At 37.5% G+C, this 144,179-nt stretch overlaps 1 pseudogene; it reads left to right on the plus strand.

Moving 5' to 3' along the window:
* Positions 1-105,774: 105,774 nt before the first annotated feature.
* LOC139004974 (actin-related protein 2/3 complex subunit 2-like) lies at positions 105,775-107,597 on the plus strand (annotated as a pseudogene).
* Positions 107,598-144,179: the final 36,582 nt, after the last annotated feature.

The raw sequence follows: 144,179 nt of genomic DNA on the forward strand, positions 1-144,179 counted from the left end.
GAGCTGGTGATAGTGTGTGCTATGTTTACTTCACGCATTAAACCTAAGCTTCAATACACACCACACACACACACACACACACACACACACACTTTTATTTACTAGCTTTAGTCACAGTCCTTGATTAAATAAATTTTCTCGAGAATTGTTACTATCCAACAGCATCTTTCATGATAAAAAATGAGTTACTTATCAGCTTACTTATTTAAGTCCCCCACCTCCCACCCCTCTGCCCAGACACTTCTCCTCAGCCCACCTTTACACACACAGGGAAGAGAGGTGACTACTGTATAGTGCAGCTTCTAGTTGTGGAATGTGTTCTTTTATCTTACCTCAGCATATGTAAGTCCTCTAAGTATTACTCAAAACATGCCCAGGGCAGCCACACTCAGACTGTTCAAAGACTAGAAGTGGGGAAATAACCTCTGATTAAATATTTCTCAGGAGGCCACTTGACAGTGTGAGTAGGTGGGCCACTTTTCCTTCTTTTCTCCTAGAACTGGCTCTAGAGTCTACACTGGTGATACTTATACCATTAAGTGGTGTTGCTGATTATTGGCTGATTCTCTGCTTCACTTAATGCTCTGAGACCCTCAAAATCAGGGAGGTTTGTACTAAAGTGAAACATCAAGAAGCAGCATGGGGTGGGTGGGGGAAGGCGGGATATTAATCAGGACAAATACTTCCAGGAGAGGCACAATACCTTTGGAATCATAGGAGGCTCGAGCTCTCTTATACACTAGAACATCTCCAATAGTTTATAGTTAAGATATGACAGTAGACTTCTCATATTCTAGGTGACATTATTAGAAACACAAATAGAAGGAGTGTGGTTGACATATGGAAAGAATCTTGACAGAATAAAATTACACTGCGTAAGGAAGTAAAACACATCAAGGTGATTTTTACAGATCACTTTGCAAGCAGAGAGACAGATTTTGGAGTTGACATCTCATAGAATATACTGTAGGAGAAGTTTCCATGTTGCCTTCAGGGAGAGTTTGATCCTGCACTCCCACATAATAATGGGCCTTAAAATATTTGAATTCCATATATCTCCTACCAGATAACACATTATTGTTGTAGCTAAAAATTTTAAACATTTCACATATTATTTCTAAGTATTACTATATTGTTTTTCATATATTTTTTGTATATTCTAAAATCACTCTCTAATTATTTTTGCTATTCAACCAAGTAGCTTAAATAATACCTGTAATATAATCTTTCCTAAGCATATATTAAGGCCAAAAGAATTTTATTCAACACAAAGACCTTATTAAAAGTAGTAGTTTTTTTGTTGTTGTTTTGTTTAGATTTGGTTAGAAATATAACTTCTAAAATATATTTTATATATATAATCTTTTCTAAAAGTTGGAAGAATAGTTCAAGAAACTCATACTTTTTTATCAAGATTAAATAATTGTTCACCTTTTGTCCAATTTCTCTATTTTTCTCTTTCTTCCATACGTGTGTGTGTGTGTGTGTGTGTGTGTGTGTGTGTGTGTATGTAGCCCCAGGAACTCAATTTACTTATCTGAAATTTTGCCTTCTTATATTCTGTACTAATAAATCTTAATATTATCTCAGTTCTTCAATTGTTTAATCTAGCATATTTATTTTCTGTTCAAGGATTGGTCCAAATGATTTTGCTTACATTACTAGGAATATAATTTTATAAAAATATTATTTACAACAAAACAAGAAAGCCCACTGCATGGGAGAACATATTTGCCAATGCTATCTCAGATAAGGGTTTAATCTCCAAAATATACAAGGAACTCATACAACTTAACAAAATGAAGATAAACAATCCAATCAAAAAATGGGCAAAGGACCTAAATAGACACTTTTTGAAAGAGGACATACAGAAGGCCAAGAGACATATGAAAACATGCTCAAAGTCACTAATCATCCGAGAGATGCAAATCAAAACAACAATGAGGTACCATCTCACACCTGTCAGAATGGCTATCATCAACAAATCAACAAACAAGTGCTGGTGAGGATGTAAGAAAAAGGAACCCTCGTGCACTGCTGGTGGGAATGCAGACTGGTGCAGCCACTATGGAAAACAGTATGGAGTTTCCTCAAAAAAATAAAATGGAACTCCCATTTGACCCAGTGATCCCACTTCTAGGAATATATCCCAAGAAAACAGAAACACCAATCAGAAAGGATATATGTACCCATATGTTCATAGCAGCACAATTCACCATAGCTAACATTTGGAAACAGCCTAAGTGCCCATCAGCAGATGAGTGTGTTTAAAAAAAGTGTGGTACATCTATATAATGGAATACTACGCTACTATAAAAAAAGAAGGAACTTTTACCATTTGCAACAGCATCGATGGAACTAGAGAGCATTATGTTAAGCGAAATAAGCCAGTCAGAGAAAGATAAATATCACATGATCTCACTCATTTGTGGAATGTAATGAACAACATAAACAGTTGAACAAAAATAGATCCAGAGACAAGGCAACACTGAACAACCATCCAACCTTAGAGAGAAGGCAGGGGAAAAGCAGGCGGTGGGAGGGTTAGAGATCAACCAAAGGATTTGTATGCATGCATATTAGCATAACCAATGGACACAGACACGGGGGCGGTGGTGGCTTGTCCTGGGGGATGGGAGGACGGGGGGGTCAATCAGGTAAAAGGGAGACATTTGTAATACTTTAACCAATAAAAATATGTATTATTTATTTTCTTTGGCATAATTATAAAGACATTTACCAAAAGGTGTGTAATTGAATAAATATAAATAATACTACAATCCTAATGACATTTAAGAGGATAGGAGTAGTATAATATTGGTGGGTAGGGGCATTATGTTAGGTCTGTAACACAGACACAAATACTACTTAAAATAGAAAGAAAAAAAGAAAAATATATGATAAAAGTATCAAATGCTAAGACAACAGATTAACTCTCCATAATGACCTGAATTACCTGAAAAACAAGTTTGTACTTTTCCTCTTCTAACCTCATTTTACAGGAGAATTTAATTATAGCGAGTTTGCTTTCTTCATCTCTCTCACACCTAAAGGTTTTTTCCAAAAGCTATTAGAAAATTAGTCATGCCTCGCAGGGTGGCTCAGTAGTTGAGTGTCAACCCATAAACCAAGAGGTCACCGATTCGATTCTGGTCAGGCCACATGGCCGGGTTGTGTTTCCAGCTCGATCCCCAGTAGGGGGAATGCAGGAGGCAGCTGATTTACGTTTCTATCTCTCTATCTCTCTCTCTTCCTCTCTCTAAAATTAATAAAAACATTTTTCTAATTAGTCATAATTTTCCACCTTGTTTAAAATTTTAAGTTTATTCTCAATATACTGGCTGATAATTTAATTTATTAACATTCTTAATAGCTACCAGCTATAACAAGTTAATTTCTGTTAACATCAAAATTAAGAAAAAATAGCACATTCTGGCTCCAGATGCATTGTTCTGAGGAGTACATAGGATCTATAATTATATGGAAGTTGCAGATTGACTCTATTTTCTATTATTACTTTAAAATGTTTTTAAATGCGCAAATGTATTTAAACATGCATTTCATACAATCCCTTAAAAGACCTTTTGATCTTAGTATGTGTGATAAGTATTCTCGTAAGGTAGAAACTAATGATGATGACTTAACATGACCGACATCTGAAATCTAATAGCACCACCAGCTTCTTTTGCATATTGACTTAGACAGTGACTCCTGGTTAATTTCTAAAGACCTCAATAAATTAGAAGCACTTTCTGGTGTGAAAGGGGAGCTTAGTTACACACAGTTCATTAATGCCACTAATGTGGTTACTTTTTCCACCAAATGTTGAATCTTGCATTAATTTGGTGTAGTTTAAATGCTCCCTATGTGAATTAACTTTGTTAGCCTCACATTTAATTTTTCCAAAGCAATAGTTTCCATTTAATGGCATTGTGCATGGATAAACACTAATGTATTTGCTAGGCGTCATTTTGAGAGCAGAAGAGAACCATGTCTAGCAAGTGTCAGTTCAGTGCACTCTATTTTTCATTTGTACTTACAATCTCATTTTTTAGGTAAGTTAGATTATAATAGTCAATATATTAAAATAATCATCATTTGGCCCACCCTGGCTTTGAGAATGTAATTGGTATAATCTAGGTCTAATTTGTTTTAGCTTCTTATAATTCTGAATTGAATTCTAGTAACTTTCATCCCCCATCACCTCTTCTCAGCAGCTCTCTAGTCCTATCAAGGCATCAAGCAATTGTACTAAAGCTGGTTGCACAGCCCAACCTAGAGCCAGGTGAAACCAATCCTTTCGTGTTCCTCTTTGACCACATCTTTTGGTTCAGAGGTGGGCGATTATTCTATCTCAGGATTTGTTCTGTGTATGCTAGGAAAGAAAATATTCTCAGTCTCTCAAAAATAAAGAATAGAGTATGTAGTTCTGTGAACTACTAACAGAAATATTGAAATCATAAATTCTTCAGATACAACAGTATGTGGAGATTAGAAAAAGGAAAAAAATTCCCTCATAACACTATTGGTTTAGTAATTGAAAGTTGCCTGTAGCAAGACTTTACCTCTATAATTTTCAATTGCATAAACCAGGTCAACCATATTTTATTAGGTAAGCTACACATATATAAAAGTATATAAAACATAACCGTGTAGCACAATGAATTATCACCTATGGAAACACTATCCAGGTCAGGAAACAAAATGTCATCAGCACCCTCACAGGTCATTGATGCCCACTGTCAATCATTATATTTTGTATAAAAAGCCAAACAATATAATGAATTTCATATAAGTGATTGTTTTTGCCTGTTTTTTAAAAGTAATTGCTTAAACACAGACACTGTACATTCATTTGTATTTAGATTCTTTCTGTTAAAATTATGCTTAGAAGAGTTATCCATAAGTAGCAGTAATTCATTCATTTTCTCTTTTCTATACCTTGGCTATTGTAAATAATGCTGCAATATACATGGGGGTGTATATATTTTTTCAAATTACTAGTATATTGTTTTGTTTTGGGATACAAATAAATATTTCTTTTGTTATTTTTAAATTAAATTTATTGGGGTGACATTGGTTAATAAGATTATACAGGTTTGAAATGTACAATCCTGTGATACATGATCTGTATATTACTCTGTGTGTCCAACACCCAAAGTCAAATCTTCTTGCATCACCATATATTTGATCCCCTTTAGCCTTTACTAACTTTTCATCCCTCCTTTCCCTCTTTTAACCACTATACTATTGTCTGTTTCTATGAGGTTTTGTTTTTTATTTTTTTCATTTGTTACTTTTTGTTATATATCCCACATATGGGTGAAATCATATTGTCTGAGATATTTTGCTTAGCATGATATTCTCAAGGTCCATCTATATTGTCTCAATGATAGTATTTCATCTTTTCCTATGGCTGAGTAGTATTCCATCGTATATATGTACCACATATCTTTATCCAATCATTTATCAAAAGACATTTTTGTTGTTTTCATGTCTTGGCCACCATGAATAATGCTGCAATGAACATAAGGGTCCATATATTTTGTGAACAAATGTTTTCAAATGTTTTAGTAGACACCCAGAAGAAGGCTTGCTGGATCATATCGTAACTCTATTCTGAATTTTTTGAGGAACCTCTATACTGTTTTCCATAGTGGCTGTACCAGCTTATAGTCCCACAGCAGTGAGTGAGGGTTCCTTTATCTCCACAACCTCCAACACTTATTACTTGTCTTGTCGAAAATAGCCATTCCAACAGGAGTGAGGTGGTATCTCATTGTAGTTTTGATTTGCATATCCCTAACAGGTAATGAAGTTGAACATGTTTTTATATATCTGTTGGCTACTTGTATGTATTCTTGGGAGAAGGATCTGTTCAGGTTCTCTGCCCGTTTTTAAATTGGATTGTTTGTTTTTGGTTGTTGTTCAGTTGTATAAATTCTTTATATATTTTGGATATCAACTCCTTGTCAAAGCTGCTGTTTTCAAATATCCTCTCCCTTTCAGCTGGTTGCCTTTTTATTTGTTGGTGGTTTCTTTTGCTATGCAGAAGCTTTTTAGTTTGATATAGTACCATTCATTTATTTTTGTCTTTAACTTCCCTTGCCTTTAGAGTCAGATTCATAAAATATTCTGTAAGACCAAGGTCACACATTTAGTACCTATGTTTTCTTCTATGTAATCTATTGTTTCAACTCACATTTAGGCCTTTGATCTATTTTGAGTTAATTTTTGTATATGGCTTTCATTATTTTGTATGTGGCTTTCCTGTTTTTTAGCACCATTTTATTAAAGAGGCTTTTTTTTCTCTCTCCATTATATAATTTTGGCTTCTTACACCATTCATCTTCATTATTTTCATTGCTGTAGAATATTCACTTTCTGACTGTAACCAACTGATGCATCCATTCCACTGTCCATCTGTTCATGGACCTTTATTATTATATATGCCACAAAGGTATTATGTCCCTGTAGTTCTGTGCCTATTTTTTATCCTCTTAAGTTTTCTTATGAAGAACAGCATTCATAATTTTTAAGAGAATTGAATTTACTATCTTTCAGTGGTTAGTCTTTTTGTGTCTTGTTATTAAGTAATCTTTCTCTACTCTGAGGTAATGAACATAATATCCAAAATCATTTCTAAAAAGATGCATTGTTTTACTTTTCTTATTTGTTTCTCAGTCTTGCCTATATATTGCATATGGTGTAATGTTGGAGTTAATGTTGTTTTTGTTTGTTTCCACCCATATTGATATCCAACTAATATAGCAACATTCACTGAAAAATTTATTCTTTTTGGAACTATATGATTTCACTCATATTTGAGACATAAAACAGAAACTCATGAACACAACCAGCATCGTGGTAATTGCCAGAGGGAAGAGGGTGAAGGAGAAGGAGGGTTCTAATGTAAAGTGACTGGAGATTTGACTTTGGGTGGTGGGCACATGGTGCAATATACAGATCTTGTAACACAGAAGCCCAAACCTGAAACCTATATGTTCATGTTGACCAATGTCACCCCAATCAACTTAATAAATAAGTTTTTAATTTATTCTTTTGCTTGGCTATCAATTTCTATTCTACATCCAATGTCTTCATATGCATACGTCTACTAGACTCTTTTTTATTCCATCATTCTCTTTGTTTCTTTTGGATTCAATATTACAGTAGCTTTAATTTACTTTAACAACTACAACTTTATAGTAATCCCCAAAATCCAGTAGTGTAAACCTCCCAATTTATCTTTCTCTTCAAGAGTACTTTTAATGTTAATAAACTTGTAAATTGCAACAAAATATTTCTGTATTTCTTCCCATTCCAGTTCTTTATTGATCGGGTATCAGAATCTCTTACAATTTACTGTCCAAGTAGAGCAGACACTCCTATTTAATCTCAGCACAGTGGCATCTCTGGGTAAGCACATGCCACTTACCAGGAGTCTGGGTTAGCCATTTCTTCTCCCATAGCTTACAACTTATTGCAAGAGTGACTCAGAAGTTTTTCTAAAAATCACTTGTAAGTGATATCAAACTGAATGAAAAAAAGATAATTAAGAGATTATTATCTTTAATAATCTCTTAATTATTTCAAATGATCACAGAAATGTTAAAATTATCAACACATATTTTAGAACAGTCATTATAAAACTGCTTCAATGATCATGCTAGAAATAAATTTAAAAAGTAAAGAATTTCAGAAAAAAATATAGTGTGGTGATTACCAGAGGGAAGGATGGTGGTGATGATGGCTGATAAATGTGGATGAAAGGAGACTTTACTTGACATGGTGAACCCACAATACAATATAGAGATGATGTATTATAGAATTGTACCTCTGAAACCTATATAATTTTATTAACCAATGTCACCCCAATAAATTCAATAAAAATATTTTTTATATTCCCACCATTTCTGAACTTTTATTCATTTAAAAATTCTATTTTCTCTTTTTTGTTGTTGTGCTCATCAATTAAAAAAATTTTAAATGGTTATTATAATTTTCAGTTATACAATTTACATTGTTTTCTCTATCTTAGTGTCTATTTCTATAATGTTTGCTTATATATTTTGTACATTAGATTCCACATATAAGTGAAATTGTCTTTTTCTGACTGGTTTATTTCACTTAGCATAACACTCTCCAGGTCCATCCATGCTTTTGCAAAAGGTAAGATTTCCTTCTTTTCTATAACTGAGCAATATTCCATTGAGAAAAAGTACCACAGCTTTTATGTGTAATCATCTACTCATGGGCACTGCTACCAAATCTTGGCTATTTTAAATAGCGCTGCAATGAACATAGGAGTGCATATGTTCTTTTGAATCGTGTTTCAGGCGTACCAATCTGCATTCCCACCAACAGTGCACAAGTGTTGCCTTTTCTTTACATCCTTACTAACACTTGTTGTTTGTTGTTTTATTGATGGTAGCCATTCTGACAAGTGTGAGGTAATATCTCATTGTGGTTTTAATTTACATCTCTCTGATGGTCAGTGATACTGAGCATTTTTTCATGTCTATTGGCCATCTGTATGTCCTCTTTTGGAGAAGTGTCTATTCAAGTCCTTTGTCCATTTTGCAATTGGATTGCTTGGTTTTTTTTTGGTGTTGAGTTGTTCGAGTTCTTTATAAATTTTGAATATTAACCCCTTATGAGATGTATTATTGGCAAATGTGTTCTCATTCAGTGGATTGTCCTTTCATATTATTGATGGTTTTCTTTGCTATGCAAAAACTTTTTAATTTGATGTATTCCCATTTGTTTATTTTCCCCTTTGTTTCTCTAGTCCAAGGAAATGTGTCAGAAAAAATATTGCTACCAGAAATGTCTAAGATTTTGCTGCCCATGTTTTCTTTTAGAATTTTTATGGTTTTGAGTCTTACATTTATGTCTTTAATCCATATTGAATTTATTCTTGTGTATGGTGTAATAAGGTGGTCCAATTTCATTTTTTGGACACATCTTCCAAGTGTTCCAACATTTATTGAATAGACTCTCTTTACACCATTGTGTGTTCTTACCTCCATTGTCAAATATTAATTGACCATGAAGGCGTGGCTGTAATTCTGGGATCCCTATATTGTCACATTGATTTATATGTCTGTATTTATGCCAGTATCATGCTGTTTTGATTACTATGGCCTTGTGGTATAGTTTGTTATCAGGTAACAAGATTCTTCCAACTTTGTTCTTTTTTCTCAAGATTGCAATGGCTATTCAGGATCTTTTGTGGTTCCATATAAATTTTTGGAATACTTTTTTTAGTTCTGTGAAATATGCCTTTGGTATCTTGATATGAATTGTGTTGAATCTATAGATTGCTTTGGGTATTATGGATATCTTAATGATGTTAACTCTTCCTATCCATGAACATGGTTATGATAAAATATTTAATATCACATTGAAAAAGAGAAGTAGGGTTGGCTTAAAGCCCTCAGAAAAATCCTATATAATAAAAGCCTAATATGCTAAGTGTCTGGTCATCTAGTCATCCGTTCAACCAATCAAAGCATAATATGCTAATGATATGCTAAGACTGCTCAACTGCTCACTATGACATGCACTGACCACAAGGGGGCAGACAGTTGACCGGTCGCTATGACATGCACTGGCCACCAGGGGCAGACACTCCGACCAATAGGTTAGCTTGCTGCTGGGGTCTGGCCGATTGGGACTGAGCGAGATGGGCTGGCCAGGTCCTGGAGCCCTCCCGCGGTCCCTCCCCAGCTGGCCAACCTCCCGCGGCCCTCCTCAGCCCTGATAGTCCACCTGTGGGGTCCCTCAGCCTGGGCTGCACCCTCTATCAGTCTGGGACCCCTCAACGAATGTCAGAGAGCCTGTTTCAGCCCAATTGCACTCAACACAGGAGCTGTCCCTAGTGGTCAATGCACTACCACAGGGGGAGCTCTGCTCAGCCATAAGCTGGGCTCATGGCTGATGAGTACAGTGGCGGTGGTGGGAGCTTCTCCCTCCTCCGCAGCAATGGTAAGGATGTCCAACTGACAGATTGGGCCTAAGCGATCAGTTGGACATCCCCCAAGGGCTCCCAGACTGCGAGAGGGCGCATGCCGGGCTGGCCGGGAGGGGGTGGGGGGGGGCGGGGTAATGCCCCCTGAGTGTACAAATTTTGTGCACCCGGCCTCTTGTAATAAAATAAACTTCCCAAATTTGGAAAAAAATACAAACACCGTAAATCTACTGCCCAAGAATTCCATTGAATCCCTAACCCAGGGGTGAGGAATGTCCAGCCCAAGGGCCATATAAGATCTGCAAAATCATTTGATCTGGTCCTGCCAAGGCATTAGGGGTGAGTTAATTAAATGTTTGAGCAAATATAGCAGGCTAATTTTTAAGTTGATAATTTTGTATGGCCTGTGAATGATGTTATAAATATCCAAATGGCCCTTGGCAGAAAAAAAGGTTCCCTAACCCTGCCCTAACAGGATAAACCTTCAGAAATACAAACATATCATGTTCAACATAAGAAAACTGAACACAAAGAAAATATCTGGAAAGCAGTGAGAGAGAAAAAGACATAATATCTATAGAGGAGAAAAATGAAATGACAATGGATTTCTCATAAGAAATCCATCTAGAGTATGTGGCAAACATTGTTCAAGTTCGGAGGGAAATTAACAAAAAATGAAGAAACAACAATAACAAGAAAAACCCTGTCAATCCAGAATCCTATGTGGGGTGAAAATATACTTCAGTAATAAAGAGGAAATAAACACATTCACATGTCAAAGAAAACTAAAGTAATTTAAAATACTGACTTTTAAGGAAATTATCAAAACAAAATAATATATATTTTCCAGATTTAATTACTGCAGGGAAGATAGAAACATACAAACAAATATATATATATATATATATATATATATATATATATATATATATATGAAAAAGCAAAGTAACCTATATTACATGTAAATATGACATAGATACATATATTTAAGTCACTAGAAATAAATGGTCCAGCCATGCTACATTCTAATATTTATGAAATAGGAACTTTCAAATATTATATTTTGACTTAATTATTTTCATTAAAAAAAAATAACAATTTCAGCTGGTTGACATAAATCATATTGCTCTCTGCTGATTTTATAAAGACTGTTTATTTCACAAAAACCCTCACATTTCCCAGGAGGAGTTATGCCTGACAATTTGTAATGACATAAATTCCATTTAACTTGGCCTGAATCTTAAATTCAGAAAACAAAAGAGCTAATCTAATGTTTCAAGAAAAGCAAGTGTCATGAAAGTAGATTAACAACTCTGATGACTAAAGTATTTTACTTACCAATTGACTGAGAGAATTGAATAGTCAATAGAATGCAGACAATTTAAAGCTCAGTCAACCCTAAACCTGAGGGACCAATCTGAGGAGTAACTGTGTTATTCAGTTTTAATGCTCATTCAGTCCTTGATCGCTCTGCTGAGGATGTGAAGTAGTCGCTAAACATTGTGAAATGATGTTTTATTATTATGTTTAGAATTATCCAATGACTTGCCACAGAACTAGTTCCAGTGACTTCTTTCTTGGAGCTTAATTATCAAAATGAGTTCCTGAGAGATCAATATTTAAACCATGAAATTAAAATGAAGATCTTTATATATAAAATTTTTTTGATTTATTTATGCTACTTTTGCATTAACTATTTGTTCTATTTATAGTGCATTCTTACCTCCTTTTATGTTACTTTCTTAGGACAGGGAAATTTTCCTAATTATTCTTTTTTTTCTCCTCTACAAATCCAGAATGTTTTTATACCTCAATCATTACACTATAAATTTTAGTTTTTATATTTAAAGTATGAAAAGATAAGATATCTTATGAAGTTTTACCTCTACTTGTATAATGTCATAAACTGAAAGTGCTTTAACTCAAATCATCTCTCAATTTACACAATATATAAACATCTATACACCTAGATCTAGAATATTCCCACCAGGATTATATAGTCACTAATTATTTGGATTTATCAATGTGTTTCGTACTTTCTTGTTCCACTGTTTCTCTAGCTTCCAGGACTTTACTCCTTATTTCTAAAGTACATCTTTAAAAGGCCCTTTAATGAAGTTCTGTCACTACTAACTGATCTTAGGTTTTATTTTTCTGAAAATGGCTCTTTTTGGGCCCTATGTTTTCTGGGTGCAACATTCTAGTTTACAATTAAGTTTTAATAAAAATAACATAAATCACTATAGAAAATATTATTTAACTTGAACTAACAAAAACTGAGTTTTGCTTATCAAAGTACACCATAAATTCAAAAGGCAAATCAAAAACTTCAAATGACATTTATAAAATATTTAATCTTTAAGCAGTGATGAAAAATTCAATAAAAAGGGAAAGCAACTTAACTGATAAGATGGGCAAAATATACATCACCAGTTACTTCACAGAAGATAAGTGGCCATTATGCATATGAAAATCAGTTCAACCTCTAAATAATCAATGATATAAAAAATTAAATCACTCTATTTTAGAGTCACCATGTTGACAAGATTTTTTTAATCTGTCAACTATACATTTTGTTAGGTTGTCTAGCAAATGGTAATTTATAAATGGCAGATGGGGCATAAATAATACAACTACATTGGAAAACCATTTAATTTACTGGTACATGTCACTGTTTATAAATTAGGACCCTGCTAATCTACTACAAATATTCAATTTGCACATGTTCCCTAAAAGACATATACAGAGAAGACCAAAGCAACAGCTAAGAATCCTAAAAGAAAATTCAAATGTCTTTAGACAAAATTTAGGTGCACACAGTGATTTGATTAAAGTAAAAAAATGATAATAATAATATTGAGGGTACAAAGCAATTTGCTACTTAATTCATGTAGTGTCTTCTCATTTAATTTTAACATGCTAATACCATTAATAATCTGGTTATTATTAACAGGAAAGGAGTAAAAGGAAGACTAGATAATATAGGCATGCCATTTAGACAGCTGTGCCAGAAAGCTGCGTTAACATTTTCCAAGTCTGTTCTCCACAGATCAATGGGGAGAAGAACCAGACAAAGGCAGTTTAGATGCATGTCCAGTAAGGTCTGGGTGATGTGGGAAGATGCTTATCTGTCAGTCACACTTGGGAACAAGTCAGTGACCAAAATAAATGTGACCACTGCAAGTGAGGGAAGGTTTGATATTTAAACTCCTGAACAAAGGGAGTTCTCTCTCTTGCTCTCTTGCGCTCCTAGCCCTCTTACCCTCTGGGACTGGTGTTGCAGGGGGCATGCTCCTCTGCAGTCACTGACTTAGCTCATGGCCATGTGGGACCCACAGAATGGACTAACGGATGGTGATTAGCCTGATGCTACCTCAGACTCAGTTCCACCATGGAACCAAAACTCTGGACAGTTGCCCTACTTTTGGCTCTACTGAACCCCCAGTTGCACCTTTACCATGCCAATAAAAACCCCTTTCTCCCATGAGAGTCTTAGAAAATTCATTTTCTAAAGATATCGTAAGAACTCTAGTCCCACTAGCAATGGAGGAATCCCACCAATCCAATCTTCCAGCAACAATGCAATATTGCACATTATAATTTTTAGGCATCCTTATAAACGTGTTAGAACTAGAAAGCAAGGCAAATATGTGTTAAATACAAACTAGATGTAAGTACTACATCTAGGAGGGAAGGAGGGGATGTGATTTGGGAGGGTTATACAGAAGACAAAAATAACATTTTATATATTTATTTATCTTTGTTGTTGGAAGTATTACAGATATCTCCTTTTTCTTCTCCCATTGGCCTCCTTCACCCCTTCCCCAGGCCTTCATCACAGTATTGTCTGCCCATGAGTTATGCATATATGCATATAAGTTCTTTGGTTAATCTCTTCCCTCCCACCCTCCACCCCTTCCATCTGAAATTCGTCAGTCTGTTGCATGCTTTGATGTCTCTGGATCTATTTTATTCATCAGTTTATTTTGTTCATTAGATTTTTTTATGTGGGTGCATGGTATTATTTTATAATTTTAACCATACATATTATCTTCTGTAAGTTTGAAAAATTTCATACTTTCAAAAGTATTTAAAATAAAACTCTTTTATCCTAGCCCCAAAATCATACAGTTCATTACTCTGGCCTACCCTTGTTAGTAGACACAATCTGTATCAATTTCAAAGATATTCTAGTCATATATTAAAGCCTACTATTGAAAACAAACAAACAAAAAATGGCTCTGCATTTTGTTACCATTTAAATTTATAACCATATTTTATGGGCACAATTTTCTTATTAAAATGTATAAATAGCCCTGACCGGTTTGGCTCAGTGGATAGAGCGTCGGCCTGCAGACTCAAGGGTCCCGGGGTTGATTCTGGTCAAGGGCATGTATCTTGGTTCCGGGAACATACCCAATGGGGAGTGTGCAGGAGGCAGCTGATTGATGTTTCTCTCTCATCGTTGTTTCTAACTCTCTATCCCTCACCCTTCCTCTCTGTAAAAAAATCAATAAAATATATTTATAAAATAAATAAATAAATAAAATGTATAAATATAATTTTGATAAGTTATAAATTTCCTCATGTATTTAATAGCTATCTGTTGATACTTTTATTTTACTACATAGTACAATGTATTTTTTTAACTATTTCCTTTTGATGGACAGTTAGCTTTTGTCATCTTTGCTCTTAGGAACACTGCTGAAAAAAATCATATCTGTTACTATCAATTCATCTACCTGCATATAGATAGATAGATGATAGATAGATAGATAGATAGATAGATAGATAGATAATGTGGCAAGCCAGTTCAGCCAAGAGTTCAGTGAGCTTGAGGGGGGGGCGGCGAAGAATGTAGAAAAGACAGACAAAGAGAATAAGCTGGGGCTAGGTGGATCTCCTGTGCCTGGCTGAGGCCACAGAGAGAGACCCAGACAGCAAGCTGAGCCTTTATTTTATAGCCAGAGGTAAACAAGGTAGTGGTCACCATAGTTACAATGTTCTTATGAGTTTCACTTGTTTTGGCAGCACTTGGTACATCTCCCTCAGCCCATTACCTACCCAGATAAGATCTAGGGAGCGTCATAAGGTCAAGCCTAATTATGCTAAGAGGGCTGTGCCCTCTAAGCTGGGACTTGTTTGTGGCTTTGCCAACAGGTCAGTCTGAGGCTTAACCCTATAGCCGCGCCCTACATAGATAGATATAGATATATATGGTTTTGCTTAGGTTTCTATACAGGAAACATTTCTAAAACTGCTATTCTAAGATTAGAGTGTGAGCATTCATTAGTGATAATAAGTAATGATCAATATTGACTAACAATAGCTTTGCTCTATTTAAAATTCAGATCTACACTAAAAATCATTCATCTTTTCTCCTTTTTAATTATTTCTAATTTATGTTAAGGCTAGTTCCTTATAGCTCCCTTTAAAAGTGTTTCTGGCTGTAGTTGTCTGTGTCTTATGCAATAGGTTATTTATTTTTGGTGGGATTCTTTTAATTCTTATTTTATTAATGTTTTACAGTAAGTGTGGGGAGTAAAGAGAGGGATGGAATAAGAGAAAGGAAAAAAAGTATCTTTCAAATTCCTTGAACTATGGAAGCATGTGCTAGGATAAGAAAGTTTAGTAAAAGCACATAGGTTATTAATATCAGTCTTATGTTCCTAATAAAGAGTCCTGTAATGGTTTTTAGTGTAACCAAGTATATATATATATACATATATATATAGCCAGCGACCAGAATGCCTGAATGACCAGAACAACTGGAACTGCTAGTCACTATGACACCCACTGTGGCCAGCCAACTGGCCAGATCAGGAGCGGGGCCAGCTGGCCAGCTGCCCATGGCCCCTCCCCACAGCAGGCCCTGCCTCTGATCGGCCCCCATCTGGGCAGGCTGGCTGAACCCCACCCATGAACAAATTCATGCATCAGGCCTCTAGTTTATACATAAGCAGAATTGAGGACATTTTAAATTATATTTTCTTATTTGACATTGTTATAATTTTCAATTTTGGAAATCAAGGTAATTCTCAACTTTATCTGTTTTGCCTATGGTGTGCTATCTGTTTCATATCTTTATATGATTATATTTGCTAATGTTTATTTTTGAAGAAAAGCATTATTTCTCTATTCACAAATGTATTTGCAAAAATGAAGCAAAATACTGTATTTTACTCCAATAATTTCATTTCTATACTAGAGGCCCAGTGCATGGTTCATGCACCAGTGGAGTCCCTCGGCCTGGCCTGCAGGGATCAGTGGACCTCTGCGCCACCGCAGCCCAGCCTTACCGGCCAACTCATCAGGCTCCAGCCTGCTGTCCACTTCGATCCTGCATAGCACAAAGTAGTGTGCAAAGTGACAGGTGGCCGGGGAGGAGCCCGAGCCCAGGCTGGGTGCTACACCACTCCCGCTCATCCCAGCCCCTCTGTGCCTGCTGCTGCCGCTTGGGCTCACAGGGGGAGTTCCGCGGGAGAGGCTCACACCGCTGCAGCTGCGCTCGCCAGCAGTCAGCCTGGCATCTGGCTACTGCCTGTCAGCTGTGGGAGCACTCTGACCACCAGGGGGCAGCTCCTGCATTGAAAGTCTGCCTCCTGGTGGTCAGTACATGTCATGGCTACCAGCCAGTCTACCAGTCAACCAGTTGTCTGGTCATCCGGTCGCTTAGGCTTTTATATATATAGAATGTTCCTTTGAGCTTTCTTTCTCCTTAATAGTAATACCTGATATATTGTATTGGTATTATTTTACTTTTTTTTTCAAAAAAGAAATACTTAGAATTATTTATTATTTCTACCATATTTTTCTTCTGTGTTGTCTGGTTTGTTACATTTTTAATTTCATCTTTAATAATTCTTTCTTGTATTTCACTTGTTTATTTACTTTCCTTTTTAAGTCTAACCATCATGCTACAATCAATTACACATACATAAAATGTACAATTTGATAAGTTTTGATGCAATACATATCCATGAAATTATTGTTTAATCAAAATAATAAATATTTATCACCCCAAATGTGTCTTTGTGTCTCTTTGAATTGCTCTTTCATGTCTCTTCCCATCCTTTTCATTCACAGACAACGAACCATTCATGCTTTTGGTCATAATATATTAGTTTGTCATAAGGTGTTATAATGAATAAAGAATTATTAGTTTCTAGCTTATCATTTACTTTTTTTATTCCTTTGTTATTTATCTTCCAATTATTCATTAACACAGTTAAAGTACTTTTTTCTTTTCTTTTTTTATTGAGCTGGCATTTTAATGAGATGAGTTACTTTTAAATGGCAATTTACTTACCAGTATTAGAGATTTAATTGCCTTGGGAATTTTTATTTTTCTTATTAATGCTTATTAAACTCCATAAGCAAGCAGAACAGGATTTTTTCATTTGTTTGTTGTTGTTTTTTTATATAAGTTAATTATCTGACTTATTAATTCCTTTTGAAAATAGACAAAGTAACAATTTTCTCAAAATGTTATCATGTCCTCAGTTAAACTAGGGAACTTTAGGGTAAGGAGTTTATAAGATGATATTTCTCTTTATTGCATATATGACCAAACTTTATCACTTTAAAAGTCACACTGTGATTTGAATCAGAGCCTTAGACAAAGTATATACTGTCAGCACATAAAGTTTTTCTGTTTATCCAGAGTTAGTTGGTCCTGGGTGTATCACCATGTATATTAGTGAGAAAAATAAGTAAAAAATTTTGTTTAAACCCTACACCTAAAAGGTTTTATTTATTAATTTATTTTTTTTGGATAGTAAGCAAAAGAGCAACCAAAAAAGGGACTAAATATAATCCAGCTAGAATCAATCATTTCCATTCCATCCATTTCATTCTCATTCATAAAATTATCATACAGTAGTTCTCCTTGATCAATGAGGGATGGTTCCCAGACTCACAGTGGATGCCTGAAACCACAATAGTACCTTAGTATTATCATTCAAAATTAGATGTGTATCTTACAGGTTAATTCTATTGAAGAGGAAAATGTCATTGACTTTGTGAATGCAAAGTCACATAAAAGTCACTGCTGAAAATTTCAATTTATCAGTATAAATTTATGTATTTTCAAGATTAGGGTAAACTTAGCCCTAAAGATCTAGAAATAAGTTTTTACTTATTACCAAGGAAGAAAAGCAAAGTGAATTGTTTTAAAGACTAGGAGAGCCCTGGCAGGTTTGGCTCAGTAAATAGAGCGTTGGCCTGCAGACTGAGGGGTCCCTGGTTCGATTCTGGTCAGGGGCATGTGCCTTGGTTGCGGGCACATCCCCAGTGGGGGGTGTGCAGGAGGCGGCTGATCCATGTTTCTCTCTCATCGATGTTTCTGGCTCTCTATCCCTCTCCCTGCCTCTCTGTAAAAAATCAATAAAAAATATATTTAAAAAAAGACTAGGAGATACTCAGAGAATAGTTTTGAATGATGAAGAGAGAAAGCGAGGAAACTGAGACACTATGAATTTGTCTATCTCCTTAATAAAGTTCTAATGTAGAAAGTCTAAGGAAGATGTACCCTGAAATCCAATTTGAAAGAGGAAAAGTGAAAAAATGTCATTTGTCCTATACAAAGCAACTTGTTACTAGTGCTTTAACATTTATGAAGTTATTCTTACTATACTTACATTGGTTTATATACAGGGGTGGTCAAAACTAGGTTTACATTTGTGAGTACCGAAATACAAAGCTCATTCTTGTATTATTACTTATTAATTATTGTATTATTTTCCATATGAAGAACTGTAAACCTGTATCTGAACATTTTTTACATTAATACTAGTAAATATCAAAGATGGAACAACTATGTAAATTTTACCATAACTATATGATATAACACATACATTTAGAGGGGAAGATCATGATCATTGACCCAACCACATTGATTAAGTTAAAACTAATAACAGAGCAGATGTTATGAGCTCTTTATCAAGGTATCTCATCCCAAACTAGCAAAGAGGTACAAGAATGTGCAAAATCTTTAGCACTCCTAATAGCTGTACTGAGATATCTTGTCATCAGCAGTGAACTAATGGTCATTTTGTGTTTTAATTTAACATGTTGTAAGCATAATTCTTGCCAGCTTTGTCCTCTTTAATTTAGGTTTAATGGCTACTTGTAGCTGGAAGCAAGCCACTACTAATTAGTGAAACTCAACAAAATTAACACCTGGCTTTTTAACCTGCATTATTTTTTTAGCTTCCAAATGTAGCCAACTGCCTCGTAGTCACAATCAAATATAAAAATCTTGCAAAAATGGTTCTTGAAGAAAAGAATTAGTCTGAATATTTAGTAAGTTTCACTACTTTCAGTAACAATGCACCTTCTTTTGTATAAGATGTCACCATAAATACTATTTCAATTAATAAAAAAGGAGAGAAGTGATTTAAAATATTAATATTCAGCAAGGATCATCTTTTATTTGCACAAGTTTATTACAATTTTTCTCCTATGAAATTCATGTAATATTTAAAAACAAGTGCTTCCATAGGAGAGAATATAAGTGTTTATTAATGGGAAAGCAATGTATATAAATTGCATTAGGGGATTAACTTTTTCAAGTAATACAAAGTTGTCCATATATTACCAGCATGTTAATGGTAAAAAGTATTTTAAGAGCCTCAGGTACTAGAGCAGAGAGAATGTTTATCAGTGTTACTTGAGAAAGATCAGTGTATTGTTTTGCTTCCAATAGAGATATGTTTTTCATATCAGTAACACTGAATATTTCCAAGTGAACAAAGTGTAACATATTTTTCTATTTGCTATCCTAGAACATAAGGCAAAGTAGAAGCAGTAGGAGGAAGAATTGGAAGAGGAGGAGAAATACAAAATGAAGTGATCATTTACAAAGTAAAAATTGATACAGAACGTGAATTACCAGATACATGAATTTTTAAATCAATATACATTTTTACATTATTGTGAAGTTTATACCTAAAACATATTTCATGCACTGCATACCCAATAACAATGTACTTCCCACATTAACAAGAGCTATGGATAAAATTTAACAATCCTATTGATACGTGGGGTTTAGGGTGAGTCGAATATCCCCCTGTGGGTTCTTTGCCTCATGAAGTTTGAAGAATAAACTTGAGGACCAAAAAGCTTCTTTAATAAAAATATGGAAGTTTATAGAAACATACAAACTCCCCCTGGGCAGGGGTCCCAAAAGGGACGACCCCCTTGTCTGCTCACTCTCTCTCTCTCATTCTCTCTCTCTCTAATGGGGAAAATCAATCTAAAAAAAATCTTCTGAGTCTCTTGTCTCTGAGGTTATATAGGCTGCAGCTCTTTGTCTGAACATGACCCTTTCTAACTGGATCCTTAATTTAGGACCCCTGTGCTTTCCTCATTGGTCACTCTGCTGCATGGTATCAGTTTCATGGTGCCCCTGACTACCTCTCCCCTTTATCTTGCAACATCCCTCTATCATCTGTGAAAGTACGTTTCCCTCTTCTGGTATCTTGCAACTTTTCTCTATCCTTTGTGGAAGTAAGATAAGCTTTTTGGCAACTTGGAGCTCTTTTTGCCCTTCACGTATGCATTCCTCTCCCATGGACCCCCCTAATTCCCTAGAACTGCCTGTCCTGTCTCTAAAATTCCTTTTACTATTATATAGTAAATTATGTAAGAGCGAATAAATTTATCAGTATAGAATAAAGAGAAGCACATTTATTTGCATTTTATATTACCAATTCTGAATGATTCTTTAAACTTGTACACAAGAATCTTGCTATATATTATGTTTATTATAATATTATCTATATTATATTATATTATATTATATTATATTATATTATATTATATTATATTATACTAGAGGCCTGGTACATGAAATTCATGCACTCGGGGGGAGGCGGGGTCCCCCAGCCTGGCCTGTGCCTTCTCACAGTGATAGATTGCCCTAAAGAGCTAGGCCCTGCCCAGCTATCCAGGGCTCCTCGATGGATTGCCCCAAAGAGGTAGGCTGGAGCCAGGGGTCCCACCTCCACAGAGGGTGTAGGGCCACAGGAACCCCGGCGGAGGCCGCACAGAGTAGCCGCTGAGACCCGCTCCCGTGAAGGGCACAGGGCCACAGGAACCCCAGCAGAAGCTGCATGGAGCAGCCGCCGGGCCCCGCCTCTGCTGTGCATGCAGCCATCTTGTGATGGCGTGAGGACCACCTAGGCTATTATTAGAAAGATTATATTATATTATATTATATTATATTATATTATATTATATTATATTTACTAGAGGCCCAGTGCATAAAAATTTGTGCACTTGGAGGGGAAGGGGGTGGCCCCTCAGCCCGGCTTTTGCCCTCTCGCAGTCTGGGACCCCTCGGGAGATAACGACCTGCTGGCTTAGGCCTGTTCCTGGGTGGCAGAGGGCAAGCCCAATCCCTAGGTGCAGCCCCTGGTCAGGCTCAGAGCAGGGCTAATTGGGGAGTTGGGGCGCTGCCCCCTGTCATGCACAGAGCAGGGCGGATCAGGAGGTTGCGATGCCACCCTCAGTCACGCTCAGGGTAGGGCTGATTGGGAGGTTATGGCTCTACCCTGTCACACACAGAGCAAGGCCCGTGGAGGGAGGTTGGGGCAGCACCCTCTATCACCCACAGAGCAGGGCTGATTGGGGGGTTGGGGCACCACCCCCTATCACACTCAAGGCAAGGTCAATGGGGAGGTTGCAACGCCACCCCCTGTGACGCACAAAGCAGGGTCAATCAGGGGGTTGGGGCGCTGCCCCCTGTCACTCTCAGAGCAGGGCCCATCAGGGGGATGGGGCTCCGTACCCTGTCACACACAGAGCAGGGCCCATCAGGGGGTTGGGGAGCTCCCCCCTATCAGGCACAGAGCAGGGCCCATCAGGGGGGTTGGGGCTCTGTACCCTGTCACACACAGAGCAGGACGGATCAGGGGGTTGGGGTGCTGCACCTTGTCACACTCAGGGCAGGGCCAATGGGGAGGTTATGGCTCTACCCTGTCACACACAGAGCAAGGCCCGTGGAGGGAGGTTGGGGCAGCACCCTCTATCACCCACAGAGCAGGGCCGATCAGGGGGATGGGGTGCCACCACTGTCACACTCGGGGCAGGGCCGATGGAGAGGTTATGGCTCTACCCTGTCACACACAGAGCAGGGCCCATGGGGGTTGGGGGGGGGGGGCGCCACACCCTGTCACACACAGAGCAGGGCCAATCAGGGGATTGGGAAGCTCCCCCCTATCAGGCACAGAGCAGGGCCCATGGGGGGGTGGGTTGGGGCACCACACCCTGTCAAGCTCAGAGCCCCAGGGCAATCAGGGGATTGGGGAGCTCCCCCCTATCAGGCACAGAGCAGGGCTGATCAGGGGGTTGGGGCGCCTTTCCCTGTCACACACAGAGCCACAGGGTGATCAGGGGGTTTGGGCGCTGCCCCCTGTCACACTGATCCCGGTGCCGGGAGCCTTGCTGCTCCGCTGATCCCGGTGCCGGGAGGCATAGTACCCTTTTACTATATAGGATAGCGGCCTGGTGCACAGGTGGGGGCAGGCTGGTTTGCCCTGAAGGGTGTCCGGGATCGGGTGGGGGTCCCCACTGGGGTGCTTGGCCAGTCTGGGTGAGAGGCTGAGGGTTGTTTTCTGGGTGGCGAGTGACTAAAGCTCCCAACCGCTCCTTGTTTTCTTCTTTTTTTTTTTTTTTTTTTTATTCTGGGCCAGCTTTAGCTCTGAGGCCTCGCTGCTGAAAACATGGATACAATGTTTTCAGTCCAGCTGGGTTTCAGTCCCCTGGTTTCTGGAGTTTTGTTTATCTTCTTATTTGCAACATAGTACATAGTTGCTTAGAGTTGTAGCTCAGAAGCCGGCAAGTGAGGCGGGGAACGTTGGAGTCCGCAGCAAGCAAGTCTCGTGTTCGCTTCAGTGCCTGCCTGCTGGCCACCATCTTGGCTGACAGTTAATTTGCATATACTCACTGATTAGCCAATGAAAAGGGTAGCGGTTGTACGCCAATTACCATGTTTCTCTTTTATTAGTGTAGATTATATTATATCAATTACATATATATAATTTATAACATATTTATGACTAAAATAACTATATAGAAAACTACAGTTGTTATTCCACTACAGGTCTCTAGTAATGAACAGGTTAAACACAATATTTTTAAAGAATAAACACAGAGTAAACAAAATATTTTTAAAGAATATATACATTTTTAATATGTTTTTATTGATTTCAGAGAGGAAGGGAGAGGGAGAGCTAGAAACATTAATTATGAAAGAGAACCATGGATTGGCTGCCTCCTGCATGCCCTTTACTGGGCATGTGTCCTGACCAGGAATCGAACCATGACCTCCTGGTTCATGGGTTATCACTCAACCACTGAGCACACTGGATGGCTAAGGAATATATTTTAATCAAAAGATATATGAAGTGTTTAGATTGAAAAAAAACTTTGTTATTCAGAATGGTTATCTCCTGAAACTCCAGGAATAATTTAAACCTTCTGGATAAAATGTTATCTAAGTGGATTTTCCTTTTAAAATCTATTAGAAAACAAACAAAAAACTTTTTTTATTTACCTTGCTACTGCTTAAAAATAATGAGCTTTGTTTTTACATGTATAATAAAAATTTATTCTATCGAAAATGAAGGAAACCAGTTTAAAAAGGAAGGTGGTAAGCATAAAACACCCATTCACGCCTTCCTTAAGCAATGAATTAATTATTATAAAGAAGGCACTAAGACACTGAGGGCCTTTTTATCATCTGGAATCAAATAAAAATTTATGGAAGAATCAACCTTCTTTTTTTCAAAAGACTTATTTTAATCAAAGTAAAAAATGCTAATTATTTTTTAAACATTGAACTATTTAGAAATAGCCCAGCCTATGTGGCTTCTGTTTAAAAGTCAACCTATGAACCAGGAAGTCATGGTTTGATTCCTTCTTAGGGCACATACCCAGGTTGTGGGCTTAATCCCCAGTGTGAGGTGTGCAGGAGGCAGCTAATCAATGATGCTCCCTCATCATTGATGTTTCTATCTCTATCTCCCTCTTCCTTCCTCTCTGAAGTCAATAAAAAATACATTTAAAAAACATGTTTTAATAAAACATTTAGAAATAAATCATTCATAAGTATGGGAAATAGGACACATTTGCTAATAAATCCAATAATAGCAAGTCTCTGATCACACTTTTATAATATAATATAAAGGAAAAGAGAAATAAAAGCAAAAGAGCATTCTAAGACAGCAAATTGTTTTGTATGTACTTTATCATCAAAAGATTTCTCTCCCATTTTAATTTAAAGATATGCCAGTAAAAATACTTAGGTATATGTAATTTTATTTGCATTAGTATGTACTCAAGATCTTTAGAAAATACTTTTGTTCTTGAACACATATTGGTTAATTTAATTTATGATATTTTTTAATATATACCTAGCTATGCTTCAGGACCTGGGAGCACTATTAGTTATTATTGCAATAAAGGCAATATTCATGTTGGAATAAATTTCTGTAATTTAAATTTCTTTTACACAGATGGGGATTTGTTGGAACAGTATTTTTATTTTACCTCTCACAATATATATATCAAGTAGAATAGAATCTGGTGTTAAAATATTGAGAAAACTTTTAACTTCAAATATCTTGCTGTTTAGGTTCAATGTTCCTGTTACAAGGGCAAACTAGCTTGATAAATCATTCTGTGATATAAAATAATTCGTCATCATTTTTGTAGACTTTTTACCTTCATATTCATTATTTAGAAAAACTTGGTCATCCATAGTTGAAAGGACCATAACTCATTCAATTAATCTAAAGATGATAAAACTGTGGAATACTGTAGTTGAATTAAGAAAATTCTTGTGCTATCTATGATAGTGCCTTTATATTTTTCTATAAACTTCTCAAGAAAATGAGTTTATAGTATTTCCTCAATCCTCAAATGCAACACTATGTTTCTATTTTATTTTTTATTTTGCTATATTTATTCCTTGTAACTAAATATTATTAATACAAGTCTCAATATTGAAAAAATATTCAAAGATTTTAAATCTATCAGCTCATTGATATTATCTATATATATAAAACCCTAAGCAACTGGTCGACTGGCAAGGCTCAGGCCAAAACTGGCAGTCCAACTTCCCCCAAGGGGTCCCGGATTGTGAGAGGGTTCAGGCCAAGCTGAAGGACCCCACCGGTGCACAAATCCATGTACCGGGCCTCTAGTCTAATTATATTTATCATCCATCTTTGAAAGATAGTAATATCATGCTAAAAAATATTTGAAAATATTTACTTATTTGTTATCTTCTAACCATAAAATTAATTCATTATACCTAATTTTAAATGATTATTGGACTTACAATAATTTTTATTGAAGATAAATTTCTTAGATTTAAATATCTGTCAAATTGTATTTTAAAAATATACTCAAATAGAGGACTCATAGATAGAAAGTAGACAGACAGCTCTAGCAGGATAGAGGGTGTTGGGGGTGTAATAGGGTATAGTGTATAAGAAAAACACCTCATATTTAATTAACTAATTAACCATGAAATAAAAATAAGAATATACTAACAAAACTTGTAGTTTAAAATATTAATAGTTTCACATTTAAGCATTTTATGAGCAACAGCATTTCCAGTTCCCCTTTTGCCCAGCCTCACCCACAGGAGTGTAGGAGATGCTGATGGCTGGCCAGGCCTGCAACATCCTGCCCCAGAAATAAAACCCATAGAGAGAAAAAAAATGTCAGGCGCTGACACACACAAAAGAGAACATGGAGAGCTGGAATGTGAAAATGTATGTCATAAGAACTCCCAGTCCCCCTCTTCCCATTATCCCCCTATAAAAACCCTTTGCCTACCCTGGGATGTTCAGATGGTTAAGATGAGCCTGCCATCTTCTCAGGTAGTCAGCACCCGAATAAATCACTTTCCTTCCATCAGCACCTGTGACAGTGTGTTTGACCTCACAGCTGCAGGCAAAACTACCTGAGGGTCATTTAGACTGGTTTCAAAGACAAGTATATAGAATTATACAAGACAATATTATGGAGAAAATAAAATAAGTACAATTTTTTAAAATAACACAGGCCATTGCTCTTTTTTTTAACTGTAATACTAATCGTCCAATGTATTAATTATTTATAAATAAAAATTAAATAATATGTTTGTTTTCCAAACCAGAAGCTAAGAAAAACAATATGTAACCCAATTAATGTTAATTATATTATTGAATTTACCCATGGAAAATAAAATGCATTTTATATAGGAAACTAAAATGTGCCAGAGTCTAAAAATCATTGTTATAACAAATTTAAATTAATTTAATATTTTATTCAACATCATTGTAACAGAAAGGCAGACTAATTAGTGGATTAGTACAGTCTATTCAACTGGTGATTTTTAAAGACGATGCCAAAAATGTGGGAAAAAACAAACCTCATCACTTTTGTCATAAATATAATTATATATCACAATTTCTTTGAGGAAATTTCCTAGAAATAGAGTTGGCAAACCAAAAATCAAAATTTTTAAAAAATTAAAAAGCAGACAATGCTTTATAATTATTAAAATAAAATAGTGGATGTCATATGCTCTCACACATCACTTTTTTCATTACTTTTTATTAGGGCAATTAAATGAGTTCAGAATTACATTTCAAACTTAAATTGAAAATGCTATGCTCCAAATGAGAAACAGATAATTTGGGATATGTATGTATTAAGCAGCAAAGCAGAGCAAAGTCTTTAATGGTATTAATTTAGAGTATCAACTTAAAAATAAAAAAAGAAATTATAGAAAAATTGGTTAATGCATTTATTAAATATATAGCTTTCATCTTGATGCAAAATGCTTTATTCTAGTCCCTGAAATATCAGTGGTATATATTGTATTTGGGAATAATATGTGACTGCATGTTTTTAGCACTGAAACCCTATAGGACTTCTCCAGTTCAGTTATAGCAAAACTTAGATACAGTAGTTAAAATATTTCTCTGTGCAGAAAGTCTAAAAGGACCAATTTTATTCCACATATTTTTGGCACTTAATTTGTTTTGAAGGGCTTCTCACATCCCAGTGAATTGTAGCCATTTTTTTGTGAACAGAACATGTATGAAATCTGAATGTCTTAAATCCACCTAATTTCTTGCCTTTGTAAACATCTGAATGTTTTTTTGGAATCAAAACTGAAAATTCAAAACAATAAAAAGTCTATAATTCCTTCAATGTGTTTGGATATAAAAGCCTATGGGAAAGAGATTAATCTAGGGCAACTTTAACAATTTTCAAGTCAGTAAAATTATGCATTAAAAATTAGCATTTTTTAAATCATCTTTATCTTTCCAAATGTGATAGTGTTGCCAGAGGATTGAATGGGTGGAATTTCTGTCACTAGTGGGAGTGGGGTTCTTGAGATATCTTGAGAAAAGGAATTTTCTAAGGCTCGCATGGGAAAATGAGTGGTTTTAATTTGCATAAAATTATATCCCTCGGTTTGCAAAGTTCCATGGACTTTAACCCAGTCCTGGAAAAGGTACAGCTGGGGGGTCCAGCAGAGCCAAAGGAAGGCCAGTGTCCAGAGTTTCTGTTCCATGGTGGAACTGAGTCTGACGGAGTGTCAGGACAAGTACCATCCATTAGTCCATTGCCTGGACTAATGTAGAGGAGAGTGCCTCCTCAAAGTCCCAAGAGAGCAAGAGGGCCAAGAGAGGGAACTTCCTTCATTCCAGAGTTAAGTATCCAGATTCCAGACCCTGGCAGTGGTCATGCCTACTCTGGCCACTGACTTGTTCCCAGGTGTGACTGACAGGTAGGCATCTTTCCATGTCACCGGGACACTTTCTTTTGGAACTTGCATGTAAGTCCATGCCCTGAAGCCATCATGTGCTGAGGACGCCTAAACTAGCCCAAGTAGAGAGAGCACAGGGAAACGGCTGAAAGTAAACTCCCCTTAATATTTGCTGCCAAGAAACAAATACAGTATTTTCTTAGCTTAGTGTCATGTTATGTGTATGAAAATGTATAGATGGTGGGACTGCATATAAATTAGAAAGGATTGGAAATATTTGTGGATCAGGTAACTATGTATATGAGACCCAGACTGGTGTTCCCAGCTAAAAAATTCTAGAACAATATTACTCAAATTTTGTTTGGTATAGTAACATTTTTTGTATTTTTTTTCAAATTCACTACACACACACACACACACACACACACATTTTTAAAAATATAAAAAGTAATTTCTAGAAAAATGAAATTAAAATTAACAATAACATACAGGCCAAAAACACCACTTTAGATGTTATTAGATTTAATAGACATAAAATTCTGTCAAATTAATATGTATTTTCTAGTACACTGATATAAAACTCATCTTAATAACTATATTCATATAATTTTGGCAAAATGTAGGCTAGCATATATGGCACTTAAAAGAAATGAAAGGAATAAGGAAAAAAGGTGTTCCTACTCTGAATTAATGTTAAACATACAGTTGTGAAAAGAGCAATGGACACAACTTTTAAGTAAGTAAATTACTCTATGCTTAAGTGAACCTAGGAAAGTTCTGATTTATTGCTGTCCTATGTACAAAGTTTGTAAAAAAAAAAGTGACTCACTGATAATTTCTACTGCATTTCTACTCTCAAGTTGCTTGTACTCTAGTTCAGGAGATTAAATGCACGTTTTAGATGCTATCGAATGGAAATATAGCAAAAAATATATGTGTAGACAGTATTTCCTGCATTTTTGTTTTTATATTTTGTATTGCATTTTTAAAATATCAAATGTAAGTTATTGACTATAACAAATTAATATTCATTATTTACTTTGAAAGACCCAATACCTTGTTTTAGAAAATCACATAAAAATGCACTTATAATGGCTAATTTAGATATAAGAGGAAAAAAATAAATATTTTTATAGATAACCTTTTCTCTGCCTTCATTAAAATAACTACTTGAGGATTATTGACTTAACTGTTTGCCATATCTTAGTCTCTCAAGGAGTCTGTACACCTAGGTCTAATTCACTCTGAATGGGATGCGCAGATTGTTTTAAAATTCAGACACTAAATCTACCTGGTATTTCATCTTCTATGACAGAGAATAGATTGAACAGTGAGATAAGCAGCCTTTGTTTAATATGTTCTATTCAAATCTTGCCAATTTTAATGTTGTAAAAAGTGTGAATAAAATGAACTACCTGTTTTTCATTCTGTATGATTCTGGATAAAGAGAAATTACTTTCACATTGGGTGGTCAAAGTCCTAGAAGAAAATACAGGCAGTGAAATCTTGGACATTTCTCATAGCAATGTTTTTTCTGATACATTTCCTCAGGCAAGATAAACAAAAGAAAAATTAAACAAATGGGGCCACATAAACTTTAAAAGTTTTTGCAAAGCAAAAGAAACCAGTAACAAAATGAAAAGGCAAGCCAGTGAATGGGAGAACATATTCGCCAATGATACATCTGATAAGGAGTTAATATCCAAAATTTTTAAAGTACGTATAAAACTCAACACACACAAATACACACACACACACACACACACACACACACACTACAATACAATTGAAAAATGGGCAAAGGGCCCTGGCTGGTGTGGCTCAGTAGTTTGGAGCATAATACCATACACCAAAAGGTTTCATGCGGGTTCAATCCCTGGTCGGGGCATACAGGAGGCAACCAATCAGTGTTTCATTCTCACATCAATGTTTCTTTTTCTCTTTCTCCCCCTTCCTCACACTCTGAAAATCAATGGAAACTTATCATCAGGTGAGGATTTTTTAAAAAGCCTTTATTATTGTCCATTTTCAAAAATGATGTTGTGAACTACTCTGAAAAAGTTCCACAATTAAAATGTTTATAATATTTTAATTTTTATACTGCCATATTTAAGCTAAACTTCCCTTCCCAAATTCAGCAAAAATATTTTGGCATGACATAAATTCTCTTTATTTTATTGAAACTAAAGTACAAATAATAAAGAATAAATTCTTAAATATATATATATATATATATATATATATATATATATATATATACCAAAGACCAGAACAACTGGTCGCTATGATGCCCACTGTGGCCAGGGAACCAGCCCGATTCGGGGTGGGGCTGGCCGGCCAACTTCCTGAGGCTCCTCCCGCCAGCAAACCCCGCCCCTGATCCGACTCTTTCAGATTGAGGGCAGGATGGCTGGCCAATCCCCTCGCAGCCCTACCCCCTGGTCTGCCCCACCTCTGATTGCCCCCCCCTACCCCAATAGGAGGCAGGGCCAGCTGGCCCACCACCCAAAGCCCCTCCCACCCGGCACCACTTCCGATCAGCCCTCACCACCCCAATCGGCCCAATTGGTGTGGACTGGCCTGCAAACCTCCCCCAGCCCCTCTCATGGCTACTGACCCCTGATTGGCCCCCCTGACCCATTCAGGGGTGGGGAGAACCAGACCACCACCCAGAGCCCCTTCCCATGGCCAGCCCCACCCCCAATCATCCCCCCCACCCTAATCAGGGCGAGGCCTGCAGGCCAATCACCCATGGCCTCTCCTCTTAGCCAGCCCGGCCCTGATCAGGCCCCTATCAGGGAGGGCCGGCAAACCAACCTCCAGCCATCTCCTCCTCCCAACAGGCCCGGCCCCGATCCACCCCAATTGGGGCCAGGCCAGCCGGACCCCACCAGTGCATGAATTCATGCACTGGGCCTCTAGTATTTAAATAAATGATTCTGAAACACTAGATTTAATATAACCATGTGCATATAATTATATTTTCTCTCTCTCTCTCTCTCTCTCTCTCTATATATATATATATACACTTAAATAAATTGGCACTTTTATTCTTTTAAGTTAATCTCATAGTAACTGATAAAAAATATGTTTTTTGGCTTGAACTTTACTAAAATATAATAATTTAACAAATTATTTTCTAAACTGCCGAAGCCGGTTTGGCTCAGTGGATAGAGCGTCGGCCTGCGGACTGAAGGGTCCCGGGTTCGATTCCGGTCAAGGGCATGTGCCTGGGTTGCGGGCACATCCCCAGTGGGGGGTGTGCAGGAGGCAGCTGATCGATGTTTCTCTCTCATCGATGTTTCTGACCCTCTGTCTCTCTCCCTTCCTCTCTGTAAAAAATCAATAAAATATATTTTAAAAAAAAAATTATTTTCTAAACTACCGTAAAGGTTTAATATAACTATGTGCATATACCATAAAGGTTTAATACCATAAAGGTTTAATATAGCCATGTGCATATAATTATATATACCCTCTGTATAAGTATATGCTCAATAAAAGGGCACTTTTATTCTTTTAAATTAACCACATATTAACTGATAAAAATTATGTTTTTTGACTGAACTTTACTAAAATATAATTTAACAAATTACTTTCTAAACTGTGTAATTTCAGACAGTTGAAATACCTATTTCTGAAAAATCTATCTACACAAAGTTTCAGTTTTTCAACCTAAATAGCTGAAGAGACTTTAAAAGAAATTTGGAAGGTACACTTCCATAACTTAAAATATAGCTAATATGGTGTATACGTAATTTTTAAAAAAAAGAAAAGGCAGTTATCTTGTAGACTGACTGAGCCTACATGTTATACGAGGCTTGTAGAGAAATAGGGCTGCACCATCCAAGATGGTAGACTCCAGCCACATGTTGCCATTGAACACTTGAAATATTGTTAGTGAAACTGTGGAACTAAATTTTTAATTTTCTTTAATGTGAAATAACTTAAATTTAAAAACTGAAGTGGTATATATAACAGAGATCAAATATTTCATGAAAACTAAATATACATTGGAGTTCAAAAACAGCACTACTAAAAATGTAAAGTATTTTAGAAATAATTTATATTGATTACATAGGTTAAATACGATATTATACTAAAATGAATTTACCTCCTTTTAACTTTTTTAATGTGGCCAGTAGAAAAAGTAAATTTACCTATGCCTCAAATTCAATTTCTATTGTACACCATTGTTTTAGAAACAGAAAACAAATGATTATTTCTCACATTTTTCCTAACAGTAATTCTCAAACTTCAGTGTGCTTACAATAAGGCAATTCAGCATCTCAGTGATCTTGTTAAAATGCAGTTTCCTGATTCCTTAACTCTAGCAAAGGGCCTGAGGGTCTCCATTGGTAACAAGATCCCAGCAGTGGTGATCATGCTTTGTATTACATGCACAGAAAAGGGAGATGCTTTAAAATACAGAGACTGTGATGATTTGATGAATTTTAATATGGGAAAGTTTAATAAATTCATTAAGTATGATACAGCAAGAATGTACTGTTTATTTTATTTTTTCTGAGCAACTCCAGGAGGTAAGCTAGTATGAAAAAAAAATTAACAAAAAAACACTAAAAGACAGAAGAAACACTGTATTTTTCAATTTCAATCTAAGGATCATCACCTCAAAAAACCTTTCTAGTTCCTCAGATAAACCACCCCCCTTTACTTATTCATTCCCTATATATCATTGAAATTTCCTTCATTATTAATCTTTTCAAAACTCTAAGACCTTATTTGTATGTTTTGGTCATTTCTTTTTTTTTTTTTTTTTTTTAATATATTTTATTGATTTTTTACAGAGAGGAAGGGAGAGAGATAGAGAGTTAGAAACATCGATGAGAGAGAGACATCGATCAGCTGCCTCCTGCACATCTCCCACTGGGGATGTGCCCGCAACCCAGGTACATGCCCTTGACCGGAATCGAACCTGGGACCCTTCAGTCCGCAGGCCGACACTCTATCCACTGAGCCAAACCGGCTTTGGCTGTTTTGGTCATTTCTTTCCCACAACAAGAATATATACTCCATGAGGACAGACATCCTGTCAACCTAGTTTATCATCACTGTAACCTCAGAACAAACAGTTGTATAATTAATCAATCTGATTTCAAAAAACAGAAGAGGAAGATAATTTGTAAATAGTTGCTTTCAGTCTGTATATCTTTTTTGAATTTAACGTTACTTTATTTTTCCTCCTTTCTCATTATGAGTTTCTCAAATTACTTCAGAGAATTTTTTTCCCCTAAAATTCCAGTTAGAAAATACTTTTTAAAATTTTTCTAAAATAAAGCTGCCATTCAAAAGAGTATTTCATGTCAATCCCAGAGATGGTCATTAGGAAATCCCTTCTTGCCAGCCTACCTCTAACCATCTACCTACCCATGTAGTCACTTCCCCTCACTCACATTCACACTCAGACTTATACCATAGACAATCACCCACTGACACACATCACAATCCCTCACAGGTTCCAACATTGGGACTCTCATACCTCACACACTTCACACAGTCACAGAGACAGAAATTCATATTATATATTATTACTCACACTAGAGGCCCAGTGCACAAAATTTGTGCATGGGTGGGGTCCCTTTGCCTGGCCTGCGATTGGGGCTGATCAAGGCCATCTCACCCAGTCCTGAGAGGGGCCAATCAGGGGAGGAACCTCGGGAGGGCTCCAGGGCATGTCTGGCCCCATCTCGCCCAGTCCCAATTGGCCAGACTCCAGCAGCAAGCTAACTACTGGTCAGAGCATCTGCCCTCTGGTGATCAGTTCACATCATAGCGACCAGCTGGTAGACCACACGGTCAGACACTTAGCATATTAGGCTTTCATATTATAGATTTCCATACTCTTTGTTTTTAAATAAATTTATTGGGGTGACATTGCTTAATAATATATGGGTATTCATTTCTATGATACATTATCTGTATATTGCATTGTATCTTTACCTCCCAAAATCAGATCTTCATCTGTCACCATGTATTTAACACCCTTACTCTTTCTTGCATACATTCAGTCACACTCAAACCCTCATATTCTGGCTTATCAATCTCCCTCTACCTTGCATCTTTGATCCCCATTCCTCTCTTAGTCTCTGACTGACACTTTCTCCTGCTCTCCATTAAAAATCCATTCCTAATATGCTTACCATAATACTTTTCTTCATCTTTTCTCTAACTCCTTCCTCCTCATATTGAATCACACAAGCTGGTAAACACACATTCACAAGAAAACATCCCTCTTCATCCTCCAGTACATCCACCCATCTCTCTCTCTCTCTCTCTCTCTCTCTCTCTCTCTCCCACTTCTTCCCTCATTCTCTTACCCCCATCACACACACAATGAAGAAGGAGAATATTTGCCACCAACAAAAGAAAATTAATACATCAGGTAATAGGCTTCGGGGTATAAAATATAGGGGTAGTGAGTTCATTGATAAGAAAGAGCAATGAATGTGATATTTGATCATGGAAATAGAAAATAAAATGGGGAAATGGGAGACATTTAATTTGTATAATCTGTGGAACCTGTAAATATTTGGAGGGATACTGTCTCTTGTTTTTCAATGCACATAAACAATCCCAAATCTCTCTATTTTATAAAAGCAATAAAGGCAAGAAAACATCCTTTTAAGTTGAGTTCCAATCTCTCTGTCATTATATTCAAAACTAGAGGCTCAGTGCACAAATTTTGTGCACTCAGGGGGAGGAGGGTCCCTCAGCCTGGCCTGTGCCCTCTCACAGTCCAGGACCCCTCGGGGGGATGTCCGCATGCCAGCTTAGGCCCGCTCCCTAACCCAGCAGTCAGACATCCCTCTTGCAGTCTAGGACCCCTCACTTCTTACCACCTGCCTGCTCACTGCTCCTTACCGCTCAGCTCGCTGCTCCTCAGTGCTGCCGCTCGCCAGCTGTGAGTCTGGCTTCTGGATGAGCGGCGGTCCCCCTGTGGGAGAGCACTGACCACCAGGGAGCAGCTCCTGCATTGAGTGTCTGCCCCCTAGTGGTCAGTGCACATCATAGCGACCAGTAGTTCTGCTGTTTGGTTGATTTGCATATTAGCCTTTTATTCTATATAATAAAACCCTAGCGTGCCTAAGCCGGCAGTCAGACATCCCCTGAGGGGTCCCAGACTGCAAGAGGGTGCAGGCTGGGCTGAATGTCATGCACTGGGCCTCTAGTAGGATAATAGTTGTAAAATATATCTGCACACCTTTAATGCTTCTTAATCTCTCCTTAACCTACTTCAGTCTGGTATTTATTCTCTACTCCACCAAAACTTCTTTACCAAGAACCACCAATAATCTTCTAATTGATAGTTGCAATGGGTTATTTTAGTATCATCATACCCCTCCTAATCTTGTTATTTGATACTCCTGGAAATTTTCTCATTTCTTCTTGCAATTTCCTACTGAGATAGTGGATATAATTCTTTTTTGTCATGTGTTGCCTCTTCTTCCACTTCTACTATTTATGGCTTAAAAATTGGTTCTCCCTGAGTCCCTTTGCTTCTTGGGTTATTCATTGTTGATGTGACATTTAATCTGTTTATATAAACTGTATTAGTCTCTATAAAGAATCTTCAAAATCTGTATTTCCAAAACTAGAGGGCTCTGTTGAGCTGAGTACTTACATGTTTATGGAACCATATGCTCTAGGAATACAACAATTGAACATTAAATCATCTTCTCCTCTCCCAAACCTGCTATGTCCCTGTAAGTTACATCAGCAGTCATAACTCTACCATCCACCAGTCCCTAAGTCAAATACCGGTTCTCCCTCATTTGAATGCAAGTACAACTGACTTTATTTTCTCCTCAGCTGACCACATGCACCTCCTATTCTCTAGCTGCACTACACCAGGCTCAGTATTGCTTACCTAGTTGCCAGCAATGGTGTCTTAAATATTTTCTCTTCTTTGGTATCAAACTCTCAAACTTCTCTCTGTTTTTCTACAATACAGTTATTTGTATATTCATTCCTTTAAAATTTTCTTGATAGCTATAAATTGCATAGGATGGGAATTGGGGGGAGGGGGTCCATGGGTGAAAGAAAGGGACATCTGTAATACTTTCAACAATAAAGATAACTTAAAAAATAAATATAAAAAATAAATTGCACATAAAATCATGTTCAAATTTATCTGTGAAACAAAATCTGTGTCATAATTTCACTTTTATCTATCTCTCTAGTTTGACTTCCACTATGTCAACTTTTGCTTTAGTCACATAGAATTACCTGCACTTTCCAATGCTCTGAATTGTGTATCTCTCTGTTCAGCTATGTCTTTCTTAGGCCAACATGGCATTGCATGTATTAACTACATCATCTCATGGCTTAAAATTCTTCTGTGTTTAGGAGAAGCTGTATGTTGCCATTACAGTGCAAGGAATATGCTTTAGAAAACTGTAATAGATCCAGACATTATGTTTTTTTATTCACTATCTTTAGTGCCTAGCACAGTGCCAAACACATAAATAAATATGAATCAAACACCTTATGTAAGTCCCAGATTCATAGCTTACTCTGCCACTGTGGAAATTATTTAAATTCTTATTTCTATACCTATCTTTATTTATATGTCTGTCTATGTCTATATAAACATAAAATATGTTGCATTTTCATTAACACTTAACTTTAGGAAAGTTTACCTGAAACTTAGGTAAATATAAATATATTGCTAAAAGTTCACAACTTATTATCCGTATATCAAATATAATCATGTTAAATGTGGACCTGCAAATAGAGAGCAGATCAAATACTCACATGTGTGGTGGGAACCCAAATTCATTCAAGCAATGAATTTAATCTGCATTATGAACAAAAGGAAGTCACAGATACTAAATAAAGAATATGTATGAAGAGTTATTTTTCATGCATTAGAACATCTGATTACTTTTACACTCATAAATCCTAACCAATAAATAGCACCCTAACTAGAAAGAAACAGCAATGTTTAGAAACTAGAATTTATACACAGATCATCATAATTACATATTTATAAGCAGATGAGCATAAAAAGAAATGAAACCGAACCAAAATTAACATCACTATGCATGTTTCCTCTGTCAGGGATTCTGGAGAATTGCAGAACTTTCTGGGTTTGATTTTGAGAAATGGTTCCCTTTTCCTAGTGAGGCATTCAATATCTGCTGCCTGTCTTTCCAGCTGCAGCACCTTGACGTGGGCAGCACTTTCCCTTCCTTTTTTATTTTTTATTTTATTTTATTTTTTAATCCTGACATGCAGATATTTTCCATTGATATTTAGGGAGAGTGGAAGAAAGAGGGAAAGACAGAGAGAAATATCGATGTGAGAGAAACACATCTATTGGTTGCCTCCTGCATGAACCTGGACCAGGGCCGGGCTGGGGAGGCACTTGCAATCAGGGTACATGCCCTTGACCAGAATCCAACTCAGGCTGACACTCTCTCCCCTCAGCCAAACCAAATAGGACCCTTCCTTTTATGATTCTGAGGATTTTAGCATCTATAAAGTGTAAGTCCTATAGTAAACTGTTTTTTTGTTTCTTCTCAGAATTCTTGCATTGGCTCTAGTTTGTGACTGAATTAGATAAGGTTTCACATGTTCAATAACTTTTTTAGTAGAAAGTGTGCACTGAGAAGGCTGCATAAATTGGGGCGGGGGGGTCTCCTCCTTGAGAAGGTCTGCTTCCTACGAGTCTCCTTTATGATGGTATGAAAGCAACATGCACTTATTTTGAATCTTTATCATTTCCCAGGGTAGTGACAGGAGGTAAAATACTCTCTTTATAGTGCTAGGCAGCAGTGGCCAGCTGCAGCTCCCACTCAACCAAGTGATCCTGAGGGTAAACAACCAATACACTGCAGTATCCTGTGTGGCCAGCATTCTTGGATACTGTGTTTTGTGTTTTGGCATCCCATCATATCTACAAATTGTCCACCTGTGTCTCCTGCTTCTGGTGAGACGAGGAGGGCAGTTCAGATGCTTCCTTGATGTACAATTGGGGTCCAATCATGTTTCAGGTAGACTAGACTAAGCAATGATGTTTGGTGAGTTGTGTATTAAATGTTTGTGGGGGTTTTTTCTGAAGGGACCCAGGTGCCTTGTGTGTATCTAGCAGTGTCCTACTGAAGACTGAAGCATGAGCCAGCCACTGAAGACTGGTCTGCATCTCCCACAATTCAGTCCCTTAAATGGGTAGGAACAACCACTGAGGGGTCCATAAGCTATTCTTCCACATTTTTAATATATATTTTTATTGTTGATAGTATTACAGATATCTCCCATTTCCCCTCTTCCTCGCCCTCCCCCCATCCCAACCACCCCCCCAAGTCTTCACTACCCTATTGCCCGTGTCCATGGGCTATGCATATAAGTGTATAAGTTCAAGGTATGTCAGTCTGTTCTTAAATGTTTTTTTGACTTACAATTTTTTCAAATTATGATTGGTTTATCAGGATGTAACCCCGTTGTAAGTCAAGGAGCATCTGCATATGCAGAGTAAAACACATCTAGATTCATTTTAATATTTTATTTAGATTCAATTTGATGGTTAGAATAAATGCTCTTTAGTTAATGTTTAACCTGTATAACCCCATCTCTTCTGTTTAGAAGCAGAACACATAGGTGTGCTTTATCCATTTAATTTATAAACAAGAACAGAAGCATTACTATCTCATAAAATACTTTGGCATAATTTTCATCATAGAATATGCACCTGAATATATTATTAGATGTATTTCATGTTTATTTTTGAAAGATACAAGCATCACTAATGTTATTATAAACATTAACTCTAAATTTTACAGGTGTTTGGAGTATACTAATTGTGGCAACACTTCCAAGGAATCACTATCTATTTATATCTGGAATAACAATGTGTGTCTGTGAACTAAACACACTGACACTTTCCTTTATGAATTTAATTCATCAGAATTTAATAGATGAACAAAATAGATTCAGAGACATGGAAACATGGAACAGACTGGTGAATCTCAGAGGGAAAGGGGATAGGGAGGGAGAGATTAACCAAAGAATTTATATACATATATGCATAACCCATGGACACAGACAATAGTTCAGTGAGAGGGGGCAGTGCAGGTTGAAGGAGTCATTGGGGAAAAGATGAAACACCTGTAATACTTTCAACAATGAAGATAATTTTTAAAACAAATTTAATAAATGAGTAATATGCAACCTCTTGCATGCTAAATGCCAGCAATGCTAACGTGCATAATGCAGATGTGTGTGTGTGTGCGTGCATGAATGTGTCATGAACACATGTGTGTATTTTAGGAGAATGCTGGTCAAGTTCTTACTCTATATAGCCTGTATAGTGGGCAGATAGTCATGCTTCTAGCTAGGAAATCAAGTCTAAATAAGTCTCGTCTTAAAAATATGCCATGGATTTGTTTATAAATACATTTATCACATGACTTTATAATACCAGTAATGTCAAATAGTCTAACAAAAGGAATAACTTTTTATGAATTTTATTAATTTTCTTTTTTTTCCTTCCTCTTACATTGCACAAGAGCTATGTTGGTTTTCTGGGTGACATTTCATTTTACAAATACTTTCTTTTGAGTACTGATGTTTCTAATTTAAATTCTTCCTGTCAATCTACGATCTCTTCCCCTTAATTTTTCATAACTATGGTGTTTCTGAATCCCAAATATTTACTTTAGCTCTGGATTCTTTAACAGTGGGATTGGAGTTTTATGGACTTAAAGAGAATCTGATTAACATTATAAACATATTGTACATATTTCCCTAAAAACAAGTTTTGCATAAAATTTCAGAAATTTTTCAAACTTCATGAACTTTTTCATAAAGTATTGACAGTTTTAGGTACTCTGTGGAACACTATAATAAAGCTATTTGTATATAAAACTAGGTTTTAGCCTTGGTATCTATGGTGATAGATGACTGAATGCAATGAATGTTCATAATTCTATTTCATTCTGATGGTTTAATATATCTCCATGACTGTCCATATTTAATTAATATTTTAGCTCTGGAAATTAAATGTTTAAGTCATCTTTAATTACAGGTGGGGTAATTTTCCAGTGTTCTTGTGAATTTTTTTATTTGGGAACAATACACTTGTTGTTTAAAAAAGATCAATTTGTGTGTGTATCTGTGTGTACATGTATTAGAATTCTACTCTAATTGCAAATGTAAGAAATATTAACATTGAGTGGAAGTCTCCAAACTAACACTAAAACCACTTCAACTGCTTTTCACAGGTCAAGCTCGGGGGCTCCATGGGGATTCAAGAAAATCCACACATTTAGGGGAGGAATGAATTTACAATCACATTAAGAGTAGCGGCTGGTCGCATCTTTCTTTCTAAGAAGAAATAACTGCTGCACCTGTTTAACTGCTTGGAGTTAAGACAGAGAGGAATCTTGCTGATACATTTTCTCTCTCACAATTTGACCATCAGAATGTTGAAATTGTGGTTTTTCTACTGTCACCAGTAGCTCTATCACAGTGGCAGTAGCAAATATAGGGTGAAAAATACCTTGTACTGAAATTGTTCCAACTTGTGCAGGTATAATAGCTCTTTTATTGATTAATCCTCATAAGGCAGGGAAAATAAAAGACACAAATCTAGAAATATTTTAGTGAATGTAGATTAGAAACACTGATTTCACTTACTCAAAGTAAACTATATAGGAAAATGTGCAAAAAGTGTTTAAGTTGTTTTATAGTAATAGATATCAAAGTCACATAAACATATAATGATAAATAAATTATGTCTCTCTATCTTCCAATAAAGGAATAAAGCTACTCTCCTATAGCTATCCTATATAATAAAAGGCTAATATGCAAATTGTCCCCTCAACCAGGAGTTTGACCAAGAGTTCAACCTGGAGTTTGACCAGGGGGCGGGGGCGGCCCACCAACTGCCTACGGCTGCCCCCCCCCCCCTCCCACTGACCTGATCAGCCCCGATCGGGGCGGGCCAGCCAGACCCCACCCATGCACAAATTCATGCACCAGGCCTCCAGTTTTACATCATTAAAAATTACATAGAAACATTCCTGTTGCTTAAAGACTTTGACCAAATTATTCTTATAAAAGAACATAATTTCATTATGTTAAGATAACCTGAGAATAGTATAAATTTCATTGAGGGATTTATAATGTAAAGTAAAAAATAAAATAAAATAAAGTCAGTGTGCTTGTGTGTGTGTGGTTTTGTTTCATAAAACTACAAAGAAAAAAATTACATAGCTCATTTCTTCGTTGGTGTTATATTTGTCATTCTGTTTTTTTATCCATAATTATTTTCAGTTTTTATTGCCCCTTCATCTACCTTGCCAGCGTTCTTCCTCACACTACATTTACTGTATCTTCCCTTCTTAATTTTTGTGAACTCAGTTAAACATAACAAATATTTAATAAACCTATTTTTGCAGGCTCTTAGCTAAGAAGATTGAAATTTAGAGATATATCACTTCTTCCTCCACACTTTCATATCTGTTTATCCTTCAGTTCTTTGTTATGGTAACTATTATATCGTTGAGAAAGGTGCTCACACTAAAAGGCCAATAAAATGCAACTAAGAGTTAAAAAATAAGTTTATATTGAATAGTATTTTTTTCGGCACATCAGAGAGATAGAATGTATCCAACACTAGATAAAATAAATGCTATTATCCTTTTTGCTATTAGCTTAATATTATGATTCCTTATATGAACTGTGATTCATTTAGTACTAGAGAATAAGTAATATTGTATGTTGTTATATGAGCCCACAGGTGCATCTTGAAAAATCATGGATATTAATTAATTATGAACAGTTTTGGAGAATTTTTGTGTGATGAAATGATCTGCTACTTGCATTTACAAGCACTATAAACTCTCTTTCATATCGATAACCTTCATGTTTTTATTAAATTTTATTTTACAATGTTTTAGAATATAAAATATCTATAAAAAGGCAAGCTATGAATATTTATGTTACTGGAAGTAAGTGTTCATTTAATAAATAGATATTTATTGGGCACAAGGCAATGCACTCAGACACAAATAATGCAAGCGTGATAAAAAAGAAAAACATCCTTAACACGCATACATAAATTACTACAGATTATGACAAGTCATATGAAGGAAATGATCAGGAATTTGTGAGAGAAAGTACTAGAATGTATTTTTTGTATAGGGGAGAAGAAATAAAAGCTCTATTGAGATATTAAGAAGGGGATAGTGCAATGGACTGAAAATTTATATCTCCTCAAAAGTCACATGTTGAAACCTAATCCCCAATATCATGGTATTAGAAAAGGAAAGGGCAGACTACCTTCTGAACACAGAATTACAACTGCAGGTGGAGGGGAGTCCATAAGAGCACAGAGAAGGCTACACACCAACTGTCAGGGTTAAGTGTGAGCCTAAGAGTAGGCTTAATCAGAGAAGTAACTATCACCCATCACAGTGGGGACAGCTGTGAGTGATAAGAAGGGTAGAGAGAAATGCTCACTGAGACTCATGCAAAGAGAAGGCCTAACAATAAAAAGAGAGCAAGCAGAAAGTAAGAAAAATATTTTTGTAAACTAGCTTTACCTGAAACACAATGTAATGCTGGAGGGATTTGAATCCTCTTGTACACTGAGGGCAAAGATAGTAAAAAACAAAGGCTACTGAGTTTAAAAACATAAAGTGGTGCGCCTGTGATCTTTTTTGTAGCAATCTGATCAATTCCTAGGAATGCATTATATTTACTTTCTTTTCTGTCAGCAAATCTCAAACTGTTTCAACTTTCTGTATGGTAACATTCTGCAGTTGACAGCTGACTAGATGTCAATCTGTGTGCCACGAGAAGCTCACTCACAAGCTGACCTTTATGATTCAATCCTAATCAGAAGAGCTCTCGGCTGCCTTCATCTTCCTTACTTTTCTCTCTTTTCCTCAATGTGTATTAAAAACACTGAAACGGAACTGACCTTCTTAGATTATTTATTACTCCTGTAAATTTCACCTGGGGTGGAATTCCCAGACATTGTGTGTGTGTGTGTGTGTGTGTGTGTGTGTGTGTGTGTGTGTGAAAGAGATTATAGTCAGAATTTTTATTCATTGCAAATGGAGTATTTTGAAATTAAAAATTCATTAGAAAAAAAGACGCTAAGGCAGTGGTTCTCAACGTGTGGGTCGAGACCCCTTTGGGGGTCGAACAACCCTTTCACAGGGGTGGCCTAAGACCATTGGAAAACACATATATAATTACATATTGTTTTGTGATTAATCACTATGCTTTAATTATGTTCAATTTGTAACAATGAAAATACATCCTGCATATCAGATATTTACATTAAGATTCATAACATTAGCAAAATTACAGTTATGAAGTAGCAATGAGAATAATTTTATGGTTGGGGGTCACCACAACATGAGGAACTATATTAAAGGGTCACGGCATCAGGAAGGTTGAGAACCACTGCGCTAAAGAGTATTAAAAATAAAAAATTGGGGAGAATATATTTAAAAATAACAAATATGACAAAAGTCTTCTATGCCCAAGCCCTTGTTCATGCTTTTTTGTTTTTGAGGTAAAAATTTAGATTATTAATTTGATTCTTTTTTTTAAGCATGTTGTGAATTTCGGTCTCAGCACTGCATTGGCTGTATCCCACAAATTTTGTGTGCCATTTTTATTCAGTTCAATGTATTATTTATTATACATTTATTTACTTATTTATTTATTAGTATTAAATTTCTTTTGAAGCTTCTCTTTTTTTCCTAGGTTAGAAATGTGTTGTTTTTGTTCCCAAGTATTGGGGGATTTTCCTTGTTATCTATTTATTTCTTGTTTGATTTCACTGTGGATGGAGAATACATTCTGTATAATTTCAATTCTTATAAATTTGTGGAGATTTTATTCATGACTCAGTATTCGATCTGTTAGTGAATGTTCCTTGAACTTTGAGCAAAATATATATTCTGTTCTTGTTAAGAGGAGTATTCTATAAATTTCAATTAGAGCATGTTTGATATTGTTGATTTTTTCTATATCACTTCTGATTTTCTTGGTAGTTCTATAAATTGTTGGGGGAAAGGAATGTAAGTCTTCAAGAATAATTATGGATTTATCTATTTCTCTTCTTTAAAAAAATATTTTTTTATTGATTTCAAAGAGGGAGGGAGAGGGAGAGAGAGATAGAAACATCAATGATGAAAGAGAATCACTGATTGGCTGCCTCCTAGACGTGCCACAGTGGGGATCGAGCCCGCAACTTGGGCATGTGCCCTGACCAAGAATCAAGCCATGACCTCCTGGCTGATAGGTTGTCACTCAACCACTGAGCCACACCAGCCGGGCTGTCTATTTCTCTTTTGTCTTATGGTTTTTGTTTCACATATGTTGCTGGGTAATTGAGTAATTAGCCCACTTTTGACTTAAGATGTCTTAAAGCATTTGATACTTTATGATTTCAAACTTTTGCTTTAAGCCAAGCAGTATACCCTTAAGGGAAAAAGTAAGGCTGTAATGCAGATAACTGTGTATCATAATGGCCATCATTATCACCTGATATAAGAGTCAAAATTATAGTAATCTTAATGGGACCTCTAGTAGTTGTCTTTGGAAAATGATGATTGCTAATAAAATTTACATTTACCTACTTATTTTTTGTCACCAAACCCTAAATGGCCTTCCCTTCCTACTTGTAGTTGACAGCTGATTAGATGTCTGTCTATGCCATGAAAGCTCACTCTTTGTCCTGTCTCTGTAGATTCAATGTATAATGATTGAAATGAGCTTTTACTACCTTTCTTCTCCTTGTTTTTTCCTACCGACTCCTTTCCCCATCTCCTCTGTGTGTACTGTACTGGCAGCACTGAAATGAGTTGGTAAGCTTCTTCTCAGATCACTGCTCCTTCTGTAAATTCCACCTGGTATAGAAATACAAAATGTTTCCTGTTAATGGAAGTGCTTCCAGGATCTTGCATTAGAGAAATAAGACTTGGCATTCTATGCTCTGAGCCTGAACATGTGAGTGAAAATGGGCTACATACTAAATCTGGCAATTTCAGGGTAGGCCTGCATGGCAGACTTATAAACCCAGAGACCTAAAGTAAACACACAAGATGAAATTAAAACTTTTTAACTAAAATCAGTTTAAGCCGGGTAGTCATGTCCTAGGCTAGAATCTTCCCTGACAAAAGTCTGTGTTTACCTTAACTGAGCCTGTCTGTTTTCTTCTTGCATCTAGGATAATATAGCGGTGGAATGGGAAAGTAATTCCAAGTACAGGCACCAGACCAGAGAGAAGACCACAAATCCCCTCATTGTTATTGATATCACGACAATTGTTGACTGTTAACTATCCTGCATCCACCTATATAAACGACGTCTATCATTTTACTTTTTATGCAATTTCAGAGGTTTTCCTGCTTTGCTTTCTCCCATCTTCTTAATCTATCACCAAAGGGTTTCATGTAAGCTATTTAGGCCTTCTCTTTTGATTGTAATGTATAAAACAGGATGCAAGGCCCTGGTGGCCAGGTGGCTCGTTGATGGAGCATTGTCCTGTGCAACAAAAGTTTTCAGGTTAGATTACCGGTCAGAGCACATACCTAGGTTGTGGGTAATATCCCCAGTTGGGGTAGGTACAGGAGGCAAATAATCAATCTTTCTCTCTCTCTCTCTCTCTCTCTCTCTCTCTCTCTCTCTCTCTTCCTCTCTCTCTCTCCCTTCTTCTCTCTCCCAAATCAATAAAAACATATCCTTGGGTGAGGGTTTTGGACACAGACAATAGTGTGGTGAAGGCCTGCAAGGGGCAGGTGCAGGATAGAGGGGGTCAATGGGGGGGGACATCTGTAATACTTTCATAAATAAAGATAAATATTTTAAAAAATAATAATAGTAGGGTGCAAGGCTACCATTTTACCAGAGTACTTTCTCAATCTGTTGAGGTTTTGCTTCCCGGAAATTGTCAGTTTGGCTCAAATAAACTCACAAAAAAATCTCTACATGTTTAAATGTTTCTTATGTAAACAAACACTACCATGTGTTCTTAAAATTTTTACAAAACATTTAATTCTACTGGCTGTGAGGAATTATAGACAATCTCATGATCTAAATGCAGTTCTTGATTATATTGATATTTATTTTTATGTGAATGTGATATGTGTGTATGTCTATGTGTGTGTCTGTAATTTCTAATTTTTGTTCTTGCAGAGAATGTGAGAACAATTTAATAGCAGCAATATGAACATACCTTCTAGTTTATAAAAGAACAGAGTTTAGAAGACAAGTATAATGTACTTTAACATTTTCTCTAGTAGCAGATTGGTATTAGAATACAGTTCAGATCCTTTGTCATGGCCCTCAACAATAGCTATTCAAACTGATATTCTCTCACATCTCTTTAGAACATACTATCACTTCTGCAGGGAAACACACTTTTAGTCGTCTCCACTTGGTATAATATAATGCAGAGTTCCTCAACTTTGACATTATTGTCCTATTGGGATGAATAATTCTGCTGTGGGGACTGGCCTGTACATTGTAGAATGTTTAGTAGCATTCCTGGCCTCTATTCCCTAAATGCTAGTAGCACCCCTTCCCAGGGTGAAAATAAAAAAGGTCTCCAGACAGGGTAAAATATACTCTGGGGACAAATCATCCAGTTATGAATCACTGTTGTAATAAAAAAGAAGCCAGCCCTTCATGTTTGTTACAACTGGATTTAAGTCCTTATTCTGCTACTGATACATCTTGGGCAAATTACTTCTCTAGGCTTCAGTTAATAACAAATGCTTCACATATTTGCTGCAAGGGTTAAAAGACAATATAAAATTTGCCTGGCCGGCATGGTTCAGTGGCTGAGTGTCCACTTAAGAACCAGAAGGTCATGGTTTGATTTCCGGTCAGGACACATGCCTGGGTTGCGGGCTCGATTCCCAGTGTGGGGCGTGCAGGTGGCAGCCAGTCAATGATTCTCTCTCATCATTGATGTTTCTATCTCTCTCTCCCTCTCCCTTCCTCTCTGAAATCAATAAAAATATATATTTCTTAAAAGACAATATACAATTTATACATAATTTCTTGTCCACTGCCTGAAAGATAGTAGTGCTCCTTAATTCTTTCAAGACTTAGCCACAGGCGACTTGTCTTAAAGGATCAACCCAGGAACATTTACATTTAGAAGTCTTATTTTTACTGCAAGCCTTGTAGTATAGTATATTGTAATATTTACAATCAACTCCCATGAATTAGTTATTCTTTGTCTGGGCTGCTATAATTCCTGAGTCCTAATCTATTATATTATTCCCCTCATCCACTAGATGTGAATTGTTAGTTTATTTTCCTGTACATAGATCTACAGGAGTCTTCCCGGAAGATAAAGAAAATTCTTCTTTATCTCTTTATTTCTTCTTGCTGGCTCAGGACTTGACTTGGAATGCATGAAGGTGTGTATAAATAGAAGCATTATTCTCAGTGTTTCATAGAGCCCATGGAGCAGCTGGTGTTCACCTCAACATCAGACACTCTGCTGTTATGTTTTATATTTACAATTTCAAAAAAAATAGATCCCAAAACAAAACAAAATAAGAGCAGTGACAGGAGAAACAAGAACAATTAAATGTGTATTTTTGCTTCCAAGTGTTTTGAAGTTACCCTTTGTCACTTACACACACCATGGTTACATTTATGTGTCTTACTTCTTTTGGAACCTTTAACCCCAGCCATACTCTTTAAAATAATTCCATTGTGATTAACCATTTTGTTGTGTTTATTGTTTTGTTTTGGTTTTATGTCACTTGTGGTTATCAGGAATGATAGAATTTCTAAGTATCAAAGTGAATGTGACAGAAACTGTGGGGAAAAAAAAGGCCTAATGCAGAAAAGGCTGAAAGTCGCAGAAAGCATCAGAGTATAAGTCACAGTTAAAAAAGAAATGAATAACTACCCCATTGTTCCAATGTCATTTGTTGAAAGATTCTCTTTTGCCATTTAATTTCTTTTTTTCTTGCCTTTCTCTCAAATCAACTTATCATATAAGTGTGAATCTATTTCTGAATTCTTCATTTCTTTTATCCATATCTGTCCTTATGCAATTACCACATTGCCTTAACTACTATCGAAACCTGAACGCAGTGGTCGGATTGGAGTTCTTTGTCTCGAAAAATCAAAGAATGAATTCACGGACAAAGACGGCAAGTGGAAAACAAAGTTTACTGAGAGACAGACTCCCTGCAGCAAGAGGCAACGGGAAGGGGGCCCAAAGCTGGTTACCCCTGATGCTCTTTGTTTATGGATATACTATAGGCCCAGTGCACAGATTCGTGCACCAGTGGGGTCCCTCGGCATGGCCTGCAGGGATTTGGCTGAAACTGGCATCTATCATCCCCCGAGGAATGTAGTAGTGGGTGAAGCAGCAGGCGGCTGGGGAGGAGCCGCTCCCGCTCATCTCTGCCTGCTCATCCCCATCAGCTGAGCCTCTCCCCCATCTTCCACCGCTGCCCGTCACATCTCCTGGTCTGCTGCACCTAGCTATGGAGAAGTGGGTCCCTAGGGTGGAGCTCCCTCGGACTCTCTAGGTGTGCAGACTGAGGCTCAGAGAAGTGGGATGAGTGCCGGAGGGGTGCCCGGGGCAGATTGGGGAGTTGTGGTAGCTGCACGGGGAGGCTGCCCACTTCGTGTGCCATCCTGCAAGTCCTGGGGTGGCTCCGGTCTGATAGGAGGAGGCAGGTGCTAGGGACGGAGTTCATGGTCTCTTTTTTCCCTCCCTCTGTCCCTCGGTCCTGGCTGCCTGAGGAGGACACGGCCAGAGGGATTGACAGGGGTTGGGGGCTCTGTGCCTCCAGAGCCATGCCTGGGGAATGGTGGAATTTGGGCTGATGGCCCAGCTTCCCAGTGCAAACTTCAGCTCAGCCCCACCTGCTTGCGATCTTTCATAGACTCAATTGCCTGTTTCTCTTTTCTTCTGTCCAAGTGGACTGCCCCTGGTGGTCAGTACTCATCATAGCAACCAGTCACTTAGACTTTTGTATATATAGACTAGATGCCCGGTGCACAAAAATTTGTGCACTCGGGAGGTCCCTCAGCCTCGCCTGTGCCCTCTCGCAGTCTGGGACTCCTTGGGGGATGACCACCTGCTGATTTAGGCCCACTCCTTGGGGAATTAGGCCTAAGCTGGCAGTCAGACATCACTCTGGCAGCCCCGGAGCCCTCAGGGGATGTCCACTTTCCAGCGGGGAGCAGGCCTAAGCTGCAGTCGGACATCCTTAGCACTGCTGAGGAGGCGGGAGAGGCTCCTACCACCACCGCTGTACTGGCAGCCGTCAGCCTGGCTAGTGACTGAGCAGAGCTCCCCCTGTGGGAGCGCACTGACAACCAGGGGGCAGCTCCTGGATTGAGAGTCTGCCCCCTGGTGGTCAGTGTGTGTCCTAGTGACCAGTCATTCCCAGTCTTTCTGCTGTTAGGGTCAGTTTGCATATTACCCTTTTATTATATAGGATAGAGGCCTGGTGCATGGGTGGGGGCCGGCTGGTTTGCCCTGAAGGGTGTCTTGGATCAGGGTGGGGGTCCCGCTGGGGTGCCTGGCCAGCCTGGGTGAGGGGCTTATGGCTGTTTGCAGGCTGGTCACACCCCCTTCAGGGTGGGGGTTCCCACTGGGGTGCCTGGCCAGCCTGGGTGAGGAGCTGATGGCTATTTGCAGGCTTGCCACACCCCCTTTAGGGTGGGGGGTCCCCACTGGGGTGCCTGGCCAGTCTGGGTGAGGGGCTGAGGGCCATTTTCAGGCTGGCCAAGTCCCCCGACGATGGAAGCTCCCAGCCTCTTTTTTTTTCTTTTTTATTTTGGGATTTATTTACCTTCTATAATTGAAACTTTGTTGCCTTCAATGGAGCTCAGAGCTGGCTCCTGCTTGCTCCAGCTCTGTGGCCACAGCCGGCTGAAAGCAGGTATCTGGGGTTTATTTATCTTCTATAATTGAAACTTTGTTGCTTTGAGTGGAGCTCAGAGCCGGCCAGGAAGCTTGGAGCAACCAAGCCTCCTGCTCGCTTCAGCTCTGTGGCTGCCGGCCGCCATCTTGGTTGGGTTAATTTGCATATAGTCGCTCTGATTGGCTGGTGGGCATGGCTTAAGGCATAGCAAGGGTACGGTCAATTTGCATGTTTGTCTTTTATTAGATTAGATGTAGTAGAGGCCGGGTGCATGAAATTTGTGCACTCAGGGGGATCCCTCAGCCCAGCCTGCACCCTCTCACAGTCTGGGAGTCCTCGGGGTATGTAAAACTCACAGCCTAGGCCCATGGGGAGCGGGCCTAAGCCATCAGTCGGACATCCTTAGTGCTCCCAAGGAGGCAGGAGAGGCTCCCGCCACCCCTGCTGCACTTGCCAGTTGTGAGCCCGGCCTCTGGCTGAGCAGCACTCCCCTTGTGGGAGTGCACAGACCACCAGGGGGCAGCTCCTGCATTGAGCATCTGCCCCCTGGTGGTCAGTGCGCGTCATAGCGACTGGTCGTTCCACCATTCAGTTGATTTGCATATTAGCCTTTTATTATATAGGCTACCCTTCTAGCTTTTGATTGGTCTTTTCAGGCTATTTCATGTAATAGCTAATCATTTCAGAATTTGTGTTCCTACCAGCTGGTCGGACCTGATTTGGGACTGTCACTTCAGGTCAGGATGCCTACTGCCCACCCCTAAGCTGGGCTCAGTCCTCCCCTCCCCACCGGGTTCAGCCCTGGGACATCCTATTTGTTTCAGAGATTTTTTGGAACCAGGCCAGGCAGCAGTTAGTTATCAAGCTGCCTCATATCGCTCCTAGAATTCTCCTTTCGGCTTTTCCTTTCTGGGTCCCATCCCCAACTGCCTAGTCTCTATCTATCTCCTCATTGTTAAAGTAAATGTCAAATCAGATAGTGTATGTTCTCCAAATAGGCACTTTATTTACAGGATTGTTTTGATTACTCTGGATCCTTTGTATTTTATCAAAATTATAAAAATGCTCATCAATTTCTAGCAAAAAAATGTCTCCTGTGATTATAACTCATATTGTATTAAATCATTAAATTAATGTGAGATGCAGTAACTTAAAATGATTGAATCTTCCAATCCATGAACACAAATATCTCTCCATTTATTTAAATTTTGCTTACTTTCTCTCAAAATTGATTTTTACTTTTAAATATACAGGCCTTGCAGATACCTGATTCAAATTAGCCATAATTATTTTATGGTTTATGACACTATAGAAAATGTTTGTGACACTATTTCAAATATTTTCAATTAATTGCTCTTTGCTTATAGAGATACATTTGATTTTTGATTAATGATGTTGCATCCTAAGATTTTGCTACACTCATCATTTATATAGATTGTTGGTCAATTTTTAGGTTTTCTATTTAATTATGCCATCTTCAAATTAAGCTGGGTTTAATTTTTCTTTGAAATTACACTTTCAATTATCCTTTATTTTTATTGCTCAGGATTATGATTATAATAATCATTGAAAATGGACATCCTTGTCTTCCTCCAAAAAATAAAAAAATAGCCCAGCCGGTGTTGCTCAGTGGTTGAACATGGACTTATGACCTGTTTGATTGCTGGTTAAGGCATATGCCCCAGTTGTGGGCTTGATCTCCAGTATGGGGCATGCAGGAGGCAGCCAATCAATGATTCTCTTTCATCATTGATATTTTTCTCTCTCTCTCCCTCTCTGAAATCAATAAAAATATATTTTTTAAAAAATAGAATAAATGTGTGTCATCTAAAGGGACAGCGATGTCAGACTCATGGTGGCCTGAGAGACCTCCTAGTCACTCCCCTTAAAGTTACAACAAGTTGAACAAATATAATGCAAAAAAAGGATTCCATGATCAGTACACAAACACATCTGAGAGATCTGTGCATTGAGACATCTGAAGGTAGGTGTACAGTATCTGAGCGATCAGGGGAGGCAGAATTGGTGGGAAAGGGGACAAAGTAGGACAAAGATGAGAGCCACAGATGCAGTCCAGCACCTGCCATGACCCCAGTGACAAAGTAGTGGTGAGGGGTTGGAGTACTACTTACAGTTAAATCCAGCAGAAAAAAAACAGCAACAAAGGCACAGACACACAAACCCACTTTCCCCAGGCCCCCATGCACACCCTCCCCATCCATCATGGAAGGACCTAGCAGAGGCAGCTGGGATAAAGAGAGAGTAAGGCATGGCTGTTAGATTCTGGTTGCAGGAAAGCAGTGCAGAGAACACACAGGCCAGGAGCCCTATCGCCCACCACATCCCACCACATCCCACCACAGGCATTGTGCCTTGAGACCAAAGTGAGCCAATCATAAAAAGGATACCCATTTATAGACCAATACCCCTGATAAACAAATATGCAAAATTCCTAAACAAAAATACTAGCAAAGCTAATACAATAATACATTTAAAAAGTAATACATCACAATCAAGTGGGGTTTATTCCAGAGATACAAGATTGGCTATGGGATAAACCACAATGACAAATTAAAGGATTAAAAAGATCATATGACCATATCAATAGATGCAAAAAAAAAAAAAAGCACTTGACAAAAACAATAGTCACATGTAATGAAAATCTATATATATAAAAGCTTAAGCGACCGTCCGGCCATTTGACCATCCGACCGGTAGCTATGATGCACAATGATCACCAGGGGCAGAAGCTCTAACCAGTAGCTATTATGCGCACTGACCACCGGGGGCAGATGCTCAACGCAGGAGCTGCCAAGCTGCGGTGACTTGGCAGTGCAGTTCTCAGATGACAAACCCAGAACCAGAGAGGAGGGAGCCCGATTCTTAGTGCGTCACCCGAGAACTGCCCTCTCGCAGTCCGGGACCCCATGGGGGATGTCAGAGAGCCAGTTTCAGCCCAATACCAACAGGCCAGGCCAAGGGACCCTGCCAGTGCACAAATCCATGCACCAGGCCTCTAGTACTCAATAAAATAAGTATAGAAGGAAAATACCTAAACATAATAAAGTTCATATATGATAAACCCTCAGCTAATATCATACTCAATGATGAAAAACTAAGAGCCTTCCCTCTATGATCAGGCACACTACATTTTTTAAAATATATGACTAGTCATATCCTTACATGCCAAGGTGCCTGTTAGATAGGGAAACAAACTGAACAAACTGTTGAGGTCTAATATAGAAACTAGGAAAAAATACAGAACAATTTTTAGAGTGGGGCCCGCATGGGCAGAGAGCTTATCCTTATTGCAATTTAAGATGTAACTTTGAACATCTCAACATTTGCACACTATAAACCAGGTCTAAATGGACACATTATTTAGACTGGGTAGGTTTTAGCAAGAACAGGATATTAATTAAATAATATTAACTTATGCTTTCTGCTTTTTTTTTTTTAAGACTTGACATCCTGGTACAGCATAAGAAGTCTGGAGTAAAGGGATTAAGCAATATTATGGGATTGAGTACATGGTTTGAAATAAAATAGATATCCTCAGTTAATCTAATATCATTAACTCCCATTTATTTTTAAATAGGACCCCTTCCAATGTTTCATCAATGTCCTAAAGTACAAATGAATTTACCACATTTACCCAAATGACTTTAACATTTTATACATTACTAGAGGCCCAGTGCACAAAAATTTGTGCACTCGGGGGGGTGTCCCTCAGCCCGGCCTGTGCCCTCTCACAGTCTGGGACCCCTCGGGGGATGACCACTTGCTGGCTTAGGTCTGCTTCCCGGGGGATTAGGCCTAAGATGGCAATCAGACATCCCTCTGGCAGCCCGGCAGCCATCGGGGGATGTCCACTTGCCAGCAGGGAGCAGACCTAAGCTGCAGTCAGACATCCTTAGCGCCGCTGAGGAGGCAGGAGAGGCTCCCACCACCACTGCTGTACTGGCAGCCATCAGCCTGGCTTGTGGCTGAGCAGAGCTCCCCTCTGTGAGAGGGCACTGACCACCAGAGGGCAGCTTCTGCATTGAGCGTCTGTTCCCTGGTGGTCAGTGTGTGTCATAGTGACCAGTCATTCCCAGTCTTTCTGCTGTTAGGGTCAGTTTGCATATTACCCTTTTACTATATAGGATAGAGGCCTGGTGCACGAGAGGGGGCCGGCTGGTTTGCCTTGAAGGGTGTCCCAGATCATGGTGGGGGTCCCGCTGGGGTGCCTGGCCAGCATGGGTGAGGGGCTGATGGCTGTTTGCAGCTGGTCACACCCCCTTCAGGGTGGGGGTCCCCACTAGGGTGCCTGGCCGGTCTGGGTGAGGGGCTGAGGGCTGTTTTCAGGCTGGCGGGCGACTGAAGCTCCCAGCCTCTCCTTTTTTTCTTTTTCTTTTTTTCTGGGATTTATTTACCTTCTATAATTGAAACATTGTATTTCTGTCCCTGGCAGTGCCAGCTCTGAGACCGCGGCCAGCTGAAAGCAGGTATCTGGGGTTTGTTTAGCTTCTATAATTGAAACATTGTGCTTTCAGGCTCAGAGCCGGGCCGCAGCAGGCGGGGAATCTTGGCTTCCTCCATCACTGGAGCAAGCAAGCCTCCTGCTCACTTCAGCTGCATGGTTGCCGGCCGCCATCTTTGTTGTTAGTTAATTTGCATATTGCCCTGATTAGCCAATGGGAAGTGTAGCGGAGATACGGTTAATTACCCTTTTTGTCTTTTATTAGATAGGATATGACTGTAGAGATAGTCTAGGATTTTAGCTCTACTTGGCTCTTGGAACATCACTCTTTCTAATCTTGCATAGTGTAAGTGGACAACTTATCTCCTCCTTTTACGTTCTCCCATTTATTTATGTTATTATTATCTCAGTGTAGTCTGGTTTTGTGCTCTTTCAATCTATATTTTAGCATAGCACCTTATAATACAATCACCCAGAGTGCAATGGAGAGTATTTTTCTATCTGTCACTTGATATGGGTCATTGAAATCATAGACTCTACTTTCATTTTCTTGTACAGCACAGTGCCAGTTGCCACAATCATCCATTCACATAAATGAATACACATACAAAAAGAACATGAATGAATACATGAATCTAGAATGATAATTTTTATTTTTTAAGGTTTTCAACATTTTTGGAAATTCCAGATTTATTGTTATCAATAACATATTCCAATGTTTTTTTAAAAAATACAAATTAAGATTATAGTAGAAGAAAAGTAACTAAGCAAGCTCAAAACTTATTCATATGACACTTCTTAATAAAGCATGCTGCATAAGACCTAATACTATATTGAATTCACTTGATGAAAAATTAAAAGTAATTGAGATAGCAATTCAGTTACAAAGAGAAATAAATTGAAACAAATAGTGAAAAATTAAAATTGACCTCATTTAATTGCTTCAATTATAATTTATAATTATAATTTAATTATGGTTTAGTGATAGCAGAATTATGCTCTCCACTTAAATTAAATGAAGAAAAATGCTGATTGTTTTCTTCCTGTAAGACATGATTGAAATTCATCAACATTGCAATTCTCTAACATTTTTTATTTGCCTCAGCTTTGTAGTTTATAATCAGTCTGTAAGACAAGGTATCCTAATCATTTACACACATATTAGATAGATAAATAAATACAAATTATATACATATGTATACACATATACATATTGTTTCATAACCATAATGTCTATTATTTTTAAGTAACATTATTATAACCTATTATTTTTAAATGAGTAATTAGTTTTATTTAACATATTTCTTTGGCTGATAAAATTTTATAGACTGATATTAAATATCTATTTAATAATTTAAAGTAGGTTATTGAAAAATTTAGGAAAGACTTTGAAAATATTTTTAATATGGCTTTAGTATTAACTAAATTATAATTAGCACGCCAATATAACTGTAAAAAACACAGCCATGTTAACTGAAAGCAGTGTGTATTTTCTCCCTCCATTGTTTGGATCCATTTAGAATACCAGGGGAGGGGATAATCAGTCCTTTATTAAATTTAAAAGTGTCCCTGAAGTGTAGGAGTGCTTTGGAGCCAGTTTTTTATATAAAAACTAGGGGCCCAGTGCACAAATTTGTGCACCTTGAAAGGAACTGTGGGCCGAGAGGCTGCAGTGGGCACAGGGGTGGGTCTGAGCCCATCCTCTGCACCCCCGCCCAGCCCCTCCCTCCACAGCCCCTCTCCCACAACTGCCACCCCCACGCGCTGATGGTGCCAGCCCCACTGGCACCTGCCATTTTTTGCCTAGTTAACACAGTAAACTCAGTTCTGTCCAAAACTCCTCTAACCTGTTTCTGGAAATTCACATTAAAAGAGTTTCTTTTTTTTTTTTTTTTTTTTACCTTTCAATGCACATGCAAACAATTTACTGAGATTTTAATTATGACTTCAACATGTTACATAACATCCTTAGTATAATAATAAATAGTATTATTATTGGATTGATAATAGTACCTACTGAATAAAGTTACTATAAATTTTAGATTAAGACATGCAAATCTGTCTGACATATTATATAATTCAATAAATATCACTTATTTGCATTATTGCTAATAATGATTATTCTTAAAAGACTGGTTTGAATGAACTATAGGTTGATGTGCTAGATGTTAAAGTAGATAAGTAGATAAATTAGAATCGGCTTCCACCTTATAGGAGCTTACACTCTGGGAGTAAATATTCTCATACAAATGGCTTAGAGACTAAGGAGAAAAATAAAATTGTTTTGAGTTTTATTGGTCCATTCAGTAAAATGTGTACCTAATTCAATTACTGTACCCATGGTGCTCTGAAAATATTGAATCAGTTTCCTTAAGGCTGCTCCATGTAGTTATTTAACTCATTTAGTGTCAGTATAATAATACATTCATTTCTCAAAGAAAATACCCCATATGTTTTTATATCCTCATGTTTCTCCTGATAATTTTCTTACCTTTGCCCTTCATTCATGATATTTGAAAATGTGAACCCTGATAAATTACTAAGCTACATCAAAAGTAAGGCTTATAGTAAATTTCCAGTAATATATACAGGTACAATTAAATAATTAAAGACATGGAAATAAACATCAAGTAATAAATTATCATGATGGAAGTAGAGATGAATGAGGTAGGCAAGAAATATTATGATAATACACAGTTAAAAATAGAAATAGAGTTATAAATCACCTCAGTTGTGCAGAAATGGTCTGCATATGCCAAATGAGGCCAAGTCAGGCCATGAATATTCAGGCTTGCTGTTAAAATGTTGACACCAGTTCTAAATTCAAACTCCAGAGTCTTCTCACCATAATCTATGGAAATCACATTACAATGAAAAGGCCTGAAGATGGTAGAGCTCAGGCATTAGTAAACATAAAGACAAAAACATACAAACACACAAGAAAGAATGACTTGAAAAGTATGTTTCAGTCAAGCTGCTTTTTGATGTATTTGTCAGAACTAAAAAACATAAAATGTTACCTCAAATCGTGAAATGAATTAATCTGATAGACTGGTTTAGTATTATCTATCTGGATGCAAAAAAGAACCTGCCAAAATCCATAATTCTGATTCAGTAATAGTTGGTGTTGAGCTGCTCATTGTGACAGCAATTGGTCAATATACTCCATTGTTTCTAGAAGCCACCCTTCACTCTGAGAGAATGACCATATAATCAGCACAGTGTGATTAAAAATATGATAAATTGGCAGATGGATGTTCATGTACTATATAGTATAATGTATATTACATGCATTATATACACTAGTATATATGATTATATTCTGAGGCAACTTTAAAATACATTTATAATGTTTATTTATTAATTAGAAAACATTAATGAGGTTGGTTCTGTGTTCCAAGTATTTTTATAGGCTTGAATAATTTTTAATAACTAGATGACTGATTAAGATTAAATGTCACTTATGAACATGTAAAGTTTATCTTCTATGCACTACAACCTCATCTTATGAAAGACAGAGAATGGAATTTCAGGCATTATGAAATCTGATGCTTACTTGGTTTTATTGATCTAAAACTATTTTCTTCTCCTTTGGATGTTTCATTATAGGTTATCAAAATGAGGCTTCTACTTAATAAATAATACTTAAAATATAATTTTGAATTTTCTCTTTCTAAATTTAAGTGAGACTTAACTTGTACTGGAATTTATTTAGTTAGCAGGTTTATATAATTTAATATAAACAGATGTTATAGTCCATATTACCTTATATTAACATATTTACATACACTGAAGTTTGAAAATGCTACAAAACATAGTTAAAGAAGGCAGTTAAGGAAATTCACTAAAGAAAATGCATCGTATTTTGTAAACTGGGAAATTTGCATTTTATGTTTTTTTCAGAATGTTTTAAAAATGCTGAATTTTATCATTTGGGCCTCTTAAGTTCTCAAAGTTGTAGAGTTCATGGCATATTCTTTCAGGTCAAATTCAAAGGAGTTAATTCTATTAAGCCCTCTGGAAGAATACTATGTCAATTAGTGTGTCCTAATTAAGGCTGCCAGTGAGAAGGGCAAGCTAATTAAGTTATAGCAGCTGCTTTCTGTTTACTACAAGCTAAGATATATAATTTAGGTTCATCATGATTTAACTGTGAAATTAAAAAATTATAATACTTTGTGTATTCTTTAATATGTTTTACTTTGATTTTAGCTTTCTTATTTTATACAATAACTAGATATGAAAAAAATGTACATGGCCCAAAAGAATAAAAGAAAAAATTGGGATTAGCTTTCTAGTAAATATAAAAAGTTATACTCATTTTTCTTTTTTTTCTGATTTAATGTATCCACATACTCACACTTGGCAAATTTGCAATATATAATTCCTAGAACATTCATAATATTTTCAGATTAACAGTTTTAAAATGTACAACTTTCATATTCAGAAAATTTAACTTTTCTTTTCAGAAAGTGCTTACTATGTGGTAAAGTACTTTTAATGTGTTAAAGTTTAATTTAAGTTTACCTTGAGTAGGATGCACTAAATCCCCATTACTTGTAAATTACTTTCCTTTTTACAATGCCATCAATTCCTCCCCCCCCCCCCCCCCCCAACAAATCACTTGTCAACTTACATTTGTATCACTGCCAATAGGTTTTCAAAGCTATGCGGTGTTCTATGGTTCTTGCAAAATTCAGTTTGTCTAACATGAAATTTAAAAGAATGCTCCAATTGAATGGGTTGTGTTTTCTTAATTGATATTTAGGGAGAGAGGACGGGAGAGGGATGGAGTGGTAGAAACATTGATGAAAACAGAATATCATCTATCAGCTGCCTCCTGCACGCCCTACATTGGGGATCAAGCCCACAACATGGGCATGTGCCCTGAGCAGGAATCTGACAGGTAACCTCTTGGTTCATAGGTCAACGTTCAATTGCTGATCCACACCGGCCGGGCTTGAATATGGTTTTTGGTTTTGGTTTTTTTTATTGTGTTGTTGTTTTCAGGATGAGAACTACTTTCTTTTTTATTTAGAAATCTGAAAACTGAGAACCAAATTTGTAAACAAATAACAAACACACAAATTAATGCAAAGGAAAACTAAAAACTAGACAAGTAGATTTAGCTGTTCTAGTGTGAAATAATTCCTTCGTAGAAATATAATATTCTCATTGTTTTGAGACAGAAATCAGAATTTTTCTCTTAAAACAATTTTGGATATACTTTAATTTTCAAACATATCACTTGGTATGTATAGTTGGAAAAGTTAGACAAACCTAAGTAACATAACCATGTAAAATAAGATTAAAAGCCACATATTTCAAAGTACCAGACAAAGTGAATTAGCCAAAACAAAAAAAAAAACAATGATAAAATGTACATGTGTTCTCCAATCTTACTATATGGCCATCCTAAGAAAGACGGTGATGGTGAGGATGTGGGGAAATCAGAACCTTCATACACTGATGGTGGGAATGTAACATGGAATAGCAACTTTGAAACAGTCTGGCAGTTCCTCAAAATATTAAACATAGTGTTAACTTTTGACTCAACAATTCCACTCTTAGGGATAAAATTAAGAGAAATGAAAACATGTTTTAATACATACACTTGTACATGAAAGAGCATAGCTGCATAATTCATAATAGTCAAAAGTTGAAAACAACCCAAATGGCCATGAATGTATGAACAAAGTGTAGTACATTTATACAATGAAACACTACTCATCCACTAAAATGAAGTACTGCCACAAGTTAAAACATGGTTGAACCTTGATAACATTATGCTAAGTGAAAAAATCACCCCCCCTCAAAAAAACAAACAAACACCCAGATACTATAAATGGGTGAGATGTACATATGTGAATTATATTTCAAATGAAGCTTTTACCCAAGCAGTCACATCTTAAAAGAAGCTAGAAAACACTCTCCTTTATTTTACAGGATTTTGTTTACTTATAACTTTTTGTTTCAGGAATTTCCTTTAAATGTTTTATAAAGTAATTTTCTTTCAAATTCTTAGAGGAAGGCATTATCAATACCATGCTTTCAAACTTTCCTTGTTTCAGAGGATTCTTTAGGTGAAACATTTGAAGTTATGCTTAAACCAAATATATCAAAGTTCTTTTTATAACAAGAGATTGTTCTTATTAAACTACACATTTACTAGTGTCAATAAAATATTTATGTAAAATATTTTCTAATTTTTCTTACAATACAAAAAATGAAGACAAATACTAGTTACATTAAATGAAATCTAACCAGGATGTTAAAAAGACTTTGATTTAAAAATTCAAATCTTTTAAACTGTAGATATGTAAACTAATTCTTATAGAATATTAAAATGTGCTGTAAATCAATGTTTGTGTTTTTATGTTTTGAAGTCAGTCAAATATGGATTTGTAATGAGGCCCTGCCAGGTACTAGCAGTGTGATTTTATCACTTAGTCACTCCATCTTACAATTTCTTAATGTAAAATGAACTAAAAATATATCTTCATTACAGGAACATGTTGACGATCATTCACCCCCAGTTTTATTTATTATTATTCTTATTACTACAAGTATACATAAAAACATAAAGAATGGTTGTCCCCAAATCTATACATTTTTATTAAAAAAAAACAACCTAGCCTTCCTAAGTGATTAATGCCACTTTTTAAAAATCAAACAAAATACATTCACTAACATAATCTTTTCTTAATCTGGAATAATCTAGACTTAATATGGGTAACTATTTGTTTGAATCATGACATATGAAACAACAATTATTTAATAAGTCAAATTTAAGAAATGTATTTATATTTCCACTTGGTGCCTTTTAACTATGCCTTTGACAAGGTATCTTAGTGTCACAACACACTTAACATGTTTGGTCCCTCAATTTGTTAACTTTTGTTCCAGGGCAGGGAGCATCAAGAGAGAACTGGCAGGTAATATATCATAGGACATCTCTCCCCAAATACTTAATAAGAAAATACTTTACTATGCGTGTACTAAAGAGAAGCAATTATTAACACACCCTGTTTCATTTTGTTTCCTCCTAGAGGCTAAAAGCTTAGTGTTTGTGTCTTTTTTAGAGGTACAGTCACTTATTTGTTATTAAAACACTTTATTTTCCTTTGTATTTTTGCCTTAAAGAAGAAAATGACTGCTCAAACCAGGTAATTTTGTTTTAATGTTGAATAAAGTTTTAAGGAACTGGAAGCTTAAACTATTTCCTAAAATTAAATTTGGGGTCAGATGTGCAATTCATTTTTCCAGTGTTTTTCCTTAGCCCCAGTGGAACAAATAGTACTTGCCCGTTCAGACATCACAAGCAAAAAAAAATCAATTCATTGATTTTAAGGATGATGCTCCCAGTGTCTTATGTTTCACAACAATCTCTACAACAATGAAAGCCATTGTCTAGTGTATAATTGAGCTGAAACCTAAGTTTACAGGCAGGATGTTACACAGTGTCAAACTTAATACTGGATTCTAAAGAAGCTGATCAGAAAAGAAAACAAGCTAAAATTCTAGTGAATATTTTATGTTTATAAAGAGGAGTACTACAGAGATAGGCTGGTAGATAGATATTAGATAAATAGATGATATATAGGTATAGATGATAGATAGATAGATGATAGATAGATATTAATAAGCTGTCTTATACATTTTACCTTCAAGTTCATAATAGGCATAATAATGCAGCTCAAAAATAAAACCATTTGTTAGGTTGGAAATTTGACCAAACAGGAACATTCAAGAGTGATAGAAATGACCATATCACTTCTTTGTTTAAAAAAAAAAAAGAGCTCGAGCATATTTATCAGATTATTTAAACTGTATTATTAATAAATACAAAATATGAATGTATAGACAAAATTCGGGTTCAAGTTCTGCCAGCTTTTCAGTAGAAACATATTAGTACATATGTAGTATAAAGATCCTTCCTGAACAATGGTTAAGAATTGAGGAGGAAGACAAACATAAATGTGAACAGCCCTATAGACTTGAGATTGCATACATTAGGTCAATGAATTGCACTGCTAGAGGTCACAAGCACTAAGACATGCTGCATTGGTGTGAATGCCAGCCCTGCCCCATATTAACAAGGTATCCTTGGGAAAGTGATTTAATTTTTCTATGACTCAGTTTCCTCAAGTTTAAAGAGGCCATAAAAATAGTACCCATCTGATTATGGTGATTAACAATATTAACAGTATTGTAAAGCACTTAGAATGACGGCTAGGACCTAAAAAAAAAAAAAAAAAGGTGTATGTTGTGTTGTTATTGATGAGACAACTTGTGGAAATGAACTCAAGTATAGGTACCTGTAATACTAGTGTAGTCAAAGAGTGGAATGACTGAATAAGTGGTCTTAGAAATAAAGCAATTTTTACTGCTGCTGACAAGACACGAGAGGGACCTTGAAATAATGTGAAAAACAATCTTGCTGTTAAAGTAATTAAATAATTAAAGATTGAGGTTTTGGGCTATCTCATCTTTGATCGTGTAAATTTTTAAAATGTTTCATTTAACTTATTGGGGTTACATTAGTTAATGACATTAAATATATATGTGTATATATGTGTGTGTGTGTGTGTGTGTGTGTGTGTGTGTGTGTGTTCAAGTGTACAATTCTATAGTACAGAAACTATATATTGTATTGTGTGTTTAACACCCAAGGTAGCCTCTTTTTATCACTATATACACCACCTTTATCCTCTTCTTCCTACCCCCAACTCCCCTTCCCTCTGATAATCACCATATTGATGTCTGTATCTCTGAGGGGTATTTTGTTTTTTGCTTAATCCCTTCACTCTTTTCACCCAGCCTCCCAAACACGCCCTCTGACAGCTGTCAGTCTGTTCTCTCTACATAAGGGTCTACTTCTATGTCCTTTTTAGTGCTTACTATCTCTTTGTTTAAATTCTCACTGAGATCATCCATTCTTCCTCTAAGGCCCATGAGAATTCTTACAACCATTGTTTTGAACATGGTTGCTTCCCTTTCATTTTATTCATTTTCTGGAGATTTCTATTGTTTCACTTAAGGCACATTTCTTTGTTTCCCCGTTTTATCTGCCTTTTTGGGTTTGTGTATTAGAAAGATCTGCTATGACTCCCAAACTTGTTATAGTGGTTTTATGTCATAGGTTACTTGTAGGGCTCAGTGACACAATATTCCAGATCACTAGAGCTAGGTGCTCTGAATCTCTCCTATTTGGGCTATGTGCCCCCTCCTACTGTAGTTGAGTCTTGAATGCTGTTGGTTCTTTCGTGTGTGGAGATATCCCTCAGGCTGGCTGACTATTAGTATCAAACCTCAGTCACCATGTATGAGCCACTGTGGAGGCTGCCCACACCTCAAGGACTTTTCCCCAGCACGTTCTGGTGCCTACCTGGATCTCCCTTTAGGTCTGCCACTTGTGTGACTAGTTGGATCAAGCTCTGGTACAGTCTGCAGCCCACCATTGGTTATGTTGGTTTGGGGTCCACTTGGGCGAGTTCCTGGTGCCGGTCAATGTCAGATGCTGCTTATAACTGGCCTTGGGCTACCTGTCTAGTGCTACCACACAATCGACTATTTTTGGCTGCCTCTACTGGGCTTGGGCAGGCATGGGAGGGGCCAAGCTGTGTACAATGGTCAGCTTCCTCCAGCTCTGAGCTGGGGGCAGATCAATAAATGGTCCAAGGCACCCTGAAGTGCCCTTCTACCTGTCAGCTGCTCTGCCTCACTCTGAAGTCCCCTGGTCTTCTTTGAGAGCCTTCCGAAGAAAGACTGAAGAGTGGGTGGAGACTGGCTGCAATCCACAGGCCTTTCCACAAGACAAGAGTTCACTAGGGCAGGGGTGGGGGGATGGTGCTAGTCGCAGCCATGGGCAAACTATGGCCGGGGGGCCGGATCCGGCCCGTTTGAAATGAATAAAACTAAAAAAAAAAAAAGACCGTACCCTTTTATGTAATGATGTTTATTTTGAATTTATATTAGTTCACACAAACACTCCATCCATGCTTTTGTTCCGGCCCTCCGGTCCAGTTTAAGAACCCATTGTGGCCCTAGAGTCAAAAAGTTTGCCCACCCCTGTTAGTGGGTCTCATGCTTGCGGGCAGTACGGTCCGGCACTGTCTCTGTCCAAGTTTCCAACCCTAGCTTCCCAGAAAGAGTGCACCACAGGTTTTAGGTTGGGTACAGCCAGCTGGTCCCTCTGCAGGAGCAAGCTCAGCAGGGCAGGGCCCCCAGGAGTTTCAAGGGGAGTGGCAATGGCTGCAATTGCAGGGCAAATAAGAATGGCACCCCAACACTGGAGCTGCATAACCCAGCGCCTGTCGAAGGCCTGCACAAGAGCCTTCTGGAGACAATTGCTCCCCGGTCCAAGCTCTGCATAGCACTCATCCCCTACAGCAGGGGCGGGGAAACGTTTTTTCTGCCAAGGGCCATTTGGATATTTATAACATCACTTGCGGGCCATACAAAATTATCAACTTAAAAATTAACCTGCTATATTTGGTCAAACATTTAATTAACTCGCCCCTAAGGCCTCGCTCGGCGGGGCCAGACCAAATGATTTCATGGGCCTCGAATGACCCACAGGCCAAACATTCCCACCCCTGCCCTACAGAATTGAGCTCAGCACATAAGGGCCTACAGGAGTCAGAAGGACAGACCAAGTGAAATCACCGGGGAGGGAAGGCACCAGCTGTGTGCACAAAATGAGGAAGAATGGACCCTATTCCAAAGCTCCGTGTCTGTCTAAGTCTCCACCAAGAGCTTCTCCAGATAAAGAGCACACCAAAAGTCCCTGTCGGGTGCAACCAGCAGACCCCTCTGCAGGACTTAAGCTAGGCAGAGTAGTTGGAGGACCAGGCTTGTGCACCCCAGGCCGCTGCTGTAAGAATAAGAGTGCTCAACCCTGGGACGGTGGCAGATGAGGGCAGTATGGGGTAGGGACTCAGCACAAGTATCCCGGTTGCTAACCCTCCACATCTCTTCTCGGAGCCGTGCCACCTAGATCTTCTCTCTATGACTCCCGTACACCCTAAGTCACCTTCCCTCTCCCGAAGCCCGGGATGAGTATCCGAGAACAAGATCCTGTGTGCTGGCCCTTTAACAGAGCACCTGGGTTTCTCGCTGACTCTTCTCTCCCAGGCGGACAAAATCTCTGTTGCTTTTCACCACCAGATGCTATGTAGGCTCCTCTTCCCGTCTCTGTTGCTCTGGGTTTGGGGTCCTGGCATGGGGTGGGAACCCCCATGCTCCTCAGGGGGGACTTTTGCAGCCAAGTTATCCTTCTGGATCTTCAACCCCCAGACATGGGTGCAGAGGCCAGCCTTTTCCGTGTCTCTGCCCTTCCTACCAGTCTCTGTGTGGCTTCTGCCGTAAATCTTTGGTTATAATAGTTATGTTCAACTAGCCTTCGGTTGGTTATTCAGGTTGATTGCTGTACAGTTTAGCTACAATCCACGTTGGCACTAGGAGGAAGAGAGTGTAGCCATCTTGGAATCTCTGATGATGTCAATTTCTCTATGTTAATGACATGAGTAGGATTTAGAAAATAACACTTTTAGTTGATTGTTAAAGATTTTTGTTCATTCATTCAATAACTTTTAAATGATTTTAATCTCTTTCTCATTGTGGACTATGTTGTCATAGAATAAAAGACACATGGCACACATGTAAAGTTTAAAGAATTATAATAAAATGAACACCTACAGGCCCACCACTGCATTGAATAAATAAATGGAGTACTATCAGTAAAAAAAGAAAAAAGATTATGATGAAAGTGGTTTCTAGATGATAACATCAACACAGAGAGGGATAAAGTGAAATTACATGTCGCTCAAAAGAATGATGGGTTTATATAAAGGTGGAAGAGCAGTGACGTAGAAGTGCAGCGGGAAGGGGCCTTCCTGAACTCACAGCATCGAGGGCAAGAAGTCTAACCACTAAGAAGACTCTTAAGAGTGGAACAGAGTTTCAATTAGTATGTGAATGAAAATGTGAATGCAATAAAGTTTGCTAACATTGTAGCAGAACTTTCACACATCAAATAGGAAGACTGGGGAGAGCAAGGGAAAGAACCAGATAGGAACTCAAGTCAGTGAAGCACAGCAGACATGTTTTGAGTAGTAACTACAAATGTATTGGACTGGCATGTGTGTGGTGTGGTGTTAGTTCGCCATAATGATCCAAGTCTTGCAAGTCCTCCGATGGAAGAGAGTTTTTGGCAATCAGCTGTTGCCTCAAAAAATTACACAACCCAGTGTTTTTTGGGTGGGGAGTGGGATTCTAGGAGGTAGTCTGTATGTCTTGAATTTGCGGAGTCAGAGGAAATTTCATCACTCCATTATACCAGACCCATAGAAAAATAGTATGTGATTAACTAAATACCTATGACCAAAGACAGTAATATTCCCAAAGAAAATAACATTTAGGATTTTTAAAAATTGTGTTATTTCTTTTTTTATTTTAGTCAATTTATTGGGTGACATTTGTTTCAAATGTATACTTCTACAACACATCATCTATATGACACATTGTGTGTAAAGGGAGTCAAATATATAGTGACAGAGGAGACTTGACTTGGATGGTGAACACAAAGAAAATAAATTTTATCACTAGTTAAATGGGTCCTATATTCTTGAGCGTTTGCTTCCGTTCCTTTAATCATATTTCTTCTAACCATCTCTAAATAGACACATAAGCATGGAATTATTTCTGCCTGTAAGCCTTTTCATCAGCATTCCCTTTCCTGGGTAGGTTTGAAGAAGCAAATAATGCTTATTATACATATACATATGATCATAAATACATTGTTAGGATAATTTTTCAAGTAAACATGTGCTCCTTAATTCTGGATATGTAGGCTATAGCATAGTAAAATGTCTTAAAATGTATGATAGCACATCACAAAATTTTACTGATGAATCAAAATCAAGTATTCTTGAATTATTAACAAATTCTTATTATACTCATATCGCTAAAAACTAAACTAATACAAATAAATTAAAGAGTCCAGATATAATGATTAAATAGCAAATTCCTATTATTTTCCAATGAATATATTTTTCTGCATCTTTTTCAGAATTCAGTTTTAGGAAAGAAAACCATTTTTCCAAAAGCTTCCACATAAGTGTCATTTCAAGTAAGTATTTTTCTTCTCTGATGTAACAGTATATGACAGGAAATATTAGTGACATTCAAACACTAAGTTTGTCTCCAATGGAAACATTAAAATCATTATATTTTGCTTATAAAGTCAACTTTGATTCAGGCACTTTAATGCCAAATCTAAACCATGACCACTATATTCTGGGAACAAATTTTAATCAGATTTTCAAAGAGAACTATCTTGTTATATGTAGAGAATGAATTAAATAAACCTACTTCCATTTTGGGAAGTACATCTCCATTAAATACATAATAGAAATATAATTGAGAATGCTGTTCTTTGTGATAGATACTTTCAATGTCTAAATTCCTATTAATGATAGCACTTATCTATGATACTCTGCATTGAAGACAATATAAAAGTTGTTTGTTTCAGAGACCAATGCTTACTAATGCCATAAGTTGCCAATAATATGTTGTGTTACCTTAGATAAAAACATACTGTGTTTCTGCTTGAGAATAAACAAAGTGTGTGCTCCATGTTGAAGAGCTGTATGCTATTGTAAAATACACAGTGCTGCTGCTATTGTATTTTTTTATGTTCAATCATTGATAAAAATGTTGTAAAGTAGGTTCAGTCTTTAAACAAACCACAGAAACTTTCTGTTTTTGTGCATTATTTTTCCAGTAACATACATGGAAAGTCACGGGGAAAATTATATAAATTAAAATTTTCAAACAGAACAGGAAAAAGTAAAAACCATGGCTATTCCCCAAAGATTAGATAATTTAAATAAATTTCAGGCAAGACTGGCATTTGTAATAAGCAACTATAGCACATGATTCAATCCCAAATATATGAGCTAAACAACGAATTACTCAATTGAAAAGAAATGTGGTATAAAGACACCACTAAATGGAAACATAAGAAAATAAGTCTCAGTTGATATACAAGGTGGACAATTAAGATTTAAAAAGAGGAGAATCGAAGATGGCGGCATAGGTAAACACCGGAGACTGCCGCCGTGGACAACCACTTCAAAAATACAACTAAAAGTCAGAGCGGACATCAACCAGAACCACGGGAAGGCTGGCTGAGGAGAGTCTCTTCAACTAGAAGCAAAAACAACAGCATTCCGACGCTCAGCAGAGGCGCAGTGTGGAAAATTTAAAGGTACGGCGGTGCGGCGGTGAGGGTGCGCGCGCAAAGCGGGCTGGCGGCTCAGGGCACGATTGTCGTTTTCACTCAGGAGCGAGTCTCAGACTCTGGGCTACAGATCCGGGCGAGTCTCTAGGGACCCAGACTCAAACGGGAGAAGCGGGACTGTCTGGCTACGGCCCCTCCGAGGTTTGCAGCGATTGCTGGGACAGAGAGGCAGAGCCCCTGGGGACGGACTGAGAGCGGCCATAGCTGCTCCCTCCCCCCCCGCCCTGTTGAGCCTGCCCCACCCAAACCCTGCGCACAGCCATTTGCCGATCGCCTCAGGCAAGGGCTGGATTAGCGCCTCCCCTGAGGACTGAAGTTTTCCCACAGCTGATTTCCACCGCCAGTCGGCCTGGAGGTCAAATCCCTCTAGTGTTAACTACAACAATTAAGGCTTCGCTAGAACAAGACTGCGCACAGAGACCACAAGGGGGTGCACCAAGAAAGCATAAAAGATGCGGAGACAAAAAAACATGACAGAAATGGAGGATATGGAGCTAAGAATCGCAATTTTGAGGGCTTGCCATAAATTTGTGCAGAGCCTCACGAAAACTAATGAGACCCTCGATGCTACGATAAAGAAATTAGAAAGTAAGCATACACCGACTGAAATAAAGAATATTATACCCAATAGCAGACCAGAGGAGTGCAAGAATCAAACCAAAGATTCGACAAAAAACACCCAATTGGAAAAGCATAATGAAAAAAGAATCCAAAAGTGTGAAGATAGTGTAAGGAGCCTCTGGGACAGCTTTAAGCGGACTAATATCAGAGTCATTGGAGTCCCAGAAGATGAGAGACAGCAAGATATTGAAAACCTATTTCAAGAAATAATGGCAGAAAACTTCCCCCACCTGGAGAAAGAAATGGACTTACAGGTCCAAGAAGCGCAGAGAACCCCAAACAAAAGGAATCCAAAGAGGACCACACCAAGACACATCATCATTAAAATGCCAAGAGCAAAAGACAAAGAGAAAATCTTAAAAGCAGCAAGAGAAAGAGGCTCAATTACCTACAAGGGAATACCCATACGACTGTCAGCTGATTTCTCAACAGAAACTTTGCAGGCCAGAAGGGAATGGCAAGAAATATTCAAAGTGCTGAATACCAAGAACCTACAACCAAGATTACTTTATCCAGCAAAGCTATCATTCAGAATTGAAGGTCAGATAAAGAGCTTCACAGGTAAGGAAAAACTAAAGGAGTTCATCACCGCCAAACCAGTATTATATGAAATGCTGAAAGGTATCCTTTAAGAAGAGGAAGAAGAAGAAAAAGGTAAAGATACAAATTATGAACAACAAATATGCATCTATCAACAAATGAATCTAAGAATCAAGTGAATAAATAACCTGATGTACAGAATGAACTGGTGACTATAATGAATCAGGGACATAGAAAGGGAATGGACTGACTATTCTTGGGGGGGAAAGGGGAATGGGAGATTCGGGAAGAGACTGGACAAAAATCATGCACCTATGGATGAACTCAGTGGGTGGGGAGTGAGGGTGGAGGGTGGGGTGGGAGCTGGAAGGAGGGGAGTTATGGGGGGGAAAAAGAGGAACAAATGTAATAATCTGAACAATAAAGATTTAAAAATAAATAAATAAATTTTTAAAAAAAAGATTTAAAAAGAGTTCTCAAAGAAATGAAAATTTAGTGGTTATGAAATGATGTTCATTTCCCTTTTTTTTTTCAAAAATATAAGTCTACAAGAGCATGCCTTTATTGCATACGAATATTACATTACATTTAAACCCAGAATTAAAACATGGTTATTAAAGGCATTGAGGAAGCCACTTTACATATCAAATATTTTTAGAAAAAAACAAATGGCCTATGTAAATTATATAATATTCTTTAGTCTACTAATAGGCTCTATATCACATGAGCATTCATATTTCTTCTTTTGTCTCTAGTTGTAATATATTTATATTTAAGTACACATATAGTATGTACATATAACTATATTTGCATTATATTTTATTTTGAATTTTTACATATGCTTATATATATTTACATATTTGCTCATATCAAATATTCGTATATGTCTAAATGACAGAAAAGAGTGTGAAAATGAACAGCAAAATCTACACATTAAAAGGAGTAGGTGACATGAAGAATTTTTTGATTTGTTAAAATGAAAATACATTACCTTTATAATTAAAAATATAATGTTTCATGAATAAACATTGAAGCAAGAGCTATATTTTTGCATACCAACTACCATAAAGATTCAACTGTATTATGGTTAATATGGTTATTATTTGCCCACTTCTGACATTGTTAATAAAATCAATAATTTAAAAGTATTTTCATCAGAATTTGGAGGGATATTTTGAGGTTTCCATGAAAGCTCCAGGCAAAGAATGTAGAGACTTGATAATCCACAAGGAAGCAAATTTATGAACACCTCGCTTGCATTTGATTATGTATTTAAAATTACTACCCAGTACTTATTATATGTAACCCTCATTTTAAGGACTGTATCATGATTTCCAGAGGTGATATTTGGGGTCTCTTCAATAATTTTTCTGCTTAATTAATGACTCTGGTCATGTAGGAAAACACAGACCCAAGGGGTCTAGTAAATATTCTAAGTTATGGATTGAAAATTAGTTATGCCTATTATATTATGAATAATTAAATAACAATGAATCCCTTATTTGTATTCACCATCAAGGTGAAAAACAATGAGATAGAAGACAGTACATATATTCTTAAGTTACAAGTAGAGAGGCAAGTGGAAAATGTCCAAGTGTTTCCATTATACCTAAAATCTTAACTCTCAAAAAAGGAAACCCAGAAATAAATTGATCCACTTGAAAACACTTCAAAATGTCTTTGGTATTGAATGAATACAGATACTGCTGATAAGGGAAAAGTGGGTAGACAAAAAGAAAAAGATAAACAGTAATGCATTTACTTGTTGAGGTGCCATTACTTGTTGAAGATAAAGGAATGATTGAAAGTGCATATACTAAAAATCTTATAATACTACCTGTCAGTTCATGTGCACATGTGCTTGTTTATGTCTTTGTTTTTCTAAACAGAATACTGTATAATCTTGCTCTGAAAAAAGTCATTTCAAGAGAAAAAACTTGGAAAATACATGATTGGATTGCCCAGACAGTGCCACAAGTGGTAAGTAAAAGACAGAGGAATTGGAAGAGGAGAAATCAAAATACCAATATCTGCAGATATTCTGACCATATATCAAAATGCCATGAAAAATAGACAAGTTATCAGAATTAATTGAATTCAACATGATGGCCAGATATACAAAATATATGTTAACAAATCAACAGCAAAAATATCAACAGACTATTGAAAAAAAACTACTATTGAATGAAGTGATTTAATCTATAAATTATGGTGAAATCAAACCAGAAGAATGCAAGTCATCTTTATGTGGGAAAATTTAGAATGTGTATAATGACATTACTAGTAAATAACATTTGAATAAATAAATATTCAATCTTATCAACAGAAAGATATAACATTAAAAATATTTAAATTATCTTCCAAAATCTACCAGTGCAATAAAGTCCCAATTAAAATTTTTATTTTTTGAGGAACTCTTCAAATCATTCTGTAATTCATGTGGGAATATATATGTACCAGCAAATTAAACTGAGACATTTTCAAATAGCAATTATGCCTACTATTTAAAAATTGGAATATAGTTATGTCAATAAAATTACAAAACTAAGAAAAGTACATATTAAAATGTGTTATTAAGAATGTAATAGCTCTAACGGGTTTGGCTCAGTGGATGGAGCGTGGGCCTGCGGACTGAAGGGTCCCGGGTTCGATTCCAGTCAAGGGCATGTGCCTTTGTTGCGGGCACATCCCCAGTAGGGAGTGTGCAGGAGGCAGCTGATCAATGTTTCTCTCTCAACGATGTTTCTAACTCTCTATCCCTCTCCCTTCCTCTCTATAAAAAACCAATAAAATATATTTTTAAAAAAAGAATGTAATAAAACAAGAACTTCTGAAGAATGGGAGGAAACAAGTACTTATTATTGTAGGTAGTGTTGTAAATTATATGTTTCTTTGTGATTTGTTTTGTTTTTTGGAAAATAGTACTTACTGGAAATAAATATATGCAGGTTCCTTGAACCAAATAGCCCATTCCTGAATCTGCATTTCAAACAAGTTATCACAAACATTTGTAAGATTACATATTCAAGAATGTCCACTATGTGTTATTCTTAAAGAGGAGAGGAGTGTAACCAATGAGTGTCATCAAAGAAAACTGAATAAGTGAAATATGTGATGATCTACCAGAGACAATATGCTAAGAATTGAGGGGTACTCTTAATTTAACTCTGAAGCTGAGTATTCTTAGTTTAACACTAAACATTTCTGGCAATCTATTTCATTAACAATGTCACAAGAATGGAAATGAAATTTTTCAAGTTTAGAATAATAATGTCTTCTTAAAATGAGTTATCTCTAAGGACAAAGGACATTTAATTTATATGAATTTTAAAGGTAGATGCCTAATTATTGTTCAATTTGAAAATGTTGCATCTGAGGTGTCTAAAACTAAAGTTAGACCAGTAACTCATGCAGTTTCACTGGAAGTTAAAGCTCGTCACATTTTTAGTATTTGTGACTGCTCTTAAAAGGAATCTGGGCAATTGACTACTTCTCACTCTATTGATCTATACAATATGTGATTGCATTAATTTATGTATTAATATGGCATTTTTATTTAAATAATATTTTAAATATAAAAGAAATATGAAGAGAATAATTATGTCATGAATATTTAGAATATTTCTCTTGAAAATAAATTACATTCTTACATATGACTGGCACAAATATTAGCATTCTCCAAGAGTACATAACAGAAATCAGTAAATATTTAACTGGCATATTTGCTGCTGTAGAAAAGTAACACAAAATCATTACAAGATAATAAAAATCTTATCAAAAATAAGTTATTGTATCACATTTTCTGAAAGGAACAGAAATGTGTGAATGATCAGTTCTTTGGCAAAATAGAAAAGAACAATCAGTGAGTCAGAATGTTCTACAATTGAAGATTTAAAGGTGTAACTCCTTAAGGAAATAACGGATGGCTAATCAATTAAAATTCAATTTGTCCAACCCTTTTGTGCCCTTCAATAGGAGCTTTAATGTGTGTTAAGATTGTTTAAGCCATTGTTTATCTATGTCTTTAATGAGGGACATTTGTTTTCACTGTATTCACAAGTCAACAGGACTTACCTGGAAAGGACTGCAGATCTATTTTATTGGTTTTAGATTTGTTCTGAATTGAATTTAGCATGTCTATTAACTTATTTAGCTAACAATCTCTAAACGCAAAATCTACTGACTTCATTTGTTGCACAAACATCACTTTATATACTACATATAAAATTAGTTCATTGCACAACAGTAAAATCAAGGTCATTATATTACCATTATTTTTAAAGCTACTTTTTTTTAACAATTTATAATTTGGTTAAAAAGGAGATTAGATGATATAATAAGAAAATATTAGAAACTATTATTTTGTTTATATATATCAAACTGTAAAAATACTGGGAAAATATAAAACAATATATTAGACAGTTCTAAATTCGATGTCTTATGAATTAATATATTTTTTACATTTAAAAAGGGGTAAGTACCTTTCCCTCAGGTGACAATCATTGAAGAGCTAGGCACACAACAGATATTTACATTAAATATTCTTAAGTAAATTTTATTATTATAATTAAAAATGAAACTGCCATTTGACCCAGTGGTCCCACTTCTAGGAATATATCATAAGAATCCCAAAACACCTTTCAGAAAGAATATTTGCACCCCTATGTTCATAGCATCACAATTTACAATAACTAATATCTGGAAACAGCCCATGTGCCCATCAGTAGATGAGTGAATACAAAAGCTGTGGTCATTTACACAATGTAATACTCTGCAGCAATAAAAGAGAAGGATCTCATAACCTTTGAAGCAGCATAAAGGGACTCGTAGAGTGTTATGCTGAGTGAAATGAGCCTGTCAGAGAAAAAGAAGTATCACATGATCTCACTTATATGTAAAATCTAATCAATAAAATAAACCAATGAACAAAATAGGTCCAGAGGCATGGCACAGACTGGTGAATCTCAGAGGGAAGTGGGGAGGCACTAAGTAAACAAAGAACTTATGTGCTATATGCATAACCCATGAACACAGACAATAGTGTGATGAAGGCTTGGAGGGGGAACCAGAACCCAGTGGAGAGGGATAGTGGAGGAAAAATGACTGACATCTGTAATACTCTCAACAATAAAAAATTTTAAAGTAATAATAATAAATAGAGAGATAGATAAATCCTTTACCTTCTTATTAATATCAATGGCTACTTATTAATTTTATATAATAATTCAATATACCATGGACTACAGGAGAGGAAAATAATCTTTGCTACTTGTGATTTATTTATTTATAGAGCTTCCTTAACTTTTTATAGAGGAATTAATTCTATGTTTTTTAAAGGCAAAGTAGATAACATGTCTTGCATCTTTAGAAACAACTGAGATTAACATATCATTTGGTTTTTCACACATTTATTTTATATAAAACAGTTTAGTTAAATGAATTAAAAGTAGTTATGGGAGATTTAGAAAGAATTATTTTATAATGTAAATTTAAAGTTGGACTAAAATGAAAAGATGAAGAAAGAGAAAATATGTAGAAATTATGCATCAATCCATGGGAATTTTAAATATATACTTGTATTTTGCAAAAGAACTTCCATTTCAGGCACAATGTGGTAGACACAAAACACATTATAGTAATAGGATAAGTAGATATATGCATCTATAACAAAATTTATGGTCCAACTCAAAATTTAGTCTAATGGCTATCAACAGACAGAAAAATAAGGTGTAGCTATAAAATTAAATAAGGAGAAGGAAGAGAAACTAATGTCAAAACCCAATAGTAAAATAAATGATCTACTCTATATGCCAAAGAGAATATTACAAATGATTTATAGAAATCATGCATATTGAATATATAAAGTGAATATATTGATAAAATATCTGATAGAAATTATTGAGGTCTTTGGTCTGTGTAGAGGGGGAATGTCTCAGTAGAGGCAGCAAGTTTCCCTAGTCAGAAAGAGAAGGTATTCATTCATTCCAGAAAAGGGAGGGGGAGGGGGAGGAGAATGAAGCAAAGACAGATGAAGAGAAAACATAGTTAAAGAAGTAGGAGAAAAGAGGAGGAGAGAATGAGGAGCAGAAGAGAGAGAATAGTAGCAGAAAGAAGAGGAAGAGAAGAAGGAGGAAGAGAGGAGAAGAAAGGGAAAGGGAAGGGAGAGGAGGCAGAAGAGGAGAAGGAAGACTAGGAGGAGGTAAAGGAGAATGAGAAGGGGAGGAGAAGGCATTCAGAGGAATGAGAAAATGCATGTAAACATAGATGCAAATGAGATTTTTAAGTATGTGAGAATATTGTTATATTTTGTAAGAAATTTTATATTCTAGATAAGTAAATTTTATGTTCTAGGTAAGTAAAGCGAGATAATCAAAACAAATGACTTACCCAAATATATGGCATGTGATGGAAAGAATCTAACATAAACTTGACACTGAATCTAAGCAAAATTTATACCAAAAAAAGGAAAATATTAGGTCATACAAAAATAAATTCAAAAAATAATAAATGACATAGTTAGCTATTTAGCTCAATAATGCATTGAAGTAATAAAATACCAAGCCTCAGTAGAAATTGGAACATGAATATAAACTTTTTCAACACTAGAAAAATGTACATAATTGACATATTAATAAATTAGAGGAGAAAAACATGATAATATATAGAGAGAAAATAAATATATTTTATACTATTCAACACTTATTTCTGGGGAAATTCTTTTAAAGAAATAAAATATGATTTATTTAGTTTGACAAAAGTAATCTATTAGACACCAACACTAAATATTTTCATAATGCTAAAATTATAATATATGTATATATGCACATAAGAAACATTAATAGAGTTAAATAAAAAGCTCTTGTATATCAATAAAAATAGAAACAAAAGAGATAAACAAATTATAGAATAATACTAGAGGCCCAATGCACAAATTCGTGCACTGGTGGGGTCCAGCCAGCCTGCCCGATGGGGGCCATTGGGGGCGGGCTGGCAGAGGCAAGGGGCCATGAGCAGGGCTGGCCAGGGTGAGGGGCTGCGGGCAGTTTGCCAACCAGCCACCACCCCTGATTGGTGTTGGGGGGGGGCTGGCCGGGGCGATTGGCCGTGGGCATTCCAGTCGTTCCGCCATTTGGTCACTTTTCATATTACCCTTTTATTATATAGATTAATATACAAAATATATATTATAATTATATATAACTATATGTTTAATATTAAAACTGCAATCTCTCATAAATATCAGAATAGCTAATAGATTGATATATGATTGATAGCATATCACCAAGATTGAATATAATTGAAAGCTGTTAATACTACACTGTTTCTCTTCATGAGAAGTTAAATATTTACTGCTAATTTTGACATGAATTTTCCACTTTTAGCAGAAGCAAAATGTGCATTCCATAATCATCAACATCATTATCATAATGACATATTAAGAACTAACGTTTCTACCGTCCATTTGCATATGAGTCTTACTTATCTTTGTGTCCTTTATAATGTGTAACAGTACTTTGCACATAGCTCTTAAATCATATAGCATTATATTCCTTAAAATATTGACTTAGTAACTTTCCCACAAAGAAAAAAACATATTGACTTGGATTAATCAGACTAAATAAAGTATTGAGAGAACTAACATTTATTGGACTTTGACTCTAAGCCAGTTCTTGCTTTTAGAGCTAAATATTTTTATGGTAAATATATGAATTAGGTATCATTTATTTTCTAATCATTGTAAAAAGGAAACTTAGACTCAAAGAACCTAAAATTGTCCAAGATCTTACATATAATAAGTGGTGAAGCCAAGTTTCAAACCTAGGTACTACTTTTTAGTACCAAATTTGCATCTCCATAACCTCCCTCTGTAACACAAACTTATACTTTTGACTACCTATTTTACATCCTCCCCATGGATATTCCAACAAAATATCAATTTGGTATGTTCCTTATGAAATTATGATCTCTTTCTAAGTCATTTAATATCCTATGTTTTCTTTACATTTTCCTATCTTTCACAAATATACCATCAGCTCTCTCCTAAATAATCCATTACAAAGTATTGTCAAAGTCTTTTAATAAATATTATTTTAATGTATCCTTTCCTTGTACACATATTAACACTTTTCTAAATTTTAGTTATCTCTTGCTTGAACTAATGCAATAACTTCCTAATTGGAATCCTATACCTCTCTGGTCCTCAGTAATAAAGACAGAAAATCATATTATTACACTAAAGATCTCCAAGCTGGAAATATTTTAAGTAACGCACTAATTTCTGTTGTTTTTGGTATTTTCCTATGGAATTTGAAATATGTCACAATTTTTAAAAAGTAAAATGATCAGAGGATAATAGAAGTGACTCCAAAGTCAAGTGTAAAAGAAAAAAATCTAAGCCAAAACAACTTTATGTGAACTTTAGTTGTTAAACCGAGTGGCTTCTGCTATAACTTAAGATTCAGTCCTAACACAATCTATAAACATTTGACAGGAGAGATAATGAAAAACTAAAGAACTTTAAGGAGACTTATTTTAAAAGGAAATTATTTACAATCATAGGTCTATAGTAAATATTTCCTATGGACATTTTAAATGTTTTCAAAATGTTGTTATATAGCTTGCTATCATATCTCTTTTAATATAAATTCTCCTTATAGATTATCAATGTATGTTGTTCTTTCATTTCTACTTTATCTCAATAATTTCCAACACAGAAACAATGAAATAAATCAATGTCATGGCACATTACTAAAATAGTGGTGTATAATCATTGTGTAAAATATCATTATTGTAAGTCTTTCTTCCTAATTTTGGCACAGTTAAGGTATTGGGGAGCATGGTTTGCTAAATAATGGCCCCAGAAAGATATTGATGCCTTAGTCCCCGGAACTTGGGAATGTTACCTTAAATAGTATAACATAAAAGGACACTTGCAGATGGCAGGTAAGATAAAAGATCTTGAGATGGGGAAGTCTTGGATTATTGAGTAGTCCCTAAATGGAATAATACTATTTCTTACCCTTATGATATGGAGACAGAGGGAGATGATTTGACACACTTAGAAGGCAGTGTGTCGGTGGAAAAAGAGAGTGGAGTGATGTAATCACAAGTAGGTGATTGATGGCAGCTACCAGAAGCTGGAAGGTGCAAGGACAAGGTTCTCCCCTGGATCCTAGTCCTGCTGACATCTTTTTCTCAGCCCAGCGAAACTGATTTTGGACTTCTGGCCTCTGAACTGAGAGAGAATAAATTTTCTGTTGCTTTAAACCACTGAGTTTTTAGTAATTTGTGAGAGCAGTCATAGAAAAGTTATACACGAAATAAGCCAAACTAAATTGGTGATGTCCTATTAATTTTCTTAACTTTTCTCAAGTTTTCAATACTATCAAAATAACTTAAAATCACATTTCTCATGTATTATTTACTTATCTACTTCCTCCTATTGCACATCTTTTCATTATATAATATCAGCAATATAAATTTTGAAGCAAAATAAATATCAAGCACTTGATGTGTGAGTTTATTGTATGTTTCAATTGTCCTAAAAATTACTCTTAAAAGGTAATAATTGAAGTTGTACATTTGCAGGCTGCTACTATTAGAATATTATAGTTAGATATTCTAACAGTGATCATGAAATAAAATATAAATAATTTATACCTTAATTTATACAGATGTCTATTTATTTTGTTTTCAATGTATTTTTCAAAGGTTCACTTTCTAGCAATTACAGATTAGTTAGACTGTTTCAGATCAACCCTCTTACTGATGTTAACTATAAAACCAGGACAAAATATTTTCTTCTATGTGAAAGCATAATAGAATTAATAAGGTAATTAGGATGCATAAGGTAAAAAAAAATCCAAGAAAAAACTAGAAGCAATTCTAATGTCCATCAATTAGGGAATTTGTGGTAAATCAAAACATGAGAATTTTTCTAATCAATAAGAGACTAAACTGCTGGGAAAAGTAAAAATATGAATAAACATTATTATAATAATTATATTAAGTGAAAAAGACTATATAAGTATAATTTCAAATACTGAAGTATGAGAAAGGGGAAATTACAGAGACAGATCAAATGTGGGGTGTTGGAGGGGACACAGAGAAAAAGGACATTAGGGAACTTCCTGCTGCGATGGAATACTCTATATCTTGACTGTGGTGATAGTTATATAACTGTGGATATTTGTTGAAATTGATCAAATTCTACACATTAAAGGTTTAATTTTATTATATTTTATTTATATCTCAATAAATTTTACTTAATACAAAAAGAGATGTTGCTAAAAATATTTTAACAACAGGCTAAAATCTATAAAAACACTTGCAATATTTATCTCTAACAAAAGCCTTTTATCTAGAATATATTTTAAAGCTCTCATTAAACTAAACCAAAAAAGAAAATAATTATTAAAAAAGAAACAAAATGAAAACAAATTTAACATTTTAAAGAATTTAATAAATAGCATAATAGCAGACATTAATAAAATAAATTAATACATTGTAAATTTAGCTCTTTGAATGACTAATGAGAATGACATTTCTAAGACAATACTAACCAAAAATATATAAAAATATAGACGTTACAATGAGGGGAAGGAGTGGGGGTGTTACGGAAGAAATGATGCTTACAGAGGACCAGAGAAAAACCAAGCAACGCCCAGAGAAATGGAGTTACACCGCTTATTCACCAGCGGGCCCAGAAGGAGATGTCTCCCAAATTTCTGGGCAAAAACATGGAGGAAGCTTTCCTTATTTATATCTTTCCACCCCCTTTGTCTCCCAAATAAGGGTTTTTCCGGGCCTTATGTCAGATGACTAGCCTACAAGGTCAGACAGCCAAGTTTATCTTCCCTATTATTCAAGCAGCTAGAAAGCAAAGTTAATTTACAGAGTAAGGGGCCATCTAAAAATAACAGAGTTGACTCACAGAATAAGAGATCATCTAATAACAGAGAATTTCAAACAGTAGTTTTTACAAAAATAGGGGTTAGCCTTCTCAGGGGGAACATGAAGAGATTGACCAAAGAACAGATAGGCATGTATGCATAGCCCATGGACAGACAATAATGTGATGAAGGCCTGGGGTGGGGTGGGGTGGGGTTTGGATGGAGAGGAGGCAAAACATCTATAATATTTTCAACAATAAATAAAAAATAAATAATGAAGGAAAACATACATAGCTATAAGAAAGTAATAAATTGCACACTAATATTAATTTTACATATATTAAATCTATATATGATTATATTTTTTAAATTATGCTAAATTTTTATCATTTTGATGAAAGGTACAGATTTCTAGAAAAATAATTTGAAAAACAGACATGAAGAAATAATAAATCATAATATCCCTGTCTATTTAAGTATTTATAAATTCAATTAATATTTATTCACAGAAATCCCCCAAGCCATGTCATTTTGCTGAAGATTTGTACTATTCTTAAAATGTTACTTAACACTTCCAGGAACATAAAAGGAGAGGCCATTTCCAACAGTATTATATGAATTCAGTATAACTTGTTTCTAAATACTGACAGGACCTTATGAAAAAAATGAAAAATTATCAGACACTTATTTTCATGAACATAGATAAATATTCCTAAATAAAATATAGCAAATGATATGTAACATTATTCAAACAGAGTTATGACAATGGTTGTTTAGTCTAGAATTAATTGTACATTTGAAAAATTACGCGATATAATTCACCTCAATAAAAATGAAAAATGTAAGGTCATTTAATACATGCAGAAAAGGATTTGATAATACTTAACATCTTTATATGTTAAAAACTCATAGCAAACTAGGAGTAGCAGGAAACTTCTGATTAATGGTTTCTACAAATAGAATCACCTCTAACACTATACTACCTAATAGTAAAAAGCTGAAATATTTTCTTCTGAAAATAGAATGAACCAAAACTACCACCCCTTATATCCCATATTATACTAACTGTCCTATCTAATTTCTAAGGCAAAAAAAAAAAAAAAAGACACAAAAGAAATAGATATGTTAATGGACTAGATAAACTATAAATATTTTCAAATAATATAATTGTATAAAGATAAAGTAAAAATGCAATGCGAATAATTCCATGTGTCTGCACAATTAGAATGTTGTTTTCTATGAAAAAAAAAATCTGGTAACTGGTTTAAGAGACAAACCTTGAAAGTGAGAGTCATTATCTGGGGACCTTCCCTTTTTCTTCTTAGAGAAGATTCCTTTAAATTACGGAAATAGTTTTCTCTTCCTCTCTCAGGAGGAGAGGTAAGCATATGTATAGGAATTTCCATATAAACTCCCAGATTCCTATTTTCAGAATCCCTGATAGATAGCATTAGAAACCCCGTTTTGCATGTCCAGTATTAACCATCTCAATCTCATTAGGTTGCCCTAAAGCAGTGGTTCTCAACCTTCGGGCCCTTTAAATACAGTTCCTCATGTTGTGACCCAACCATAAAATTATTTTTTTGCTACTTCATAACTGTAATGTTGCTACTGTTATGAATCATAATGTAAATATCTGATATGCAGGATGGTCTTAGGCGACCCCTGTGAAAGGGTCGTTCAACCACTAAAGGGGTCGCGACCCACAGGTTGAGAATCGCTGCCTTAAAGGGAGAGAATGGAGCTTAAGGACTTAATGAGATATTACTACAAGTCTGACTCTATATTCAGAAATTTTATGTTCGTTTCAGGATAATAATTTTTTAAAGTAGATATTAAGAACACACCCAATAGAAACATTAAATCATAATCCGATTTAGCAAGTTTGCTATATGCAAGAAAATATTAAAAACTGCATTTCTAACACTATTTCTACATACTTATTAGAAAGGTGAAAATAAAATAAAAATAAAACACTGAAAATACCAATTGCTGGTTCAGATATGGAGCAAGAGGAACCCACATTCATCTCTGGTGGGAATGCAAAATGGTAGAGCCACTTTGGCAAAATATTTGGCAGTTTCTTGAAAATCTAAACTGTCTTATAACCCAAAAATCACACTCCTTGATATTTACCCAAATCACTTCAAAACTTATGTCCACAAAATATCCTGAATATGAATATTTATAATAGTTTTATTTGTAATCACCCAAAACTTGAAGCAACCAAAATGTTCTTCTATAAATAGCAAATTCATACTATAAAATACAAAGAAGCTATCCAACATGAAAAGATATGGCTGAACCTTAAATCCATATTATTAAATGAAAAATGCCATTCAGAAAAAAATATATAATTTATGATTGCAATGACATGGTATTCTGGAAAGAGCAAAACTATAGTGATAGCAAAAATGTTAATGATTTTATATCCCACATATGAGTGAAATCATGTAGTTCTTGCCTTTTTCAGTCTGACTTATTTGGCTTAGCATGATATTCTTAAGATACATCCATGTTGTTACAAATGGCAGTATTTCATCTTTTTTCACACTTACAAGATGGTTAAAATTATAAAAACTAAAAACATCACCATGAGGAGAATGTGGAACAATGGTGACTCATAGACTGTAAGTGTGAAATATCATGATATTATTTATCAAGGTTGAACATACCATGCTCTCTGACCAAAAATTTCATTTCCTATTTATACTCCTCCCAAAATGTATACATTACTTGCCAAAAGGCATATCTACACTAATAAAAGAGCAACATGGTAATTGGCGTACGACCGCTACCCTTCCCATTGGCTAATCAGCGTATCCTTATGCAAATTAACTGTCAGCCAAGATGGCGGCCGGCAGCCATTCACTGAAGCGAGCAGGGAGGCTTGCTTCCTCCAGGAACTGCAGACTCCAACGTTCCCCGCCTCACTTGCCGGACTCTCAACTGCAACTCTAAGTAACTATTACTATGTTGCAAATAAGAAGCTAAACAAAACCGGCTTTCAGTCAGCCCCGGACCGCAACATTGTATCCATGTTTTCAGCAGCGAGGCCTCAGAGCTAAAGCTGGCCCAGAATAAAAAAATAAAAAGAAAAAAGAAAACAAGGAGCGGTTGGGAGCTTTTAGTCAACTGCCAGTGGGAAAACAGCCCTCAGCCCCTCAGCCAGCCTGGCCAGGTACCCCAGTGGGGTCCCCCACCCTGATCCAGGTCACCCTTCAGGGCAAACCAGCCGGCCCCTACCCATGCACCAGGCCTCTATCCTATATAGTAAAAGGGTAATATGCCTCCCGGCATTGGGATCAGCGTGACAGGGGGCAGCGCCCAAACCCCCTGATCAGCCCTGCTCTGTGCCTGATAGGGGGGGAGCTCCCCAATCCCCCGATTGCCCTGCGGCTCTGTGTGTGACAGGGTGCAGCGCACCAACCCTGATCGGCCCTGCTCTGTATGTGACAGGGTAGAACCATAACCTCTCCATCGGCCCTGCCCTGAGTGTGACAGTGGCGGTGCCCCAACCCCCTGATCAGCCCTGCTCTGTGGGTGATAGTGGGTGGCGCCCCAACCCCCCTCCACGGGCCTTGCTCTGTGTGTGACAGGGTAGAGCCATAACCTCCCCATTGGCCCTGCCCTGAGTGTGACAGGGTGCAGCGCCCCAACCCCCTGATCTGCCCTGCTCTGTGTGTGACAGGGGGCGGTGCCCCAACTCCCCTATCGGCCCTACTCTGTGAGTGACAGGGGGGAGCTCCTCAACCCCCTGATGGGCCCTGCTCTGTGAGTGACAGGGGGCAGCGCCCCAACCCCCTGATCGGCCCTGCTCTGTGACAGGGAGCAGCGCCCCAACCCCCTGATTGGCCCTGCTCTGTGCATGACGGGGGTGGCACCGCAACCTCCCCATCGACCCTGCCTTGAGTGTAACAGGGGGCGGTGCCCCAACCCCCCAATCAGTCTACCCTGAGCGTGACTGAGGGTGGCATTGCTCTGTGCATGACGGGGCGGAGCCCCAACTCCCCAATCGGCCCTGCTCTGAGCCTGACCAGGGGCTGCACTTAGGGATTGGGCCTGCCCTCTGCCACCCGGGAGCAGGCCTAAGCCAGCAGGTCGTTATCTCCCGAGGGGTCCCAGACTGTGAGAGGGCACAGGCCGGGCTGGGGGACCTCCTCCCCCCCCCCCGCCCCCCGCGAGTGCACAAATTTTTGTGCACCGGGCCTCTAGTATTATATATGCCAGTATAGTCATAATAGCATTATTTTTTATAGTTATTACCTAGAAAAAAATGATTAAACTAACAAGCTAAATGTTCAGCAATAGTAGAGTGGCTAAATAAAATGTGCTTTGTTCATAGAAGATAATTCATTATAAGAACATATAGTAAGAAATGAAACTAAAAATTGCCATATTCATGTAATGAATAAATTCATGAACAGAATGCTGAGTGATAGACTCAGTCATAAAGGAACACATTCTGTATGTTTCCATTCATATAAAGTTTAAAAAGAGTCACAAGTAAACAGTGACATCAAAATGACAATAAAATGCTTAATTATTAATAAAGCTGATATTTATTTTTGTCTTTTTCTTTTATTTTAAAAATATTTAATTTTAATCTTAATTCAAAATTATTGTTCTAAGAATGTCCTAATACAATTTTTGCTGAATGGAAAATAATTATGCAAGTGATATACAAAGAATCAATTCAAAGCTTTAAATAATAATTTAGATTTATATATTCCAATATTGACTTGGTGAATAGGGAAGACTGCAAAAGTGTCATCTAAAACAATGACTAGCGTTGAGACTGATTTCCCCTGAACAGCAAACAAGTGATGCAAAAATTGGATTTGAATACAGGTGAGTTGATGCAGTTTGTAGGGCACGGCTATAGGGTTAAGCCTCAGACTGACCTGTTGGCAAAGCCACAAACAAGTCCCAGCTTAGAGGGCACAGCACCTCTTAGCATAATTAGGCTTGACCTTATGACGCTCCCTAGATCTTATCTGGGTAGCTAATGGGCTGTGGGAGGTGCAGGAAGTGCTGCCAAAACAAGTGAAACTCACAAGAACATTGTAACTATGGTGACCACTACCTTGTTTACCTCTGGCTATAAAATAAAGGCTCAGCTTGCTGTCTGGATCTCTCTCTGTGGCCTCAGCTGAGCACAGGAAGACTCACATAGACCCAGCTTATTCTCTGTCTGTCTTTTCTTCATCCTTCAACACCCTCCCTCAGGCTTTCGAACCCTTGGCTGAGCTGGCTTGTTACAGCAGTTCTCAAAGATTCCTTAACTGCTCAAAAAGAAAGGCCCCAGCCTAGCCAGTGTGTCCAGCGGTTGAGCATCAACCTATGAACTGAGAGGTCACAATTCCTGGTCAGAGCACATGTCAGGATTGCAGGCTCAATCCCCAGCAGGGGGCGTGCAGGAGGTAGCCCATCAGAGACTCATCATTTTTCCTCTCTCTCTCTGCCTCTCCCTTTCTCTTTGAAATCAATATAAATATTTAAAAAAAAAAAAAAAAGAAAAAGAAAGAAAGGCCCCAAGTTTGTTGGTCATTTCAGGTGCCCTTGGGGAGAAATCTAGATAAACTGGCAAACTATGCTATCTACCATCAGGCCTACAGAAAATTCTCACTGAGTATTTACTTGTTACTGATCTAGTGGTACATACCTCCAAACTTGTGTGTTTGGCTTTTTCCTTCACCATCAAATCTGAAACAGGTCTAACAGTAGCCTGTAATACTTATTATTTTAAAACTCATGCAAATCAAACATATAAAGATGGCAGTGAGAGAGTGATGTCAGAAAATACTCCATGTTGTAGATTTCATTAAGGAGATATTCAGGAAATGGAATCAAAATGCCTTGTTAATTATTAAGTTGCCAGTGTGAAGGTAAAGTAGAAACGACCTGTGAAGGTCCGGTTTGTATAAATTGCAGATGTTTTCAATGAAGTAACAAATACAGGAAGAAAAAAGGCTTGGGAAATGAAGTTAAGGAAAAGCCAAATTTAATTTTAGAATGTTAACTTGGAGCTTCTAGAGCAGTGGTTCTCAACCTTCCTAATGCCGCGACCCTTTAATATAGTTCCTCATGTTGTGGTGACCCCCAATTTCATTGCTACAAATTGAACATAATTAAAACATAGTGATTAATCACAAAAACAATATGTAATTATATATGTGTTTTCTGATGGTCTTAGGCGACCCCCTTGAAAGGGTCATTCGACCCCCCAAAGGGGTCGCGGCCCACAGGTTGAGAACCACTGTTCTAGAGGTACTTAAATGTATGCTGACAAAGATTTATATTTGCCTCATAGTGAAATTATGTTCAGTTTAGATTATTGATGTTATTTTGCTTGGTAAATAAGAGATAGAAGTATTATTGATTCTTTCTGACCAAATATTCTATTTGCTGTATTATTTTGTTATGAAATTCCAAATACGCACATATTTTTCACTGTATATATATTATATATAAAATTCCATATTTTATGTTTAATTCATTATATTATGTGATTAATTGAAAATAAAAATCTAAAAAATCATTCATACAGTTTAGATATTTTTATAAAGCTCTGATTGATCTAAAAATGTATTAATTTTTATACTGATGAGCCGAAACCGGTTTGGCTCAGTGGATAGAGCGTTGGCCTGCAGACTGAAAGGTCCCAGGTTCGATTCCGGTCAAGGGCATGTACCTGGGTTGTGGGCACATCCCCAGTAGGGGATGTGCAGGAGGCAGCTGATCGATGTTTCTCTCTCATCGATGTTTCTAACTCTCTATCTCTCTCCCTTCCTCTCTGTAAAAAATCAATAAAATATATTTAAAAAAATAATAATTTTTATACTGATGATGACATACCCAACCCCAAAATATACTTATATAGTTTCTTGGGGAATATGGTCAAAGTGTTAAAATGTAGCTTGCATAAGCTGAAGTCATTTCTTGGAAAGAAAAGTATTCCAAAATATATAGTAGACGTAAAGCATTCTGAGTTTCACCAAAATTGTCCCTTAGGTACACTAGCTAAATATTTTCTATTCAGCTCCAGATACAGTGGATATTACAAAACTCTTTGAATATTCATTAGAGATGATGTTTTGTTAAAGAACTTCTTCCCTTTTTTCATCTTGTTTTTATAAAAGGCATTTAACTCATGCTTATTATGGGTTTCACTCTACGCTAGGCGTAATTAGAATGACACCTAATATTCCCTGCCCTCAAAAAGGTTAGAAAAGAGCTATAAACAAGTAAAATGCAATAGCATCACTATGTAAAAAAAAACTTGTAAGAGTATATTCTTGGGAATATGGGGAAATAGAGGAGAAAGAGACAAAACAATGTGTGTGTTGGTATCTCAGAGGCTATTGAGGATGAGAGGGTTTTGTGTTAAAAACAAAAAAATGAACAGGGTTATTGGCGGATAGAGTAGCACATTTAGTCACTAGAAAGGAAGATAAAGAGTGCCACATTTGCAGAATAGCATGAAAGTCACTGCAAATTTAACACAAAGTAATAGGAGTCTATAAAAGACTGGAAAGATAAACATGTTCGGCCCTTCCCCGGGCAGCAACAGAAGCTCTTAAACACTATTATATAGACAAGTGAAATGGAGATATTTGCATTTTAGAACCATTTTTATGTCTTCACTAACAAGTATATACATATTATGGGACCAAAACAAAGCAGCAGTAAGTAGAGTTTGGAATGGTTGTTGGAAGCCAAGTGAAAAATAGTAATGGTGATGCAAATTAATAAATTGCAGGTGGGAAATACAAAAGTGAATGCATTTAACAAATAATTAGGAGATTGAATCAATAGGATTTATTAATTGATGGGCTGTCTATATAATGATAGAGGGAGTTATGAACAGAGAGGCTTAAATTCGCCATTGTGTAACTGTGGGTTCTCTGAAATAAGAAGCATAAAATTTTTTTTTAATTTGGTGGGGAGAGGATGAGATCAGTTTGGTGGTTGTTAGGTTGTAGTTTCTTGGGAACTGCTCAAGTGTACTTATTTAGTGGGCAGTTTAATTTATGGCTTTGCGGTAAGGAAAATAAAAATTAACTACAGATAAAGATATAAGAAAAATCAAGCATACAAATAGTAACTGAAGAAATGCATATGATCATACATAAAAATGTTCAAAGTGAGAAGAGGGTTAGAAAGAAAAGGCTAAAAATGGAAAAATTAGCAGAAGAGAAGTGTCCAAAAGAGAAAGAAGATTGTAGCCATGGTCAGACAGAACTAGAGGAAACATGGAAAATAAACAGAAAGGAAGAGTGACAACACTAAAACAGCAAAAATAATTTAAAAAATTAAAAATACAATGGAGTCAAGATAGTCTCTTCAATAAATGGTGTTGGGAAAATTGGACAGATACATGCAAGAAAATGAAACTAGACCACCAACTTACACCATACACAAGAATAAACTCAAAATGGATAAAGGACTTAAATGTACGACAGGAAACCATAAAAATTCTAGAAGACTACAAAGGCAACAAAATCTCAGACATATGCCAAAGCAATTTCTTCACTGATACAGCTCCTAGGGCAGTTGAAACTAAAGAGAAAATGAACAAATGGGACTACATCAAAATAAAAAGCTTCTGCACAGCAAAAGAAACCATCAACAAAACAACAAGAAAACCCACTTCATGGGAAAACATATTTGCCAACGTCATATCTGATAAGGGCCTAATCTCCAAAATTTATAGGGAACTCATACAACTTAACAAAAAGAAGATAAACAATCCAATCAAAAAATGGGCAAAGGAGCTAGATAGACACCTTTCAAAAGAGGACATTCAGAAAGCCAAGAGACATATGAAAACATGCTCAAAGTCACTAATCATTGGAGAGATGCAAATCAAAACAACAATGAGGTACCATCTCACACCTGTCAGAATGGCCATCATCAACAAATCAACAAACGACAAGTGCTGGAGAGGATGTGGAGAAAAGGGAACCCTCCTGCACTGCTGGTGGAAATGCAGACTGGTGCAGCCACTATGGAAGACAGTATGGAGTTTCCTCAAAAAATTGGAAATGGAACTCCCATTTGACCCTGTGATCCCACTTCTAGGAATATATCCCAAGGAACCAGAAACACCAATTAGAAAGGATATATGCACCCCTATGTTCATAGCAGCACAATTCACCATAGCTAAGATCTGGAAACAGCCTAAGTGCCCACCAGTAGATGAATGGATTAGAAAACTGTGGTACATCTACACGATGGAATACTATGCTGCTGTAAAAAAGAAGGAACTCATACCATTTGCAACAGCATGGATGGAACTGGAGAGCATTATGCTAAGTGAAATAAGCCAGTCAATGAAGGAAAAACACCACATGATCTCACTCATTCATGGATAATAAAGACCATTACAAACTTTTGAACAATAATAGATACAGAGGCAGAGCTGCCTCAAACTGATTGTCAAACTGCAGTGGGAAGGCCAGGGAGGGTTGGGGGACAGGAGGGAGGGGAGTAAGAGATCAACCGAAGGACTTGTATGCATCTATATAAGCATAACTAATGGACATAAGACACTGGGGGGTAAGGGAGGGCAGGGGTTTGTCAAGGGTGGGAGGGATAAAAAGGGCACTTATGTAATACCCTTTGTAATACTTTTAGCAAAAATTAAAAAAAAATAAAAATAAAAATAAAAAAAATAAAAAATTAAAAATAGATTAAAATTATCCATTGTGTTAGAATTTTTAAGTTCTCTGGTAAGTATGTCAATATCAGGTTCAATAAAATCATTCAGATAGAAACCAGGCTGCAATATAATGAGAAATAACTGAGAAGCAAGAAATATGAAGGGAAAGTATAGATTCCACTTATATGAAGGTTACTTGGAAAAGGGAGGAAATAGGTAACAATAAGTAGAGTTGTCATGAGGCTAAGGTTTTTTCTTAGGTATGAGATGACAACTTATGTTTAAATTCACATGCAAAAATAAAGGAGAAAGAAATGTTAAAGATAAGAAAAAATGGTAATTAGTAGGGCAAAATGTAGTGGATTATTTTTACATACAGTGTGTGCTGTGAACCAGCATTGGCATCATCCTAAAGCTTATTAGATATACAGAATCTGAGGTTTCACCCAAAATCTGCATTCTTAGCAACAGCCCCAGAAATTTGTCTGGGCACTGAAGTTTCATAAGCAATTCTTTAAGTTGTTCTTCAAAACCTGGTTAAGTTTACTCATAGACACATTGGTCTTAAATAGGAGAAAGGTTGCAACTTCTATATATACTAGAAAAAGAAACACAGGTACAAATGATATTACAAATCAGAGTGGATCAAGAAGTTGAGAGGTTTCCTTCTTGGTCATTTTAATCACCTCCATCTGGGAGGGCAGAGCAGGACTGTCCATTTTACACTGTGCCTTCCATCTTGTGTAACTGTGTCCCTGACATGACCCCTTCTCCAAGAAAAAAAACCACAGAATGTGTCAGTTACCCAACCCATCCTTAAATCAGCCAATGGGAATGCAAGGGGAACTAACCTAAGGCCAAAAGTATGCTAGCCACCTCCTGTCTTTGTGTAACCAGATCCTAGCCACACCCTGCCTTTGCGTCACTGGACCCTAGCCCCCACCCCTCGACCCCAAGCCCTATAAAATCATTGTGCTTTTGAAACTTGGGGCTCTCTCGCATCCTGCCGCTGCGTCGGTAGAGGCAGAGAGACCGAGCTCAAGCTTGAATAAAGGCTCTTTGCTTTTGCATCAGACTCGGCTCCCTGGTGGTCTTTGGGATCTTGAAATCTGGGCACAACACATCATTTGCTGAATGTGTATAAAGGTGTGGCAGAGTTGTAGTATCTACAGTGGGAAAACTTTCTAATGCTGGATGAAGTAAATGTGAGAAGAGACTAGGGAAACATTATGATTTTAAGACAGTTTTGAGGGATCAGTTAAAATTGGACACCAGAAATCTGTAGTGGCACCAATCTACTATATGATTTATTTTCTCTTACAGCACTTAAAAAGTCTTGGCATAATATAAAAGTAGGCAAAAAAATTGCAGTAATTTGGAGTTGGTATGTATATATATATAACAATTGAGCATATTTGTAGAAAAATAGTTGAAGATATAGTTGAACATTAAAATATTAAATTGAGATTAATGACTGAAATCAAGGGACTAGAGGTTGAAGAACAGTATAAGTAATACAATTAGATGACTGGAGTTAACAGAAATGATAGTCTGACAATTAAATATTTGAATTAATTTTTCCATGTGGAGCATTTCTAAATAATGCCAAAGAATAAGTTATGATTATGAGAATGATTTCCAGAGGTCCACTGACATTGAATACCTCTTGAAAATTTCAAGCAAATGAGAGATCAGAATGTTAAATAGTTTATCCATTTGACCGTTAAAATCAATGTAAATAAATTGTCTCTGAGTAGGAAGAAGACTGTATCAAGTGCAAAGTTCTATAATAAACAATGAACAATAAGTTAGTAGAGGACAGCATTATGGCTTTTATAAAACCTGAGTATTTTTGTCTTCATGATCCCCTTCCTCCATTAAAAAAAAAATGTATTTCATAGCTTCAGAGGATCCACAAGGAAGGGAAGGACACAGGGCAAACATTGCTCCCAAGACAGGTAAATACGGGGAGTCACAGCTCACTCCTAGAGCACAGTGCTGGGAACTGCAATTGACAAATCACTGGAGGCTCAGCATGGACACGTGTGAGAGTTATTAACCCCAGGGGCCCAGTCCCCCACAATATTGTGAGATTTACCCCCAGGGGCACCACCAGGATCCCACAGAATATGGAGAAAAGTCCCCTCGTGCTTTGGGCAAGATCAGGAAAGGAAAACTACTGAACCTTGGTGAGAACAGTGGAATCCCGTGGTATGTTAGCCAGAGTCTGCTGCCTTTTACGTCCTGAACATATGGCACTAGTTATACCAGGGCTGTGCAGGCCATGAGTCCCTGCAGTTCTCCTGTTTAAGGGGCTGGCCTGATTGAGAGAACAGGAAAGTCACCATGCCCATAGGAAATGTCAAAAACAATGGCAATCCCAGTACAAACAATCAGGGAAGGCCAAGATCCTGCTGTCTAAAATTGGGATACTCTTTAGGCCAAGCATTCACTTAGGCAAGTCAAAAATGTAACAGGAAAATCTGGATGAGACAGACACAGAGGGCCCTGATAAACTGAGATATCCCTTGTATGAAGCAGCAGGCTCAGAAGAGACTGGAGAGGGCTCCAAAGTCAATGGATGAACAAGAAGCCTTGCAGAAGCAGAAATTAAAAGAAACAGACTTCTAAATCCCCTCAACTTTACATGTCTTCTCCAAACCACAACAGAGCCATCACAAAGAATGAAGTTTTACTGGCTCAGGGTTCTTAAGCATAACACAACCTCTGACCAATCATTAGCCAGTCACTAAGTTAGTCTGTCCCAGGAGTTACTCTTAGAAAGCCAGAATTAAAAATACAAACAAGAATTAAAATCAAAAAAGGTCAAGTAGCCACATCTTTGGCCTCAGAGTGCAGGAGAGATTCTATTAAATTAGTCCATGCAAGTCACTGAATAAATTAACCAACACACATACCAACAACTCCCAGCAGCATCATAATTCAGAATTGCTTCAACATATTATCTGAAGTGTCCATTTTTTTACACCTCCACCAACAGCAAAATAATAAAACAGGCAAAAAGAGACAGGAATGTGATCCATACAGAAGGAATAGCAGCAACCAATAGAACTGCCTCTGCTGGGGTCTTTGCTAAGGTCTAACTTATCAAGCAAAGACTTCAAAGAAGCTATTAAAAACATGTTCATAGATTGAAAGAAAATTGTGCTTAGAAAATCCAATTAAAATATGACAATAAAGACTCAACAATTACAGAATATCAATAAGGATATAGCAATTTTTAAAAGTACCAAGTAGAAATTATGGTATTGAATTATAATAACAGAAATTTAAAAATCACTAAAGGCATTCAACAAAACATACAAACTTGCAGAAGTAATAATCGCCAACCTAAATATATGTTAATAGAAATACCAATTCTGAAGACCAGAAAGAAAAAATAATGAAAATGATCAGAACCTCAGAGACCTGTGGGGATAGCAGAAAGAGAGAAAGGGGCAAAAGAATAATTTAAAACGGCTCGAAACTTCAGAATTTTCTTAAAGACCTACCTTTTTTGGTAAGATCTACCTTCTCATTAGCTTGTTGCCACTAGACATATAACTAGAGTTAATTACAGTGTAGTCCAGAGAAATGAACCCAAATTTCCAAACCAGTAGAGAGAGCTTATGCTACAAAAAGATTGAAACATTTAGTTAATTCAGATTAGGAGAAACTTGGGTGTATTTCATGAATGGATTCTAAGAACATTAGTCCAAAAATAATGTAAATATAACATTAGAATAGGTTGAAGTTATTCATTTGGGTATATTAATGATTTTGGATTTAAAAGGTTAACTTGTATAGTTGGAGGCAACTCAGTTCAAAACACTGACTGAAAATTGATCTTAAATTTTGTTTTCTTAGATCCAATTAGGTGAAATACTAAAAATGTCTTAGAATAATAAAGAAGAAAAATTCCAAAGGTTTAGGGAAATGGAAATGCTAGAGTGTATTTATCATGTGCTACTGGCCACATCCACCTGCCTGATATGTCTTCCAACAGCACAAGAGTATATACATGTCAGTAAAGCTTAAGATTCATTAATGAGGCCTGCAGCACCATCCTCATGAACTCTGCTGTAGATGGTGTGTAGATCATAAGGGATGATGAGAAGTGGCATTATTTGGACAGGTAATGTGACTTCCACACATATAATTACATTCAGACCAGCAGACACTAAGTACTTAATAATAAGAGAAAAACTAAGCATAAATATAATAGGTAGCATGAATTAAATAGTGATCAAATACTTTGACATAATCTTTGCAGTGGCCAATTAATGATACATTACTAGCTATAAAATATGAAGTCAATATACTCAAATATTACTTAATATAATGTAGAAAATATCTTTAGGTTGAGAGAAACTTTATTTGTATTTTCACAACAAAGAGTAATAAAGTTCTAAGAAAAGTCTATACCTTAGTTTATTCAAAATTGTGTAATCCCTTCTTTCAGCAAGAGGCCAGATTTCCTCATGGAAAAAACCAACAACTTTGATAAATACAGACTGTAGTGATGATTCCAAGGCTATCTGCAAAGGAATTGAGAAAATTTATAAAGGTGACAGAATACTAGCAAATTGGAATTATTAAGAACTTTTGAGGATATTTAGACATTAACTTTAATATAGTGCTATTTTCTAAGGACCAAAAACAGCACTCTGCCTATGGTAGTAAGGAGGTAAAAGTGGTTTTCATACAAAACCATCTCAATGTGGTATAGTAGGCTTGTAGATCTACTCTGTAACCATTTTATCAGTTATTAAGTGCACAGTTAGAATAGGCATCATCGATGGCTGCCAGGATCCCAACATTGATTCCTAAACCTATTGGTTAAGGGACATTTTTATTTATCATACAATCTGGCCAAACTCAGTTTACCCCTACTGTTCAGATGAAATTTTTGCATCCCTTTAATTCAGAAAAGTTTCCAAGTGTGCATAATACATTGAATGTTCAAAGCTATTAAAGTTTGGATAGTCCTATAAATTACTCTTATCAGGATAATGAATGAAATTAATAAAATATATGTTAGGGAAATGCACAAATTAGTACCACAGTTAAATACTTGGAAGATGCAGAGATGAGGATTCTTATCACATTTCCATTGAACTTGGCTCTATTTCTTATGCAAAAGATGAATGGTAGGTCCAATTGCAAACACTGTTCCAAATGTTATCTCACCTGGAACACATTTTACCCAGCATTTAGTTGGCATCTATTGACCTGGCAAATATTTCTTCTCTGCACCAATTTACATGCATCGCCATAAGTTGTTTGGTATCACCTGGCTGGGATGACAGTAATGTTTCCATGGTCTTGACTCAGGCCCATGCCAACTTGCCCATTGTCATCCACAGTCTCTCCAGTGCCATTTTGATGTATGACCTGTGAATTATGTCAGTCTGTAATGACATATGTAAAAGTTTATTGTCAATTTATGTATTTATCTCGTTGTGGGCCAGTAACAGTTTCCAAATCAGTATTAGACCACAGACCTTACTTTGAGTACCATTGATCAAGTTCACCAGGATCTTAATGGCAACTGCCGGACAAATCACAATGGTTAATTAAATTCATGAGATCATGCTGATTGGGCCTAATTATTTTAAAAAGCAAGACTATGCCATGCATTGGTATAACACATGAATGTCAGTTAAGGGAGGCCAAATCCATTTATATTCATTAATCCATGAGCTTGGTGAAATATTTGTGCAGGATAAACCCTCCAAATGAAAGACAGTTTTTACATATTGTAGTGCTTGTGACTTAAAAAGAGGAAAAACTCTTAATGGATACTTTTTTTTAATTTTAGAGGTCATGATCATATCTGAGTGTGTTTCTATGGCTCATTAATGAGCAAACCATAAAGTTGCCACTTTGAGCAGAGCTCAAGGCAAGAGACGGCTCTGCAGCAATTTCCGGCAGCTAAGAAAGCTATTCCGCAGTTTTTCTCTCATGATGAAACAGATTCAAATATAATTTATGTGTCCTTGACAAATAGAATGTTAAATATAGCCATTGTAAAGCCTTAGCAAGAGAATCACTAAGCAGTTTTCCAGAGTTTTGGAGACAGGCCATGCTCTTTTCTATCAGTTTCAAGAAACAGATAATGTTTTATTATTGGAATCAAGTAGAAAATGCATATTCATCATAGAATCAAGTAAACCTCTGATTGTAACTTCAATCCTATCTCATACAACATTTTATAAAATTGGTTGTGCACAAGCGTAACCCATGCTCAAGTGGAAACAACCTATACACAGTCGGGTTTGAATAGGTCATCATGATAAAAAATAAATGACAGATGTATATATATTGCTCAGCCTCCCAGTATATCTGATCTTGCCACCTACCTCCTTTACCTCATTCCACAGCAATGGACTCATGGGGAATTTCACAAAACCAGTGTATTTAGGAAGAAAAATAAATTGGTTACAGATGGTGTTGATTAATATGCTGGCATCAATGAAAATATCTGGTGCAGCATTAACATTCTAATTGAAAGTGTTTCTGCTACATACTGATGAAAGGAAATATCTCCTTAGGTAGAACTTTGAGTACTGCATCTGATTTAAATTGAAATATCACAGAATCACATAGCCTGCTAAAAATTAACCTCATTAAACTGAGATAAAAAAAATTTATAAATTTTCTGATAATTATTAGATTTTTTAAAATATTTCTGCATGTTTCTAAATGTATTGATCATCTAGCTGACCTTATATTATGTTTTGTCTTGTCATTCTGCTAATACTAACCATGTATAAGACAACAGTTCGAAAAAAAAAGACAACAGTTCAACAATTTCTCATTATTATTGAATTTTTCCTCTCCTTGTCTGTTGTGTGGATGGGTATATATTATTGACATTGGGAAAATACCACAACTCATTGCATTTTTATTACTAAGACACTGGTGCTAAATGATTGCATCTAAAATCAGGGAAACATTATGATGGGATAAAAATTACACCAAGTTGAGATGTATTTTCCTCTGTTTGATTGTAGATGTGTAAAATAATAGGTAGGGTCGATGGTGTTCGCCATTTTTTTCTCTCCACGGGACTGTATCTAGAAGAGACTATTTCATCAGTGACTGTGTTTCTTTACCTATTATCCCTATGTAGTGTGTATGGGGAGAAGAAGGCATATCTTTCTAGAAGAAATCTAAAACCACAGCAGTACTGAAACTGTTTCTTCACCCAAATGTAGGAGGGAATAAAAGAGGGCGTGGTAACCTAGATTTAAAAAGACTTCAGAGACTTAATCTAGTGCAGTATAATAGACCTTATTTGAATTTAAAATCTAACAAAGTAAAAGATAAATGTGAACAATGACAAGACATGATAAATTACATTATTAGCATGATAACTTTTTAAGTTGGTATTTGATACAAACTAATAATTGACATTTGTTGAAGCTGAGATATGGATGAAGCAGAGTCATCCTATTGCCCCCTGTACTTTTTAATATCTTTGAAATGTTCCATAATGAAAAGTTTTAAAAGAATAAAGAATTACGTTTCTTTGTTGTTAAATCTTCTTCATCCAGAAATTTACCAATCTGAGTGTCTGAAAATCCAGGGAAAACTATAGTCTGATATCCTTATACTAGTACAACACAAAAGACCAGTTGCCTTTGTTTGAAAATTATCAGAGGAAGTAATTTCTTTAAGATTTGGTCTCACTACTTAAGTTCGGACATGTTTAAAATGAGCCCTAATAAAATATGGCAGAAAAAGAAACCATTGATGCCAGAAAGTACTAACAGTAATTCTGTCTGGATAGAAATGGAACAAAAACCAGAGTACTTCCTGATAACCCTTGAGGGCTTTGCTATCAGATACTCTAAGTAATAGTCGTTCCATAGAAAGGGCCCACTCCTTTACTGTTTAACCAAATTATATTACATTGTTTATAGATTGTATCAGAATTACTGTAAAGGGTTATGAGTGGATTTTCCAGAATGGCACTTTAAATGCAACATGATTGATTCTTTTGTTCATCCTCCCAAACATTTTTATCGCTGACAAAGCTTCTCGGAATATACCAAATGCTCCAGGAAGATCATGACAAAAACACACGCATGTCTGTGTTCACAACTTTCTGAATGTATCACATGCAAAACTACATGAACCTGAGTAGGGTTATTAACATTTTTCTTTTAAAATAATTGGTATAGTCCATATTAATATCCTTCAAAAGGAGAAATTAGAAACTTTTCATTGCATCATAATCTTGCTCTAGTAATACCCCCATGATATCATTTTTAAAATGTCTTTCCTGCCGAAACCGGTTTGGCTCAGTGGATAGAGCGTTGGCCTGCAGACTGAAAGGTCCCAGGTTCGATTCCGGTCAAGGGCATGTACCTGGGTTGCGGGCACATCCCCAGTAGGAGATGTGCAGGAGGCAGCTGATCGATACTTCTCTCTCATCGATGTTTCTAACTATCTCTCTTCCTTCCTCTCTGTAAAAAAATCAATAAAATATATTTTAAAAATTCTTTTAAAAAAAATAAAAAATAAAATTTCTTTCCTAATTGACTTACTATAAAAAAACAAGTTTTAAAATTTTTTTTTCTATGTCTTTATAGAAAGTACAGAGTATTCACCTTGTGCTTTCTTTTTACCTAACATATTTCTCATTATGGAAAAGACATATGGAGCTTCTCTTTCGTCCTCTTCAGTAGCTTACAAAGATCAGATTACTTTGAAATAGAGAATGGTGTACTTTGAGCAGCCACTGTTTGCATAAGTTGTACTTCTTCTTTAGATTACTTTATATTTATTTTCTGTTTATACCTTTGCTGTAATAATAATAAGCAATATTCTTAGACCCATACAGATTTAGTCAGTTTAAACATGCTCAGGAGATCCACCCATGAATTGGTGAGTGTGATAGTTTGATTTTCTGTTTCCATAGAAAGGATTAATAGAACATGTGCAGAGTTTGGGGAACAAGTATATTGAAGCATGAATTTAAATATAATTTTCTCCTATATATAAATAAAGTCTAATGTACACATTAATTTTGCCCTGACTTGGTTTGTATGCTTATGAAGCCAATGACAATGAAATATAATTTAAAACTTTTAAAAATTGACATTTTAACATTTTCAAAGGAATGATTTTAAATCAATAACATCTGCTCTTCTGGAATATATTTCTATCTTGTTTTCCTACATGTTAGAATCTCAAAGACAGGAATGTATAATAAGATTGGTTTGTGAGAAGAACATCTATAATAATAAAAGCATAATATGCTGATTAGACTGGACAGCCGGACGACCTTCCAGACGTCATTCCGGATGTCCTTCCGGATGAAGCCCCAGCGGTGGGGGCCGAGGCAGAGGTGGTTAGGGGCAATCAGGCAGGCATACAGAGTGGTTAGGGGCGAGCAGGCAGGCAGGCAAGCAGTTAGGGGTGATGAGACAGGCAGGCGAGTGATTAAGGGCGAGCAGGCAGGCAGGCAAGCAGGTGAGTGGTTAGGAGCCAGTGGTCCCAAATTGTGAGAGTGATGTCCGACTGCCACAAGGATCGGGCCTAAACCGGCAGACTGACATCCCTCAAGAGGTCCCAGATTGTGAGAGGGTGCAGCCGGGCTAAGTGCAGCAGGCCACTAGTATATAACAAGGACATTATGAAAGGTAATAGGTCATTTACAGTTTAGTCTGTTTTACATAAATTACAAGTTATAGCTGTGCTTTTAGCAGCAGTTTTTATTCTTGTCTCCTCTTTTCAAGGATATGTACTACCTATATTACCCTGGCTGTCATAGAATGAAACCTAAATGTTTGATTTATTTCTCATTATAATTTCAGTTCAGGGCCACTGAAGTTCTAGTTTAAATAATCATTTCATCTTGTTTAGTCTTAAATTATTAAGTTATATTTATAGAGAAGATAACACTTTAAAAAGTGAATATGTCTGATTCAGTGTTAAACTGGGCTATAAATCTGATCATTAATTAGTCTTAGTTAAAAACAATGCTATGAAACTAAGAAACAAATAGCACTTCAGGATGTATATTGCAAACTGAAGTTACTTTCTAAAGTATTTTTTTCTATGAGGGAATGCTAATATCCATCAGATTCAGCATATTGATATTTCCAACTAAGTAAATCCTTGATTTTTTTTATATAGTTACTTCAACAAATCATAAGGATTCTTAATGAGACATAGGTATCTGGTATCCTGCTCAGCTATGTAGGACACTGAAGAGGAGTTTAACTTAATGCTGCTGCTCATGTACTTATTTGCAAAGCAGTAAACAGCAAAACTTGTGGCAAGTAGTTAATAACTTCCTATTAAAGTTATATATTATTATTAGATCAGTAATCCAATTATTAATGTTTCAGCCAGGTTTCGAGCAGAAAAACAGAAAGCAGTCTAGATGTTTTAATGGGACAGAATGGGAACAACAAATCTGTCTAGATGTTTTTGTTTTGGATTGGTTTGTGTGTGTGTGTGTTTTGTTGTTGTTGTTAATATGTTTTCATTGATTTTTGGGGGGAGAAAGAGAGGAAGGGAGAAGGAGAGAGAGAAACATTGATGAGAGATAAATATCAATGAGAGAGAAACATCAACCAGCTGCCTCCTGCATACCCACTACTGGGGATAGAGTCTGCAACCCGGGCATTGCCCTGACCAGGAATTGAACCAGCAACCTCTCGATGCATGAGACAACACTCGACCAATTGAGCCACACAGGCCAGGGCTGTCTGCTAGTAGATGTTTTAATCAAAAGGAATGGGTACAGAAGATCTGCTGCAAAATCAGTGGAAAAATCTGTAGGGCAGCAGGAGGCTGGGCTTCTAGAGCAGTGGTCTCAACCTTGGCTGCACATTAGAATCACCTGGGAATCTTTTTAAAATCCTGATTTCTGGGCCTCATCCTCCGGAAATTCTGTTTCTTTGTTATGGGGTGGGGCCACAACATTAGTAACAAAGAAACAGAATTTCCGGAGGATGAGGCCCAGAAATCAGGATTTTAAAAAGATTCCCAGGTGATTCTAATGTGCAGCCAAGGTTGAGAGCCACTGTTCTAGAGAAACCGACAAGAAGAAGGAGATACCCAGAGATCATAAAAGCTAGGGCTGGCATAGATGAGTCAGCACCTACGAAAGATAGTATTGCATTTCATTCTCAATCTACCTCAAAGGTGCCACTCCATACAGCAGAAGAACCACTGAAATTGTGCTGCCTCTGCCCTGTACTGTGGACCAAGATAAAGACCTTACTTCCACCATGACAGAAAGCAACAATTATAGGAACCATGACCAGAAAGATCTTCACACACCCCCCCTCACTCCTCTCTTTTTACAACTCCAGCTCTCCCCTTATTCTTTTTGCTGACCTAGTCCTTCCAGTAACTTTATATCCAGTTTCCTATATAAACTCCTTTCTAAAATAAGGAGAATAAAGTCTGTTTTTCTTGGTGTCAGTAAAGTGGTTTTCCTCTATGCATGGGTCTAACAAAAACATATAGGATACTGGCTATATCCAGCTCACCAGGTCTAACTAATCAGCACACCAACAATGTAGTGGACCAGCATAATGCTCCACACATGTGGAAACAATCAAGGTTCATGAGTAATAGTGATGGAAGAGTTAGAGTATTGATAAGAGCTTTGATTTAAGGCAATGAAGGTAGATGGCTTGCTGTTCTGGCAATGTGAAGGTACATACTACTTCTGGTGGTCTATACTAATTGTTATTTGGGGGAGGGAGAAGTGTGGGGGCCATTTTCCATCCCCCCACATCAGTAGCTGAATATTAAATGCCTTACTTTGTTAATTTATTCCAATAAAAGTTCAAAGCTTGAATAGCAACTACAATTGGAGTAATTAACAAATTATCTATATCATCCTCTGTAATAGATGCCTGTTGTGAGCACTACATTAGATATAAATATCATTACACACTGACCCATTACAAAAGGATCATCTATATTCTTTTCAACTTCCTTATAAGAAATCTTCCAATATTGCTCTCTCTCATTATCCTTCCAATCTGTTTGGTTCTATCCTACCAAACTAATCCTCAATCAGTATCAACCAATTCCTCTGGTTATATCCCCATGGAGGCATGGTGGACATAGATGCTTATTAAAAGTATTTGCCTTCCCTCTGTCTATGGGTGGAACTTCTATGCAGAAGAAAAAGGACAATTAAGGGTTCCTCTTCGCTATTGAAACTGTCATTTAATTACTGTTTATTTGAAAATAAATGATACAAACAATTTAGTCTGTTATTCTTAAAATTCTAAAGTTCACCTATGGTCACTTCTAGCATTGATGAAACAGAATCCCAGAACCAACTCTTAAAAAAATAATAACAACTTATTCAAGAGTAATTATAATAGTGGTAAAATTAAGATATCTATCACTATGCAGAAATAGCTACTTATAAATGCTATGTACATAGCATTTTTACCCCATGAATTTCAGTGGTGCCCTGTAGGTTTTACCTGTTTTTAATTTTTAATCTTTTTGGATAGACATATTATTTCTTGTATGTTATTAGCATGTTATCAAAGTAAAAAGGATCCTGAGTGTTTCCCTGAACCAAGGTGGTAACAAAGACTGTTCCCTTGACCAAACTTTAGTCAGGTTCCTAAATCTTCTCCTAGGCCCATCTGCGTATTTCCTTGTAAAGTCTAGTTTTAGCAAGAACCCTGCTAGGTCAGTTTAGCTGACACCCCCACCCCCCACCCCATGTCTGATCTCCCTTGATATGTGGTCAGGTTCCTCATCCTCCACTATCCCCCAGGTGATACCTGATCACTTTCTTCAGCAAGAATCCGGTGAGGTCAATTTAGCCAGGACACCTTTTACTCCTGATTTTTCCTCTTAGTAACTTTCCACCCATTAACCCCACCCCAATTCTTGGCTACAAACTCCCACTTGCCCATGCTGTATTTGAAATTAAGCCTAGTCTCTCCCACACTGTAAAATCCCATTGCAGCATCCCTATAACTATCACAATGGCCCTGAGTAAAGTCTACCTTAGCATCTTTGAATATTTTTTCTTCAACAGTTATCTGCACCCACCCAATCTCTCACTTATGAACATTCATGTTCCCAGGGCAAACACACACACACACACACACACACACACACACACACACACACTGATATTGTGATCTGTGTCTGAGAGTCATGTGATCTCTACTATATTATTGCCATCCATGCTATGATTTTGCCTAGTGTTTATTCATTATTCAAGCTAAGTAAATTTAGTGTTGGGTGAAGACTATTTTGTCTCAGAAGTTTGATTTCTAATCCAAACCCAAGATCACTGCTGCTGATCAAGCAGAGAGAATGAGCAGACTGACCTACAAACACAGCCAATTATCCATTAAACATTAAAGTATTGAATATTTACTAAATGATCTGAGATAAGACTAGGCGCTATAAAACATAAACAAATGAAGAAGAATGACTTTTGCTTCAAATAATCATATTTCATACAAGTAAGACATTTTATAAATTTAATGTGATACATGTCGTATTAGAATTGGAAAGAGATGGAAGGAAAATGAAGAGGAAGAGGAAAATATTCATGGTGAAGGCAAGCTAAGAGAGGTGAGCAAAATGATACATGGCCTTGCCTTTGTGGGGTGTAAGGCAAATGCCTGCTTATGGAATAAATATGTGGGGAAACCTGCAGCTGCTGAAGTTTTAACCAAATCCAAGAGGAATCTCCTATCTTGTTGACTATGCTAAGGTGTGCAAATTTTATTCATTTTTAAAACTTTTGTTTAACTTTCAAAGTGTCAGTTAACTGATTGCCCATACATTCATCAGTCTACAATCCCGTTACATTTTCTATGTTATTTTACTGAATTACAAGTAGCACGGCTGATACATAAATTTATAACCCTTCAGCTTTGAAACTCAGAATATAATAAGGTGGTTTCTTAAAATCCATCACATCATAAATAATGTGATTTTTATGTGGCAAAAACTGTGCTAAATATCAGGGAAGTAAAAATAGAGGGGTGATGTCTGCCACTCTTAAAGTGTTCAACCAGGAATTCGGATGAGAGGAAATAGGAACCCCGCCTCTTTCCTGTTCTCTAATTATTATATTATTTTATCCTAAAGAATTTAGAGTGACTTTTCTCTCCAAGGATGGGAGGCTGGTAAGCTGCCTAAACCTCAGCCTCAGAAATATCTAAAGCATTTAACATAGAAAATCCTTTCAAAAGATTAGGTAGTTATAAGTTGTTATGTTAAATGTTGTATTCTTCAACAAAGAACCAAAATAAGTAATCTTATTATCAATATATGTAAAAATCACTTTGTTACCTAAAACACAGAAAACTGTTCATAGCACAAACAAAGCAATTTCTACATGTAAACAAAAAAGCAATTATAAAATTTCATAAGCATAAAACTATAAAATAATACCTCAGATTTAATCTCTCTAGTCAATTATATGTGATTTTATTAACTAAGGAAAGCTCATCTTCAAAAGATTAATTTCTGAATCTCCACCCATGTTTACTTCACAATTATAATTAATATGAACTTAATAGGAAAATGTATCAATCATAAGTATATTCATGCATGAAAGTTTATAGAGCCATATAGTGAACTTTGGAAATGCAAAAGTAATTATACTATTAGGATACATTTTAAACTACAATAGTCTGAAATTCCATGTATAGCTCAATGTAATTTATATGAAAGTCTTTATCACTGAAAGAAATAATGCCTCATCATACCACTTTAGAATTGTTTTTAAGAATTCTCTGAAACCATCTACTTGCTAAGAAAGAAAAAGTCAAATGCAAAAAGATACCCATAATGTATTCATGTCCTTCAGCTCTCAGTAGATAAATCATTCTTATTCAAATGAAATCCTTGACTTATTTTTTTTTTTCTGCTCCTATGTTCAAGAGATATGCTAAGGGTATACAAATTCTCAGAGAACACTCTGCCTCTCTATTTCTTTTTCCTTTGAGGATGAAGAATGAAACTAGTGAGAGGAATGAAACCTAAAATGAAACCTCAAAGGATAATTAATTGAAAAATGATGCAGGACATGAACTATTTGGTGGAGAAGTTTCATGTTTTGTTATTCCTATCCACAAAGTCCTGTGAGATTTTTCTCCTTATCAGACAGAATGTTCAATGTACTAACTGTAAACTTAAGGAGAATTGAGACATTTTAGAACTCCCCTATTACTGCAGCAATGTTATTTTCCTCTAAATTGGCTTAACGGTGATTGTCCAGGGACCAGTTTGAAGTATCTGAAAAAAATTAACTAGAGCTGATATCACCTACAGTGCATGACTAAAACGGAATTATTCACTGTAAAAGTGGTGACTAATTTAATGGAAGCCAGGTTGGGGAAGGAGTCAAATATGCCTTAGCGTTGTAATGCTAGTGCTGTTATGCTTTAAAAACAGTGTCAGGAATCTTAGTAACAGAAAGAATGTGCTATTATTGTGTATGCATAAAGCTAGAATGAGTTAACTCCGAAAATTAGTTAAAAAATAAATAAATAAATAAAAAGCGAAAAATAAAAGTAACATTCACGGCTGGGGGGCTGGGCGGGGACCAGTCTTGTGGGTGAGGTGGCAGCAGGGCGGCGGCTCCGCAGGCAGGTTCAGGCCTCGGGGCCAGCAGCAGCCATGATCCTGCTGGAGGTGAACAACCACATCATCGAGGAGATGCTCTCGCTCAAGTTCGAGACCACGGCTGCAGGAAACCAACCAGAAGCAGTAGAGGTAACGTTTGCAGATTTTGATGGGGTCCTCGATCATATTTCAAATCCTAATGGAGACAAAACAAAAGTTGATGGTCAGTATTTCTTGGAACTTCAGGCACATGGTGCTGATGAGTTACTAAAGAGAGTGTATGGGAGCTTCTTGGTAAACCCAGAATCAGGATACAATGCCTCTTTTCTGTACAACCTTGAAAATCTGCCTACATCCACGATTCCATTGTGTATCGGGCTGGCATGTTGAAATAAAATTGTTTGTCTCTGTCTTTAAGAAATACTTCCAGTTCCAAGAAGAGGTCAAGGAAAGAGAGACCAGGGCAGTTATCCATTACTAGAGGCCTGGTGCATGAAATTCGTGCACAGGAGGGGGGGTCCCTCAGCCTGGCCTGCACCCTCTCCAATCTGGGACCCCTCGGAGGATGTCCGACTGCCTCTCGCAATCTGGGACCACTAGCTCCTAACCACTTTCCTGCCTGCCTGGTCACCCCTAACCCCTCTGTCTGCCTGCCTGATCACCCCTAACCACCTCTGCCTGCCTGCCTGATCACCCCTAACTGCTCCCCTGCTGGCCTGATCGCCCCTAACTGCCTCTGCCTCACCCCACACCCAAGACCCAGGACTCCCTCCTCTGGCCAGTTGCAGGCACCTGGGACCCGGGCTTCCCTTCCTCTGTCCGGCCGCAGGCACCGAGGACCCAGGCTGGCTTCACCTGGGCCAGCTGCAGCCACAGGAGACCGTGGGCGGACAGCTTCACCCGGGCCACAGCTGCAGGCAGCCGCAGGCACTTGCACCCAGGACCACGGGGTGGGCAGCTTGTCCCTCTCCTGGCCCACAGGTGCAGCCACTGGCACCTGGGACCGTGGGGCGGGCAGCTTTCCCCTCTCCTGGGCTGCAGCCTGGCTAGTCCCCATTCCTCTCTCCCCAGTGTTGAGTGTCTGAGCGGTTGCAGCGGTTCTCAACCTGTGGGTCGCGACCCCTTTGGGGGTCGAATGACCCTTTCACAGGGGTCGCCTAAGACCATCCTGCATATCAGATATTTACATTATGATTCATAACAGTAGCAACATTACAGTTATGAAGTAGCAACAAAAATAATTTTATGGTTGGGTCACAACATGAGGAACTGTATTTAAAGGGCCAGAAGGTTGAGAACCAATGGGTTAAGGCGTGATGGCATGAGGGTGTGACAACCATTTGCATATTAGCTCTTTATTATATAGGATAGGGATGACAAGACCAGGTATGTGGAGTCTACCAAGGACAGAGTCACGGTAGTCTTCAGCACAGTGTGTAAGGATGACAATGATGTGATCATTGGAAAAGTGTTTATGCAGGAGTTCAAAGAAGGATGCAGAGCCAGCCATTGGGCCCCACAGGTCCTCTTTAGCCACAGGGAACCTCCTCTGGAGCTGAAAGACACCGATGCTGCTGTGGTGACAACATTGGCTACATTACCTTCGAGCTGTCCCCTCGCCACACTGATGCCAGCACTTGTGACAACCTGAGCCACACGTTCCAGAACTACCTGCACTACCACATCAAGTGATCTAAGGCCTAGATTCACACACATATGTGGGGGGAAAAATCCGACTTCCTCAAGGTGCTGAACTGTGCACGCCCAGGTGCCGAGAAGAAAGAAATGAAAACAATCACGGGGAAGATGTTTCCATCCCACTGACTCTTGTGAACAGGAAGAGGAAGCGGCTGGCAACTGAAGGCTGGAACACTTGCTACTGGGTAGATAATCACAGCTTTTAGTGTTGCACCTCTTCAGGTTCTCAAGGGATTCACCATTTTGGCTCCATTTTGTACTCGTTTGGAAAATAATCTGCAGAAACGAGCTGTGCTTGCAAGAACTCGATAGTTCCCAAGAATTTTTTTTTTTAAATCCACTTCATCAACTTAATTCCTTTTCTTTATCTTCCCTTCCCTTCCACCTTCCTTCCAAGCTCTTTTGCTTTGTAATATGTTACTGGTAATGAGTTGCAGGATAATGCAATCTTAACTTGTTTTCTCCTGAGTATTTGAGTTCAAAACTCCTGTATCTAAAGAAATACGGTTGGGGTCATTAATAAAGAAAGTCTTTCTATCTTAAAAAAAAAAAAAAAAAAGTAACCTTCACAGTTGCAACATCTGCTGCTTTTTAAATAATTAATAAGGGAAATCAATAAAGCTCTGTATGTTGCATGGGAAACCAAATTGGCATTAAAGCATAAACAATGGGGGAAAAAACTTTTTTTTTTTGGCCTAGAAACAGAGATAGGAGGACCTCCTTTAGCACCTGGACAATGTCTAAGAAAGTCACCCTCAAAAGATATAGGAGACTTTGTTATCCTTTTCTATGGGTAATAGTTGAAATCCCTGTTGAAGAAGAAGAAACACCAGAATAGGGATATTCAAAGAAAAGGTTGCAGAAAGAAAGCAAGGATTTTCAAAGGTACTAATACAGTCTTTGATGTGTGTTCATTTTACACTTTTAGATTCAAAATATCACCTTTTTTTGAAAATTATATTTTAACAGTTTTGTAAATCCTTTCTAAGTCACCAACATGGATTCACCTGAGATAGCCATAAACTATTTTTCACAGGCTGCTTAAGTTCAGGCACATCTTTTCCTTCCTTGTAGAATAAGTCTCAATTGGTTTCTTTTTCCTTTTTCTACCTGGAATGTCATACTTAAGAATGATTCTCATTTAATCAGTTCTGACAAGGACACTATTAAGGAACACAAATTGACTTAGTATGTGGAAACAACGCCCTCTACAAAGCTGGCTCCATATCTGGTTTCTAAGGCTTCAGTCTCACTGGCAGGGCAGGTCCCTTAGCCGACTTTGTAAGAGGGGAATTTTCCCACATTTACAGGAACCACAGGTAAAATCTGATGATGAGAGTGTCTTGGGCTTAGAGTCCTAGTGTCAGGATTGAAATAGTAATTGCAGAAGCCTTTAAAATCCAATTTAAGATTCCATGTGAGCACTGACAAACAGAAGTTAATTATCTGTCCTTAGTTTGCTCAATAATATATGTTTTAAAAAAAAAAACTTATATAGTGTTAAGTTAATTAAACAATGAGGCCGTAAGAGTGAAGTGGGTTTAATGCCTTCGCAGTCTACCCAAGCAAACTAAAACCTAAGCCTGGAATGTTTCAAGGTTAAGAAATAAAAACCTAAGGACAATCACAAAGAGCCAACTAGGCTTTTCAAAAAAAAAAAAAAAAGCCAACTGCTTAAGCTATAGCCAATCAAATAATTTACTTCCTTTGCTTCCACCTCTTCTCTATAAAAGTCTTTCCCTGGGCTCCTGTGGGTGGAGTACTCCCCACCACTTCTAAATTGGCACTGCCTGATTTGAATAGATTTTTGCTCAAATAAACTCTTAAAAATTTTAATATACCTCAGTGTATATTTTAACAATAACAGTTAATACTTTTGCTGCACCTATGGAAATAAAATAGGTCACAACTAATGAGGACAGCACTTTTGTGATTATGGATAATCTTTGGAGATTATGATCACACAGGTTTAGATGGTGAAAATAATTTTAGCAGAGCCTGGAAGTAGGTTAAAGCAATTGCTGCTTTTCCCTTCAATGCCATACTGGGTTTGCACCTTAAATTGATTTATCTATGTACAGAGCTATCTTATAGCTTTGCAGAAGCAGAGGTTGGCAAGTAGATATTTATCTGCTACAGATATCAGTGATTTCTGTCCAGTGAGAAAGAAAACCCCAAAGGTCATCATTAATTGCTCTGTTATTAAGCTAGTTTTGCATCTAATCTCACATTACTTTCCTAAAATTCCATTATTAACTGATCTATAAATAGCTAACTCCTTAAGTGCACTTAAAACTGGTTTTAATATCTTTTTTAAATAATGAAATATTTGACTCATAAAAGCTACATATTAATATATATTATATGATACTGGAAAATAGTAAACATTTTGGAAAATATGATAGAAACTATATGCTTCTAAATATAAAAATACGCCGAAACCGGTTTAGCTCAGTTGATAGAGCGTCGGCCTGCGGACTGAAAGGTCCCAGGTTCGATTCCGGTCAAGGGCATGTACCTGGGTTGCGGGCACATCCCCAGTGGGAGATGTGCAGGAGGCAGCTCGTCGATGTTTCTCTCTCATCAATGTTTCTAACTCTCTATCTCTCTCCCTTCTTCTCTGTAAAAAATCAATAAAATATATTTAAAAATATATATATATATATATATAAAAATACATAATAGACAGTATGATTCTGGCATAAAAACAAATGGCTCAAAACAATAGAAATATGCTACACAAAGTATGTGAAGTTTTTATTATCAATATGGTTTTCTTTTATTAGTTAATGTATACAGAATATTTTTATTAAGATGAAGGAACAATTTGCTTATTATATTTTATATGTGAATAAATAAAATATATAAATATTTAAATGGGGGAAAATAATTGTTATAAACTGTTAATAATATTATGAAATTTTGCCATTTAGATTCTCATATATAAGAACAAAATTAGTGAAAAAAATTAAATAGAATGAAAATAATCGAGACATATGGGAGGCAATTTTATTTTATGAGATTGTTAAATTCAAAAGATAACCTATATAGAAGATAAAACTGAGTGAAGGAAAAATATAGTCACAAAAATATTACTTAAAATTTTAGCATTGCCCTGAAGTGTGGCTCAGTTGGTTGGGCATTATCCCATGCACCAAAAAAGTTTCAGGTTCAATTACCAGTCTAGGCACATGCCTAAGTTGTGGGCTCAGTCCCCAGTAGGGGGAGTGCTAGAGGCAGCCATGTGTAGTTTCTCTCTCCCTCTTCCTTCCTCTCTCTCTAAAAAACAATAAAAAGTATTTTTAAAAAGTAAAAATTAGGCTTTTACTTAGTTAAATGAATAAAAGTTTAAAAAATATATCGTTGGGCTTTTAAAAATATAGTTTTTTTTCAAATTGTAGGCAAAGGAGCCACTCCATACACTATTGTCTCAACCACTTCTTGTGGGGAAAGAATGGAGCCCACAGCTCCTACAGCACCCTTTAGAAATCTATGTAAAATTTTAAAAAACTGGTCATTTTATTTGACCCATAAGATTACATTTAGACATTTATTTGAAGGATTTAATTAGAAATGCACATCAAGATAAAATGTTGAAATACTTATTATAGCATCCTTATAATAAAAAATCAATGTAAGAAGCTTTTTATTAAACAAATTATGTTAATTCACTAAAATTCATAAGAATAATCTTGCAAAAACATTTCATTACCCGGGAATAGATAAACATTGCATATATTATAGAAATAACAGTGATTACCTCTATGTGAAGCACACTATTTAGGTACAAATACTTCTGTGTAGTATTTTTTAGTATATTCTATATCATCCCAACTGTGAGCCTTATTAGACAACTGAAGGCCCGGTGCACAGATTCATGAATGGGATGTGGGGGGATCCCTCAGTCTGGCCTATGCCCTCTCATGCAATCCAGGACCCCCTCGGGGGATGTCCAACTGCTGGGGATCAGGCCTAAACCAGCAGTTGGACTTCCCTCAAGGGATGTAACAGTGTGCCAAGAGATAGGCAGTCAGGGAGGAGCCCGAGCTGGGGCCCGGCACCACACTGCTCACGCTCATCCTGAGCCTGCTGTGCCTGCCACTGCTGCAGCTCAGTAGCACTGCCATGGAGTCGGGAAGGGCTCCTGTCACCACAGCTGTGCTCACCAGCCATGAGTCCAGCTTCTGGCTGAGTGGCGCTCCCCCTGTGAGAGTGCACTGACCACCAAGGGGCAGCTCCTACATTGAACACCTGCCCCCTGGTGGTCAGTGTGCATCATAGTGACTGGTGGTCGTTCCAGTCATTCTGGTCATTCAGTTATAACAGTCACTTAGGCTTTTATACAGATAGTTTTCATAGATAGGTAAGCAGATAGATAGTTATCATACAAATGACTATATATTACCACACACACATACATGCAAAAGGTAAAAATATAAAGGCTGTGAACTATTTTGAAAACTTTTGTAGTTTCTTAAAAAAAAATCCACTTTTGAGTAATTACCTACAATACATGAAAATACATATCAACAAACAGACTTATTCATCAATGTTCATAACATTATTTATAATAGCAAAATTCTGAAAATAACTCCATAGCCCATTAGCAAGCAAGTGGGTTAATAAAGTGCAGCATATGCCTATAAGGCAGCGGTTCTCAACCTGTGGGTTGCAACCCCTTTGGCGGTCGAACAACCCTTTCACAAGGGTCGCCTAAGACCATCCTGCGTATCAGATATTTACATTATGATTCATAACAGTAGCAACATTACAGTTATGAAGTAGCAACAAAAATAATTTTATGGTTGGGTCACAACATGAGGAACTGTATTTAAAGGGCCAGAAGGTTGAGAACCACTGCTAAGGGGATTTTATTCAGCAATAAAAAGGGTTGGTTATTGACACATCCTACAGCAAAATTCAGACTCGACGGGATTAAATGAAAATCATCTTCATTATCTTTCACCTATTTCATTTATAGGTTTTTTTTATGCCCACTGGAATATAACCCAAAAGTTGCAGGTAAATTAAGAGTCAAGGCCCTGGCCAGATAGCTCAGTTGGTTAGAGCATCACCCCAATATGCTAAGCCTGAGGGTTCGATCCCATCAGGGCACATACAAGAATAAGAATCAACCAATGAACATATAAATAGGTGGAACAACAAATCAATATGTCTCATTCTCTCTCTTTTCCTCTCTCTTTAAAAAGAAAAATAAGTTATGAGTGACCTCTCAGAGATAAATAATGCCTATAATAGATCAAATCTTCTAGTAGGTTAAAAAACTGCTGAGATGATTGAGAAATTGTAAGAACACAAATTTGGAGGACACATCTGTACTTGGTAATGCTATATAAAAAGCTGAAAAATACATATTTTTTTCCAAATTTAAAAGAAATAAGAGAGACAATCATTGGAGAGACCAAGATGGCGGCGTAGGTAAACACCGGAGACCACTGCCGCAAACAACCATTTCAAAAATACAACTAAAAGACTGAACGGACATCACCCAGAACCACAGGAAGGCTGGCTGAAGAGAGACTCTACAACTAGAAGGAAAGAGAACAGCAAATCGAGGCTCAGAGGCGGCGCAGTGTGGAAAATACAAAGGTACCGAGGTGCGCGCGCAAAGCGGGCTGGTGGCTGAGGGCGCGGTTGTCGTTTTCTGCCGGGAGTGAGTCTCAGACTCTGGGCTCCAGATCCGGGCGAGTCTCTAGGGACCCAGACTCAAACGGGAGAAGCGGGATTATCCGGCATCAGTTGGGACCTGAGGGCAGCTTTCTCTCCGAGGTTTGCAGCGGCTGCCGGGGTTCTGAGAAGCAGAGCCTCTGGGAACGGGACTGAGCGTGGCCATAACTGCTCCCTCCGCCCGCCCTGTCGATCCCGCCCCGCCCAAAACCTGCGCACAGCCATTTGCCGATTGCCTCAGGCAAAGGCTGGATTAGCACCTCCCCAGAAGGCAGACGTTTTCCACACAGCTGATTTCCACAGCCAGCCGGCCTGGTGGTCAAACCCCTCTAGTGTTAACTACAACAATTAAGGCTTGGCTAGAACAAGACTGCGCACAGAGACCACAAGGGGGCGCACCAAGAAAGCATAAAAGATGCGGAGACAAAAAAACATGACAGAAATGGAGGATATGGAGCTAAGAATCGCAATTTTGAGGGCTTGCCATAAATTTGTGCAGAGCCTCACGAAAACTAATGAGACCCTCGATGCTACGATAAAGAAATTAGAAAGTAAGCATACACGGACTGAAATAAAGAATATTATACCCAATAGCAGACCAGAGGAGTACAATAATCAAACCAAAGATTCGACAAAAAACACCCAATTGGAAAAGCAAAATGAAAAAAGAATCCGAAAGTGTGAAGATAGTGTAAGGAGCCTCTGGGACAGCTTTAAGCGGTCTAATATCAGAGTCATTGGAGTGCCAGAAGATGAGAGACAGCAAGATATTGAAAACCTATTTCAAGAAATAATGGCAGAAAACTTCCCCCACCTGGTGAAAGAAATGGACTTACAGGTCCAAGAAGCGCAGAGAACCCCAAACAAAAGGAATCCAAAGAGGACCACACCAAGACACATCATCATTAAAATGCCAAGAGCAAAAGACAAAGAGAGAATCTTAAAAGCGGCAAGAGAAAGAGGCTCAATTACCTACAAGGGAATACCCATACGACTGTCAGCTGATTTCTCAACAGAAACTTTGCAGGCCAGAAGGGAATGGCAAGAAATATTCAAAGTGCTGAATACCAAGAACCTACAACCAAGATTACTTTATCCAGCAAAGCTATCATTCAGAATTGAAGGTCAGATAAAGAGCTTCACAGACAAGGAAAAGCTAAAGGAGTTCATCACCGCCAAACCAGTATTATATGAAATGCTGAAAGGTATCCTTTAAGAAGAGGAAGAAGAAGAAAAAGGTAAAGATACAAATTATGAACAACAAACATGCATCTATCAACAAATGAATCTAAGAATCAAGTGAATAAATAACCTGATGTACAGAATGAACTGGTGATTATAATAGAATCAGGGACATAGAAAGGGAATGGACTGACTATTCTTGGGGGAAAAAGGGGTGTGGGAGATGCGGGAAGTGACTGGACAAAAATCATGCACCTATGGATGAACACAGTGGGTGGGGAGTGAGGGTGGAGGGTGGGGTGGGAGCTGGAAGGAGGGGAGTTATGGGGGGAAAAAAAGAGGAACAAATGTAATAATCTGAACAATAAAGATTTAATTTAAAAAAAAAAAAAAAAAAAAAAAGAAAGAAGAGAGCAGTATCATGTCATTTTAATACAAATGATGAAACACATGTGTTCATATGGATCATTCTTATATTTCCACTTTAGAGTCATTGTAACTTGATGCTATAGAAGAAAACACACAAATGTAACAAAGAATTATTTACAATACAAAATGAGTTTTAATAACATTAATATCCCAATTTGAATATACTGGTATGTATTTTGGGTATAATGTAATTATAAGGAATATTTTTAAGATTTTCTTAGGTCTTCAAATTCTTTTTTCAATATTTATTGACTTATAATAAATATGAATTCAGTGTTAAGTATCCATCTTACTTTTCTTGCATATATATCAAGGACATTATAGGTTACTAGAGGCCCAGCGCTCAAATTTGTGCATGTGTGGGGTCCTGAAGGCGGGGAGGCAGGACACAATCGGCTCTCTGGGCAGGCGGTGGGATGCCCTTGCCAGCCTGGAATTCAGATCCATCCCGCTGACATTCGCGCTGGTTGTCAGGAGCCACCTGGCAGCCACTTTTATATTGTTTCTTTCTTGCAGAACATCTAGGGAGGGGAAGCAGCCCAAGTGCCCAAGGCTGACTTTCAGGAGGCAGGCAGCGCTGTCAGGATCATGCCAGCGCCACTGGTCCATCAGTGCCTGGCCCGTTCTCTGGAGATTGGACCTGCAGGATTACTGAGAGAGGGAATGGCTGCTGCCGGGCTGGTGGGACACCGAGATGGTTCAGTCAGCTGAGCGGCGCTCCCGCTGTGTGAGCGCACTGACCACCAGAAGGCAGCTCCTGGGTTAAGCATCTGCCCCCTGGTGATCAGTGCTCGTACAGAGCAGTAATGAAGTGAAACAGTAAAAAAAAAATTAAAAGAAAGATAACAATTCCTGAGCTTTACTTGTAAATAAATAATAAAAAACATAAAGCACATATGTACATACGCCGAAATGACGGAACTTTTTTTTTATAAATACAGTGGGGCCTTGACTTACGAGTTTAATTTGTTCCATGACAGAGCTCGTAACTCAAATTACTTGTATGTCAAATCAAAAAGTGAATGAGTGAGACACATGATTCTGGGCTGATGTTGTGGCGTTCACTGTGATGTTTGCTGCGCCAACTAATGGTGGGGTATCTGAAGCTGGCTCGTAACCCGAATTTTAGCTCGTATCTCGAAAAACTCGTTAGTCGGGACACTCGTAAGTCAAGACCCCACTGTACTGTAAATGCAAGTTGGCGATGTAGCCATGAAACGACGTATGCTGGGTCCGACATAACCCAACGACTGCCTGTATAGATGGTTATGACAATTACTTGAATTAATTTTATGCTTGAAGAAGAATGATGGAAAGCATTCACTTTAAAAGAAAACTCTTTTGCACTTCTTGAATTATGTTTAAATACAGTAAATATAATACAAAATCAGTATTTCCAGCAAAATAATAAAAGCAAAGAACTTCAACTAAAAGACAAGTATCAAAGTAATAGCAGATATTATTATTCAGATAATTGTGTTTTAGAATGATGAAGTACAGAAACATTATGGGAAAATGATTAATATTTAAAAGCTGTGCCTAGTTTATGGTTTTAAAAAATACAATTTTATACTTCAATGTACTTAGATTTAAAAACTGAATTAAACTGAGGTTTATAATCCAAAATCTAGAGATATCATGTTGTAGAAATTACTGTTGAAAGCGAATTTCACCCCATTTTCTTAACATAGTGTTAATGTGGCTGCAGTGTTTGGCTCATGAATACAATTGAATTCTGGCCAAATACAAGCAAAAGGTATAATCAGAAAATTGCTGGAAGTCTTGATAGTTATTGTTCCCAAGTTTCTAGTCAGGTATGTGCCAATCAATCTCTCTCTCCCTCTAAAAGGAAAGCAGTTAGCCTCATTCTGTTATTGGCAGCTGTCCTATAACCAAGAGATTAAAGAACCTCAGCACAATCCAAAATTGTGGAAAGCATATTGAGGCTCAGAAACACCTGTGCACTTTGATTATATCGTTAAACTGTTGGATCAACCTGAATAGCACTCCCCTTCTGTACTTTATGGTAAGTGAGAATATATTTCTTCAGTATTTGGACCACTTTGATTTCACTCTTACTTTGTTAGAGAGAAGTGTTTTCTGACTGATAAGAATTTGGGACCAGAAAGAAATAGCATTGCAATGAATATACAATGGAATGAGATTGTCAAAACAAAAATTGCACCATAAAAAGTTAAACAGGCAAGGGAGACGTTATTCAAAGCTATTGTGATGGAGAATTAAGGCCAGAATTCAGTCTGAGTTCAATTGTGCTGAAATAAAGGGCCCAAGAGTTTTAAGAGCTGAGGTAGGGAAATCATAGACTCTCTGTGTATGCTAATTGCCTTTACTCAAAGGGAAATAAAACTTTTTCATACCTCATGACAGGAGGTAGTTTTATAACTTAGAAGAAGGCTCCCACAAAATTAGGCTTCAATGCTACCACAGAAACAGGGAGATGGGGGAACTATTTTCTTTAATAATTATATTTCAAAGTGATGACTTTCAGTCCTTGGGAATGGCATTACTGGGTTAAGAAATTGGCAAGATTTTTAAATATTTACACTGCAAAGGGGCAATGAAAGATTTTACAATTACAAGTTTTCTAAAATAAATGCTCTATGAAAAGAGAGGTAATGGACCTAGAGTCATAATCAGATGGTATGGACTGAATATTTGTGTCCCTCGAGACTTATGCTGAAACCTCATCTCCAATGTGTTCACATTAGGAGGTAGGGGTCTTTGAGAGATGATCAGGTGATGAGGGTGGAGCTCGCATCAATGGGATCAGTGCCCTTATAAAAGAGACCATAGAGAGCTCTCTTGGCCCTTCCTGCCAGGTGAAGTTACAGCAAAATGACGAACTTCTGTGAGCCAGGATATGGGTCCTCACCAGAAATTGGAACTGTCAGCATCTGGATCTTAGACTCCCCCACTTCCTCCTGCCCAGCCTGTGAAAAATGAATTTCTGCTGTTTATAAGCAACCCCGTCTGTAGTGTTTTTATTATAGGAACCGTAATGGACTAAGACATAAAATGATCAGCTTGGTCAGAACGAATGGAGGAGATAGAAAAGAAGGTAGTGAGGACCTCACCTACCCAAGCTAAGGAAATGTCAACACTTGGTGTGCCGTCGTGTAAGAGACTGTTCATGATGTGACTGACCCCTGTCTGGCGGGTGCCTGACTGCTGCTGAGCCCTCATGCTAGATCCAAGCCAGAACTGAGATGGCTTCCCATAAATCCCCTCAGACACGGTCCGACCTCTTCCCTATGCTCCAGATATGCTGCTTGCTGGACAGACCATTGCCCTGCCCTGGTTAAGTATGTAAGGCATTTCCCCTTATTGCAGTGGGTCGTGCTCCCAGTATCCCTACCCATCCTTCCCTAATTTTTATAACCCTTAATCCCTGCCACATGGTGCTGAGGATATCTATTTGTCTTGCCATCACCCAAGATGACCCTCATTTTTAAGTTGCCTTAATAAACTTTTGATGTAATGCTGGAGTTGTCAGCCTCTTTCTTTGGTCTCATGGCCCCACAGAATTTTCCCAAGACATTAGAAAATCACTATTTAAAATATGGCCTGGTGTTTTTTTTCTTGTTTATTGAAGGTATAGCACTGGGAAATTTGGAAATAAATAAATAAATACATAAATAAATTGTAGTAGGTATTTCTTGGGACATTCAATATGTCCCTATCTGTAAGGAACATTTGAAGACAAAAATTACAGGAAACAGGGGTTTTCTTAGAAAACCCGTTTTCTAGACTACAATAAAATAAATGTTGTAAATTTGGTTTCTAGCTTTCTATATAATGCAAAATAAAACAGAGTTTCTAGCTCAATAATGAAGGTACCATCATATACAGGAAAGTGAGAAAATGTTATTGAGGTAAAAATTAAGTCTCATCACCTTGGCTTCTCCAAGGGTTACCCTCTTTACGCACAAAAACACAAGTCGAACATACTGTTTAAATGCTCTCTAAAGGCATTCTGGGCCAGTTGCCTTCCCAGTCAATGCTATAATATCAAATATCCAGTTCAGAAACCTTTAACTTTAAGGACCAGAATGAAAATGTCAATAAAGTTAAAGAAGTAGGAATTCTAAACAGATCAGAAATCCATTTCTAGAACACTTCTCTGAGAAGTTTTCATTCCATGAAATTGATCTAAAGGATTTTTTCTGTTCATGTGGTTCAGAGACTGGTGTGGATTCCTGAGCTGTTTATTACAAGATTGCTTATAGAAGGTTTGAGTGTTTAGAAACTGTCAAAATATTTTGACATTGCTTCAACAATTTAACACAATTTATCAATTTTATTTTCCTACTAATTCATTTCACACTAATTTTTTAAAACTCTCATCCCATAAATGATTTTAAAATATGGCCCTTTCACAGATATGTCTATAAATATGATCTAAAACAAGTGTGTCATAAACATAGTAAACATTTAAGGAAACTGAATTTAAATCCCAAGTCAATAATGTCTAAAGCTCAGGTAATGCTTAGACTCCAAACTCACACCAACAGAAAGTGGTTTAATAATACACAAGGACCAGAAATCCAATCATAAATAAGGCCATACAAAGCAATGTTCAAGGAAGAGTCACCCTGAAACCAGATTCTGGAAATATCTCCAGATTGGCTGACTGTCTGGTCTACCAACAGTCAGATGTAAAGTGTCAAACATGCAAAGACTTTAAAAAAGGAAATACTACCCTAGCTTGTTTTGCTCAGTGGATAGAGCATCAGCCTGCAGACTAAAGGGCCTGGGTTCAATTGTGGTCAAGGGCACATACCTCGGTTATGGGCTCCTCCCCAGCCCTGGCCCTGGCCCTGGTCAGAGTGCATGCAGAAGGATGTTTTCTCTCACTTTGATGCTTCTCTCTGTCTTTCCCTCTCTCTTCCACTCTCTCTAAAAGTCAATGGAGCCCTAACCAGTTTGACTCAGTGGATAGAGCATCGGCCTGTAGACTGAAAGGTCCCAGGTTCGATTCCAGTCAAGGGCATGTACCTTGGTTGCAGACACATCCCCAGTAGGAGGTGTGCAGGAGGCAGCTGATCGGTGTTTCTCTCTCATTGATGTTTCTAACTCTCTATTCCTCTCCCTTCCTCTCTATAAAAAAAATTAATAAAATATATTTTAAAAATAAATAAAAGTTAATGGAAAAATGTTCTCAGGTGAGGATTAAAAAAAAAATACTTGTGTGAAAGAAAATAGAGATGGAAATAAAGAAAATAGGGCTGAGAGAGCTGTCAGACCATGATCTAAGGAAGGAAGGAAGGAAGGAAGGAAGGAAGGAAGGAAGGAAGGAAGGAAGGAAGGAAGGAAGGGAAAGTTGGGTGAAAGTATCACCTTGCAATTTAAGGAAGGTTCCTCAACATATCTAGGAATCTCCTGAACTTTGATTGGGCTGTCAGAGGATTTCCTAGGAATACACCTGCCTCAGTATCCCTTCTGAACTCCCTCATTGGTTGGGAGCTGCACAGGGAAGCTTAGTGATGGATTTCAGAGCACAACAATTGGGGTCTTTGGTCAACTATCAATGTGAGGTGATTCTCCTAACCACCACAGTTCCCCATTGTGCTGCACAGATCTACTTCACACAAGTCTAGATACAGGCGCTGCACAATTCCCATGGGATTTTCTTCTGAAGAAAAACTTCTAAGAAGGAGATTAGTAGGTTGAACTGCAGCCCCCACCCCTGCATTGGATCTCAGTACCACCCTGATGCTCCTCCTCTCCCACCTTCACCATACATCCTAAATTCCCCTCAGGTTCAGCTATCACCAAGACAGGTCTAGGTGATTTACCTGGTAGTGTGACACAGACCTTCATTCCAGAGGGTTAGTAATACCCTTCTGAGTCCCAGGTTGCTGCACATGTCCATTTCTAGTTACAACAGGACAAGGGGTTACCAGGGGGTGTGCCAGAGAATCACCTGAGTTCTACAGGTATTCCTCCAAGCCCCCAATGGGTAAAAGCAGCCCTATCTTAGCTTGCTGGTCAGGGTAACCACAACCATGATGATGACTCCTCTTCTTGTCTTCTGGTTGCTAGACACAAAAAGCCCAAAGGGCCCTGGTGGCACCATGATTTGTAATGACTGAAATATGCTGAGTAAAGGGGAGATCTTTAGAGATCATTCCAGAAGGAAGTGAACATGATGACAGAGGGGAGGGAAGAATAAGGCAAGAGTTAATATGCATATCTTGCATCCAAGCTTGAGCTATTACAATAGTTTTGAAGAATCTCCAAAAGAGAAATCTGTGTCCTACTTTAGTGGAGTGATGGACTGGTAGTCTGCAAGTTTCTCAGAGAAGCCTAGTCCTTGGGATGGCATTCTATACTGAAAATAATAGTGGTAGTAAAGCAGGAAAAGCTAATTTGGGTAACCAGTTGGGTCATAAACATTCCAGATTTGTTCAAATAATGTGGCCAAATGTTCTTAGAACTCCAACTTGGGCAGAAAATGAGAGACCTGAAACAGAGGAGGTAGAACTGAATGAAGGAGATCATGAGGCTAGCAGAATAAGATACTGAATGAAGCAGATCATGGGGCTGGCAGTATAAGAAACAATGACAAGAGACTTGCAGTCAGAACTGAAACTTTCAACATAAACCTCAAGGGTCAGTTTGGACCCTATTCTGTCTTTATAGATGCACATACTGAGGACTAGGGAACAGCTAGGCTGCCTACAGGGAACTGTTCTAGCTCTACACTATGCTATGCTTTGAAGAGAGCCTCCATAGCGGGGCTGGGCTGAGGTGATGCAGGTCTGCCTGTCATTGACTGACTGACTGGTTAATTTAAATATATGTAAGCTTTGCTCCACAACCACACCATCTTAGGAAGAAGAAATGTAAGGAAAGAATAATTGGAAGAGGAGAAATTAGCCTGAAAGACTAGTGATAACATACATTTTATTTATTATAAACTGTTAAAATCTGACAAAACTTTATTTGGCAACCAAGTATTTTGTAACCTCAGGAAAATTAGCCATAATGAGGTCAACGCAACCAGCTTTTGAAAAAAGTTATGTATTTTTCACATGCTTGTTATGACCACTTACTGTATTTTTATAAGTGCATTATTATTATCTACACTAATAAAAGACAAAGATGCTAATTGACCATACCTTGGCTATGTTCACCAGCCAATCAGAGCGACTATATGCAAATTAACCCAACCAAATCTATCATTCACTCTCTTATGTTATTTACCTGATATCACATTGTTGTTGTATTTATTTACTTGTATTTTTACATTTTTTAAAATTGTGTATCTTCTTTGTCTATAATTCTCTCCAGCATTAGGATAGGAACTTTACTTTAATATACAAAGATGAGTAAATTAGATAATAAATGAAACAAGAATCCTTTAAAAATCATTATCACTTGTTTTTTGGTTGTTGTTTTTTCTAAAGCCCTGAAAGATAAGCAAATTTTAATAAAGAAACTTTCAATGTTATAGAACAAAAATCTCTTAGGAGAAAACTAAGTAAACTAAATAAAATATATATATATGTATATATATATATATATATACACACACATATATATATTTAGCTTTATGTTTTTTGTGAATTATTAATAATGAGACCTGAAAAATCATGCTTTTGTCGCTCTTTCTAATTTTAATGAACTGATTTATAAGTTATTAAAATAAATCAAAAAAAGAGTTATTGAAATATTTTAAATTTACTGAAGTCAGGCTGAAAGAAAACTCCCTAGACACCAAATATTAATATTTCTTATTCCAATGTACAACAAATAATATAGCACCTAGATTTTGACATCTTAATCTTCACATTCATCATATTCATTGAAAAATACATTTTTAATTTTTTCCACATTATTGTAACAATCCCATAATTTCTTTGAGATTTTAGTTCACTTTAATTTTTTTTTGTCTTGAGAAGACCCTCTTCTTTAGCTTTTATCATTAGATATGCATCTTATTCCACTTTTAAATCTCTAGGCACTGTACTAGGGTTGTAATACATACTATAAAATTCATATAGTGTTGATTTTTTTTCTCTTATAGAGAAATTTTTTTCTTGTTAGTTTCTTAGTGATAATAAGCCCAATGCAATTTGAAATTAAAAGCAATACATTCTCCAAATGGATTCTTAATACTGAAATTGAACTCAATGCTAATTTAATAATCTCTTCAAAAAGGTTTTAGAGGCTCTAATTGTTTTACACAGTAGAACATTATAGAGTATTAGGACTTCTTTATAATGTTAGCATCTTAAATTATTTATCTATGTGAATTCAGACATACAATAAAATCATATTTAATAAAACTATAACTATAAATTCATCTATAGAATTTTCTTCTCACTACTGGTACATTCAGGAAATAGCTCTCTTAATTTTTAAAACTAATCATCTACTCAAAAAGTTATCTTTTCCTGGTTCCTCTGGTACCTCATTTTGTTGTTTATCTCATCTTTTCCAAGTTTTCTAAACTCCCCCTTTCTTTATTTCCCACCTGCACTAAAACATTTTTTAAAGTTTTTATTCAAGTTTTTACCATGGATTATCTGTACTTCTTTCTTAAAAGCAATATCTCTCTATCTTTATGCCTAACTGTGCTCACCTCAAAGTTATTTTTATCCTGACCCCTTAGTAGACCTCCATTCCTATTGTTACCTTAACATATATGAATTCTTGTTTCAGACCCTCTCTCTTCTTTTTTTACAATAACATTTCCCTTAAATAATTCTTTCTAATTCCATGATTTCAGTCCTCAGTTACATACCACTGACTCTTCTGAGATATATCCAAACAACTAAAGTTGTATCCTAAATAAACATTTCATTATCTCTTTGAACCCTGTTGTTTTTCTAGATCAGAATGCATATGAAATAACTCCCAAACATCTGAAAATCATTGGTAACCCATTATTCTTCCCATACTCCCAGTTAAATATCTAATGCTGATGTTTCTACCTTCTGGGTTTGTTCTGCCTCTAACTTATTTACATTTCTCTAGATTACTTATCATCGGTTTAATTGGTGATAACTGTTTCCTTAACTCCAACCTTTTCACTATAGATGAAGCTACCTAAACATCCTGTTCACAATGCCACAGGTCAGGTTCTCTAGGTCACAGGCTCTGGAACTGTTTTGTTTGGTCTCTTTTCCTAGAAAAACCTATACAAGAAATGTTCCTGAGATATCCTACAGTCTTAATCACAGCAGCTGGTCTTGAAATAGCAACTAATACTTATCATTTCTTTCCTCTGATCCATTCTAGATAGATTCATCTTCCTCAGGTTTCACCTCTACAGGTCTTACTGGATTACCTGGTAAAATTATCTTAGGAAACTGAGTCTCTAGTAACCAAGAATTTAGCATGCCAATGCTACCATACTTGGCAATTTACAGTAAAAATGGGGTTAAGAAACTCTATAGTATGTCACCTGATGCCAAAATTTCCATATACTTATTATGTAGTAACTACCCTACCTCCCCTAGATAGATTATTCCTTTCCTTGCTTCCTGGTCCCTTGCTTCACTCCCTGATAGAGGTAATATCTCTAGGAAATCAGAACTTCTATATGCACAGAGCATAGAGAGATGGGAAACAAACCCCAAATTTCCAAAGTGGATCACTGGAAATAATGTTAACACTCTTATATATTGACTTCTGAACCCATATATTCTGTCTATTGGGACAAAGAACCAAATGATTATTCATATCACTAGAGGCCTGGTGCACGAAATTTGTGCACGAGGGGCAGGTGTCCCTCAGCCCAGCCTGCACCATCTCCAATCTGGGACCCCTTGAGGGAAGTCTGATTGCCCCTAACTGCTCCTCTGCCAGCCCGATTGCCCCTAACTGTCCTCCCCTGCCAGCCTGGTCACCTCTAACTGCCCTCCCCTGCCGGCCAGGTTGCCCCTAACTGCCCCCCCCTGCTGGCCTGGTCCCCTCAACTGTCCTCCCCTGCAGGCCATCTTGTGGTGGCCATCTTGTGTCCACATGGGGGAGGCCATCTTTGACCACATGGGGGTGGCCATCTTGTGTGTTGGAGTGATGGTCAATTTGCATATTACTTCTTTATTATATAGGATGGTCTTTGTGAAGCCTGAAGGTATGATGTCCCACTGACTCAAAGATAATTCTGTCATTATCAGAATTATCATTTTAGTCAAAAACAGTGTTTTCTGGTTATTGTGTGTGAACAGAGAATTGTCTTCACTAATATAAAGAGAGTAAATGGTTTGGATGATTATTCAAATGGTTGAAAGGAAAAAAAAAATTGGAAGATCAAAGAGATGGTGGTCTGGGGAAGTAGCATGGGGTTGAAATTTTAGGAGTATGCCTGAGTACAAACATCTTTTAATCTCATATTAACAACCACGTAGATAGAATGATTCAACCAGTTGATGTCAGCAAGTCTCTGTCAGTGTTGGCATAATGAGTGCATGAGCCCACCATTCAAATGCTGCACCTTGAGGAAATAAATTAATGCAATTGGTAGCAGTTTTAGTAATGGAAGAACAGTGACTCCTCTTGTTGACTTTTTACTTTGCCTTTCCTTCAAAGGCTTATACAGCAACATTACGTGAGCTTAGAGTGTTTGATTCACCCAAACAGGATAACTGTATTAGAACAAGAAACATACTTTTCACTAAAGGAGGTGACACAGTGAGCACATGATATGGGCTTTTGTCATCTTATAACAATAACCATGGGATTTGAATTACACATATGTTAGAACTTTCACCACATCCTTGTTAGTTTATGCTGTTCTTATTTTAGATAGGATTTGGTTTGCTCTGTCAGGCTGCTAGCAAATAACATGAATCTAATACGGTGTTGAGGTAGTTCAAAGCTGGCCTATTTTTGGTTAGACTATTAAGGTTCCTAATGGCCTTTTCGTGCCTTGATTGAAAGAACTGGCCTCCAATTTTTCCCTCCATCCAATGATTCTGCCAAAAGTTTTGAGTATCCTCTCTAAGCTACCATATTTTCTAATCTGTACATACCTAAACAACTAAAGAGTACAAATTCCTGGATCTTGTAGTTTCTCTTCTCTTCTTATTCATGCCATGTGTTTCCTCACTACCTTGGAGCCTTCCAAAAACAATTAAATAAACTTTTTGAATATCTAGTTCAGATTTTCTAGTGGAAGTTTAGTCAAAAACAACCTGATCAGATATTACAGGAAGCAGGTTGTCTGCAATACAGCCTTTAGAGAATAGGGTTTGTCAGCTAGGATTCTGACACTGAGTCCTGGCTCTTATCTAGAAGCAGGTATAACATTGTGTTTAAGAGAACAATTGTTGAAGCCAAACTGACTCGGATTAAATCTTAAATTTCTAAATTGTGTGACCTTGGACACAGTGCTTAATATATCTGTACCACTTAACTTCATATATAAAATGGGAATGATATTACTAGTAGTTTATACCTCTACTAGAGGCCCGGTGCACAAAAATTTGTGCACTCGGGGGGTCCCTCAGCCCGGCCTGTGCCCTCTCACGGTCTGGGACCCTTCGGGGGTTGACCACCTGCTGGCTTAGGCCCGCTCCCCAGAGGATCAAGCCTAAGCTGGCAGTCAGACATCCCTCTGGCAGCCCAGGAGCCCTTGGGGGATGTCCACTTGTCAGCAGGGACCAGGCCTAAGCTGCAGTCAGACATCCTTAGCGCTGCTGAGGCGGGAGAGGCTCCCGCCAACACTGCTGTGCTGGCAGCCATCAGCCTGGCTTGTGGCTGAGCAGAGCTCCCCCTGTGGGAGCACACTGACCACAAGGGGGCAGCTCCTGCATTGAGCGTCTGCCCCATGGTGATCAGTGTGTCATAGTGACCAGTCATTCCCAGTGGTTCTGCTGTTAGGGTCAATTTGCATATTACCCTTTTATTATATGACTGGTGCATGGGTTGGGGCTGGCTGGTTTGTCCTGAAGGGTGTCCCGGATCAGGGTGGGGGCCCCACTGGGGTGCCTGGCCAGCCTGGGTGAGGGGCTGATGGCCGTTTTCAGGTTGGCCACACCCCCTTCAAGGAGAGGGATACTGCTGGGGTGCCTGGCCAGCCTGGGTGAGTGGCTGATGGCTGTTTGCAGGTTGGCCACAGCTCCTTCAGGGTGGGGGTCCCTGCTGGGGTGCCTGGCCAGCCTGGGTGAGGGGCTGATGGCTGTTTGCAGGCTAGTCAAGTCCCCCAGCAGGGACCCTTACCCCTTGAGTGTGTGGCCAGACTGGGTGAGGGGCTGATGGCTCTTTTCAGGCTGGCCAAGACCCCCAGCAGGGACCCTCACCCCTGAGGGTGTGGCCAGCCTGGGTGAGAGGCTGATGGCTGTTTGCAGGCTGGCCACAGCCCCTTCAGTGTGGAGGCCCCCTCTGGGGTGCTTGGCCAGCCTGGGTGAGGGGCTGATGGCTGTTTGCAGGCTGGCCACAGCCCCCAGCCACCCAAGCTCCCAGTGGAGGATGGCTGGAAGCAGGTCTCTGGGATTTATTTATCTTCTATAATTGAAACTTTGTTGCCTTTAGCAGAGGCCACAGCCAGCCAGGGCAGGCGGGAAGCTTGGCTTCCTCCATCGCCAGGGCAACCAAGCCTCCGCTTGCTCCAGCTCCGTGGCTGCCGGCCGCCATCTTGGTTGGGTTAATTTGCATATAGTCGCTCTGATTGGCTGGTGGGCGTGGCTTGTGAATGTAGTGAAGGTAAGGTCAATTTGCATGTTTCTCTTTTATTAGATTAGATTGTTGTGAAGATTAGTTTAAGTAATTGTAACAATGTTGTGGCATAAATTAAGCACTCAGGAGGGCGGAAAATGGCGGAGGCTTAGACGGACGTGTTGGTGCTTCGTCCCGGACCAGATAGGGGCGAGCAGCTGAAACGGGTAACAAACAGCCCGATCAAGCTGGGGAGGTTCAGCTGAGAGACAGTCTGCAGCCAGGAAAGATAGAAAACTCCTAAAAAATGCGGATGGTTAGAGATTGAGGCTGAAACCTCCCTCTGGGCGCCAGCGCAGCGGCGAGACCGCGCCATCTCAGGCAGCGTTTACCAGCATCCAGAGATCGGCTACTAACCCGGAGGCAACGATTCGCAAACAGCGCGACTGCAAGAGCCAAGGGGAGACCTGCACCCCTCCACGGAAAGATTCAAGCAACAGCAGCCTCCTGATCACCACACGCTCTGCCTGGGGAACAGTTGCTGCGTCTGAAGCCTCCCTCCACCAGCCAGAAGAGCCACCACAACTGTGAACAGCACCCATCAGAGGCCCTGCTATCAACAGAGGAGCTGCTGCTACCACAACCGCCCAAGGAGCAACCACAGACCGAGGAGCCACTGCCACCCAGGGAGCAGCCACTGCCACCCAGGGAGCAGCCACTGCCACCCAGGGTCCAGCCACTGAACGATTCAACAACTAGTAATGTCAGTGAGATCAAACATGGGTAGACAAAGAAACCCCCAAAGGAAAGAAAAGGAGGACTCGACAGAAAAGCAGCTAAGTGAGACAGAGATATGCAACATGACGGAAAAAGAATTCAGAATAAGGTTCCTAGAGTACATGCACCGGATGTTCAAGAAGCAAGAAGAAACAGATGAAAAACTCAACTACGTATGCAAGAAGCTAGAAGAAACAGATGAAAAAATCAACAACTTAAGTAAGTCCCAAGAAGAAATGAAGAGCGACTTAGCTGCAATAAAAAACACCATTGAAAGTATCAATAGTAGACTGGGAGAAGCGGAGGACCGAATCAGTGAATTAGAAGACAAGGAAGCAAAACACACTCAAACTGTACGGCAAATGGAAAAAAAAATTAAAAGACAGGAGGAGAGCCTAAGGGAACTTTGGGACAACATGAAACGAAGCAACATACGAATAATAGGGGTGCCAGAACAACAGAAAGATGAACATGGATTAGAAAACCTATTCGAAGAAATAATATCAGAAAACTTCCCTGAGGTGGGGAAGAAAAAAGTCACACAAGCCCAGAGAGTCCCAAACAAGGTGAACCCGAAAAGACCCACACCAAGACACATCATAATTACCATGGCAAATGTTCAGGATAAAGAGAGAATCTTACAGGCTGCAAGAGAGAGACGGAAAGTAACATACAAGGGATCTCCCATTAGATTATCAAATGATTTCTCAACAGAAACACATCAGGCCAGAAAAGAATGGACGGAAATCTACAAAGTGATGCAAAGCAAAGGACTGAATCCAAGAATACTCTATCCAGCAAGGCTATCATTCAAAATTGAAGGGGAAATAAGAAGCTTCACAGACAAAAAAGGGCTAAGGGAGTTTATCACCACCAAGCCAGCCATGCAAGAAATGCTAAAGGGACTGGTGTAAAAGAAGAAATATCAAGCTCAGAAAGAAAACAGCCACACACACACAAAAAAAAGAAATGGCTACAAACAAGTACCTTTCAATAATAACTTTAAATGTAAATGGACTAAATGCTCCAACCAAAAGACATCGAGTGGCTGAATGGATAAAAAAACATGACCCATACATCTGCTGTCTACAAGAGACCCACCTCATTGGAAAGGACTCACACAGACTGAAAGTGAAGGGATGGAAAAATATCTTTCACGCAAATGGAAAGGAAAAGAAAGCTGGGGTAGCAATACTTATATCTGACAAAATACATCTCAAAGTGAAGGCCATAACCAGAGATAAGGAAGGCCACTTCATAATACTAAAGGGATCAATACAACAAGAAGATATAACCCTGGTAAACATATATGCACCCAATGCAGGAGCACCCACATACATAAGAAAACTTCTGGAAGATATCAGGGGAGATATCGACAATAACACAATCATAGTAGGGGACTTTAATACACCATTGACATCACTGGATAAATCCGCTAGACAAACAATCAGCAAAGAAACAGCAATCCTAAATGACTCACTAGATCAGATGGACTTAATTGACATCTTCAGAACACTACACCCCACAGCTGCGGAATATACATTCCTCTCAGGTGCTCATGGGACATATTCAAAAATAGACCACATATTGGGTCACAAGCAAAGTCTCCACAAATTCAAGAAGATTGAGATCATAAAAAGCATCTTCTCAGACCACGATGGCATAATGTTAGAAATAAACTACAATAAAAATAACCCAAAATACTCAAACACTTGGAAGCTGAATAGCATGTTATTAAATATTGATTGGGTTACCGATGACATCAAAGAAGAAATTAAAAACATCCTGGACACTAATGACAATGAAAACACAACAATCCAAAACCTCTGGGACACAATGAAAGCAGTCCTGAGAGGGAAGTTTATAGCTCTACAGGCCTATCTCAAAAAACAAGAAAAAATGGTAGTTAATCATCTAACTCTACAACTCAAAGAATTAGAAAGATAGCAACAAGAAAACCCCAGAGTGAGCAGAAGGAAGGAGATAATAAAGATTAGAGCAGAAATCAATGACATAGAGACCAAAAAAACAATACAGAAAATCAATGAAACCAAGAGCTGGTTCTTTGAAAGGATAAACAAGATTGACAAACCCCTCGCCAGGCTCACCAAGAAGCAAAGAGAAAGGTCCCAAATAAACCAAATCAGAAATGATAGAGGCGAAATAACAACAGACCCCACAGAAATACAAATGATTGTTAAACAATACTACGGGCAACTCTACTCCAACAAACTAGACAACCTGGAGGAAATGGACAAATTCCTAGAAAAATACAACATTCCAAAACTCAATCAGGAAGAATCTAAAAACCTCAATAGGCCAATAACTATGGAAGAAATTGAAGCAGCCATCAGAAAGCTTCCAGCAAACAAAAGCCCAGGGCCAGACGGCTTCACAGGGGAGTTCTACCAAACATTCAAGGAAGAACTAAAACCTACCCTCCTCAGACTACTACAAAAAATTCAAGAGGAAGGAACACTTCCAAGCTCATTCTATGAAGCCAGCATCACCCTAATACCAAAACCAGGTAAAGACATCACAATGAAAGAGAATTACAGGCCAATATCCCTCATGAACATAGATGCCAAAATCCTCAACAAAATCTTAGCAAATCGGATCCAGCAGTACATCAGAAGGATCATACACCATGACCAAGTAGGATTTATCCCAGAGATGCAAGGATGGTACAACATCCGTAAATCAATAAATGTGATACATCACATAAACAAATTGAAAGAAAAAAACCACATGGTCATATCAATTGATGCAGAAAAAGCATTCGACAAAATCCAACACCCATTTTTGATAAAAACTCTCAGAAAGGTGGGAATAGAAGGATCATACCTCAACATAATAAAAGCCATATATGACAGGCCCACAGCCAACATCATACTCAATGGACAAAAACTAACACCATTTCCCCTAAGAACAGGAACAAGACAGGGATGCCCACTCTCACCACTCCTGTTCAACATAGTACTGGAAGTATTAGCCATTGCAATTAGGCAAGAAGAAGAAATAAAAGGCATCCAAATTGGAAAAGAGGAAGTAAAACTGTCCTTATTTGCAGATGACATGATATTATACATACAAAACCCTAGAGACTCCATCAAAAAGCTACTAGACTTAATACATGAATTTGGCAATGTAGCAGGATACAAAATTAATCCCAAGAAATCTGAGGCATTTCTATACACCAATAGTGAACTTTCAGAAAGAGAGATTAGAAAAACAATCCCATTTACCATCGCACCAAAAAAATTAAGATACCTAGGAATAAACTTAACTAAAGAGGTTAAAGACCTCTACTCAGAAAACTACAGGACGTTGAAAAAAGAAATAGAGGAAGACATAAACAGATGGAAGAACATACCATGTTCTTGGATTGGTAGAATCAACATCATTAAAATGTCCATACTACCCAAAGCAATCTATACATTCAACGCACTTCCCATTAAAATACCAATGGCCTTCTTCAAAGATCTAGAACGAACTCTCCAAAAATTCATCTGGAATAAAAAAAGACCCCGAATAGCTGCAGCGATCCTGAGAAAGAACAAAGTAGGTGGGATCTCAATGCCAGATATCAAACTGTATTACAAAGCCACTGTTCTCAAAACTGCCTGGTACTGGCACAAGAACAGACATATAGACCAGTGGAATAGAATAGAGAGTCCAGAAATTAGCCCGAACCAATATGCTCAATTAATTTTTGACAAAGGAGGCAAGAACATACAATGGAGCCAAGATAGTCTCTTCAATAAATGGTGTTGGGAAAATTGGACAGATATATGCAAGAAAATGAAACTAGACCACCAACTTACACCATACACAAGAATAAACTCAAAATGGATAAAGGACTTAAATGTACGACAGGAAACCATAAAAATTCTAGAAGAATACAAAGGCAACAAAATCTCAGACTTATGCCAAAACAATTTCTTCACTGATACAGCTCCTAGGGCAGTTGAAACTAAAGAGAAACTGAACAAATGGGACTACATCAAAATAAAAAGCTTCTGCACAGCAAAAGAAACCATCAACAAAACAACAAGAAAACCCACCTCTTGGGAAAACATATTTGCCAACGTCATATCTGATAAGGGCTTAATCTCCAAAATTTATAGGGAACTCATACAACTTAACAAAAAGAAGATAAACAATCCAATCAAAAAATGGGCAAAGGATCTAAATAGACACCTTTCAAAAGAGGACATTCAGAAAGCCAAGAGACATATGAAAACATGCTCAAAGTCACTAATCATCCGAGAGATGCAAATCAAAACAACAATGAGGTACCATCTCACACCTGTCAGAATGGCCACCATCAACAAATCAACAAACGACAAGTGCTGGAGAGGATGTGGAGAAAAAGGAACACTTGTGCACTGCTGGTGGGAATGCAGACTGGTGCAGCCACTATGGAAGGCAGTATGGAGGTTCCTCAAAAAATTGGAAATGGAACTCCCATTTGACCCTGTGATCCCACTACTAGGAATATATCCCAAGAAACCAGAAACACCAATCAGAAAGGATATATGTAACCAGATGTTCATAGCAGCACAATTCACCATAGCTAAGATCTGGAAACAGCCTAAGTGCCCATCAGTAGATGAATGGATTAGAAAACTGTGGTACATCTACACAATGGAATACTATGCTGCTGTAAAAAAGAAGGAACTCCTACCATTTGCAACATCATGGATGGAAGTGGAGAGCATTATGCTAAGTGAAACAAGCCAGTCAATGAAGGAAAAATACCACATGATCTCACTCATTCATGGATAATAAAGTCCATTACAAACTTTTGAACAATAATAGATACAGAGGCAGAGCTGCCTCAAACTGATTGTCAAACTGCAGTGGGAAGGCCAGAGAGAGTTGGGGGGCAGGAGGGAGGGGAGTAAGAGTTCAACCGAAGGACTTGTATGCATGCATATAAGCATAACTAATGGACATAAGACACTGGGGGGTAAGGGAGGGTAGGGGTTTGTCAAGGGCGGGGGGGAAAAAAGGACACTTATGTAATACCCTTTGTAATACTTTAAGCGAAAAATAAAAAAAATAAAAAATAAAAAATAAAAAAAAAAAATTAAGCACTCAGAAAATGTTAGATTATTATTGTTCTATGTTCTCATTGGCAAAATAAGAAAAATATTATCTACTTATAGGGTTGCTTTAAGAAATGGAGGATTAGCCGAAACCGGTTTGGCTCAGTGGATAGAGCGTTGGCCTGCGGACTGAGGGGTCCCGGGTTCGATTCCGGTCAAGGGCATGTACCTAAGTTGCGGCCACATCCCCAGTGGGAGATGTGCAGGAGGCAGCTGATCGATGTTTCTCTCTCATCGATGTTTCTAACTCTCTATCTCTCTCCCTTCCTCTCTGTAAAAAATCAATAAAATATATTTTAAAAAAAAAGAAATGGAGGATTTAATGTAAAAATTTATTTTCTTATTGCTTAGTGCAGAGTAAATAATATTACATATTAATATATTAGGAGCAAGTGAATGCATAGTGAGTAGTAAATGAATGGATTAAGAAATGGTTTTTCCCTCTTGCAGCATTCTTCAACTCCCTTTTGTTTTAGTAGATAGCCTTGTCAAAATCATAGTCAAAGAAGGACTGATTGATTCACAACTTTTATCTTTAAGATGATTAGATGTCACCAAATCAAATTAGAAATATAAGAAATTGAATGGTCTTTCTCTGCACGCTGGAGTGCACTTTCCATCACCACAGACTGGTCCTGCACATCTAAAGAAGAGTTGTGTTTGCTATTCAAGTCAAAGTTAAGAGACAGAGAGACATTTATATACTTTTTAAAGTATTTGAAAGAACTTTCAAATTTTTATGCATTTAATTATTTTTATTCTTTCTCTTAACATTTGTAAAAGTTCATCTTAAGTAAAAAATAAACTTTTCAGTAGTAATGATCAGAGAACACGATAAAAGAATTTGGTTATAAACAAGGAAAACAGTATATTTGACTCCATGTTTCCCAAAAAAAGCTTTGGTTCTTGAAGAAAAGCTCATCAAATGTCAATTATTTCCTAGGAAGGTGATAACAGATTGTTATATTTCACCGTAACAGAAATAAACAGTGCCTTTGTATACTACTACTAATAATAAAATTTACAGGCTGAAAAAGCTAACCCTAACTATTAAAAAAAAAGTCTATAATGATGTAATTTCTGCCCTTGCATTTAGGGTCATAAAAAGCCCACAATAAATTATACATATCTTCTAAGCATTAAAAATAAAAAATAAAAAACCCAGAAACCAAACAGTTGATTTCAGAATGTTTAACACAGAATTTAGAAGGCAAGTAAATGAAGAGCTTAAGACCCTACTTTTGTTATTTTATCTTAAATGTAGCCTCCAAGTAGAAGGCACACAATAGGTTTTAAAATTAAAATTTGTTATATTTCAGATATATAAGGAAGAGAACAGTATAACAACCATTCAGGTGCTCACTATTCAGATTAAGTAACATACAAATAAAAAGTTAAACGTCCTTGTGTGGCCTTAACCAATCTCATTCTCCATTTACATACCATACCCCTACCAGAGCTAATCAATCTCCTAATGTGTGTTATCCATTTCCATGTGTGTCTTTAAACATTTACTTCATATCCTTATACCCATAAACACTACCTAGTATTTTGCATATTTTAAATGTTTATTTAAATGTAATGATGTCCTTTACATCATGCCACTTATTACCAATTCCTAATATAAGGACTTGGAGGTCGCTGCTCCCTCCCTCCTAACAAGTAAAAAGATGAATAGACTAGAAACAATCAACAACTGTTTTTTGGATTTTTGAAAGAAGGAAGGACACAGGACAAACCACTATCCCCAAGATGGAAGAGGAAGGTGAATTCAGAGAATAACAAGTTACCAGAGCAGCGACTCTTGAGCAGAAACCTCCAAGGAAACCAGTGCTGGGAGAAAGCCTGAAGTCTAATTAACTAATTGTTACAGGGTCAGTGTGGACAAGGTTGGGAGTTAAAAACTCCAAGGGGACCTCATCATAGAGGGATCCCACAATTTTGTGAGATTTCCCTCCAGGAGTTTGACCAGGTTCCCACAGAAATTCTGGAGAAAAATCCCTTCATGCTTCAGGAAGGGAGAGGGGGGAAGGAACCATTGTGAAATACACCAGAGCTCTCTGATTTTCTTAACAAGGCCTGCTTTTAGGGGAAACTAGTGAATCATAGCCTTACCTGCCTGATATTATCAGAGCCTAACAGACCTGGGAGAAGGGAAATATGCAACTTCATCTCACTCAGTCCACCTAAAGGAGGGAGAGAAAAACCTGGAAAAACCTAAAGAGGCACAGGCTCACTGAACCTAAACATAGGAAGACTGAGTGCTTTCCCTCCCCCTACATCTCACAACCGCAATACCAAAGGTCTATTTACCGCAGTGTTTTTTTCCCAGTACATCATGTCCAGCTAGCCAGAAAAAGTTACAAGGTATTTCAAATGGCAAAAAAAAATACAATTTGAAGAGACAGTGCAAGCCTCAGAACCAGACATGGTAGGGATGTTGAAATAATCAGGCTGGGAATGTAGAACAACTCTGCCTAATATGCTAAGGGCTCTAATGCACATAGTAGACAGAATGCAAGAACAGATGGCCAATGTAAGCAGAGAGATAGAAGCCTCAGAAAAAAAAAACTGAGAAGAAATGCCAGCGATAAAAAACACTACTTTGATGAGCTCATTAGTAGACTGGACACAGCTGAGGAAACAAACTCTGAAAACCCTTCAAAGCTGAAAAGCAAAAACAACAAATACTGAAGAAAAAAACAGAACAGGGTATCAAAGGATTGTAGGACAACTAAAACAGGTGTAATACCCATGTCAGGGGACTACCAGAGGGAGAAGAAAGAGAAAAGAGGAGAAATATTTGAAACAATAATAACCAAGAATTTCACCAAATTAATGTCAAACACATTATTATACTTATGCATTTCAATCATTAACTTCATGTGATTTATCCATGTTGATATATGTAGTTCTATACACACAATGTATTGTCACTGTTACATATTTTTCTGTTTGCTCTTCTTTTAACTTTATTTTTATTGTTGACACTATTACAGATGTCCCTATTTTCCTCCCCTTTGGCCATCTCCACCCAGCTCTCACCCCCCACTTCTCTCGGACCAATCACTACACTGTTGTCTGTCCTATGGGTTATGCATATATGTTCTTTGGCTAATCCTTTCACCTTCTTTCATCCAGTCCTCCCCACCTCCCTCCCTTCTGACAGCTGTCAATCTGTTCCAGTTACATATTTTATTTTATAGCTATACCCTAAATTAATGGATTTATTTTCCTGTTGATGGAATTTGTTTCCAATTATGTCCTGACATAATGCTACAATACATACTCTTTCTTAATATCATTGTGCATATGTGTGAAGGTTTCTCTATGGCAGTGGTGACCAATGGAATTTTGCGTGATAATGAAATGTTCTGTATCAATGTTGTTCAAAATGGTAGGCACTAGCTACGCATGCCACTGAGCACTTAAAATAGTATGGTAGAATAATTCAATTTTTACTTTTATTAGTTTAAATAAATGGAGATTTAAATAGTCACATGTGACTAGTGACTTTATTTGAAGGTATACTAAGTAGTACTATTCTACAGAAGTACTATGCTAACTAGAAGTGTTACCACGGCATCATGGGTATATTCATTTTCATCTTTATTATTTCATACTGACTAAAACGGGTTACATTTAAACTTTTTTCAGCACATATAAGAAGATATTTTTAAATATTTACCCACTCTTGTTATTGTCAGCCAAAACAATAAGTTCACAGTTGTTTACTTTTTTTTTTTTTTTTTTGAGGAGAGAAGAGGTGTTGCCTCTCTGTGATTACCATTGAAGAATCACTTTTCATCTGTGAATTATCTATTCACATTATTTCTCCATTGATTTTTTTATTTGTTTATTTTTATCTCATTAAGTTATGAGAGTACTTTTCATATTATTGAAAACATTCCTTCTGTATGTTTCAAAGCTCTCCTCTACTTTTATTTTGGCTTGCCTTTTAACTAATTATCTGAGTGAGGCTCAGAAAACTAAAAAAATAAATGATGTAATTTAATTTATCAGATTTTTTTGTATGGTTTTGCCTTCAAGATCTTGTTTAAGAAATATTTTCCTGCCCAGCTGGGGTTGCTCAGTGGTTGACTGTTGACCTATGAAGCAGGAGGTTTTAGTTCAATTCTCAGTCAGGGTACATGCCCAGGTTGCAGGCTCAATCCCCGGTGTGAGGCATGCAGGAGGCAGCCAATCAATGATTCTCTCTCATCATTGATGTTTCTATCTCTCTCTCCCTCTCCCTTCCTCTCTGAAATCAATAAAAATATATTTTTTTAAAAAAGTATTTTCTTATCTTAAGGTCTTTAAAGCCAATTTTTCTATAATATTATGTATACTAATCAAATAATAAATAAATAATGGAATATAATTTTATCTATATGGAAAATGTTTTTCTCAACATCATTTAATACATTATTTTCCCATGATTTTGCAAAGCTGCCTTTCTTGTATATCAGGTTATCAAATATTAATTGATTTGCTTCTGGTCCTCTGGTCTATTTTTCTTTTCTTATGCAAATATTGCATATTAATTGCACTAATTTTATAATTCTTGATAACTGGCAAGAAAAGCCCTTCATCTTCTTCTTAAAAATTGCTTTGACAAATACACATTACACACTTGCAATATTATTATTTGTTTATATTTTTTCTGATTTGAGGTGTTCTAGAGTACTAAGGTAATATGAAAATCAAACTCCGGTCCACCTAATAGTAAAATAATACTCATTTTCATTCAAATTACTTTTCCTTTCTCCAAATATTTAGCCAATTCCATCAGCATTGTTCTTTTCTTTGCATGATCATTTTTACCCATAGTCTATCATTTCAATAAAGTTGTAACTCTTTGAAATTCATTTCAATAAAGCTGTAACTCTTGGGTTTGAGAGGCATCCCAGATTTTATTCCCCAGATACACAGTCACAATACCTTTTTCATTCCACCTCTATTTGAACTCTTAGCTAAAGCCTATTTTTTTTACACATAAGCAAAACCTATTTTAAGTAAGCATAACGCTCCTTCCTTTCTTTCTTCCTTCTTTCTCTTCCTTCTTCCCTTTCTTCTCTCTCTCTTTTATTCATTGACCCCTGAAATTTGTTACTTTCTTCTGAGATCAGCCATGCATTGAAGAGAATATTTTAAAATATTTTTATTAACATTTATCAGTTTTATTTATTGTGGAATTTTCAGGATATCTAGTTTACTATGTAACTAGAAGCAAAGGAAATCAACAGACATTTTTAGGTTCTTGGTCTCTCAAAACAAAAAAGAACTGAGCAAAACACAAACACTTTGCCCAATCTCATAAAAGTATGTATTTGACACATCTCTAATTATTCAAAGGTCAGGAAAACGTATTTAATTTCATAATCAGAGGGAAAGGTGAAAAGATAGTGTTGATTTTTCTTAATGTTTGAAGTATTTCAAATATGACCTCTTTTCAACATTCTACTAATAACTCAAATTTTAAACTTTCCCCTTCTGAATATTTATTATAAAATATAATACTTGTACTCAGCTGGTGTGGCTCAGTGGTTGAGGGTCAACCTATGAACCAGGAGTTCACAGTTTGATTCTGGTCAGGACACATGCCTGAATTGCGGGCTTGATCCCCCCAGGCGGGGGGGGGGGGGGGGTGCATGCAGAAGGCAGCCAATCAAAGATTCTCTCTCATGATTGATGCTTCTATCTCTCTCTCCCTCTCCCTTCCTCTCTGAAACCAATAAAAATATATTTTAAAAAATAATTAGAATAAAATATAATGCTTGTCTTACAAAAACACCTTAATTTAAGAACGAAGACAATGTTTCTTATATTTGGAATATTTGTGATCCGATGACACGACCCAAAGCCCCAAGTCAGTTATAGCAAGTACAATGCTAGTTGAATGGCTAAAGCTAATTCTTGGTAACAAAAAAGTTTCTTCATATTGCATTACTTTAAAAAATTACATTCATTACTGACCATCAAGATAAAACTGACAACTATAATAAAGAGCTAATATAAGAGATGTATTGAGAATGCCTCTCGATAACTCTATCTGTACACATAATTCAATTCTAAAAATTAAATTGTAACTTTACTTTAGCCTTTTCTAAAGCAGAAAACCATACATAAAACCTGCCATTGTCCCTAAATCATAATGTATTTTATGGTGGTATGAAGTTAACCAAGTACGTTTACTTCCGTGATCTCATTTGATTTGATTCCCTGATTGTGTTTGTACTGTAGACAAAGGAGGCATTATTGTCGCTTGAACTTCAGAAATGTGGATTAAATACTTAGAGCCTCTTTTATAACAAAAATGAGCAAAAGAGGTCTTGGAGTCACTGTCTGCCTTGTATTACAAAACAACAAACTGCTCAAGTGTGCTGAGATTTCAGGCACATTTGCATGGGTCTGTCTAATAAGGAGACCACAATAGAATAACTCTAATAATAGGAATGCATGTTCTTTCAGCATAGCTCTACAAGCAATCAATAAAGTAAATGTACTGTTATTTGATCCACTGATGTGAATTTAGTAAGCAAAACCTAGATGAGAAATCATGTTGAAAGCCAGAATATTTTCTGTTATGATCCGGGTTAAATGTAATAACTAATATAACTGCATTTTTTTAAGTACTGTTGCTTTTGCTATGATTTTTAAGTACTGTTGCTTTTGTTATGATTTTTATTAAACATTTTTTCACTAAGAATAATGAACACTGTGATTATTTTAGATGTAAGAAGCAATGCTTACCAGTTTTCTTTTATTTCTTACTTTTTTTCTTCCTTTCATCCTTACTTCCTCTTATTTTTACTTAAAAAAACTACAAGGCAACAATAAAAGTGACTAAAATGGAAATTTAATGACATTCAAATGGTGATGTTATATTATGTGAAAAAATTTTAAACATATGAAAAAGTATAAAGGTAAATGTGATATATTGTGTTTTTTCTGTATCTAAAATCATTAAAAGTGTCTAACAAAGAGAAGGAACTACCAATTACAATCTACACTAATAAAAGAGAAACATGGTAATTAGCGTACGACCGCTACCCTTTTCATTGGCTAATCAGTGAGTATATGCAAATTAACTGTCAGCCAAGATGGCGGCCGGCAGCCAGGCAGCTGAAAGCTAACAGGAGGCTTGCTTCCTTCAGTGACAGAGGACTCCAACGTTCCCCACCTGCCTTGCCTGCCTCTGAGCTTCAGTTGGAAACATTGTAACATTTATAGAAGATAAACAAAACCCCAGAAACCTCCTGTCAGTCAGCCGGGATCTCAGAGCTGGAGTCGAAACATTGTTTCGAATACAGAAAACAAAGGCCAGAAACCTGCTTTCAGCCGAGCCTCAGAGAGAAAGCCGGCTCTCAGCTCCAGTGAGAACCATAGAAGGTAAATAAATGCCAGAATAAAAAAAAAAAAGAAAAAAAGGAGAGGTTTGGAGCTCCAGTCACCCGCCAGCCTGAAAACAGCCCTCAGCCCCTCACCCAGACTGGCCAGGCACCCCAGTGGGGACCCCCACCCTGAAGCAACAAGATGGCAGCTAATTTGCATACTGAAGGCAGGCGGCAGCAGGCAAGGCTGTCTGCGGTCTGGGACCCGGATCTGTGACCCTGCCGGGCGGGATCAGCGGAGCCGCGAGGCCTCCCGGCACCTGGATCAGCGTGACAGGGGGAAGCGCCCCAACCCCCTGATCGGCCCTGCTCTATGGGTGATAGAGGGCGGCCCCCCAATCCCCCCCCCACGGGCCCTGCTCTATGTGAGACGGGGTAGAGCCATACCTCCCCATCGGCCCTGCCCTGAGTGTGACAGTGGCAGCGCCCCAACCCCCTGATCAGCCCCGTGTGTGACAGGGTGTGGCGCCCCAACTCCCCCCCCCCCCGCCACAGGCCCTGCTCTGTATGTGACAGGGGGCAGTGCCCCAACTCCCCTATTGGCCCTACTCTGTGCATGACAGGGGGGAGCTCCTCAACCCCCTGATCGGCCCTGCTCTGTGCATGACAAGGGGAAGCTCCCCAAACCCCTGATGGGCCCTGCTCTGTGTGTGACAGGGTACAGAGCCCCAACCCCCCTGATGGTCCTTGCTCTGTGCGTGGCAGGGGGTGGCGCCTCAACTTCCCTATTGACCCTGCCTTGAGTGTGACAGGGGGTGGTGCCCCAACCCCCCAATCGGCCCTACCCTGACCGTGACTGAGGGTAGCATCGCAACCTCCCCATCTGCCCTGCTCTGTGCATGACAGGGGGCGGCGCCCCAACTCCCCAATCGGCCCTGCTCTGAGCCCAACCAGGGCCTGTACCTAGGGATTGGGCCTGCCCTCTGCCACCCGGGAGCAGGCCTAAGCCAGCAGGTTGTTATCTCCTGAGGGGTCCCAGACTGCAAGAGGGCACAGGCCGGGCTGAGGGACCCCCTCTCCCCCGCCGAGTGCACAAATTTTTGTGCACCGGGCCTCTAGTATAATAATAAAAAAGGAAGAGTTTCTATTTTAAACCGTACTAACAAACTCGGTCCCTCATCTTTTTCTTATTTACATATATTTATCTATTCTGCTCCAAGTAAAGAAAAATGTTTTCCATTACCAAAGCTATTTCCTTTTAGAGGGACCTAAGCAGATGTGTTGATAAGGTGAGCACAATGGTATCACGGTCCTATGTCTCATACATTATTGTATGCTAAGCTATAAGTTATAGTCACCCAAAATTATGTATTAAATATCTGAGTCCCAAATGATAAATCAACTGTAGAAAACAATATAAATTCTTTATCTTGCAATATTTGAACAGAATACATTAAAAAAAAGAAGTCTGAAAACAATAATTTTTCTCTTTACTGACATGCAAATGTAAATAATGAACTATACATCAATATTGGTTAAATGTATAAAAATTGTGTATAGATTTTAATTATAAAGACATGTGTACATCCCTATCCAGTTTGGCTCAGTGGATAGAGCATCAGCCTGTGGACTGAAGGCTCACAGGTTCAATTCAGGTCAGGGGCACATATTTCAGTTGCAGGTTTGATCCCAGGCCCTGATTGGGGCATGAGCGGAAGGCAACCAATCAATGTGTCTCTCTCAATTAGATGTTTCTCTCTCTGTGTCTCTACCTCTCCCTTCTACTCTCTCTAAAAATCAATGGAAAAATATCCTCGGGTGAGGATAACAAAAAAATAAGTTAATAAATAAATTTTAAAAAATAACTACTGCAGTAAAATAAACTTGGGGGGGGCAGTTAGGCATAAAGATAGAGAGATTGCTTTTAAGAACAAAGTACAGGTAGTCCATGATAAAAACTTGACTACAAACTTTTAAAAATGTTTTAGTGCAGGTGGGAAAAAAAGAAAGGAAAGTTTGGGAAACTTGGGAAAGAAGAGATAAACAATTACATATTGCATATTTGCAAGTATGATTGATGGTTCAGATAGACACTTTCTGTGCAAACTCAAAAGACTTTTAACATCAACAAAGCCAGTATTTATATACTGAGAGGGTGTTGCAAAACCCACAATTTCTTCATGCCTGCCAATGAGCAGGGCGGCAAGAAAAAGCAAGTGCAGCAAGACCTCTGTCTTTCAGGTCTTATGGAGTATCAGTTAGTAAACTGATTCATTTCCAAATTTCTAGACATTTCCCAGATTCTGGGAAATATAATCTAGACTATGCAATTTGGGAAGCTATATCATTGTAGAAAGATTGTGGGTGCTGAGTGCCATTCACCATGTCCTCTAAATTACCCCTCTCTATCTACCATATGCCACTTAGACACTTGGTGTTGCCTAAGTGGAATCTGAGCTATCAGGGATTTCTGAATTACAGGAGTTGCACTGTCTTCCTCCAGAAGAGGCAAAGACATCCGTTCTCATTCTCCACTTTGGTCTTAATATTTTCTCACAAGAATGCCAAAACAGTGATCACATGTCTCAAAAGATTTTTAATGAACCACTTCTATTAAATTTTACCCCTTTACTCCACAGTACAGATGTGAATCCAAGAAGAGACAGATATGGAACTCAGACAAAGCTTCAGGATAAACTCTGCATTGCACTCTGAATTTTTCCCTCTACAATGCATGTTCTGTCAATGAGTCATATTTATTGATTTAACTCTTTATTATTGTGATTTCTCACCTTCCATAGCAACCTATTTTAAAGAGTTTGGCAGATCATGTTTCCTAAAATTACACAGTAAATTCCCATTCCTCACGCTTTTTTGCAACGTTACCTTGACATTCTCCAATCAAGAAATGACGTCTGTTTCATCTTCTATTGAATCTGAGCCACCTGTGTGACTACTATGACCAATAGAATCAAAGGGAATTGCCATTCTGGAACTTTTAAGACGAAGCACTAGCAATGCATGACAGTGTTCACCTTTGTGCTCTGGAGGAAGCATGTCAACATGTGAGAAATTGTGAAACCACCATACTGTGAGGAAGCCCAAGCTAGTCACATTAGGGGCTGTGTGGAGAGAGAGAAAGAGATACCTAACTAACCCTGAACTATTCTAGTCATTTCATCTGAGTCAATGATACATGAGTAAAGAAACCATTTTGAAAACGTCAGCCCCCTGAGTCAGCACAGTGTTCACCCACATGCAAAAAAGAAAAGCTGTGCCTACTGATCAGCACCCAGTGTAGTGTTGAGTGCCTGACATTAAGCTTTTGACTGCCAAGGCATCGCTTTCAAAATGCATCCATCTTGAATACACATGTTGCCAGGTATATGACACAGCTGCCAGCAAAACAGCCAGCTAAGGAATCAGGCTGCCTGTGCAGATGAGGCTATTCTATGACATGACCACTGTCGGGCCCAGAAGCTGGATCCCAGGCCATAATGAAGATTGTTACTGAAAAACCTTCTCAGAGACTGACTGGTCATTCTGATGTTCATTCTAACATAAATCAGCACCCTTCCCCTGCCTGCTGATATGGGCTGGTTCCTAGAACAGG

The sequence above is a fragment of the Myotis yumanensis genome, unplaced genomic scaffold (assembly GCF_028538775.1).
Source record: "Myotis yumanensis isolate MYYU_CA2020_CCGP unplaced genomic scaffold, mMyoYum1.0.hap1 SCAF_3, whole genome shotgun sequence".
NCBI classification, from domain to species: domain Eukaryota; kingdom Metazoa; phylum Chordata; class Mammalia; order Chiroptera; family Vespertilionidae; genus Myotis; species Myotis yumanensis.